At 53.7% G+C, this 120,728-nt stretch overlaps 8 protein-coding genes and 1 non-coding gene across 17 annotated transcripts in view; 3 read left to right on the forward strand and 6 right to left on the reverse strand.

The window, feature by feature from the left end:
- Positions 1-3,958, forward strand: part of ODAD4 (outer dynein arm docking complex subunit 4) — a 25,332-nt gene extending 21,374 nt beyond the window's left edge. For both annotated transcript variants that reach the window (XM_045986676.1, XM_045986677.1), the window contains 2 exons: positions 1,762-1,846; positions 3,258-3,958. In XM_045986676.1, the coding sequence (XP_045842632.1) occupies positions 1,762-1,846; positions 3,258-3,820 (648 nt within the window). In that variant the 3' untranslated portion in view covers positions 3,821-3,958. The remainder of the gene's footprint in view (positions 1-1,761; positions 1,847-3,257) is intronic.
- A 1,173-nt stretch (positions 3,959-5,131) lies between these two features.
- On the forward strand, positions 5,132-12,216 carry LOC123929398 (2',3'-cyclic nucleotide 3' phosphodiesterase). 3 transcript variants are annotated; one of them, XM_045984982.1, is made up of 4 exons: positions 5,132-5,289; positions 6,501-7,170; positions 9,297-9,436; positions 10,752-12,216. In XM_045984982.1, exons 1-4 carry the CDS (start codon positions 5,287-5,289, stop codon positions 11,199-11,201), a joined length of 1,263 nt encoding a protein of 420 aa, XP_045840938.1. In that variant the 5' UTR covers positions 5,132-5,286; the 3' UTR covers positions 11,202-12,216. The 3 variants fall into 3 exon arrangements, with proteins under 3 accessions (XP_045840938.1, XP_045840940.1, XP_045840939.1); XM_045984984.1 differs by lacking the exon at positions 5,132-5,289 and adding an exon at positions 5,404-5,452; XM_045984983.1 differs by lacking the exon at positions 5,132-5,289 and adding an exon at positions 5,556-5,684.
- On the reverse strand, positions 11,676-43,598 carry DNAJC7 (DnaJ heat shock protein family (Hsp40) member C7). Of its 2 annotated transcripts, XM_045984981.1 has the most exons (15): positions 43,431-43,508; positions 39,173-39,329; positions 31,427-31,515; positions 30,352-30,476; positions 29,856-29,969; positions 29,132-29,206; positions 23,683-23,801; positions 22,818-22,971; positions 22,118-22,282; positions 21,182-21,273; positions 17,821-17,894; positions 16,849-16,995; positions 16,255-16,407; positions 14,236-14,298; positions 11,676-13,788 (listed from the first exon to the last, which is right to left on the reverse strand). In XM_045984981.1, the coding sequence occupies exons 2-15, from the start codon at positions 39,199-39,201 to the stop codon at positions 13,751-13,753; spliced, it is 1,437 nt and encodes a 478-aa protein (XP_045840937.1). In that variant the 5' UTR covers positions 39,202-39,329; positions 43,431-43,508; the 3' UTR covers positions 11,676-13,750. The 2 variants fall into 2 exon arrangements, with proteins under 2 accessions (XP_045840937.1, XP_045840936.1); XM_045984980.1 differs by lacking the exon at positions 39,173-39,329 and having other exon boundaries at positions 43,431-43,598.
- Positions 43,599-46,020: 2,422 nt separating this feature from the next.
- Positions 46,021-50,100, forward strand: NKIRAS2 (NFKB inhibitor interacting Ras like 2). The gene is made up of 4 exons (XM_045985932.1): positions 46,021-46,138; positions 47,105-47,212; positions 47,642-47,883; positions 48,522-50,100. Exons 2-4 carry the CDS (start codon positions 47,119-47,121, stop codon positions 48,759-48,761), a joined length of 576 nt encoding a protein of 191 aa, XP_045841888.1. The 5' UTR covers positions 46,021-46,138; positions 47,105-47,118; the 3' UTR covers positions 48,762-50,100.
- Positions 50,101-50,250: 150 nt separating this feature from the next.
- ZNF385C (zinc finger protein 385C) lies at positions 50,251-101,601 on the reverse strand. 2 transcript variants are annotated; one of them, XM_045985930.1, is made up of 9 exons: positions 101,545-101,601; positions 79,075-79,326; positions 59,279-59,427; positions 57,324-57,434; positions 55,354-55,519; positions 53,122-53,415; positions 52,392-52,585; positions 51,999-52,094; positions 50,251-51,505 (listed from the first exon to the last, which is right to left on the reverse strand). In XM_045985930.1, exons 2-9 carry the CDS (start codon positions 79,322-79,324, stop codon positions 51,269-51,271), a joined length of 1,497 nt encoding a protein of 498 aa, XP_045841886.1. In that variant the 5' UTR covers positions 79,325-79,326; positions 101,545-101,601; the 3' UTR covers positions 50,251-51,268. The 2 variants fall into 2 exon arrangements, with proteins under 2 accessions (XP_045841886.1, XP_045841885.1); XM_045985929.1 differs by having other exon boundaries at positions 51,984-52,094.
- On the reverse strand, positions 59,894-68,968 carry C18H17orf113 (chromosome 18 C17orf113 homolog). Its single transcript, XM_045985928.1, has 4 exons — positions 68,949-68,968; positions 65,303-65,444; positions 63,632-64,352; positions 59,894-62,366 (listed from the first exon to the last, which is right to left on the reverse strand). The coding sequence occupies exons 3-4, from the start codon at positions 64,172-64,174 to the stop codon at positions 60,882-60,884; spliced, it is 2,028 nt and encodes a 675-aa protein (XP_045841884.1). The 5' UTR covers positions 64,175-64,352; positions 65,303-65,444; positions 68,949-68,968; the 3' UTR covers positions 59,894-60,881.
- LOC123930318 lies at positions 86,066-86,172 on the reverse strand. Its single transcript, XR_006816039.1, has one exon. It is a non-coding gene; the product is annotated as a U6 spliceosomal RNA (small nuclear RNA).
- Positions 101,602-103,369: 1,768 nt separating the features above from the next.
- Positions 103,370-111,631, reverse strand: DHX58 (DExH-box helicase 58). 3 transcript variants are annotated; one of them, XM_045985927.1, is made up of 13 exons: positions 111,603-111,631; positions 111,115-111,283; positions 110,725-110,926; positions 110,155-110,345; positions 109,346-109,462; positions 108,642-108,768; positions 108,331-108,522; positions 107,486-107,742; positions 106,828-106,977; positions 106,579-106,740; positions 105,701-105,891; positions 104,309-104,405; positions 103,370-104,016 (listed from the first exon to the last, which is right to left on the reverse strand). In XM_045985927.1, exons 2-13 carry the CDS (start codon positions 111,280-111,282, stop codon positions 103,831-103,833), a joined length of 2,040 nt encoding a protein of 679 aa, XP_045841883.1. In that variant the 5' UTR covers position 111,283; positions 111,603-111,631; the 3' UTR covers positions 103,370-103,830. The 3 variants fall into 3 exon arrangements, with proteins under 3 accessions (XP_045841883.1, XP_045841882.1, XP_045841881.1); XM_045985926.1 differs by having other exon boundaries at positions 111,483-111,629; XM_045985925.1 differs by having other exon boundaries at positions 111,433-111,629.
- A 664-nt stretch (positions 111,632-112,295) lies between these two features.
- KAT2A (lysine acetyltransferase 2A) lies at positions 112,296-119,912 on the reverse strand. 2 transcript variants are annotated; one of them, XM_045985924.1, is made up of 18 exons: positions 119,517-119,912; positions 119,253-119,376; positions 118,767-118,912; positions 118,571-118,660; positions 118,101-118,282; positions 117,808-117,999; positions 116,882-116,988; positions 116,584-116,694; positions 116,356-116,492; positions 116,062-116,270; positions 115,764-115,890; positions 114,577-114,687; positions 114,012-114,155; positions 113,597-113,711; positions 113,469-113,505; positions 113,326-113,389; positions 113,125-113,209; positions 112,296-113,006 (listed from the first exon to the last, which is right to left on the reverse strand). In XM_045985924.1, the coding sequence occupies exons 1-18, from the start codon at positions 119,853-119,855 to the stop codon at positions 112,813-112,815; spliced, it is 2,514 nt and encodes an 837-aa protein (XP_045841880.1). In that variant the 5' UTR covers positions 119,856-119,912; the 3' UTR covers positions 112,296-112,812. The 2 variants fall into 2 exon arrangements, with proteins under 2 accessions (XP_045841880.1, XP_045841879.1); XM_045985923.1 differs by having other exon boundaries at positions 116,356-116,495.
- Between the last annotated feature and the right edge of the window lie 816 nt (positions 119,913-120,728).

Genomic DNA, 120,728 nt, shown 5'->3' on the forward strand with positions numbered 1-120,728 from the left:
TCGGGTCATGGTCTCAGGGTCCTGGGATCGAGCCCCGCATCGGGCTCTCTGCTTAGCAGGGGACCTGCTTCCTCCTCTCTCTCTGCCTGCCTCTCTGCCTACTTGTGATCTCTCTTTCTGTGTCTAATAAATAAATAAAAATCTTTAAAAGAGAGGCCAGGCATAATAATGAGGGGGCACCATGAGGGGCATGGTCTTGGGGACCAGACTGAAGGTTCAGCGGGAACTCAGGAAAAGGAGCAGGGACCCTGGGAAGTGACAGGAGAATTCTCCAGTTGGGCCTCCTGCTGTGCTTTGAAGGACCAGGACAGCTGGGTTTGGCCAGGCTGAGAAGGGGCAAGATCACTGAAGGCACCAGAGGCCACAGGCACTGAGGGGTCTGTGGGAGGCAGAAAAGAGCCCCTGGGCCTGGATGCGAGGGCCGGCTCACGATGGCAGAAGGGGTAGGCCCAAAGGACCCCAGATAGTCAGCGGCCCTGCCGGGACGTGGAGGGCTGGGAATGGCAGAGGCATGGCCTGACCTACTCAGAGCTTTAGGATGTGAGCTCATGGTTTGTGGAGGACCCTGGTGAAGGTCCCTCTCCTGTCGTGGTGGGGAAATCAGTCCTGAGACATTCCACCTCGTGGCAGTCTGTGCCCCCCTTTCACCCTTCCCAGGGCAGCTTAGGCCTTCCACGCTGCTGTCTTCTTCCTTCTATGTGTGTGTGTGGGGGGGGGCGGTGTCAGCTCCCCAGTGTGCCTCTCGCCCTCTGGAGGAAGAGTGCTCCTTCCCTGAACCATGGGGCTGCCCCTCAATTCCCACGTACCATCTCTCCCCGCTAATGCCCTTCTGCAGGATCGCCCTGCAAGCAGAGAGCAACAGCTCCACAGTCCAACCCAGTAAATCTCTGCTGACCACCGGCTGGCTCTGAGCTGCCCAGCCCAAAGGTGACAGCTGTGGTCCTGGGCCACAGGAAGCTTGCTCTCAGCGGGAAGGTTAAAACAAAAACCCCTTGTTCCTGACCAGGGCGACAGGAACGAGGGGATCCAGGGTGTGAGCGCCTGAGTAGGCGAGACAGGGCTGGGCTGTCCCATCAAGGCAGGGCATCTGGGGTTGCCCTGAAGGCTGGGCAGGGTTTTGAAAATGAGAGGCAGAGAGAAAAGACCCCATGGCCTTGGTGACCCCTTGTGAGACCAGGTCCCTGTCACCTGACCCTCCTGTACTGGCAGCTCCGGGCAGGAAGATGCACTCGTGGCCAGATCACCAGTCCCCCTGGTCTCTCCATGGATGGTTCCCAACTGCTTCTCACAGCTCTGCCTGGAACAACAGGTGCAGCCTGAGCCCCAGGACACCAGGGAAACTGCGGATGCCCCAGGATGACCCCAGTCCCACCCGGCAGTGTGTTTCCAAGTCCCCTCCGTGGCTTGCTGCCTTGCCTAGAGGCTTCACTGTTTCCACACTGGCTGGAGCCGAAAGAAGCTTCTGGTAAAGAGGTCGAAATGAGCAGATGAGAGGCAACTCTGAAATATATACCGAAGCCCAAGGGAGTTGAAGTTCAAGTTACCTGCGGTTGTGTTTATCTCCTGCCACCAAGTGTGGCTAATTCCAGCTCCATAAATCTAAACCCCGGGCCCGGAGTTTTCGTGGGAGCCCAGAGAAAATGGAGGGTAGTGAGGCTGGTGCAGAGCCCTGGCTTCTGGGGTTGGGGCTCAGGTGAAGAAAGGGAAGGTGTGGTTGCCAACAGGGGTTAAGAGGGGTCACCAGCTCCTCTCCATCCACAGGCCTTGGACGATGCCAACAAGGGCATCATCGAAGAGCTGAAGAAAACAGACTACAGGGAGACACTGAGAGAAAGGAGAGAGAGAGGTGAGCGCCCGGAGGGAGCGCCAGGGTCCCCTTCCGCGCTCCCCAGCAGCTCTTCTAGTCCTGGGATTGGGTTCCTTGGTGCGGGAGAAGGAGGTCCGGCCCTTGCCCACTGCTCTGAGTTCCCACTCCTGTATTTCTCCAATTAACTCATCAGATATTAGTTAAGCACTCATCATGCACTGGGAAGGTGTGGGATTTGGGGGAGACAGAGGTTCGGCTTCTGTCCTGGAGGAGCCCATAGCCCTGGGCAAAGCCAGGAGATTTGAGTTGTCAGCAAAGGGGCTCCTGCATGTGAGCGGGGAGCAGCAGGAGTGAAGACACGGGGTTGGGGGGCGGAGGGAGAAAGACGGTTGTACACAGCTTCTGCCTGCCCCGCTGTGGTGTATCAGTCCCTCAGTGTGGCAGTGACCCCTCCGGGCACCAAGGCTGAATTCGTCTCTGACCCAGGCCCAGGGGGAGTTGGGGTGTGAGGTTTCTGGGCACCCCAGCAGCCGGATGACAGCCTTTTATTATCCAGAGCCCACCATGTGGTGGCTGGATCGCCTCAGGGAAGGCATCTGCCTCTGCTTCACTGGCCCTCAGAGCTGCTTCCGGGAGCCACAGGGGCCATAGGTGTGAAGAGATACAGCAAGGAAAGGGCAGAAGCTCCAGTGGCCTCCCTCCCTTCCCTTGGTCGCCTGGGCAGCCTGTGTGCCAGGGAGGGCCCTGCGGCCCTTGGCAGTTGCCAGGCACTTCCCTCCCGGAACGGTAGGCGGCAGCATTGTCTAGGTCTTCACGTGGTGGTCTCTTTCCTGCCGAACCTAGGGCCCCTGCAGGCATCTTAGAGACCAGGAGCTTCCAGGAAGAGAGTATGGGGGAGACTCAGGAGGGCATTGTGACTTTTCTCTGTAGCTCATAAAAACAGGGAGCTAGGATCCTTTTGATCATAAAAATAATTCTCCAGCTGAACTTCCTGCTAACAGTCTGCTCATACTTTGATAGGGAGCCTCCCAATAAATGACGAATGTGCTTCCCAGGGACAAAGAGTAATGCAGAATGAGGAGGCTGGAGAAAAGAACCCCTCTGTCATTTCCCAGCACCTGTGTTACTTGTCGTAGGGAAAGAGAATGTGCTCTGAGAGCAGACTGTCCTGGGTTTGAATTCTGACAGTGTGACCACTGGCTGTGATTTCTCTGTCAGCAGTCTCAGGTCCTTTGATGACAAATTCAGATCACTGACACGATGCTGTTAATTCCATGACAACCGCAGGACATTGCCTCTGCAGCCCGCTCGATGCCTGGATCAGGGCTGGTGCTCAGGAAACAGGGACGGGCTGTCTCTCAGAAGCACAGGCCCCAGGGAGTTGAGATGGCCCCAGGCCCAGAGATGGACAAACTTTTACTTTTCTTCCTTCCTTTCTCTTGTTTTTCAGAAGAGGCAGCTGAACTGGAATCTTTGAGAGAGGCAGCTTTGGGGAAAGAGAAAGAGAGCATGAGAAGAGGGAGAGACGAGTTCGAGAAGGTGATGAAGCAGTGGGAGCGAGAGCCAGCTGACAGTGAGAAAGAGACAGAAGATGAGTTGTCTCAGGAAATTCTGAGGGTCGCAGCAAGTGGACAAGAAGAAAACAGGCAGAGAGAAGTAGAGGAAGCCAGTTCCTTCAGGAGAATAGGGCTGGGAGCCGCAGGGCGAGACTCGGGAGATGTTGCCAAGAGCACGTCCAGAGACCTGGGTGCAGGAAGCGAGGGAGAGGAGGACAGGAAACCGATAGAAGTGGGCAGAATGGAATCAAGAGAAATTTACAGGAGGCCTCCAGAGCTGGACCAGAAACCCTCAGGAGAATTAAACAGAAGGGAATCAGAAGGACTGGAGAGTCAAGTTTCAGAAGACAGCAGAAGAGAGTCGGAAGAAATAGGGCAAACAGAACTGGGAGAAACAGTAGAAGTGACAAAGGCAGAAAATGGTGAAGACATGGAAGAACATGAAAAAGACGAATGAAGCAGCAGGCATCAGGACCAGGGACCTTGGGGATCTTATTCAACTGGACTTGGATTTTCAAGCTGAGATTTGTCTCTCTCATAGAGGAGAACATGTGAACTGGGCTCCGCAGGTCACCTCTGCCTCTCTCTGCTACTGTTTTCCCTTTCAATAGATATCTTTCACTCTTAAAAACCCTGAGTCTGTCTTTTTGCCTCCCTGCTCCCCCACAAGAGCCTTAGAGAATGAGGACCCCCGCTCGGGGTACCACTCTCCAAGCAAAAGCGTTTCAGGATGGTGAAGAAACAGGTGAGCTCCAAGGGACCAAGCTAGCTTAAAGAGGGGAAGAAAAAGAAAGTCCTGGGAGGAGAGGTACATTTGTGCAGACACTGGCCATGGGTTCATCTTGCTGAGTGACTGCTGTGGTCAGGGCACTGTGGGAGGCTTGATGGAAGAAGTGATGGTGGGACACGCTGAAGCCTGGCAGGCACAAAGAAGTGAATGCTGGCATTGAAATGGGCATTATGCTGGAGGAGCCCAGAGGAAGAGAGCTCCTGCCTGAGAGCAGGGAGCAGTCCCTAGGAAGAGTGGCAGCTGGACTCCACCTGCGCCACCTCCAGATGGTACAGTGAAGTAAATCAGACTCCACAATCTCATTTCCTCCTCTGTAGAACGGTATCTGCCCCCAGGGTTGGCATGAGGCTTCTCTGAGTGCTCAGCACAGCACTTGGTACACGGGAAGCTTCCCAAAATCCGACCCAGCTTTTTCGGTGGCTTCGCAGAGGAGGTGGCAGCTGAACAGCTGCCTCAGAAGATGAGCCAGGATTTTACTACATTACTCATCTGTCCCAGCTATTGCCATCCTGGTTCCACCTCTCCAGTCCTTGGAAGGTTTAGGGCTTAAGTTAGGCTAACTAGAACCAGACCCCCACTAATGTGAGGTGAGTGGGGCATTTCGGATGCAGTGGTTCACGGGGCTCCAGGAAACTCACTAAGCAACAGGTAGTATTCTAATGTAATGTAAAAACGCATTCACAAAGCTAAACCCCACGATGAATAAAATATCACAATTTTAAACAAGGACAGGATCTGACCTTGCACTTTCATGACCTTGCCTCCCTGGGCTCATCCCAACCCGGAGCGTGACCCAGGAAAGGTGACTGCCCCCTCTTCCTAGAGTTCCTCGGGAACTCTGAACGGTACACAAGCGCCGCGGCGGCGGGGGGCTGGACCCGAGGCGACTTCCTCCCCGCGCCGCGTTAGTTTCGGGTTTCGAACCGCCGCGCCTGCGCGATGAGGCCCCGCCCCGCCCCCGGCCCGCCCCACGCGCTCCGCCCCCCGGGCTATGTAAGGCGGCCCGGGGAGGGGGTCGAGCTACCGCTGGGATCCGTGTCCCTCCGCGCAGGCGGGCGGCTCGGAGAGCTAGTGCCTGCCAAGGCGGCGGCGGCGGCGGCGGCGGCGGCGGCGGCGGCGGCGCCCCCCTCATCATGGTGAGCGGGCGCGGGGAGGCTAGACGGGAGGGGGCGGGTCGGGGAAGCACCCTTAAGGAAAACGAGAGTTCAGGGGGATTTTCGGGAGGAAGTGGCATGCAAATGAGGACCCGAGGTTCGCGAGTTGAGCTTTGGCTTTCGGGGCCGTGGGGTGCAGCCTGAGGTAGGGGAGACCGGGGCCGAGTTGGGGAGCGGGCACGGCCGCCGGAGAAGGGCGGGATCGGGCGCCGCGGGAGTTCGGCCCGCAGAGTGTGGGCCGGGGGTAGTGCGGGGCAGGCGTCCCTCGCCTTCTCCTGGCACCCGAGGGCCTTATCTGAGAAAAGCCAGTGCCAGCGCCGCGCTCGGGGAGCCACCGGGAGGTGGAGCCGCTTTAGAACGACCGCTTGCAGCAACAGGTGTTGTCACTTGTGGCTTTTAGCAGGCGGGAAAACAACAGGCTCAGAGACGTGCTGCCGACACACAGCAAAGTGGGGGGGGGGGGGGTGGCCAGAGCTGGACCCTGGAGGCAGGTGCCGTGGGCCGCCCGGTCCTGGGGCAGGCACGAAGACCACGACTTTGTGGGGGGCCGATGGCAGAGGAGGAGGTGGCAGGCGTGGTGAATGAGGCCCTTTGTCCGGCGTTCTCCTGCCCTGCCCCCACCAGCCCTTCTGTGGGACCATTGTACCCCCCCATCCCAGACAAGAGAGTATTATCTGTTGCTGCCCTTGTGGGGGTTGGGGAGGCAGTCTTTGGGTAACCCTTCTCCACCCCCAGCCTCCTTTGCACACCCAGAGCCAGGGCAGCTGTGGCTTTGCCCAGACATAGCAGCCCCACCTCCAAAGAGGTCATCCTCAATAGGTGCCAAGAATATAAAGTTAGGGTCTGCTCCTAGAACCACGGGGCATGCGCGTCCAGCACACTTTCCCTTGAGAGGCCGCAGCTGTGGGGGATCCTTGACGCCGCAGGCGGGACCAGAGGGAGTTCAGAGTTTAGGAAACACTCAGACAAGCTCTCCTCTCCCTCCTCCACCACCAGCAGCTGGCGGCCACCCAGGACGGAGGAGGAGAAGAAGGTCCAGTCCTGGGCCTGGGAAGGTGCCCACCGCACCGGGGGTGCTTTCAACTCAGGGCTGAGAGCCCCGAGTAGGAGGAGGCCAGAGTCCAGGGGGCAAGGCCGGTGGGGTGGCCTGGAGCGAGCTGGCTGACCTCCGCTCTTCCCCTCCTCACACACAGAACAGAAGCTTCTCCCGAAAGAGCCACACGTTCCTGCCCAAGATCTTCTTCCGCAAAATGTCGTCGTCGGGGGCCAAGGACAAGCCGGAGCTGCAGTTTCCCTTCCTGCAGGATGAGGAGACCGTGGCCACGCTGCTGGAGTGCAAGACCCTCTTCATCCTGCGGGGCCTGCCCGGGAGCGGCAAGTCCACCCTGGCGCGGGCCATCGTGGACAGGTACCGGGACGGCACCAAGATGGTGTCCGCCGACGCCTACAAGATCACCCCTGGGGGCCGCGGCGATTTCTCGGAGGAGTACAAGCGGCTGGACGAGGACCTGGCTGCCTACTGCCGCCGCGACATGCGCGTCCTGGTGCTGGACGACACCAACCACGAGCGCGAGCGGCTGGAGCAGCTCTTTGACGTGGCCGACCAGTACCAGTACCAGGTGGTGCTGGTGGAGCCCAAGACGGCGTGGCGGCTGGACTGCGCGCAGCTCAAGGAGAAGAACCAGTGGCAGCTGTCGGCCGACGAGCTGAAGAAGCTGAAGCCGGGGCTGGAGAAGGACTTCCTGCCGCTCTACTTCGGCTGGTTCCTGACCAAGAAGAGCTCCGAGAGCCTCCGCAAGGCCGGCCAGGCCTTCCTGGAGGAACTGGGCAACCACAAGGCCTTCAAGAAGGAGCTGCGACACTGTAGGTGGCTGGGGATGGGGGGCGGGTGGGGGGCTGGCAGGTGGGAGCGGGGACCGCCGCTGTCCTCTGACAGGGGGGGGAGGCTGGGGGTGGCGAGGCACAGGGGTGGAGGCACAGGGTCCCCTCTCAGCTCACTGCACCCCTCCTCGCGTCCCCGCCCCCCCCCCCCATGGAGACCACTGGCCCTGTCTTCTGGGCAGGTGGTGGGGGTGGGAGGACACGTTCCTGGTGCCATGGGGAGCATGTCCACGTTTCCTGCAGCCTGAGAGGGAGAACATGAGGCCACGTTTCCACCTGGCCTTTAGCAGCAGAGCCATTTTTCTGAAGTAAAATATTCCCCAGAGGGGTGCCTGGATGGCTCAGTGAGTAGAGCCTGTGACTCCTGATCTTGGGCTCGTGAATCCCAGCCCTATGCTGGGAGGAGAGATCACTAAAAAAATAAGGGGCGCCTGGGTGGTTCAGTTGTTTAAGCGTCCTACTCTTGATTTTGGCTCAGGTCATGATCTCAGGGTCAGTGAGATCGAGCCCGGTGTTGGGAGTCTTTGCTTAAGATTCTTTCTCTCCTCTCCCTCTGTCCCTCCCCGTCTCCCTCTCTAAATAAATAATAAAAGAACCTAGACAAAAAATATTCCACGAAATCCTAAGCTGCAAAAAAATCACAATTAAGACCATTGTGACTTCGGTGGGTATGATTCCCAGGTCTGAGGCTGCCCAGTGCACCTTCTGGGGCTTCCTACAGCTTCAGAGAACAGCCTCACACCTAGTCCAGACCCCTCATTTTGCAGAGGGGAAAACCCCCCGGGGGGGGGGGTGGGTGTGTGGGATTTGCCCAGAGCTGCAGTGAGAGCCTGCTGGACTCTGTCAGCTCTAGCAGGGGCCTCCCCGTACCGGGCGGGAGCTCTCCTGGCAAGGGCTGTCTGCTCCGGGGGTAGGGCAGCTTGGGGTAAGGGAGGACTTCATTTTCCTAGTGACCTCTTAGGGATAGGTCGCCCACTAATCCCTCTGTTCTTTTAGCCCATTTCTGTTGTCCCCAAATTTTAGATTATCATCCCACCCATATGTGTGTGTGTGTTGTTTGGAGGCAAAATCTGTGCCCGGATACTGCTCAGAGTTCTCTTCTTGGCTCCTAAAGCTGGAACACCGGGAAGCCAGGGAACCGTGAGGCCTGCAGTGATGTTGTCCAGGTGTGAGCCCAGCACCTGGAACTGCTTGGCAGCAAAGCGCCCTACAGGGCGAGCTCCTGGCTAGAGCTGCTTTGCCTCTTGTAGCTGCCTTTACCATTAAAAATTGCCACCCTTTCCTGCCTAGGACACAGGAGAAATGTAATGGGCCTGTGCTCAGAGCAGAGCTCTCCCTCCACTGTGGAGGGTGAGAAACCTCCTTCTAGGGACTCTGGGAGTGAATACGACAGATTTAATGACTGAAACAAGCCCCAAGGCCTGACGTCTGGAAATTGAAATCAGGTCTTGATTTCCCAGGTCTTGCCATATGGTATCTCCTATCCCAAGACCCTTCCTCCTCTAGGCCCTTTATAGGCTCTCATCCACCAAAGAGGCCTGCACAGTCCCTGTTACAGTGACCAGGTAACTTCTGGTCCAGGTAGGCCCGAGTGAAAGGGGGCACTGCTTAGAGTTCCCTGGGTGGTCCTGGGAAAATGGGTGTGTATAGTCGCCCTAATGGTACTTGGTTAGAACAGGGTCAATCGTGTGCCCCAGGCCAAAGGACTTAGCTCTGACTCCTTCCATCGTACCACAATAGTTCCAACACCCTTTTGCCTTTCTACCCCATTTTTCATGACCTGCTTCCCTCTTCCAGATGTGTAGCTGGTAAAGCTGAGATTCCCTTGGCCTATGCTGCCTGTCCCTGGGTTGTTACAAGTGTGTTAGTTTCCAAATCTGGAAGAGATGTAAAAATATACATAATGTGAAACCAGGGAATTTAGACCCCTTTTTGTAGCTCTGATGTGGCTATTGACCAGCTACTGAAGGAGTGAATTATACCGGATTGCTGAAGAACTCCTGCTTGCCATCATTTTTTTTCCGCACTCCAAGCCTCCGTGGTCTTGGAGGTGGGTATGAGGATGGCCCCTGCTCTCCTGCCCTGACTGCCCTACTCTCTCCCTGCAGTTGTCTCTGGGGATGAGCCCAGGGAGAAGATCGAACTGCTCACCTACTTTGGGAAGAGACCCCCCGGCGTGCTGCACTGCACAACCAAGTTCTGTGACTACGGAAAGGCTGCAGGGGCAGACGAGTACGCCCAGCAGGATGTGAGTGCTCCCCCGGGACCCGTGGCTGAGGTGTGGAGAGGGCAGGGTCTTCTGGAAATGGGGGCCAGCTCAATGCAAGGACCAGAAACCAGACAGCCTCAGGAAAAATGGCACCTCCTGCTCCAGTTCGCCCCCACCCCCCACAGGCTTAGTCACACAGCTGTCAGCCACTCTTTCTGCGCCTCCCCTTCCCCCAGCCGTCCCCGCAGTGCCACAGGCTGTGCGCTTGGCCCCCGGGGCCTTCTGCTGCAGACTGATGCTTGGCAGCAGGCTCCTGCCTATGTGGAGTTCCAAAGTTTAGGTGTCCCCCACCCCCAGAAAGCCCTGTGCTCAGAGGTCCTTGTCTCCAGGTCCCAGGCCTGGCCTTGCCCTGGAGTGGGGCACACACATCAAGGGATAGTGGGGCTCCTGGCTTCGGGGTGCCACACCTTTCCCTCCTCCCACTCAGCCACTCTCTTCTGCCCACAGCCTCTGATGTGCAGTCCTTAAGCCGCAGGCACGTGGCCCGGCTGCGCACTGGTCTCCAGCCTCTGGTGGCCTCCTCCGTGAGGACTTCTGCCAACCCTCCACCTGTCTCCCCCACTTGCATTGGTTAATGCAGCATCCATTTTACTGATCGTCTGTTGGTCTCCCCCGCTTGCATTTCTCAGTTCGGTCTACTGTCGTATCCATGGCCCCTAGCACAGCTGCATCGACGCACAGGTGCCGCTGTCCACACCGTCTCAGCCACCCAGGCACTTAGCACTGTTAAGCCCCTGTTAGGCACCAGGCACGAGGGATTGGGAGCAAAGATAAGAGACACTGTTATGGTCAGTCGGGAGAGATGGTCTCTCTGAGTCAGATATGACCACATGTAAACCCGGGTGTACGAGGTCGATTTTAATCTGAGGCATTTATTTCTGACCTCTCCGATATTGCCTGGGCACTCAAGAGGCTTTTACCGGGGTGAGCTGAGTAGCAGTGACAATAGCACTTGTCACGGGCTTGTCACTGTTCTCAATGTGCCCAGACACTTGTTTCATCTGGCCACTGAGGTAGGTTCTAGCATCATCCCTGTAGAACAGGTGAATGAGCCAACACGGCAAGGTTAAAGGGCTGCCGGGAAGTGGGGCGCCAGGCTCGGAGCTGGGGGAGTCTGGCCTTCAGCTCTGCCAGTGTCCTCCGGCTCTTCCGCTCATGTCAGGACAAGGGCCATGAGTAGCTTTTACCCGAGGCTTCCGCTCGTGGTGCTCTCCTCTGCTAGGCCCATCCTTGCTCAACAGTCTGCTCCCAGGTCCACCACGTCCAACTTAGCGCTGCCATTCCTTCCCCGCAGGTGGTAAGGAAGTCGTACTGCAAGGCCTTCACGCTGACCATCACTGCCCTCTTCGTGACACCCAAGACTACTGGAGCCCGGGTGGAGCTGAGCGAGCAGGAGCTGCCACTGTGGCCAAATGACGTGGACAAGCTGTCCCCCTCTGACAGCCTGCCCCGGGGGAGCCGGGCTCACATCACCCTCGGCTGCGCGGGTGACGTGGAGCCCGTGCAGACGGGCATTGACCTCCTGGAGATTGTGCGGCAGGAGAAGGGGGGCAGCCGAGGCGAGGAGGTGGGTGAGCTAAACCGGGGCAAACTCTACTCCTTGGGCAATGGGCGCTGGCTGCTGAGCCTGGCCAAGAAGCTGGAGGTCAGGGCCATCTTCACGGGATACTATGGGAAGGGCAAACCCGTGCCCACGCACGGCAGCCGCAAGGGGGGCGCCTTGCAGTCCTGCACCATCATCTGAGTGTTCTTGCCGCCATCAGTCCCCCGCTCCTCAGAAGGGAAGGGGTGGCGGGGAAGGGAAAGCATGCCTTCTGCTTGACCTTTGTTTCAAGATTTTTTTTTTTTTTACACTCAAAGTTAACCTTTCTGTAACTTTTAAAAAACTTGTAAAGTAACTTTTCCTGCCCTCCCTTGTCCCCTCTAACACCCAAGCTTTCAACATGAGAGGGGTGTGGGGAGTGCCATTCAGGAACCCGGAGCAAAGCTGACAAGGCTGAGCCAAGCTGGGCCTGGAGCCGCAGCCACAACCCCACGCCCTGACGCCTGTCCCGGGTTCCCTGCCCTGAGCCGGCCAGTGGGGGAGATGCCCCAGAGCTGTGTGTCCCCACCGGGTGGTCACAGCTGCCGCGGGAAAACTGGCCGTGGATTTGAGAGGGTGGGGAAATCCCCGGGCTTTGACCCCAAATCTAATCATTGCAGCCCCATGATGTATGCTGGGGCTTTTTTACCAGGGTAGAAAAGGGGCTTTGCGTCCCACCTTTGGTCCTAAGTGCCTGTCCCCTCCTCCTTTACACTGTGACTAGGGAACATTTGACAGCCACATCCCAGCTGGCTGCAAGTCTCGCCTCAGGAAGGGGTGGGCTGGCCATCCTTTCCGGCGGTGTGGCTCGGCTGTGGGGTTGGGGAAATCGAAGCCAGAGAAAGTACTGTCTGCCCAGTCCAGCTTGCCTCCCTGGTGCCTCTGGAGGCCTTGGCAGCTCCTCTACAGGGGGTCAGTCGGCAGGGGACCGAGAGCCAACAGAGCGGACCCCTGGCTGGTAAGGGCCAAGCCCCCCTGGTGCTCTGAGAAGGGGTTTTTAACATTGGTACACACGCTGTGGTTCCTGGGGTGCCCTCCACTGCCCCCCTGCTCAGTAACAGGGCCTTGCTAATCGGGTTGTCACTGGACGAAAGTGCTTGAGATTTAAGTTACTATCCTGGCTTTGCCCGACCTCAGTGACTTGTAAGACTGACCGTGAAATAAACTGTTAATCCTGGCTGTGTGCAGTCTCTCTCACCCTTCTGTGCCCAGCTCAGTCTTCCCTGGGGCCAGGGCTGCTGTATCAGGACTGGCTTTGTCCCGCAGCTTGGGGCCATCGGTCCTGTCTCCCCTCTGCTGGCTGGGCACAGCTGTGGTGAGGTTGGGCAGCTGAACAGTGTTGGCTTTCATGAGGCAGCAGAAAGGAGAGCGGCTGATCTTAGATGCACACAAAGTGGGGGGGTGGCTGGGTCTGAGGGAAGTGGAGCAGAGCCTGTCCCCCATAACTGCGGCAACAGGGCCACAGGTGTGCCAGCCCCCAGCAATCAGAGGGCCTTCTCAGCCAGACCCACAGTTCCTGGTTTGGGTTTCTGCCAGTCTTCTAGGGAAGGCCACCCTAGGTCAGGGTGCTGCAAACACAGGAAGACCTGACATTCAGGAGTTCATACAGGCCTAACTCAGTCACACTATCGCCATGGCCCTGGCAGCAGTGGGGGAAGACTGGAAAGAAAGGCGCTGGGGCTCAGAAGGAAGAGAAGCAGTAAGTTACCTATTTGGTCCAAGGTCCTTTCCCAGCCAGCTCTACGACCGAAGTGCCAAAAATCTAAGCATCAAAGTCTCAAATCCCTCTGCCTAAACTCAAAAAAGATTACCTGTCGTGAACACTATGCTTGACTTGAAGAGCAGGACACTGGTCACCGCCACCTCCTCCAATTTGTCTCCCACAGAGAGGGGATGGCAGTGGAGAAGGTGAGGGGTATTTACTAAGAATGCAGTTTCCAACCACATGAGCCTAAGGTCTGTGCTTGGACCCTGGGGCCCAGGAGCTGTGTGTCTCACCTGGAAAGGAGGCAGGATTTTGCCCCTGTCTCCATGTCCTTTAGCCTGCAGTGGCCAGAGGGCTGTGAGGGCCTGTGTAAACCTCCTTTCTGGGTCAGCCCAGCCTCAGGCTTAGCAGCCAGCCATGCTCCACGTGAGCTCCGGACACATGCAGCTTCTAGTGAGCTGTAGTGACCCTTACCGTCAGATCAACTGTGACTGGCATCAGGCAGGGCCCAACACCAACTCAGTCCTGTTCAGCACTCCCAGGCTGAATAGGTCTGGGACAGGTGGCTGGCATCCCCCCACCTTCAGGCCCCAGATGGGCAGGTGCTGAGCCTACAATCTATGTCTGTACCAGCTCCGCGCTGGGGGCTCAGCTCTGGCCTACCAACTCTGGAGTGACACAAAGCAGCTGCCAGAGCAAAGTGCCAGAAAGGGTCAAAACATTTTATTCTCTTAATTTTTTTTCTTTTTTAATAAAGTTAAACAGTAAAACAAAAATTCACAAGCTGCCTCCCTGTCCACCCCCCGCCTCCCTCCCCTCCCCGCAGTCTTCGGCGCTGGCTCCCTTTCCTTCCCTCCAACTCACACAGACACAGGGTATCCAACTAAGAAAACGAAACTGCTCTAAGGATGGGGAGACGAGATGAAGGGAGGAGGTGAACTGTGCCCACGTTCAAGGTTACACTGAGCAAGTCTGCACTTTCTGGGTTGTGGATGGTTTCCTTTCATTAGCCAAATTGAAAAAAGAAATTCCCTGGACCAGATGCTGTAAGGCAAAAGAAGGGCTTGTTAGCTTTCTCTGGGTGGGAAGATTACTCTGCTCTGATTATGGGAAACTCTTCGAGGGCTGCTTCGAACTCAAACAGAAAAACCACGAAGAGCATCAACAGCCTAGGCTCTAGGGTCTTAGGGGAACACGTGAGCAGCTGTGTGGGTGCAGCTTCGAAGCGTCACTCTCGCAGAGAAGACCCGCACTCAACAGCTTAGAGACGCCTCCCAGATGCTGCAGAGGTGTGGACTAATGGTCCCAAGGCACGGTGCACCCGGGAGCCTCCCCGCCTCCATCCTCAGCAGCCTGAGTGGACCTGTACCCTGCTAGTTGGGCCTTCTGCCGCCTCTACTCCTGGGTCCCTCTGACTCTCAAAGAGCTACCCAAGTGGGGAGTCATATTATGGGCCTGGGATCTGGGAACTCCTGAGAGCGGGAGGCTTACCTTCAAAGCTGAAGCCCCCAGGACCGCCAAAGAATGCCTTGAAGATATTGTTGGCATCAAAATCTGTGAAGCAGAGCAAGAAAACAGGGCAGGGACAAAAAGTTGAAAAAGTCAGACATGTCTGAAGAGGAACTTATGACAACACAAAGAATGGGTCCCCAAAGCTTTCCCAGATTCATCCCTTACCTCCTTCCCAAAACCTCACTGACAGGGTGGGCCTATCTGTCCCGCCCCCCCATGCCTACACTCCCTCCTCCTTCCCAGCTGGGCCTGAAGGAAAGCTTTCTTTGCTTCAACCTACTTTGCCAGACCTTCTTCTCAGCAACTGGGATGCCATTTGCACTTATAAGATTCGCCCCACGCTGTCTCCCTATAATGCTGGGGCTGCTACTGAGGGGGCGAAAATCTATCACTGCAACGCTAACAACACTAAATATAGGAATAAGATCTAAAGTTTATTGTATTCATTTGATTCCATGCTCTGTCTAGACCATGCCAGGATGGGGGGGGGGGGTGGGCAGGGGGGGGTGGGCATGGGGGGGGGGGCGGGAAGCCATGGTTTATTAAGCATCTACTAGGTGCCAATCATGGTGCTGGGTACTCTGCATACCTTACATCATCCCCAATTTATACTCAACAAAACCTAAGTAGAGAGCTCACGTAACTTGCTCAAGATCACACAGCCAGTGACGGCAGCAGAACCGAACATTCCAGCTCCTGCCTGACTCTAGTGCTGTGGCCTGATCACCAGACCACAGCAGGCCTGCTGCCCCCACCCCGAACTAAGTCCCTAAGCTCCACAGAGCATTCGTCTCTACCAGTTGATCCAACAGGTAGATTGTGTCCAAAAGCAGATTCTTCCTTGCCTGTGCACCTGCTCATCTGGGGTCCCCTAGCTCAGTGACTGGCTCCAGCGAATCAGCCATCCAAAGCCACTCAGCTTCAGCCTTTCTTTCTTCCAACACATCAGCAACCACCTCCTGCTACATCTCCCACTGTGCCCTCAGACCCTTTCCTACCCATGTCTTCTGCCATCTCTCACCCGCTTCCCGGCACCAAACCACCTCATCACCGCCATCACAAATACACTTCTGGAGCCAAAGTCTGATTCGGGGCGCCCCTCCTTACAACCCTTCAGTAGCTTCTGACTGCTCGTTGATCCTCTCAACTGCTGGGCAGAACAATGTTTACTATTGGTAAATCTAAGTTACACACACACCCTGAACCAGTGACAAGAATTATCCAGGTAACATCATCAGTCCTACTTTAAATTTCAAGATTTTCTTAATGCAGGAGAGAGGGCTGGCGTCAGAGACCGCGGTCTGAGACGTGTGCAGAGCTCCCGGCCTGTCTCGTCTCCAGCAGAGCTCAGAGCGAGCGCGACACTGACAGCTATGCTGTAAGTCTTTCAGGGAAACTGAACTCTGAAGCCTGCTGGGAACGAGTGACACACGTAAATATCAGCCAGCACACACTCTGCAGTGCGGGGGAGCTTCCAGCTGACATGAAAAAAGCCCACATTCCCTACTCTGGCTGCCAAGGCCTTCCGAGCGGGGAGCCAGCTACGTTGCGGCCTCATGTCTCACCTTCCCCTGCCTTGAGCACCCTCTATCCTCCCACACTCAGCCCCTCGCAGCTCCCCGAAGGTATTATTTCTCCATCTCCAAGCCTTCCTTTGCTAGTGCTCACCTCCTAAGTACCCACTCTGCATCTTGAGCTTCTGCTACCCTTGACTGTCCTTGTTGGGACTCTACATCCACGGCTCAGGGGTCAGATGTGGCCTGCAGTCACTGTGCAAAGCCCAAGACTGGGTTCTTGGAGCTCAGGGAACCTGTTTCATTCACCTGGTATTTCCAGCGCCCAACATAGTGCCTCACACATTGCAGGTATCCATCCAGGGGGCCTTCACATCACTGTGCTTCCCTGGCTGTTACACAGACTCCCCTTTGGAGAGTCTTCAGAAAAATTCTAACACCCCACTGCTGTCAGGTTCATCCCAGGCTGCCCCAATCAACTCACCGCCCATGTTCATGCCCTCCTCATCCAGGTCCTGTCCACTGTCATAGCGAGTCTTTTTCTTGGGATCAGAGAGGATGGTAAAAGCTTCTCCAACTTCCTTGAACTTCTTCTCCTCCTCCTTTTGAACTTCAGCACTGGCTCCACTGTGCCGATCTAAAGGGAAGAGTACGGGAAGAACTCAGAGTCACAAGAAAACAGTTTAAGACAGAGACTACTTTATGTCTGACTTTAGAATCTGGTACACTTCCTGGGGCGCCTGGGTGGCTCAGTGGGTTAAAGCCTCTGCCTTCGGCTCAGGTCAGGATCCCGGGGTCCTGGGATCGAGCCCCACGTCGGGCTCTCTGCTCAGCAGGGAGCCTGCTTCCTCCTCTCTCTGCCTGCCTCTCTGCCTACTTGTGATCTTTGTCTTGTCAAATAAATAAATAAAATCTTAAAAAAAAAAAAAGAATCTGGTACACTTCCAAAGCTTGGAGGATAGGGAACTTAGCAACAGCTCATTCCCAGCTGAAAAGGCAGAAACTTTCATTCTCGTTTGACTTTGGCAAGGCCGGCCTGGTTCGCACTTCCCAAGTCCATTCCCCGCACCCGCTCTACCTGGATGGTGCATCAAGGCCCGTTTCCGGTAAGCTTTCTTGATCTCGTCCTCAGAGGCATTCTTGTCCACTCCCAGAATTTTGTAGTAATCTTTCCTCTTACTCTTCTTCAGTTCCAGCTGTGCATTTTTTAGGAGCTGTTTGTGTTCTAGAAGGAGACAGCTAGAGTCAATGGACAAATCTGACTCTGGTTTCTCTTACCAGGTCCTAACACAGATAGATGCCTTACAGTCAGAAGCCTTGTTAATCATATCAGGTGCACAGGGGCGCCTGATGGCTCAGTGGGTTAAAGCCTCTGCCTTTGGCTCAGGTCATGATCCCAGAGATCTAGGATCGAGCCCTGCATCGGGCTCTCTGCTTAGCAGGGAGCCTGCTTCCTCCCCTCTCTCTGCCTGCCTCTCTGCCTATTTGTGATCTCTTGTCTGTGAAATAAATAAATAAAATCTTAAAAAAAAAAAAAAGATTTTATTTATTTGACAGACAGAGATCACAAGTAGAGAGGCAGACAGAGAGAGGGGGTAAGCAGGCTCCCCACCAAGCAAAGAGCCCAATGCGGGGCTCAATCCCAGGACCCTGGGATCATGACCTGAGCTGAAGGCAGAGGCTTTAACCCACTGAGCCACCCAGGCAGCCCAAATAAAATCTTAAAAAAAAAAAAAAAAAAAAAAATCATACCAGGCGCAGTTATGGTGTTTTCTTCTGAAAATTATAAAGAAAAATCTACTCATACTTTGATTCCTCCCATCATCCTAATTATACAGAAAAGGAAGTGAAAGTGACAGAGAGGATTCAGGGCCAGAAAAGAAGTGCCTTATCCTGCACTTGGCATCTCGCCTCACTTCTTCCTGGCTGGCCACCGATAAGCTCCTGGTATATCCCTGTTCCCTTAATCAAACGACCCTGTGTCCAGTTTTAAGGGCCTAAGAGTAAGACCTCACAGTTCCCTGAGAAACATGCTCTCAGATCCCTTTACCTTTTGTTTTCTCCGTCTGATACACTTTTTCATAGTCCCGCACAGCTTCTTCATACTGTTCTGTGTCCATGTAACTGAGGAAATACAGGGGGGTACAGCAACATAAATAGCAATGGCCTTCGGTATCACTCTGGCAGAAGAGGCACAGCTCAAGCAAGAGACACACACTTTTGGTTGAGATGAGTCATGAAACAGGAGTCCTTAAGCCAGCCGTGAGAAAAAATTAACTACCAATTTCTCAAGTAAAAAGAGATATCTCATGCTACTTGCACCCAATCAGCAAAGTGATCCTCTGCTCTGAGCAGAATGCAACCAACGGGAGAAGGTTCCTTCTGATTTCAGAGCCCCCAAGAGGCATATGGACTGCCTTAGGAAAGGCAATGTAAATGCATCTACTTGAACGATTACTTGGGACTGAAATGCCAAAGAAAAATTATCCAGTGAGAGCAACGGATATGGAAAAGCTTTGAAACCTGTAGTGCCATAAACATGCAGGGCCAGCTCCAATCCAGAGCAGAAGTGGGATTAGTGAGCCACTTGAAGGATCAAGTTCAAGGTGCTGTGACTGCTGGCAAATGCTTCCACTAAGACTAATCAATCTGAGAGATGTAGGTAGGCGAGAGAAAGGAGACTCTAAACACAGGCTTGCTTCTATTTCAATAGTGCAGAAGAAAAGCAGGGGAGGGGGAGTCGGCCCAAGATGGGAGGAATCTAGCTTGACAGGCTGGTGGCCAGAACTTTTAAGACTTTCTCTTCCACAGAAGCAAAGTGGCGTTTTCCATGTCCTGATAAGATCACTGGCGCCAAGACTGGCCTACCACTTACACAAACTGTGGTAGACGTTCCAGAGACAGACCACATCAGCTGGATGCAGCACAGCCAGCCACTGCAGAACAAAGACCAAACTGACTACACTGCCCCTATAGCAACCCATCTTCGCAAACATCAGAGCTCCGCCTGGCTAAGAGGCCACAGCAGGGCGGTGGTACTGATGTGGCTGGCAAGATGGGACACCCAACTTTTTTTTTTAAGATTTTATTTGTTTATTTGACAAGAGAATGAGATCACAAGTAGGCAGAGAGGCTGGCAGAGAGAGGGAGAAGCAGGCTCCCCGCTGAGCAGAGAGCCCGATGTGGGGCTCGATCCCAGGATTCTGAGATCATGACCTGAGCCGAAGGTGCAGAGGCTTAACCCACTGAGCCACCCAGGCGCCCCAGGACGCCCAACTTCTTAAGCATCTCTGATTTTCCAGCAGCATCTTAATTTATAACCTTAATTTTAAAAAATGGTGACAAAAGCCAGTGCCCTGCAGACACATAGCACAAATGCTACCAGGAGCACAAAGAACCCATTTACAGGGTCAAGAATAATATAAGCTGATAGCCCCAGATGTAGAATGGTCTGATAGATAAGCAACCTTAACAAACTTTACATGCCCTTTGGGAACATATTAAACAAGCTTATTACAGTGATTTGCATTTTTATTTAACATGTTTTTAAAATTCAGAGACATCTTTATATTTAGATTTTTTTCTACGTTGCACACCTGAAATGATAGGACACTGTATGTCAACTATATAGCTATTAAAAAAGTATCTTCTTTTTAAGTTGAAGAAAAAAGAGAAGTAGAGCCTCAGGGAAAAGGGAAACTCCAGCCCTTTAAAGGAACTGTAGCAAAGATCTGGCGTGTCCCCAACTTCAAGGGTAAGTTGACGAAGACTTGGGCAGCAGTCAGGCCCCTGTCCCTAGTTAGGCTTTGGCCTGCACTAATTTCCGCTACTTCGTGTCAATCCCAGCTACTTGAGGGGACCACTGGCCAAATTTTGGCCAGTTGTGCTCAAAAGTGCATGCTGCCCCTGTGGTGGAATCTCAAAGGGAGAGCCACTCCGAGAACACTGTTTCTACCACAAAGATAAGGAGTTGTCTATTTAAAGCCATTTGATTTTTCCTTATTGAACACATATCAAGATGTAATTATCCACTCCATTACCTTCCTAACAAGCCAAGAATTTTCTCTTCTCTCCCCATTCCTTGTTCAGACACTGCAGAGTGTTCACTGAGCTGATGTGGTGTCATGCCCCTGGCCACCCCTGCCCGAGATACTCGGGGGATTCTCTTTGCTAGCATTACAGCTAACACCACAGTGAACTTGCCTACAGCATTTTGAATCTGTTAAACTGAGTCATTAGCTGGGTGAGAAGGTATGTGTTGTCTTCCAAAGCTTCCATGTTTGCCAGCAGTTTGCAAAGAGATGACTGACAGCCGGTCACCGTCTGTAATACAATTCCACGGATGTTTCTGTTTGACAGACTTACTGGTCTACTTAGAAATCCACTTAAAAACAAACAAAAGGACCACACACAGTAGCAATTTTCCTATTTTTATAAAAAATGCGGATAGTTTTGGGAAAACGAAATGGGAGGCAGGCCATGCCCTGCACCACTGATGAGACCAAGGAGCTTGAAGAATGATAGGCTCCTCCGGCACCTGTCACAGCACCAGTTCTTTGGTTCCGACATTTCATGACAAGGAATGGAATGAGTGCTGGAGGATTAGTATACAACATATAGGTCTTCCTTTTGGAACTTTAAAGGTAGGATATTCTTTCCTGTCTGGCACAGAATCTGAAATATGAAGAGATGGATTTGGGGGAGGTCTCTCTCTGCCTTTGCTGAGGTTCCTGTCTGCAGAGAAGAGTCTGGATGGACAAGTAAGCTGGCAAGCACCCTGACTCTGAAGGCAAATCTGGGCACTAGATCTAGGTAGGCATATCCTGGCTCATAAATCACCGAGTCCCACGGAGCTAATCCAAAAGGGGCTTCCTTCATACTGGGAGGCTGAGCCAGATTAAATCCCTTCAATCGAAAGACTGTCTTCCCTAACCCAGAACAAATGGGAGAAGCACAACTGTGAACTGTCTCCAAGAGATAACTTTATTTCTTCCTCTTTCAAGCACCATACATTCATTCCACAAAACGTTCACTGAGTGAGCACTCACACTGTGAGCACCAACTGTGTGCCAAGCACTGTGCCAAGTTAGAGCAAAAGTGACAACACAAAATACAATCTCCAAAGGAAATGGATTTAAACTTTAACAAAAGGAATTTGGGTCAGGCATCAGAGGAAACTTACTGACCGTGAGGGGCGTAAGACACAGGCATGGGAGACTGAGGGAGCTTGTGCAATCTCCTCCGCTGGAGGTCTATAAAGATAGTCTAGGGCTGGAACAATCCCACCTAGAGGCAGGGGGAAGGACCAAATGACCTCACAATATCCCTGGGTCTGCTTCAGCATCCACAGTGCAATTCCCCTGGCAGGCCAGCAGCAACTCCCTCTTCCCTCACCCGCTGGAGGCACTCACCACTGAGCTCTTCTCAAGTAGGCTTTTATGTAAGTGGCATCGAGCTTCACTGCACTCGAGCAGTCTTCTATTGCATCATCTAGTTTCCTAAGCTTCAGGAGAGAGAAAGCAGTCATACTTCACATCTCTGCAGACCGAGGGAGCCCAGAGGCTGTGAGCACGGCTTCAAAATTCTAAGAGGATCAGTCATGCTGGCCCCCCAACTGTCACACTTACTCTCGGTCACTGAGAAAGCCAGTGTCTCAGAGGGCTAAGGACACCAGGTTCCAAACTGGTTTCTCTTCTACGGGATGGAAGCCAGGCACACTTACATGCAGGGATAAAGCACCTTTGCCATTCTGGGATAGTGCCCAGACGAGACACAGAAATAGGGTGGTTCTTGCCCTCCATTCTCCCAAAGGCCAACGAGAGGGGTAAGAACTGCTCTGATTTCTAAACACTGGAACACTGTAAGAGCAAGGAGCCTGCTGTCGTTTCTTACAGTACAAAGGACTAGAGTGGGCCCGCAGACCGTTTCCAGCCGAGTGCAGTGAATACCACTTAGGATGGACAAAAAACCTAAGCCTGTCTCATACTCTAATTTCCTCCAAATCACTCCTAAGAAAGAAATAATGACTTGCTTAGGCCAAAAGCAGCAATAACATTTGCATAAAAAATTATCCCAAAGCCTCTGGGCATTCTCTTGGTGGAGGAAAGGGAGCTTGAGGAAGAACCAGTAGGAATAGCCTTTCAAACTGTCCCTCAAGTGCCCTTCAATTCCGCGGAAAAAGTAAAAGCTTGCCTCTCAGAAGGAAGTTCCTAATAAGCTGAGCCTTCCACCAAAACCACCTTTTCTCCTTTCACCTGGCCTCACCTCATTAGGCAGAGTCCCCAAGCCCTCTTTGATGTCCCTTAAACATATCTCCACAGGCCCCGAGACCCAGACGGAGTGCTTACCTTGGAATTAACCGTGCCCCGATTACAGTAGAGTTTTGCATTTGTTTTTATATTGTTAGGGTCTATCCCCAGGGCTTCTGTGTACAGTTCATAGGCTAGCTTGTAATTTCCTTCTTTAAATGCTTTATTCCCATCTTCTTTCTTTGCTTTAAGTGCTTTGGCATTCTATAGGAAAAGCAAGGGGAGATTAGTTCACAACCAGGAAACCTCAGTCCACTATAACAGAGAGGTCCAAGTCTATTTTCAATTTCTCAGATCCCAGCTGTTTAGCATCACCCTGACCCTGACCACCACCACCCCCCCAACCCCCTGCCCGGCCCCAACCCCCTGGGCTATTTGTTGCTCACTGGTGCTTCCTACAGCATGGACAGGTGAAACCAAGATTTACAAAAGAACAATAGACTCGTTTACCCAGGTTTCACCTCCACTCCCTAGGATAAACATTACTATTTTTTCTTCACTGAGGGAAGAAAAAAACACACTTAGGTATTAGAAGGATCTGACCCTGTATGATCACATTCACCTTTGGGCCAATAGCAGTAGTTCTGAAAAAATTTCTAATGAAAGGATGAAGCATCCTGGCAAGGTGGGCAAAGGAGTTATCATATTTCATATGGGCTTGAACCTTCCACTCTTGACTCTCTTAAAGGCTCAAAAAGGAAGCTTTTTTTCCTACTCAGAAGTGGGGCCTAGAACTTACTCTGCAAGCAATGCAGGCCTTCTCATGGTCAGGAGCCATCCTGAGAGCCTGTACAAAAAACTGAACCGCCTTCTCAATACAATCTTCATAATAAAGGCAAAGACCTCGTACATACAGAGCATCTGCATTGGTAGAATCCATTCGTAAAATGTCACTGCAATAGCCGGAAAGGGGCACATTCAGCATGGTTTGGATCTCCCCACCGTTACTATCATCTGTGATTACTCTCGCCAGTTTTTCTCTTGACCATGTGTCTAGTACTAAAGTATCCAAATGTAGACAGATCCCAATGAGCTCTTCCCATATCTTCGCCAAATAAACCACCTGCATTTACCTTTAATACACTTCCTGTATCTCAGTCTTTGTTAGAACAGAGACTGGCAAACTACAGCTCACAGGGCCCGATCCTGCCTGCCACTGTTCATATAAATTAAATTGTACTGAAATCAGGCCACATCATCCGCTTATCTATTATCAGCGGCTGCTTCTGCACTACAGTGGCAGAGGTGAATGATTCCAACAGAGACTGTATGACCTACAAAGCCTAAAATATTTACTACCTGGCCCTTCACAGAGCTCGCAAACCTGTGATGAAGAAAATGACATTAAAACAAATAACAAAAAAGCCACACCTCACACATGTGTTCTCCCACATGGAGCTGAAGTTCCTACTGTACTTCTATGAGTCTGGTAGGTTTTCAGATCTTGTCTAACTCTGGCTTTAAGTCCCAGGAAGGTCTGCTCAGCTCTACCTGGTCTACCGACACGACATATGGTGGCTCCTGCGCTCCTGCTACAGATAGCTGCCAGACGGCACCTGTCCAGTGGTGGGACAGTTCAATACAGAACTGGCCTGACTTCATACCTGGCCACAGACTGGGCTTCCGGGTAACGACCTAGCATTGCTAAACATTCTGCTTTGAGGATTTTGAAGCGATGGCAGGCAGGGGCAAATTCTAGGGCACGATCCATGCAGAAAACCACCTATAGGGAGAAGAAAGAAAAGAAGGCTCTTCATTCTGGACTCTAGAAGTATCTTCATTTATTAAATATTTACTTATTCATTAAATATCTGGCCATGAGCAACAGTCAGATTCTAAGAAAAGCAATATCAGAGCCTAGGAACATACCAAATTCGTTTGATTAAACCACTGAAACAAGGGGAGAAACTGATCCAGATTCGAACGACATGATAACAGCAAACATTTAAGTACTTTATATACTGACCGAGTCAATGCTCACAACAATTTTATAATGTAATTTTATGAAGTACCTTATTTTATCAATGAGAAACTAAACTAAAACACAGAGATTAAGGAATGTGTTCAAGGTCACCAAAGTTAGTGACAGAAGCAGGATTCGGTCTCAGACACTATAACTCCAGAGCCTGTTAATCATCATGCGAAGCTGCCTCCGCAGTGACTGTGACCAAAAATTCACATTCTTCTAGTGTAGAAATATGGCTATTTGCTACTCTGCATAACTTACCATGCTTGGCCTATTACATAAGACAAGGATACCTAAAATTACCTGATACAGAAACATTGCTCCCATATTACTAAAAATGCTTACTGTTCCCTCCTCCCTGTGCCATGAGCCTCACATCTCATTAAGCACCCTGGTGGCCACCCTTCCACTTCTATTTTATTTTTATTTTTTACTTTTTAAAAGGTTTTATTTATTTATATGACAGACAGAGATCACAAGTAGGCAGAGAGGCAAGCAGAGAGAGAAGGGGAAGCAGGCTCCCTGCTGAGCAGAGAGCCCGATGTGGGGCTCGATCCCAGGACCCTGAGATCATGACCTGAGCTGAAGGCAGAGGCTCAACCCACTGAGCCATCCAGGCGCCCCTTTTTTTATTTTTTAAAAGGTTTATTTATTTGTGGGGGGTATAAATGGATGGGGAGGAGCAGAGGGAGAGAGAATCCTCAGACTCCCCACTGAGTATGGAGCCCAACACAGAGCTCAATCCCAGGACTGACTGAGCCACCCAGGCACCCCTCCACTTCTATTTTAGTAGAAATATACCAATAAAATGGTTGGCTTTAAATGGTCCTAAATAGACTGTATCAGACGACTATACTCCCATGCTAAGATACAAACCAAAAGGCGTTTCTCTCACACACATGCACACGCTGGGATTACTTATTTTTCAGCTTGATAAAGCCTCTCCACATATTCCTTTTTTCTCTTTTCATAAGTTTGTTCTCTGAGCCTTCACTTTTTTTTTAAGATTTTTTACTTTATTTATTTATTTATTTTTTTCCCATTTCATTTTATTTATTTTTTTCAGTTTACTTTATTTATTTGACAGAGAGAGATACAGCAAGAGAGGGAACACAGCAGGGGGAGTGGGAAAGGGAGAAGCAGGCTTCCCGCTGAGCAGGGAGCCCAATTCGGGGCTTGATCCCAGGACCTTGGGATCATGACCTGAACCAACGCAGATGCTTAACGACGACTGAGCCACCCAGGCGCCCAAAGGCTTCACTTTTGATTTAGCTGCTATTTCTGGGAGGTCCCTGCTGAATCATATTCTCGTCAAGGATAAATGACCCGAAGGAGGAATGTGGAATTAAGAGACACCATTTTGTCTAAGAATCTGGCCATGGGGATCAGGAAGAAATGAAGTTTGAAAGCTCAGAAGTAATAATGGGCCAAATTCCAGCAACAGGCAACTGGTTAGACATTCATATAACGGAATACTGATTGGCTCTAAAACAGAATGAAGCAACTTTCCATGTATTACTACAGAAAGACTTCCAAGGTCTACTAAATGAAAAAAAGTAAGGTCCACAACAGTGAAAAGCATATAACCTTTCATATAAAAAAGGGAAAATCAGGACTCTGTATTTCTATTTGCTTATATCTGTACAACCAAACTGTAGGGAAACAGAAGAAATAAGACCAGAGATTACTTGAGGGGGTGAGAACTAGGCAGATAGAAGTGTGAGGGAATACCTATCACTGATTATCTGTTTATACTTCTGCCTCTCCCACTCCACCAATACTTCTCTAATTTTTAAACGATGAATAGCACCTATTCAAAAATCTAAATTTGAAAATATACAGAAGTAAGAAAACACCAAGAGCTGCTCCACTGGGAAGACTGCAGTGTTCACAGAGCAATGTGGGGGAGAACTCCCTCTTGGGGCACAGGTCACTATCCTAGAAGTTCTAAGGATACTATGAAAATTCAGATATCATGTAGGATAGAGTCATGGTGCTAATTTTTTCTCCCTTAAATAGAAAAAGAACTGGGGAGGGAGGGGAAGCAATCAGATGTAAGCAGCCACACCCCGTTGCATTCGCTGTGTGGAGATGGTTCTACCCGTCCGGTCAGTGGCGTGTCAGCTGAAGGCTCAGTGCTTCACTTCCCACCCCCCAACCCCCATGACTAGGGACAGCTGCAGGCAAAGAAGATCTTTGTTTCTTCCAAGTTCATCTGTTTCCCCTGCCAGGATCATAATTCTTCATTTGTGACATCACCATGAGCTATAGTGGGGGGGGGGGGGTGGGATGTCACAAACAGAGGATTCTGTCACAAACTGGGGATTCTGGCTCCAGAGTGGGCAAGAGAGAAAAGAAACTCTAAAAACTGCCTTTTGAGACAAAGATTTTGCCTATGTAAACCTCTGAAAACGTGACAGAAGGGAGAATCGCATTCTAAACACACACGCCCCTCAAAAAACTTATGAATCACAGTACAAAGACACTGTGGTTATTAAAAGCAATGGACAGAAGAGGGATGCTAATAAGTTGATGCTGGGACTCTTCATAAGCTAATCAGAAATATTTATTACCAAATACCTGCACAGTTTGTTACTTAAGAATAATTAAGAATAGGGGCACCTGGGTGGCTCAGTGGGTTAAAGCCTCTGCCCTTGGCTCAGATCATGATCTCAGGGTCCTGGGATCGAGCCCCGCATTGGGCTCTCCGCTCAGCAGGGAGCCTGCTTCCCTTCCTCTCTCTCTGCCTGCCTCTCTGCCTACTTGTGATCTCTGTCTGTCAAATAAATAAATAAAATCTTTAAAAAAAAAAAGAATAATTAAGAATAATTCTAAAAAATAATAATAATTCTTAACTGTACCCTTTTATCAAACGTTTATTGAGTACATTCTACAGAAAGCACTGAGCAAATTCCCACATATGAAGTAACAATCTGTTCCTTGGATGATACAAACCTCTTGTAAGTGATCCTGAAAATTGATCCTAATCAGTGGTTTTTACCTTTTTAGGGGGCCATTAACCTTCCCTTTTGAAACTCTAATGAAAGCTATCACCTAAACAGGGAATTGAGAATTCTTTTTTAAGATTTTATTTATTTATTTGACAGACAGAAATCACAAGTAGGCAGAGAGGCAGGCAGAGAGAAAGGGGGAAGCAGGCTCCCTGCTGAGCAGAGAGCCTGACTTGGGGCTCAATCCCAGGACCCTGGGATCATGACCTGAGCTGAAGGCAGAGGCTTTAACCCACTCAGCCACCCAGGCGCCCCAGGAATTGAGAATTATACAGATGAGGCATAACCACTATTAACAAGAGCTACAAAGATATCTAGAACTTTTATACCTTTCCCATGCTTTCAGACAGGTGAACCCTTTTGGCATGTAAATTTTCATGAACTATCACACAGCTCCATAAAGGAGAGTAGTGTGCTTTCACAGAAAGGCCTAACATCAAAACGGTAGTGATGATAGGTTACATACATTGGTCAAAAATCTGAAAGGAGCCTCTTTTTTTATTTGTTTATTTGACAGGCAGAGATCACAAGTAGGCAGAGAGGCAGGCAGAGAGAGAGGAGGAAGCAGTCTCCCTGCTGAGCAGAGAGTCCAATGCGGGGCTCGATCCCAGGACTCTGGGATCATGACCTGAGCCGAAAGCAGGGGCTTTAACCCACTGAGCCACCCAGGCGCCCCCAGGAGCCTCTATTTTTTATTTAGACCTGCATCTAATTCACACAAGGCAGGAGTTAAAGCTAGCTCTCATTCAAATTAAAATGGATTACCCAAACCTAATATTTAATTCTAGCTAGTATTCCCTCTACTAGCCAGCACACTCTTAGGCTACTATCTTTTTTTCTTTTTTTTTTTAAAGATTTTATTTATTTATTTGACAGACAAACAGAGATCACAAGTAGGCAGAGAGACAGGCAGAGAGAGAGGGGGAAGCAGGCTCCCCGCCGAGCAGAGAGCCCGATGCGGGGCTCGATCTTAGGACCCTGAGATCATGACCTGAGCCGAAGGCAGTCGCTTAAGGACTGAGCCACCCAGGCGCCCCTTAGGCTACTATCTTATATCAAAAGCAGGAACAAACTCAAGTAAACTCACACTGCTTTTTATCATAAAGCCAAATATAATTAGAAAATAAATACCTTGGCAAAAAAATTTTTAGATGCCATTTTGGTAGTTTCTTATAAAACTTAACATGCTTTTACCACATGATCCCCAGCAACTGCCCTTCTTGGTATCTACTCAAAAGAGGTGAAAACTTACATCCACACAAAAACCTGCACACAGATGTTTAGAGAAGCTCTATTCAAAACTGTCAAAACCATGACTATAACACATGTGCCCCTCAGAGCGCCTGGGTGGCTCAGTCAGTTAAGCATCTGCCTTCAGCTCAGGTCATGATCCCAGGGTCCTAGGTTCCCACATCGGGCTTCTGCTCAGTGGGGAGTCTGCTTCTCCCTCTCCCTCTGCCTTTCCCTCATGCTCCTGCTCTCCCTGGTGCACTCTCTCTCAAATAAATCTTTAAAAAAAAAAAAGTGCCTTTGGTGGGGAATGTTGATAATGGGGGAGGCTGTGCATATGTGGGGGCAGGGGGATATGCAAACTCTCTGTACCTTCCTCTCAATTCTGCTGTGAACCTGTTCTTAAAAAAAAAAAAATACTCTTGGGGCGCCTGGGTGGCTCAGTGGGTTAAAGCTTCTGCCTTCGGCTCAGGTCATGATCTCAGGGTCCTGGGATCAAGCCCCGCATCCGGCTCTCTGCTCAGCAGGGAGCCTGCTTCCTCCTCTCTCTCTCTGCCTGCCTCTCTGCCTGCTTGTGATCTGTCTGTCAAATAAATAAATAAAATCTTTAAAAAAAAAAATACTCTTAAAAAAAAAAAACAAAAAGGCAAAGTCAAACTGAAGTGGTAATTCCTTATTCTGGATCTTCTGTACCATACTACCTACACCCACACTCACACCCACCCACCAACACACACACACACACACACACACACCTTCTGTACCATACTACACACATACACGTGCACATGCACGGGGAGCCTTGTTACAAAGGGTAGATAAGATTTCCCCACAGTTGTACCTTACCTTCCGAAAATCCCGCTTCTCAAAATCTGTTTCTGCTATTTTCTCATATTCTATGACTGCATTAGCATTCTTGAACTATATGAGAAAATCAGATAAAGGAAAGTTTTAATGATGTTGTAAATTCAACAACCACAAAAATTAAGGTTTTGATGAAATATGAGTTCAAGAAAATCAGAACCACAGACTTTTCACAAATCAAGTTGGTGAAGATACAGCTGTGATCTCAGTTTGAACTTCAAGTCAGGAAAACCAGAGTCATGCCCTGACAGACATAAATTAAAGGCACTGCATCGTCAGAGGTTGAGCAGAAGTTTCCAGATTCTCACTAAAACGCATCCAGGAGTAAATTGGGAATAAATGGAAATGAAACTAAAACACATTTTAGCTGCTACTGATTTAATCAGGATTTGAATTTACTCAAATTCTTTAACCTCACTCAAATCTATTCCTTGCAGCATCTCTCTGCTCCACAGCCATCTCAGAAACCCTCCATTCTACAGATTTCTAAACTATAAATAATATTTAAAACTTTGTCTACATATAAGAAACTGAGGCTCAGACTACGGGACTTGCCTGTAGTGACCCAGGTGTGGCAATGCCAGAAGTGAGACTAGCTCTCAATTCTTTTTTTTTTTTTTTTTTTTTTTTTTTTAGCTCTCAGTTCTGACTTTCAGGTCACTATACCACAGTGTCTCTTTCCATATGGACAAGACCAGAACCATACCTCCTGTTGTGCCTGAGCGTTTTTGTGATCCAGTTCTAGGGCTCTCTGGAAACTACGACATGCCGCCATGGCATTCCCTAGTGATAGGTGGCACTTGCCCTCTCGTAGATGTCCCTAGAAGAAATGCAAAGAGCGAAGAAAAGGAGCATGATTGGCCAAGCAGAGAGCAACCAACAGCAGCAACAAACACCCAAACAAAACCAGCATGGGATGAAAGTGCCAGAGTAGCGGTTCTCACCCAGGGGAGTTTCCGCCCGCCATGGGACGGTTAGCAACATTGGAGACATGTTTGGTTGTCACAGCCGGGGAGAAGGGGTGCTACTTATACCTAGTGGTTAAAGAGATGCTGCTAAACATCACACAACACACAGGATAGCCTCCCACAACAAAGAATTATCTGGTCCCAAATGTCTACAGTGTCAAGACAGAGAAGACCTGGGCTAGAGGAACGCAACTGCAGCAACCAGTCCTCCCCACGGATGGTCACATTACGTACCCGGACGAAACTGTCATCCAACCTCACTGACTGCTGTGCATCCCCAAGAGCTTCCCGGAACTTTCCGAGCATCATCAAAGTGGCGGCTCGATTCCCATAATAGCTAGCATTTTTAGGACACATATCTACAGGAAAGGCAGAAGAAAATAAAATCTTAGCATGGGTCACTGCTTCAAAAATGCAGGGGCCATCTCCCCTCAGAAGTACATCAAGGCAATCAAACTATAATAGGAATGCTGACATACTCTAAAAGGCCATGGCCAAAATTCTGACTACCTGTGCAAATAGCAGCAACAGTACAACCAATTAAAAAAACAGTTACTTAAAAATAATTTATGATAACTTTAAAGTGCACTGATTATCCTTTAAAGGGGAAGGGCCAGCACATTTATCTTCTTAATGAATTGTATTACAGATAATAAGAGATGAAAATGAATTTGCATTTGTTGAATTAGGGTTGGAGAGCCTGTAAGCAAGTTAGGTGAGAAACACACTGACGTGGGATTAAAATATGCTGGCAGATGAGGCATGAAAGTTGTTAAGATCTGATAATTAATATCCATAAGGGCCATTTTCTAACATGGTTAAATGAATGGAAATGGCTGAGATGCATGTAGATGGATTATCTTTTTGCTATATCTAGAATTTCTGGACTTGCCTTTAATTTGTCAAATGAAGAACTACCCATTTATAAGTCATCCCTTATAAGCCAATTAAGTTTGAAAGATTTCACAGAGTAAGTTATGAACCCACTAAGCCAAAGGCTACTTTTTCACGAGGCGCTACTTATGATAGCATTTATATATATATATATATATATATTTTTTTTTTTTAAAGATTTTATTTATTTACTTGACAGAGGTCACAAGTAGGCAGAGAGGCAGGCAGAGACAGAGAGAGGAGGAAACAGGCTTCCCGCTGAGCAGAGAGCCCGATGTGGGGCTCGATCCCAGGACCCTGGGATCATGACCTGAGCCAAAGGCAGAGGCCTTAACCCACTGAGCCACCCAGGCGCCCCGATAGAATTTATATTTAGCAAATTTATCTTCCAACATAAGCAGTAGGTCCTTCTCACCTATGGCTTTTGTATAATAGTTATAAGCTTCATTGTAATCTTTCTTGGCATAGTATGCATTTCCTTGTTCCTTGAAAGACTCTGCTTCCCTGAAAAGGAAAGAGAAAGAGGAGCACGTTACACACAGGGACTAACCTCTGTAATCCTGTGGGCGCAATCTTTGGTCTAGAGCCCAGGCATACTGAGCTGAAAGTTAGTGTGATACTTGAAGGAATTTATAATTTGTTTGATGCTATTTTTTTTGTCACTTAGCTACATTCAAACTAAACAAAGAAAACTTCTCTCATGTTACCTGCCTTTCCTTGCTATTCCTGCCTATAGTCATATCCCCTACAACAAGCAAATTTAGACATCCTCTCACAGAGACTGAAATTTTTAGTTTGTTTATTAAACAATCTCTACACCCAATATGGGGCTCAAACGCATTACCCTAAGATCAAGAGTTGCATGTTCCCCTGAGCCAGCCAGGTACCCCTGAATTTTAACATTTATTTCCTTTCCACTGTGTCACTACTGCTGCCTCTTTAGCAAACATAAAAATTCAGTTACAGATCACTCCATTCAGGGTCAATGATTTCTGAATGTGAAATGGGTCACATCCTTAGAGTTCTAATGATTTATTTTCTTGAAAACTGGCTCATCCATTTGTCACTGAAAAGACAAGCAGAGCAAAAGCAGGTGGCAAAGGAGTTAAAAGCATAGCATATTGGTGTTTAAGATGGAGGACGGAGCTGAGTGACAGCAGAGACCAAGAGCTTGGATAACAGGGACATATGAGGTATAGCCTGCCAGTGCCATGCTCTCATCAGGACCCATCTACGGATGTTCTCTCTGCCTATCAAATCTATGTGGGTACTTATGCCCTGCTACCGTTCCTACAGTACCTTGTATAACCAAGTGGATAATACCAGAATTTCTGCCCTATTCCAAGATCCATTTTTGAAGCTGTGCCATTAGACAAATTGTACTTTCTGAAAGGAATAATGTTATGTAAGGAGAATTATATTCCAGATCAAGGAATGAGAATCGGGTAAGATATGACTAACAATGTTTTAAAAGTACTAGTAACCTCTACCAAAGATACACCAAATCATTCTAATGACCAAACTGAGTGACAAAGATTAATTCTTTACCCAAGTGATTCCTGCAACATAACTAAGTATCTGAGCATTTTTGTTATAAGGAAGAATCTGTTTCTTTTTCTGTCCTCTACACACCCAAAAAAGAATCCAGTGCAAGAGACATAGGGACAGAAGTACATAATTCTTAACATAATGATGGTATGGGAGTTTACAGCTTGATTCTATGGACATCGGCACTGAGAAGATTTATTTACTTACATATTTTAAACTATAAAGTGGCAAAGCCACCCTCCTTTTACTGAGGCGATCTCCCTTTGCATTCTTCTCCAGTACTGTCCTGGCAAGCCCTACTAACATAAAAAGGCTGCTAGAAGAAAGGATTAGGAAAATGGGAATGATCCATAAATGTTGACAGATTTGAACTGTGATGGACATAAATCTGTTTGAATAATTTATACCAACTGGTACAATGCTATAAAGCGGCCATTTGCTGTTAAAAGTCCTCAAGATGGATCCCCCAACTGCAAGATTTACAGGACCAACTGCAACCTTTCTACATGGTGTACACCATCCTGCAGCTCTAAATTAAGCAAGGCACTATAAAACTATGAGGAGCCTATCTTTTAAGAGGAGACATGTCAAGAGATCTGAAGAAAGGGTTTCCCCAACACTGGATGTCAGAAGCTGAGTCAGATGACTGTGAAGAAATGGAGTGGTAATTCAAAGGAAACACTGGGCCTACAGTGCACCTGAGAAGACCTAGTCTTCTCTTTAGCTGGCTGTTGGCTAAGAATACACAAATCAAGGAAAATCAAGGGTATCTAGGCCCTTGAAAAGACACCGTATTAGCAGTAGAAAGCTTGTTAGTCAAAGGGGAAGCAATCTGTAGAGCTATAGAAAGGTGCTCTTTCCTAAAACACCAACTTCCATGGAGGCGAGGGACTTCAGCACTGGCTTCTATAAAAACACAAAAGATTTCTGTGGAAAGCCAAAAATAATTTCTGAAGCCTGGCACTTTCCATGCGTTATCTTCCTACCAGGTGCTACATTATTCCCATTTCTCAGAAGAGTTAAATAAGGGGTAGAGATTAAAAACTGGCCCAGGGTCAGGATGTCAAGCCACATGTGACAGATTCCAAAGCTTTTGCACTGTCTACCATGCTAAGCTTTCTCTCCAATGCTCATCTCTAGCTATTGCTTAAGACTTTAAAAATTAATCTGTCCTGCTAGGAACAAAACATGGGCAATGAATGTGAATTTCTTCAAACTAAGACATAAAATAGCCCCAGCATATAAAATCCAACTCCAATACCACAATCTGGATTTAAACAAGCTAAATGACATTCCTAACAATTAGTCACAGAGAGAGCAGGACTCCTTTCTCTTTAAGACGCAAGACCTAGTGAACTGGACTTTGCCTCCCCCAAGAAATGCATTTCATTTTAGTAAATGGTGAGTAGATTCCATTCTAGAGCAAACAAAGCGAGTAATGTAGAGTCAGCCCACAGCAGAAAGAACAAGAAGAATTGTGTTGTGACAAGTTACCATGTTTTTAATCTCACACTGCACAGCATCAGGACAGAATTAGCTATTCCCACACAACTGCCTCATGAAAAGGACTTATTTTCATAGAAACATGGTTGATTTACAGCTGCCTGAACAATGGGCACTTAGTGCTTTTAGGCTGAATGCTTATTTTTTGCCTCCAGGTCCAACTCCCAAAGTGGAGTCCCTCCATCGTTTTGAACCTCCCCACCAAATACACGACATGCTTTAACCAATGGGCCTGACCCTGTGAGACCAGCCGAGGAAAAAGTGGATCTTTGGAATCCAGCATGGCAGCAGCAAGAACTGAACAAGGCTGCATCAGGAACAATTCCAGGGTCAAATCCATTCAAGTCCTGCCCTGGGAGTCTGAGAAAGGGTTGAAGCTTGCTCAAGTTGCCCTTACAGCAAAGGGACTGAAGGATGAGATGTCAAAGACGTGGGACTGGAAAAGAAGGAGAAGAGCTGGTTAACAAGGGAATTGAGGGCAGTCTGGTGCTGGTATCTGTCACTCCACTCACCGCCAGCATCAGTGGATTTGATAACCAAGTGAAGTTACAACATGTAGCTACCAAAACATATCAGCACTGAGAAAGGAAGGACTGGAATTAATTAGGTCTGCCTGGACCAACCAAAAAGAAGAAAGAGGTCCAAAATGGACTAAATGACACTACAGGTTATTTTCTATGGCCACAAAATAAAATTCAGACTAAACCCTGAAATATAATACCACATCAAGATAGAGACTTGGCCATAACTGACCTACTGGACCTATTAATAGCTACACTACATCTCCAGTACTTTTTCAGATTTCGAAGGCATTCCAAGGGCCTCCTGAAGTGGTTACGGCAATATTCTCTCAGGTCCTTCAACGGAGGAAGAGCCAGTGAGGTATCCAAGGCAGCTGCACAGGTGGCCTAACTCTAACAGTCCCAGATTTTTTCCCACTAGATCCTGTTAGCCAATGTGAAGGTTTTTGGATTAAAACAAATTTATCTAGTTTCCCACCAAATCTCTAAACAGAGTAAGCTTCATCTCTGATTTGCCAGGAGATGCTGGGAAAGACTCTACCCTCCACCAAACCAGTCCTTTCACTTTAACAGCCAGCAACAAATTCCTGCGAAAAGAGCTACTGAAAGATTTTTAAAAACTTCTATCCTCTTTGGAGGTACCAGGGGGCGAGTGTTCCACCACAACAGAAACAGTGCTGGAGGGCCTAGGTGGCCTTCTCTCTGACAGAAACAGGTAAGGAGACTATATTCCACTCTTGGTCTGCTTTGCTGTTTTAAAATGTATTTCTTCATTTTTTGGAAATAACTTCATCAATCAGAAAACTGCAGCCTGACACCTGCTCTTCTACACTACACGTGTTAAAAATCCGTATATCCTCTGATCATGCAATTATATTCTCTCTCCCCCAATGCAGCACTCATTCATCACAGACGCTAATTACTCCAAGAACAGTGCCAAGGGAACCATTTGGTATCACACAGGTCTTAGCAAGGCTCAGCATCATGTGACCAATTCAGACAATTTGGGCTTATGATGACCAATCAACTCCGCACATATATAGCTCAGATAAATTAAACATACATTCAAACACCGCACTTCACATTGCAATGGGACCCAAATTAGATGCCCTATAAAAATCTCCATTTTCTTTCTCAATACTTCCAAGTTGAATGGTAAAGCAAGATCTTCACCTTCGACCAACTAGTCTATCTTTTAGCAATGAGAGAGTTAGAGAATTTTACTCATCAGCTTTCATGAATGCAGAGTTCACTCATACTGAGGGCAGTTTTGGAAGACGCCCTCAATAAGACTGAGTTCTCTTTGGAAATGCTTCACATTTCATGTATTTGTGAATTATTAAAATGGGGATGAGATGCTTTAGTATCTGTACAGTGTCACTTTAAGGTTTATTACCTCTGTGCATAAAAAAAAAAAAAAAGCGGTGCCCAGGTGGCTCAGTCTGTTAACCGTCTGCCTTTGGCTGAGGTCATGATCCCAGGGCCCTGGGATGGAGCTCTGGCATTGGGTTCCCTGCTCAGCGGGGAGCCTGCTTCTCCTTGCTGCTTCTGCTATCAAATAAATAAATAAAATCCTTAAAAAAAAGGACTAGAACAGTTCACTATTCTATAATATCTACAACTTAGGAAATGTGGATTCGATTTTCATGAGAAAAACACACCTGACTGCTTTTACTTATTTCAAGTATTTGGCTAGAATAATGTATTTTTGATAAAGTTCAGGTCTTCTTTTTGTTTTTTGTTTTTTTTTTAAGATTTTATTTATTTATTTGACAGATCACAAGTAGGCAGAGAGGCAGGCAGAGAGGGAAGAGGGGAAAGCAGGCTCCCTGCTGAGCAGAGAGCCTGATGCTGCAGGGCTTGATCCCAGGACCCTGAGATCAGGATCTGAGCTGAAGGCAGAGGCTTAACATACTGAGACACCCAGGCGCCCCAAGTTCAGCTCTTCTAATAGCCATTAATAATACTTTAAATCAAGGTGCACCTGGGTAGTTCAGTCGTTAAGTGTCTGCCTTCAGGTCAGGTAAAAATCCCAGGGTCCTGGGATCGAGCCCCACATCGGGCAGGAAGCCTGCTTCTCCCTCTCCCACTCCCTTTGCTTGTATTTTCTCTCTCGCTGTCTCTCTCTGTCAAATAAATATATAAAATCTTAAAAAAACAAAACAAAACTTTAAACCAAAAGAGATGCAGAAGCTTGAGTGAGATCTTTTTTTTCCTCTTTTTTGCATTTTTTTTTTAAGATTTTATTTATTTATTTGACAGACAAAGATCACAAGCAGGCAGGGAGGCAGGCAGAGAGAGAGGAGGAAGCAGGCTCAGAGAGCCCCATGCGGAGCTTGATCCCAGGACCCTGGGATCATGACCTGAGCCGAAGGCAGAGGCTTTAACCCACTAAGCCACCCAGGCGCCCCTCTTTTTTGCATTTTCTTGATGTATTCGGCTACTTTTGATGTGGAAGAAAAATCTGCTAAAAATACAACTCAGAACAAGATGATTTCTTTTGTTAGAGCACAGAGGAGTGTTTCAGGGCCTTGGCTTTTGGAGACCATTCTACTGGCAGGAAGAATCTTAGAAAAAGCTACCTATTAACAATAACACTTTATACTGTCCCTAAGTCAAATATCCTTTAGGCATTCTTACCGTATTTACTACTTCCAAAATGTCACCTTCACTCTGTGACTGTTGCAGCACCCATTTCTCTTATTCAGTCAAGTATACTAGTTGTTCTTCGATCTAGAAGCATCCTCCACCCTTTAGAATTTACGGGATCTCCGCCAGTCTCAGAGCAGAAATTCCTTCCTCCTTCCCACAGCTCGAGACCTCTTGTCCCCAAAGGCATGTCAGAGGGCCTGTTTCATGTTGTACTCTCCCTGACCTCCATGAGAGAATAAGTAAAAGGAGCCCGGGAGCCTTTTATTCCATCTTACCAAACACATACTATTCTTTCTTCGTTTTCTAACTGGTCTACGGATGAAATGACAAGTTTTATCTATATAGGTAGGTGGAGCAATTCCACGGACTCAGTGCTTGCTGAATGCAAGGTGCTATATACTGGGTATGAATGAAGGCTTCAAAATGGTCCAGAGAAAACAGAGGGTGGGGTCTCCACTAGGTGGTAAAAGTGAGCTACCCACCTTCCTTTACCTTTGCTTTAGAATAAACAGCTTCTGTTTTCACTTTAAAGCACAATTAAAATACCCATCCTTCTCCCAAAAAGAGGGGAGGAGACGAAGATGAAGAAAACTCATTAACATACCAGTTCAAGTTGTTCTCTTTCTGGACATTCCGGGGGGATGCCTCAACAGGGGCAGAGCCAGAAAGGACCAAGGGAAGTCACAGATACAGTCTACACAAGGCAGTAGCACTCTCTACTGCTCGAGTAGGGAAGGACACCAGGCAACACACTGGAGTTGGCAATATCTTATTCAGTGTGGGGGTAAAAAACAATCAACTAATCAATCGACCCAGACAGAAATCCTATTGTTGCCCAAAGAAAGATATTCCCATGAAACAGTTGACTCAACCACAATATATTTATGCTAGTTCCTTAAATGGGAGGTGTCACAAGCTGGCATCTACCTAACCTTTACTCCAGGGGAGAGGAGACCCAACCATAATGCTGCCTCTGAGAAACTTCTCAGAAGCCAATCTGAGGACATAAGTCCTGGCCTCTCAGCAACAGTCAGTCTTGTTTTCATAACATACCCCCAAACCCACCATTTTCTATCCCTTGGTTCCCTACTCTGTGAGATCTCCTACTACCCTCATTGGGACATTAGCACCCAACAAAAATCTAGAACTACGGAACTATAATTAAGAAAAAGGCTGCTTTCTGAGTTTTGGGGGGAGGGAGGGGTGGAAGTGGGAACCAGAGTGGGGAGTCTAGATTGTCAACTGGTATGTGGCTCCTAAAGTTCTCACAAAAAATACTAGAATAAAGTTATCTTGGTTCCTTACTTTAACAGGTGATTGACTATCTTGGAGCAAACTGCCGGAGGAAGAACTTGCAGGACAGAAACTCCCAAGAATAAGAGAAAAATGTTGCTTGCCTCACATACCCTCCCCAAAAGCCTAATAACAGAATCAAAAGAGATGGTTAACACTTTGCTTATCTGACAATCTGGTCTCCCCACAAAAATGACACAGAATATTAGGGGTCAGATTTAGACTCTGAAAGTCAAATACTCCTCTTCATATTTTTTTTTTTTAAAGATTTTATTTATTTATTTGACAGACAGAGATCACGAGGTGGCAGAGAGGCAGGCATAGAGAGCGGGGGAAACAGGCTCCCCGCTGAGCAGAGAGCCATGTGGGGCTCGATCCCAGGACCCTGGGATCATGACCCGACACGAAGGCAGAGGCTTTAACCCACTGAGCCACCCAGGCGCCCCTCCTCTTCATATTTTCATTCTCAAAAGTCTCAAACACTCACACCTCTGCCAATGGTAGGATAAAACACAGGAACTGCTATTTTGATTGAGATGGGGAAGGAAAAAAATTTTCAATCCAATAAAATGAATAGACATTGAGATAACTTGTGCAATGAATCCTGTTCTTACTGCTGAAATTCAGAGAGTTTAAAAGAATACCTGGAACGACCTCTAAGTAACTTCCACATCACTCAGCACTGAAGAAAAGGGACCAAACATTAGTGGAGTAAGGGAGAAATGGGCGCTCAGAGGGACTGTGCATCAGACCAAGGCACCTAGGTAGCCGCTGACCATTGTTCTCCAATCTTCTAAAGTCCTAGAGAAAAAAAACCAAAGGCAAGTGCCCAGTACTCAGCTTTTAAAAACTTTTAAAATACCAGCTTCAATGACTACACTCATCCCTGATTGGCTAGAATGTTCAATAAGCCTGGGTTTTAAGCCAATCAGATTTGTGGTCGTTGGGAATGGACTAGACACTAGAGCAACTGCCATTTAACTTGGCTCAATTTGGTTTCTGGTTCTGGTCAGTATGTGGACCTGAATTAAAGCAGCAAGGACAGAGAGACTCTTCCTCTGTACTCTACCTTAACTCCAGTTATGATTTAACAACTTTTTAAAAGATGTTTAAGTAATCTCTACACCCAACGTGGGGCTGAAACTCACAACCACAAGTACAAGAGTCGTAATCTCTATCTACTGAGCCAGCCAGGCTCCCCTGATTTAACAATTTCGTCATTTGTTAACATCAGGTTCAATTAATCAATTAATCAAGTTCAATCCTGGTATTCAGGATTCTGTATTCCTAGCTTCATCCTTTCCTTAACCATGACTTATTTGTCCCGCTTCCCATTTCTCCAGCTCTGATCCCACATTTAAAATATACCAAAATGAAAATGAAGGGTGAAAGCAGTGTTTTCACTGATTTGAATTTAAGGTCAAAGATAATATCCCCTTCAGCCTGTGGGTTTACTGAAATGTCTAGCTGCCTACCCTGGAACTTCAAGAGAAAATTTAGAGAGACAAATCCCTAAGAATTTAAAACAGAGGAAGAAGAGCTGGGGAAGGCATCCCCACAAGCTCTTCAGTTATGGCCATGAACTCCAAAATGTCCCAGGAAGCTGCAGTAAATAAACCGCAACTGCAGAAGACCCGGAGATATGGGTTCAGGGTTCAGTGCTTCCCACCCCCAACATGAATAGAGAAATAAAAGACAAACTCTACAGAGTTTAGATACCTGGATACCAAGAAAGGACCTAACATTCTTGCTTGAGTCCACCATGAAAACAGACACAGAGATAATCAGATCAAGGAATCTGATAAGTATGTTCTATTTCCTAAATCTACAGCTTCCATTGGTTCCTTTAGACCCTATTATCCAGTCACGCTGGATACACGCTGAGGCACAGAAGTATTTCCTCTATTGATGAGCAACTTAAAATCCTTCGATTTTGCCATAATAAAGACTACCTACAGACACCTCCCTAGCCCAGGAAATGTGACCAGAGAGCCTTCACCGGAAACAGGAATTCCTATCAGTCAGCAACTTCCCAGGAAAGTGTAAGGCTTGAAATTAAATTAAATTAGCTGAATTGTGAAACCTCTGAAATTTAGCTCTCTGGCTCCCCAGGTAGCTTTCTCTATTCTGGTGGGCAAAGAGAAATAAATAATCTTCATGTTCAGAACCCTGATCTATTTTGGACTGCCAACTAATACATCTTTTATTTTAGCCTCTCAGCTGCTATGGGGGGAAAAGAACTTTGTCAGAGTGACAGCCCAAAAAAAAAAAGAAAGAAAAGTCAATTTCTTTTCTCTCTAGAGACACTAAAGCTAATGAAATAAAACATTTAGCCATTTAAAATGCTGCAACCGTGAGTCCCCATGTCTTGAAAGCTCTTCTCACTTTGCCCCCTGTGGGACTGTAACAATTTAGCAGCAGCAGCATGCCCTTGAGCCAAGATGCAAGGAAGGAAGGACTCCTTGTTGGACTGCACAAAAACAACCCAAGAGACCCATCAACTCCTGTGTCCCCAAGTGAACTAGTAGCAGGACTGTAACAAGAGACACAAACTTGGCCAAATGACTAAAGGGCATCTGTAAGGGATGTTCCTATCCCATGTCCTGCTATGGCTACACAGGATTACAGGATACATGAAAAGTGTAAAACCACCTTCCTCCCGAACTTCTATATCATCACACAATTTTCAGCACTGGAAAAGCATACATAAACAAGGCTCTTTCTTATTAACAAGAGCCTAGTGTTTACTCTCCTAAGGATGCCTTATATGGCAGGAAGTAAAAATGTGATTTTTATTTCACTATATTTTCCTTTTGATTTGCGCACCTAAATTGTATATGATATCTATGTCTTATTAGAATTAAAAGAGATCTATATAAATATATATTACGTATAAGTCTATTTAGCAGAGATATATTTTTTCATATTTAAATTTACAGTACTTTTCCTCAGTGGTAGATAAAAGAACTGTGCATTTTACACCCAAGGACATCTTAAATTCTGTGAAATAAGGCAGTTAACCTAAGTCAACACCCCTCCTTATTCTGCTGTACTGCTACCAAATACTGTATTATCGTGTGATGTGGTCCTGTTACAGCATCACCTATTTTCCATTTCTTTTTTTTTTTTTTAATTTATTTGACAGAGAGAGAGATCACAAGTAGGCAGAGAGGCAGGCAGAGAGAGAGGAGGAAGCAGGCTCCCTGCGGAGCAGAGAGCCCCATGCGGGGCTTGATCCCAGGACCCTGAGATCATGACCTGAGCCGAAGGCAGCGGCTTAATCCACTGACCCACCCAGGTGCCCCCTATTTTCCATTTCTTAATACAACTTCAGGTTCATTTACTATAACTTCTGTTGTTTGTTTGTTTAAAAAAGGACCTGCTTTAGATAGAGGGCTTTGAAGTAAAACTCCAATAGGCACAAAGATCTATACTAAGTAGGAGAAGGTTTTTTTCAAATTACTACATACAGCCCAAGTCCCTATTTATAGCACACAAAATACCCCCACTGAACTTACCAAGTAAATTTATTAATTTACCAAGTAAATTCTTGCAATTAATGTAAGCTCTGTCTGTGGGGGGTTGGGATGGGGGTTGTTTCTCATTTGGTAGTTCCTTACTGATGCTTAATTCTAAACACTTGAGAAGAACTAGGTTATGATGTGAAAACTCAAAACTAAGAACAGACTAGACTCTGTATCCTGCCTTCTCTGATTATCCCTGGGGCTTACTACACACTTCGTCAAGCCTCTCAGTTCTCAAGAGATCTCGGGACACAGGGTGCAGTAAACTACCCTGAAGCTTGGTTACTATTCATTCCGCCATAGTGAGTACCTCCTGTATCTCTAACTTGGATAGTAAAAAATTCTCAAGAATCCTGGTTTCCAATCTCATGAAGACAGACTGAAGCCATACAGGGTTTAGTACAAAGACACGAAAGATGAGGGAAGGAGACTGAGGGACTTGTAGTCAATTAATCTGCAGTTGATAGGAAAGGGCTCCCGGCTTTCCGAACCTTTTCCTTAATTCTCCTTCAGGATTAGGACAAGTCTAACTACCCACAATCGTGTTCCAACCCACTTCCAACAGCCTGCCTTAGCTGTAGCCAGAATCCAGAGTGTTCTAGAAAACCACTCACTCAGCAGCTCCCTTGGCTAGTCCAGACTGGCAATCTCGAGCCACTGCGGCTGCCCAGCAGTGCCAACAGCGCCCAAACAGTTGCCTTCCTCTCTGCTGTTTAACTTAAGAAAGCACAGCCCTGGGAAGAATGAGGATCTTCCTCCGGAAGGACGGAGGGGCAGGAGTTTGACGTGCAGAGCACGAGAGAAGGCCCTCACTCTTCTTCCTTCTTTCTCTCTCATCTCCGACTTCTGGGGTACGGGGAAAGGACACTAGGTCAATAATGGAGACACACTCGGATCCAGCCTAGTGGTCGCTGGGGTACATTACTGAGCAGTGGGGGTAAGAACAGGGGGTGAAGCGAACAAGGGCTTTGGAGATGCAAAGTGCTGGCAGACAACAATGCACAGAAGTTAACAAGAGAAGGGGGGCCGAGGGGGGGCGATGTAAGGAAGTCGTCATCATCGCCGCGCAGCCTCCCCCACCCCACAACAGACCTCTGAGATTCCCCTAAGAGACCCGGCCTCTACAATAAGGGCGACGTTCCTCCTGGCTGAAGAACAAGGCTGTGCCTCGGCTCCCCAACCAGGCGGAAGCAGGAGGGGAGGGCCGACCTCCGGGAGCGCCCCTTCAGGGGGTCCACCCGGACTTATCTCAAATGCGGGGGGGGGGGTCGCGGAGGGCGGGGCATCGCCTCAACAGGGGTCGCATCATGGCAGGGACGGGTTTCCCGGGGTCATGGAGCTGAAGCTCGCCCCTTCCACTCCCCCGCTACCCGGTTACCTCTTCGCTTCCTCGTCGTCGTGCAGCTCTGGCTCGGTCGCCGCCATTACCACATCGCACTCCGCGGCAGCCGCCATCTTACCGCCGGGACCAGAGAGGCGGGTGTGAGGCAGGCGGTGAAGAGCACTTCCGGCTGGAGCATCGAGCAGCTCAGCGGTGCTGCGCCCAGAGAGACTCCCTCGGGCCCGTCTACCAACGAGAGGCTCTGCTTGGGGCCAGAGCGGCCTCCCGCACCCGGAGGTCCACGGTGGTCTCCGCGCCGGGGCGGGGGCCCAGGGAGCGTGCCTGTGCGTAGGGGGCGCCACTTTATCCGTGGGTCGGAAGTTGGGGGGGATAAGGAGGGCGACGCCTCTCTAGGCCTGAGTTGTCCTCAGTATGCCGAAAGCTTCGTTGCCATAGCAACTTGCAATCCTAGAGCGTCTCCAGTAAAGTGCAGAAGAGTCCCAAGTTGGGTTGAGGACTCGATGACCCAGGACTCCGGAGGGAAAGATCTCCCACTACTACCTTCCCGACCTCGGAGTGTGTCCACAGCTTCCTCCCAGGAAAGGCAAGAAGACACACTTTGAGCCCAAGTCCCTCAGCTTTCACCGGCCCTTGGAAGCCCTGCCCAACCAAGCCAGGGGAACGCAGGGCGTCTTCACCCCGCGCCTTTCATCCCCTCTGGATCTCCAAGCAACAACTGGTTCATCACCCTAATGACGCTGACCCTTTTATGAGGCTGCTTTCATGTCAACTACCTGGAGTGCCATCTCAGCATTAAGTCTAGGGAGGGTGGCACGGCGCCCCAGACCCTGCCCTGGAGTTTATAAGGCAGCTTGCAGGGTGAGGTCCCTGCTCCATAGTGTCCCCAGTACTCTCACCCTTTATAGAAACACCCTGCTCAGCACCCTTGTCTTGCCGAATGCAGTCTGGACTGGGAACTCAGACAGGGCAAGGACACAGCTTAACACCTTTGTAGTACCTCCCTCACCCAAACCAATAGTTTTTGGGTATGTGGGTATGAATTAAACTGGAGTTTCCTGAGGTTAAATTAGGGGAGTTTGAGGTTAAAATTTTAGAGTTAAGAGGAACTAAAATAAGAAGGGGGCAAGTGAATTTAAAAAGGATGGACTCCTTTCCTCCAGTCCTCCCTAGTATGTGCCATTCTCAGTAGGCTGCTACCACCGTCCTGCTTATCACAGTGCTAAGGGGGCAGAAACCACACCCACCACTGGGTAGGGAAAGGCGGGAAAGCACAGTGGGTGGGAAGAGAGAAGTCATTCAGCCGCCACAGTCTACCATCTACTGCGGGAAGCCAACCTGTTTTTAGACTATTTTCCCCCCGTGTTCTTTGTATCTAAGCCAACTCATTTACTCTTGTAACTTTAATTTTAGCTGTAGATGACACTGAACTCTGTTGATATCTCTAACCTAGACTTCTCATTTGTGAATTCTAGATCTCAATATCCAATTATCTACTGGGTCTCTTGGGTGTTTCACAAACCCTGGAGACATAATATATTTAAGTTGAACGAGTCATTCCCTCCCCACTTTTCAACAAAAGAAGAAACAAATGCAGTACTTGATTCTCTTTTTATAAAGAATTCCTTATCTTGCCAAATGGATTCACCATGCACCAAATTAGAAAGATAGGAGACATGACAAACTCCCTCTTTCTTACTCCTGACTCCCAATTTATCACCAAGCCTTGTAATTCTCCTACCCAATGTCTTCTCAATCTATCTCTCTCTGTTCCATCCCAATTCAGGCTCTCATCACTTTTATTTTTAAAACTTGTAATACTACCATAGTCTCCTAACAGGCCCCCAGTCTCATCTCTCTCCATTTTTCTTCTCCTACCAATGACTTTCTACACTTGATCTTAGCCAAAAGGCCAAGAGGCGATCGCCAATGACTTTCTTAGAAGCAAAAAGTGATCATGCCACTTCATTGGCATAAAATCTATCAATGGCTTTCCACCGCTGTTAGGAAACAGCTTCAACTCTTTGACCTACCACACAAGGTCTTTGATTATTTGCCTCCTTTCGACCATCAGTATTGACCTCAAATACTCGTAGTTCCAGCAAATGCCATGACTTTTGCCAGTTTCCTCCACCCTTTCCTTCCACACCCTTCAAATCTCAAAACAGACATAACCTCCTCCAGGAAGTTTTCCGTGATGTCCGCTGTCCTTGAAGTTAAATGCCCTTTGCTGTGTTCCCACAGCACCTCCGTAATAGTTCTCACTGTGCTGTACCGTAACTGTTGGTTTAGATGTCTAGTTCCTCCCGACCATGACCTTCTAATTCGTTCATTTTTCTCTCAGCATGTGGTTTTGTACCTGGCGCAGAGTAGGTCTTCAGAAGACATCTGACGAATAAACGATTGAATAAAAGAAGTGTTACTGCACTATGGTAGTCTTTAGAGAAAGAACATCTGGGCATCAGAGATACTGGCACCTGGCTCCAGGGAGCCTAGAACCGTGCGCTCAGGTGCACAGCCCACCAGGTCCCGTCATTCTCCCCGCCGGCCTCTGGGGGCGCTGTGTGTCCGGCTCCCGCTGGCCGCCGCCGGAATTGGTCACGCCGGACGGAAGCTGGGAGGGCGGGGCCGGACGGAACCTGGAAGGACCCCGGAGGAAAAGCGGAGTCGTTGTGGCTGTGCTGCCCCTCCCCTGGTCCCGGCGCACCTGGAGGGGCCAGGCCGGGGTGCTGCGAGGGCTCCGGGAGGTACGGAGCTGGGAGGCCACCGCGTCCGCGTCCCCTTAGGTGGCTGGCCTCTGTCTTCGATTCCCTCGGGGGGAAATCGGTGGCGGAAGCCCTCTGGGCAGTCGCTCTTAGGGGTATCCCTTAGTTGCGGGGCCCGCAGGCGGGAGGAAGGGTCTGTATCAGGATTTTACTCGACAGGTCTCTGGGACATTTTTCGGGGACACATCAGTATCTGTTCTCTGGGGCAGTCTTGGTCGGGGGTTCCTTCTTGGAAGCCTGTGTTTGGGATGCCTTCGACGAGATCTCTCTCTGGGACCTCTTCGGAGAAGGGCTTTCTGTGTCTGAGCCTCCTCATTCTGCTTTGTCAGTCCAAGGGCAGCACGTATTTTCCCCTTTCCAAAGCCTTTTCCCCTTAGATTCTTTCACTCCTTTCTTTCCTGTCTGATGTTCTTCATCTTAGCCATTGACTTGACTGGGAATTAGAGAGAATTAGTTGCTGTCCAGGTAAATCATACAAGAAGGCAAAATACTCTCCTTATTTGCTCACTCTCCCTACGAAGAGTGGCTTGAGACAGATCCACACAGAACAGCATTCCTGCTTATTTCTCCATGGAGTCATGGTTCAAGACCGGAAGCTGAGCCAGCGCTCCCTTCAGCAACTGGTCTTCCACATCCTGTGCACAGAAGGGAGCCTGGGCAGTGGCTCCCTTAAACCAGAGACTCTTCTCCCGTTATGGCAACATTTACCGAGAATCTGCCCTGAGCCAGTTACTGGCCCTGTACTGCTTATAACAAAGATGAATAAATTAGAGCTCACTGTCCATTAGTGGACATAGCCATATCATTCCAGTACACCCTGACCCTAGGAGGGGACAGACATTGCTCAATTCCTGAGGCTGTGTATTCTGTGCAGATCCTGGGCTCTCAGTTACGGGAGATCTGCCCTGTTTTCATCCCACCTCACTAAGTGTGCTTCTGCTTTTCAAGGTTGAAGGCTAAGCATGGGGAAGAGCTGCAAGGTAGTCGTGTGTGGCCAGGCATCTGTGGGCAAAACTTCAATCCTGGAGCAGCTTCTGTATGGGAACCATGTAGTAGGTGAGTGTTGTTGGGGGTGGGGGAATGGTGGAAGAAGTTGAAGAATAAGTAGCATTTGATCATGACACGAAAAGGTTAAAAGCTGCTGGTGGTGGTTATTACACCCCACAGAGTAAAATCTACATAATGACCCTAACCCTAGCATATTGAAATCCAAAGAGAGGAAACCCAGTACTCGAGACAGGGAGGAAAAGTTCTCAAGTCACACTTTTGCTTAGCATGGGATTAGCATGAGGTTAATGTCTGTTTCCTGCTTCCCACCCTTCCAAGTCATCCAGTCCTGCTGGACTGTCCGTCCCTGGCCCTCTCTCCTGGACCCCACATCCCCTTCTCTCTCTGGCTGGTAAGCCCATTAGGATATACTCAGTCCCTCATATTTTCCATCTGCCTTCTCTCTACAAACAAGTTTTTCTCTTCATCTTATCCCAGGTTCTGAGATGATTGAGACCCAGGAAGACATCTACGTGGGCTCCATTGAGACTGACCGGGGTGTGAGGGAGCAGGTGCGTTTCTACGACACCCGGGGGCTCCGAGATGGGGCTGAGCTGCCTCGGCACTGCTTCTCCTGCACTGACGGCTATGTCCTGGTCTACAGCACGGACAGCCGAGAGTCCTTTCAGCGTGTGGAGCTGCTCAAGAAGGAGATCGACAAATCCAAGGACAAGAAGGAGGTGTGTATGGGGGTGGGGGACACTGGTGATGAGCAGGAGTGGACCCTGGGCTGGCTTTGGGGAGTCTGGCATGGCTCTGATTTTCATTCATATCCCAGGAGGTGGGCTGGGAGCTAGAGCGGGGAATGAATGGAGGCCATGGGAGGCGGTCTTGCCTCTGGAGGCAGCCATGTGCTGAGGCAGCTTGACCAGAGAGGCTTTCCTTTAGTTTCAGGGATTCCTGACCTGACCCTAGAAGTCCCCACTAATCTTTCTTTAAGATGCTTCCTTGCTCTTAGCTGTGAAAGCCCTTCTGTTACCAAGTCCCCCTATAAGCTATAGGAATTTGGTGGATTCTCCCTTACCAGGTGTTTAGACAGACAGACTGATTGCTTGTAATGGGCAGGCATAGGAGATAGAGGGCTTGTAATGGAACTCCTGGAGGGAGGGCAAATGAGGCCAGAATTTAAGTGGAGGAAGGAGAGGACAAAGCAACCATCTCCTTCTCTCTAGTCATTGTTTCTGATCTAGGAAGAGGTGTAACATTAGCCAATGAGACTTTCGCTCATCTGAGGACTCCTAGGTAGATGTCTGCCGTCACACCCAGGCCTGAGGTCCACTGTACAACCTCAGGTCTCTATTCTGTCCATCTTCCCAAGGTCACCATCGTGGTCCTGGGCAACAAGTGTGACCTGCAGGAGCAGCGGCGTGTCGACCCAGATGTGGCTCAGCACTGGGCCAAGTCCGAGAAGGTGAAGCTGTGGGAGGTGTCTGTGGCTGACCGCCGCTCCCTGCTGGAGCCCTTCGTCTACCTGGCCAGCAAGATGACCCAGCCCCAGAGCAAGTCTGCTTTCCCCCTCAGCCGCAAGAACAAGGGCAGCGGCTCCTTGGATGGCTGAAGAGCCGCCATCCCTTCTCCACCTTCCCAGCCTTATTCCAGCTGCTGGGACTCTGGAAGATGTGTCCAGGGGTGGGGTTAGGCAAGCTGTCCTTCCCAGGTCAGGCAGCTGGGCTGTCCCAGGCTCAGGTCACTTTCGTTCCCTCTCAGCTCGGGGAAGTGCAGATAATCTAGGCTAGTGCCCCCCCCCCAAGCTTCCACCTGTTCAGCATTCATCATCCCTGTGCTGCTGTGACCTGGGGCAGTTGTGGGTCAGTGACCCCTACCACGTGCCCTGGGTGGGAAGCAGAGCTGCCATGCAGAAGTACCCAGTCCAGGCTCTGGTTCCAGTCACGGGGTCCCCTCTCCTGTGGTTTCCTGCCAGGGACAGGCACACACATATGCACACACACTCACACTTATGGCACCAGCCTGGACTCTGGAGAAAGGTGTGTGTGTAGATGTGTGCACGCGTGCATGCGTGTGCCTGCTGGTGTCCAACTCTGACTGTCCTCTCCTTGGCTGGAAGAAGCCAGCCTCCTGGGAAGTGTAATTTTCTGCTTTCACTCTTCCCCGCCCAGTTGTTTTGCTTCCTCTTCCTGCTCAGGGAGCACGTGGCCCTCGTTGGCTGAGATGGGATGGAGTGATGGCTGGGTTTCACCAGCTGGCTTTGGGAGCCTGCAAGGACTTTCCCGTCTCTGGGTTTCAGTTTTCTCATCTGTAAGGTGATGGGAGTTGCTTAGATGATCTTCTGGATCCTCTCCAGCCCTCAGATTTTATCATGCCTGTGGCTTGGGGCTGGCTGTTACTGTGCCCTTGGCTTCTCCCTCTTCAAGGTGCTATGCCTCCTGGCCCTGGAGGCTGAGACACTGCTCCCCCCGACCACCAGGGGGCAGGAGTGCAGCAGCCATCCAGCGTCCAGTCTGCGGACCTCACACGGGTGGGGCCTGGTCTTCACCCCTTCCTGTGGTTGTTTTCAGCTCAGAGCTGGACTTCTATTTATAAATTAATTGTGTTTCTCTGCCTGCTGCCATGGTGAAGATTGGACAAGGTGCTCCTCCAGCCCCTCCTTACCTCAGATGCCTGAACAGAACAAGGCAAACCAGTAGCAGCTTCTCAGGAGCTGACAGATCTGTTGGGACTTGGAAGGGTGGTTACACTTGTCACCCACGACTTCCCGTGTCCACGTCATGCTCCTCGTGTGCACACCCAGCATAGCTGAGACACGGGAGCCAGTGACCTCTAGTACACGCCCCTTCTCCTCGAGATGGGAGAGGTGAGTAGGGCAGCCCGCCCCAGGCTGGGCGAGTTGAGGTAGGGCATATACAGGCTCGGGCTTGAATTCGTTTATTGATGCATTGGACACAATAAAATCACAACTGTTATCAAAAAGTTTCCCTCCTCCTCCCCCCTTCTTGCCCTCCCATTGGAAACATCTAAAAAAAAAAAAAAACAGATAACGGGTGGAGACTGGCAAAGTCCCATATTGTGGGGTGAAGGAGCAGAGCTGGGGGTGGGATGGAGGTTGTGGCGTTGACTTTGACAGCATGAAAATGGTTCTTGAGAGTATGTCAGCCTGGATCCCAATGCTCAACTTCACAGTGAGGGGGCTGGGTGCTGGCTAGAAGGAGGTGAAACTGGATTTGGTGTTAGGGACCAGTTTGGGGTGAGGAGCTAGAAGGGAAAGCTCTTTGGGAGCCTTGAGGTGGAAGGGGTTGTGTTTGCTGGGTCCAGAGTCTGAGACCCAGTGCTCCCCCGACCCAGCTGGGATTCACAAGGAACCGATGAAAGGCTGAGGAGAGAGCTTGTGTGGGGTTGATCACCTCTGTTAAAACTGGGCCCTGCCAGAAAATGACCCTCACCTACCCCTCTCCTCGCCCCATCTTGTCAGAGCAGAGGAACCCCAAAAGCTTTCAGCCCCAGCCTCATCTTGGCTTTGTCCCCACTCAGCACTGCTCCCTTTTTCCTCCACAGTCTTCTTCCACTCCCCCACGGTCACCTTGTCCAGATGGCCTTGAACCCTTTCCAGCTTGAGACCCTATCTGCCACTTCCAGTGATTCCCTGGAGAATCCAGTGAATGGAGATGGCATCCCCCGCCGGCTTATACCCAGGCTCAAAGTTAAGATTCCTAGGGCCTCTGGCCATGGGGGTATAGGTCTCGAGTGGGGGAAGACGAGAGCACCACGGGACTGGGGCTAGGATTTTGCACAGATCTTTGGGATTTCTCAGTTTGCTCCCCATTAATTAGGCTGGGCAATGCAGGGGAACCCAGCACTAGTCTGAGAAGGCTGGGAAAAGGAGGGTGGGGATGGAAGGTCCTTAGGCCAGGAGGGTAGTAGTGGACTCCCTAATCCAAACTGGGTAAAGGGCAGGTACCCTTGAAACTAGCCCAGCTCTTCCTAGATTGGACAGGAAGCCCTCTGCTGTAAAAGGCAATCCCCTGGGGGATGGAGGAAACTGAGGCATCTTGGGAAGAGGAGGCAGGGACAGCGACTGCTGGAAAATGGGCCCTGGCTCCCCCAGGAAGCCTAGTAGGGGGCAAAGACGATGGGCCCCGTGGCAGGGCGGACAGCTCCTGCTGGGGTACGAAACAGAGCTGGGCCCAGGATGGGAGCTGGGAAGAGGGTGGTAGCTGCTGTGGGGGCAGGCCGGAGCGCCAGGGGCCCTGGCAGGGCACAGATGGCGGCAGCCGCGGCGGGGATCGGACTGGGCAGGAAGCGAGCCGCCAGCGTCTTGGTGAGTTGCTTCTGCAAGGCCAGTTTTGACTGCAGAGAGGAGAGAGAAGAATGGACACAGTCTGACCCAGGAAAATCCCACCCCTCCCGGGGTGCCATCCTTGGGCTTTCTGCTGCAGGAAAGACGTGCCTTTTAGGGTTCCAAACCTAAATCCTCCCTTCCCACCCGCAAACACTCATTCCAAAGGGCTTTCTCCACCACCTGTCTTCCTGCCCAGAGGAAGGAGGCTGTGGGGGGTGGGGGCAGAGATGGTCTCTAGGAGATGCAGCCCAACCCTCGCTCTTGACCCTGAGATTACTACCTCGGCCCACCTCACCGGAAATTCCTCAGGCAGGTCCCAAGATGGCCAGCAACCCTAGCCCAGCTCTCCCTCACCCCAGGCAACCTTGTAGGGGGTGTGAGGGGGTGACTTCCTTCCTGCCCCCCACCCCCATCCCCAGCTTGCCCTTCTGGCCCACCCTCTCCCCGCAGGCCCCGGGCCCAGCCCTGTTGCCTGAAGACAGATACCTTGAGGATACTCACAGCCAGCGCTGCATGTTTCTGCAGCTTGCTGTGCTGGCTGGACGGCTTGGGGGGCTTCCCAGCCAGGCGATCTTTGTGCCTCCTGCTGCTCAGGTGCTAACGGACAAACAGACAGACTGGCAACAGGTTGAGGAAGCCCAAAGACACCCCTACACTACCCAATCATCCTCAACAAGCTAACCCTCCACCCATGAGCCACACATCGGATATACATTTATGGAGGGTCACCCTGGGGAGGGGAGGTGAGACTTGGCCTCTGCCCTCCAGGATCCCACTGTCCCTCCAGTCTTGAGCTCCTCTTCCGCCGCTGGCTCCCTCCCCGCAGGCAGCACCAGTCCCACCCCCTCAGCCCTGCTCCAGCCCGGCCTGCAGTCTCGGCCTCACTTCTCCCACCTGCTTGAGTTGGGTCTCTGAATTGACCTGGAGCTGACACAGAGCACAGTGAAAAGGGGGGCTGGGCCCCTGTCGGCCCCCCTGACCCCCTGCCACTCTCTTGGCCTTGTGTCCAGCTCCCCGGGGCACTGGGCGGCCCCGGCCCCTTCGGGGAGCACCTCGTTGACCTTCCACCATCCACCGGTGCTTGGCTCCTGGGGAAGGAGGGAAGACAGCCCATCAGCTCCAAAGGGGCTGCAAGGGCCATGAGAAACCCTTTGAACTAGGTCGGTGTGGCTGCCCTGCCAAGCCTGCAGGCTGCTCCGCAAGTGCTCCCCTGCACCTCAGCCCCCCGAGAGTTCTCGTCCCCACCTCCGCAAGGTCCTCTTAGCTTCTGGATTTTCCACCCCCCACCCCCCACCCCTAGGCCCCCTTGCAGTGGAACTGCCCGTCTTCCCGTTGCTCTCATCTCCCGCCTTCCGTCTGGGTCTGACCTAAGGACAGATGGAGGAGGTGTTTCCGGCCTTCTCCCAGGGATCCTTCAGTTCGTGCTGCCCCAGATTTGTCTTCCCAGTTCTCCCCCCCCCACAAACACATCAGCTGGAGGACCCCGAATGTCCACCCAATCACAGCTGAACACAACACCTGTGTCGCCAAGCCCCTGAGCAAAATGCCCAGAAACTCCAGCCTGCCTGCTGCTGGGGAGGGCTGTCCGCCTGCCCCCTCTTCCCCTAGACTCCAGCGCACTGACCTGTGTTATGAGCCTGAAGCTGGGAGGCAGAGTTCACAGTCACCTTGCACGTGGGGCAATAGAGGCGCCCCTTCTCGCTCCTGCTCTCCCCACTCACACCGCTTCCCACAGCATCTGCTGCTGGCTCAGGCCCTGGTGCCTCTCTCCCAGGCTCTGGGGAGCAGGGTAGGCAAGAGGAAGAAGAGGAAGAGGAGGCAGCATCCAAGAGGTCTGAGTGGGCCGGCTCCCTGGGTGTGGGGTCCGGAGTCAGTGGTGGCTGGAGTTGGGGGCCAGGAGGAGGGGCCGCAGGAACTCCTAGGGAGATGGAAGCCATCGGGTAAGAATCATCTTGAGACCACGATTTTAAGTAGTGATATATTAAGGGTGGCATGGCAGAGGGGAAGGGTCCCTGATGTAGGAATGAGCAGCAGTGAAATCCAGACTCCACTCTCCTATTAACTCACTGGGCCAACTTGGGCCTCTTTGGGGCTCAGCTTCCCATTTGAAAATATAAAGTTGGACAGAGGAGTCTCAGAAAGCCCTCACAGCCCTGATACTCTAGCCTAGAGTTCTTAGCTAACTGTCAAATAAGTGGAAGTCACAAAAAAGGTGCACTGCGATATTCATAGAGCCCTATTCATACTAGTGTAAAACTGGAGACTATCCGGGATGCCTGAGTGGCTCAGCTGGTTAAGCATCTGCCTTCAGCTCAGGTCATGATCTCAGGGTCCTGGGATCAAGCCCTGCTCCTGCTCCACACTTAGTGGGTAGTCTGCTTCTCCCTGTCCCTCTGCCCCTACCCCTTGCTCATGCTCTTTCTCTTTCTCTCAAATAAATAGAATCTTTAAAAAAAAAAAAAAAGACAAAACTGGCAACTATCCAAATGTCCACAACAGGAGAGTGGATTAAAAAAAAAAGAGAGTCATATGGTCACGAGAGGGTACTACACAGCTACACGCAACACTGAAGAGGCCAGGCACCAAACCTCTGTACTACAGGATTCACCAAAACCAAGGGCAACTGATCAATGGCATGAAAAGTCAAGATCACTTAGGGGAGGGATGGAGGTGGTTGACTAGTGTTGCCCCCAGATTCACATCTGCCTGAAACCTCAGAATGTGATCTTATTTGGAACCAGTGTCTTCGCAGATGTAAGTAGTTAAGATGAGATCATAGTGGACCAGGGTGGGCCCTGATCCAATGAATGATGTCCTTATAAGAAGACCCTGTGGAAATAAAATGGGATAAAAACAGAGAGGGAGACAAACCGCAAGAGACTCTTACCTCTAAGAAACAAACAGGGTTGCTGGAGGAGAGGGTGGGGGGATGGGGTAACTAGGTGATGGCATTAAGCAGACGACTTGATATAATGAGCACTGGGTGTTCTATGCAAACGATGAATCACTAAATTCTACCCAGAAATCAGTAATACGCAGTATGTTAACTAACTTGAATTTAAACAAAACAAGACCATGTGAGACACAGAGACACAGGGAGAACGTGATGTGAAGACAAGAGGCAGAGATTGGAGGGATGACTCTATAAGCCAAGGAATGCCAAGGATGGCCAGCAACCACCAGAAGCTAGATGAGAAGCGTTGGGATGGATTCTCCATCTGAGCCCCCACAAAGGAACCAATCCCGTCGACACCCTGATTTCAAACTTCTCATCTCCAGAACGGTGAGAAAATAAATGTCTGTTCTTTTCAGCCACCCACTGTGTGGTCATTCATTGTGGTAGCCCTGGGAAGCTAACACAACAAGGCAGTGACTGGGGGGTGGGGGGGGGGACGGGAACGGGAACGACTAGGAGGGCTTCAGGGTGCTGGTGCCATGTTTCTTGATCTCAGTATATTCAGACTGGGAAGGCTCACAACACTTGGGAAGTGTGCCTTTTTCTGTATGTATGGGCTACCCCAACATTGGCAAAAATAATAACCAGAAATCTTCCAACCCCACACCAGAAACCAGATTTGGATTGGGGAGTGGGGAGGGGAGGGAGGAAAGTTCAGGATTGGGGGTGCCTGGGTGACTCAGTCATTAAGCATCAGTCTTCGGCACAGGTCATGATTCCAGGACGCAGGTCATGATTCCAGGGTCCTGGGATCAAGCCCTGCATCAGGCTCCCTGCTCAGCGGGAAGCCTGCTTCTCCCTCTCCCACTCCCCCTGCTTGTGTTTCCTCTCTCGCTGTGTTGCTCTCTGTCAAACAAATAAGATATTAAAAAAAAAAAAAAAAAAGTGTTCAGAACTGACCTTTGCTCTGCGGCTCTCCAGGGGATCCACTGGCTGGAGTCGGGGTTGGGGACACCAGCACCCCATCCCGGGCCAGGGTTTGTGGCCTCTGCTTGCTCTTGGCAGCTTCAACAGCCTTGAGTTTTCTGGCGTGTTTGTGGCCTTTGTAATGTGCTTCAGCTTGGTTCTGGGGAGTGGAGGGCTTGGGGTCACCATTTATTTGCTGAGTCTGCATGCCCCCTCCATGAGCTGGCACTGGGCAGAGGGTGGGTCAGAGGGGGCAGGGCCCCAGCCAGACAAGAGGGCAGTCCTTGTCATCATAGCGAGCGTGTGCTCCTGAGGTTTACAGAGTTCCTTCTCATACCTGAGCCACCAGGAAAACAGCCTCTGGCTTCAAATTCTGCCTCAGCCACTCATTAGCTGTGTGTCTCTGGGCAAGTCACCTCACCTCTCTGAGCCTCAGTTTGCTGACTCGTAAACTTTGTGACAATACTGACCTCACAGGGTTGTGGGAATTAAAAAGAACATGAAAGGCACCTGGGTGGCTCAGCCGGTTAGGCGGCTGACTCCTGATTTTGGCTCAGGTCATGAACTCAGGGTTGTGAGATGCAACACCCCGTGGGTCTCCATGCTCAGCCAGCAGTCTGCTTGAGGTTCTTCCTCCCTCTGCCCCTCCCCCTGCTCTCTCTCTCAAATAAACAAATAAAATCTTTTTTAAAAATGAAAAAAATAAAAATAAACAGCACACAAATGACAAGGGCCTAGTACATACAGCGGGTGCTCAACAAATGTTAGTTACCAAGTTCATAAATGCACAAATGGAGAAAATAGAGCAGTTCTCACACTTGGGGTATGTACACCCGGAACATTCATCCCTATGTTCATTTTTTTTTTCAGCAAATCATGTTTGAGCATTTGCTCTTTGCCAGGGGCCTAGCATGGAGAAGACATGGTCCCTCCCTCAGAGTGAAGTCTTTCTGTCCATCTCTTGCAAGACTCACATAACCCAAAAACCTGGAGGGAGCCCCTGAATCTGGTCTGTTGGTGTCCTTCCTCCTTCAACCAGGGGTCCCTGCTTATTGCTCCCAAGTGTAGGAAAGGTGGGCCCCTGTGGCCCCTCCCTAGACCCTTTGGACCAGAGCAGACCTCCCAGACAGAAGGTAAATATTCCCTGGGAGGCGAGGATGAGGCTTCCCCACCACCTGGGGGTAGGCTGTGGTAAAAAGTATGTGGGGGGCGCCTGGGTGGCTCAGTGGGTTAAAGCCTCTGCCTTCGGCTCGGGTCATGATCCCGGGGTCCTGGGATCGAGCCCCGCATCAGGCTCTCTGCTCCGCAGGGAGCCTGCTTCCTCCTCTCTCTCTGCCTAGTTGTGATTTCTCTCTGTCAAATAAATAAAATATTTAAAAAAAAAAAAAAAGTATGTGGGCCTTGGGGTCAGCCAGGCCTGGGTTCAAATCCCAGCTCTGCTACTCACTAGCTGTGTGGCCTCTGGCAAGTCACTTAACCTCTCTGAGGTTGTTTCCTCATGTGAAAAGTGGGGATTATAATAAAACTTCTCTCCATCTCACAAAGTATCAGGAGAACTAATTAAGATGATGGGCATGGATATATTCAACACATCAACTCTCCCGTGCTTTTAAGAGCTCAGCTCCAGACCAGGAACTGATAGGGGCTCTTGGGACCCAGAGCAGGAAAAGGCAGCCTTTTCTCTTGCAGAAGGATCCAGAACACAGGAGAGAAGCAGAGTGGAGGGAAATGGAGATTCCAGGGCCATTAGAGATAAGGCAGAGGAATTTGGAGAAAGGAGAGGACAGGATGGGTAAAGAGGACTGGGAGCATGTCTTCTGGGACTTGTTCCGTCCCAGGGACAGAAAACATGGATCCCTGTCCCTTTGCCAGACCTATTCCTCCAGGAAAGTCTCCGGCACCCAGTGTCCAGCCCTCTCCCTGCCCAGTCCCTTCCCCAGCCTGTTTCCACTACTCCCTCTCACCGATGAGTTGAACCTCAGGTGACAGATGTTACAGGAAATGAAGAGCTTCTTCTTCAGAGGGGAGGGGACCCCAAACGTGTGGCTGATGACAGCTTTCTGGATCGGGTCCATCTGTGAAGAAGGTGGGAGGGCACAACAATGCCGGGGTCGGCTGTGAAGGGGTGGCAATACAAAATGCCAAAAACTAATGCCTATCGAGGAGGGCAGGCATCCGGACATACGAAGAACTTCCCCATCCTTGTGGATAGGAGACACAAAAGAAACAGTCTCCTCCCTGGCTGACTTAATCTGTGAAGGGAGAGGGGGATGGCCAGGGTGACCTCCGTGATCGCGAGAAACACTGCCACGTCCCAGTGATCACCTTGGCATCTCTTGCTGCCCCTCTGGTCTCTGGTTTGGGTTTTTTTTTTTCCTTATTCACAGGAATCACAACTATTGGGACAGAGTTGGGGGCAGGGAGAAGCAGGAACAGGACAAAGAGTCTCTCTGTTGGAAATCCTCTCCCATAACCCAGCCTTGTGCCGGGCCTGTGGGCTGAGGGAGAGAAGGCTTAGCTTTTCAGCTATGCCACTGTCACAGGGCCTGAGTGGGGGAATGAGGGCATGGCCAGGGCAGGTGGGGGGCCGGGAAGGGGCAGGTGGCAGCATGTGGAGACCAGACGGTTCCCTGAGTTGTAGGATTTTTTTTTTTTTGTATATTAATTTGTGTAGGGTTTTTTTTTCCCCCCTCTTCCTTATTTTAACTTTTTTTTTTCCTTCTATAAATCCAAGCCTTTGTATTCTCTTTTCTCAGGGGCTGCTTTTTGGACCAAAAGCTGTTGTCTGGGCTTATCAAGAGGAACTTTCCAGACCTTCCTGAGAGAAGAGAACAGAGGCTTTGAGAGAAAAGCATGGTTTCAGAAACTCCCCAGGGAACAGAATGAGGTTCCAACCCTCACCTAACAGCACCTGGGCTGGGGGCAGATAGGGGACAGGAGCACGGCCTGCAGGGTCCCAGCGGTGCAGGCAAGAGAAGATATACCCGCTCCCAAGGGACTGTGCGCATGGTGCCTCAGCAAGTGACAGAGGGACCCAAAGAACAGGGACCCTCCCCAAATGGCTCAGGCTCCTGTGGACCTCTGTGTGACCCTGGAGGTTAGAGAGAAAGGGACTCCTAAGGATGACTGAGGCTGAATTTCCCACCATCTTGTCAGGATGGGCTGGGGCTCCTTGATGATGACCTTTGATGTTTCAGAATTAAAGAAAGGGGGGTACTTCTTAGAGTGAAGTGAAATTCGTGCTCCCTGCACTTGTCATTCACACACACACGCACACTTGGAAATACACACACACAGAGCACAGAGGCCTACAGGCAGGTGCGAATCCCAGAGCCATGCAAAAAGACTCAGACCCACAGGAGCAACAATGGCACACTTCACAGACACACAATCACATACCACCACCACCCCCGACACACACTCAGAGGTCAGACACACACCAAACACCTACAGAGTCGACACAAAGACACAAAACATCTCTCAGAGACACAGGCACATACATTAATTACATACAGTCATTAAGCCCACAAAGAATTGTTTACAAATACACATATATCCAAAACATCCACAACCACAAGTAACACACAAAGACCCACAGAGACATAAACTAAAACAGAAGGGCACACCCCCAATGCACACAGACATACACAGACCTCACAGACGTCCCTCTACAAAAACTCAAGTGTGACCTCCGGACCACAGGCCCAGCCGTCATTACCAGGGGAGGGGGTAACCCCATGCTCGTTCCTTGTCCCCAGAGAAAGTTGGACCCAGGGGTCCCTGTTTGGGGAGTGCCTGGTCACTCTTGGGGATGTTGCTCCCACTTATACCCAGATTCCAAGAGCCAACCCTCTGTGTCCACCTTCCCTGCCCACCCCAGACTTGGCTGCATGCCCCCACCCACCAGCCCAGCCCGTACCGTGCTGAAGTTGGGGGTGAGACTGAGCGGGGCAGCGCCATTGAAGTGGAAGGCGAGCAAGTGCTTGAAGTCCAGCGGGGGCTGCAGAGGCCTGGCAGGCAGGGGCAGGGAGGCCAGCAGGGGGCTGGGGGCACTGGAGGCTGGGCCTGCTGCAGGAGGAAGAAGGGCAGGGTCTGAAATGGGGAGCCACAGGGCTCACAGCGACCTCCACGGCCAGAACAAGAGGTTGATGGGTTTCTTGGGTGTGGGGTCGGGGCAGAAACCGTCTCCCTCTTCACAGAGCAACACTGGGTAAGCCCCGGGCACTCCCAGTCCATTTCTGTGCCTCTCCTCTACACAACGGGGGTGGGGGGAAGGAGCAGGGAGACCACAGTTCTCAGCTCCCAGTCCCCTAGGATGCACTTCCCATCCCCTCCAGAGGCAGCCCCAAAGACCCCCCCAATGGACGCTCAGTGGACCCCAGCAGAGAATCAGGCCAAGAGAGGGGACAGAGGAGTCCACACACACACACACACACACCACCACCACCACCACCACCACCATGGAGACCATGTGCTGTACTGGGTTTCCTTTTATTGCAAGTTAAACCCATACCCGAGAGGCCTGGGGAAAGGCCAGCCCTCTCCCCTCTCACTAACTGCCCCTCTCCTGATCCCTACATTCACAGCAGGGACTGACAGAGAGGACAGGAAGACTGTTGCAATCTGAAGGGATGTGTTCCCCTAGCTCTGGTGAGGCCCCAACTCCTCCCAGGGGGCAAAAAGTGCACCAACCCCTGGGTCAGGCCAGAGTTGGCCGGTCCAGCCCTGTGGTTTTACAGTCTTTGGTCTTAAAGGTCTGAGGCAAGGGCAGGGGAAGGCTAGGAACTCTGGGGAGCAACCAGACTCTGAGAAAGAAAAGAATTAGAAATAAATCCAGTCCATGGGGACTTTTCTGGACCCTGTCACTGCAAAACCGTAAGAAGTCCTTTTAGATTTTCGTTGTTAACAATATGCAAGGTAGGTTTATTTTACATTTATAGAGGTTTATGTCTATATACACAGCCATATACAGAAGAGCCTCAGGCAGCCTATCCATGGGCACCACTACCTCCCTTGAACTGGTAGCTTGTGCACAGAGACGGTGCTGTGCTGTGTGTCAAAAACAAGGAAGTCATCTGCTCTCCAGTTGGATCTGAAGAGAAGAGATGCTGCCAGGAGGGGAGCTAACAGCTGCGACCCCTATCTCTTTCCCTCAGTCCCTCAATTCCTGAGACCCAGTCCTCCTCTCCCTCCAACAAAGACTCCTCAGTTTTTCTAGGGCCCAAATCTGTGCTGGGTCCAGAGGGAACAAGGTGAGCCACTCCTCACCAAACTCTGACAAGGACAGGAGCAATATTGAGGGAGCCCCCAAACTTAGCATCTCTGCTCTCCCAGCTCCCGGCTCGATGCAGCCCTTCCTCCACAGCCCACTGGGCAGGGTTAGTACTCAGCAGAGGAAGCCCTCGGGGGCAGGTGGGTGGGAGGCCACAGGCAGTCAGCTGGGTTTCCGCGGGGTCAAATCCGCCTCGGGGGCCCTAGAGCGCGGACCCCAGGCTGGCGGAGTGGAGAGAAGGCAGCGGCCCTCACGCGAGCTGCGACCCCAGGAACCCCTCCGCCCACCCACTCTCCAAGAACTCCACGGCCAGCGCAAAGTCAAACTCGTGCAGCGGTGGCCCATCCACGGCGATCTTCACCGCGGGGCCGCCCCGGCCCTCCCCGGCCCCACTCTGCCCCCACCACCGCAGCTCCCGGCTGCGGCCCACCTTGTCCAGGAGGCCGGCGCCCACGGGCAGCGCCAAGGCCAGGGCGGCCAGGGCTGCGAAGTCTGGGAAGAGCTCGTGCAGCTCAGAGCGCGCGCACGCCAGCTTAGCGCACAGGGCCCGCGGGCCCAGCCGCCCCAGGCTGCACACCACGCGCTTAAACAGCGCGAAGTCGCCCAGCGCCCGCTGGCGCACCACGGCGGGGGCGAAGGTGCGCAACAGTACCCGCAGCGCTCCCTCGCCGTGCGCGCCCAGCTCTTCGGGGGCCTGCGGGTAGCCGCGCGGGTCGAAGATCGCCGCGAAGGCGGACACGGCGTCCAGCGAGGGCCCGGGATAGGAGTCCCCCAGCCCCCTCCGCATGGAGTCCAGGAAGGCCCCCCGCAGCCGTTCCAAGCCCCGCACGGCAGCCTCGGAGTAGCCGACCAGCTCCACGCCGCGGTAGGTGCAGTGCCCGCCGCCCAAGTCGGGGCCCGAGGAAGCCAGCTCCTGCAGGAAGCTCTGGAGGCGCGCCCCACCCGAGCTGCGCTGTGCTTGGAGGGAGGCCGCAGCCGCCATCACCAGGGGCTGCAGCAAGGCCAAGTCCGGCTCTTCTGGCTGCAGGACAAGGGCGAGCTTCTGCACGGTGGGCAGAGTGTCCAGTAGCAGGTGGGTGAAGGCCACGAAGGTGAACTGGCGCAGGGCGAGGGCCAGTGCCCTAGCTGTAGGGGAGGCGGGGGCAGAGGCCTCCAGGGTGGGCACCAGGCAAGGCCAAGCCTCAGCCACTGCTTCCACGATGGGCAGCAAGGACGCCCAGGGCACTGGCCGTGGTCCTGCCAAGTCAACAGCTGCCAGGTCCAGGGCCGCCCGGAGCTCGGGGACTGTGCGGGAACTGGGGCCACCATGGAGGCGGAAGAGGGCATCCAGCACGCTTTCATATTCACTTAGGTAGGCAGGGGGCTCGGGATCTGTCCGGCCGGGGAGGCAGTGTAGCTCCGTGAGCAGTGGGCAGGCGGCGCGGAGTTGTGGGCCCACATGCCCAAGGCGGTCCCCGGGGAGGCTCGAGCTGAGCCAGGCCAGCTTGGGTGCAGACACGCCGAAGGCCTGCAGGATGTCCAGGAGTTGGCCAGCACTGGCCTCACCCTCCTGTAGTTCCACACTGCCCAGGAAGGTGGTAGCCGGCTGGCCATCACAGGGGGACACCGAAGTGGCAAATAAGGCCAGACTGTGGGACTCAGGCCAGTCCCTGGTCTCATCCAACACCAGCCCCACATACGGGGATGCCTTCAGGCGCTGGCAGGCCTCCGTGTGCAAGACACTGGCAATGGCCACCTGGGACAGCCAGGGAGAGAAAGGGGGGCACAGAGTTAGGCTTGTCCTGAGCAGGGGAGGTAGCAGTACAGAAGACAGAAAGGGGATAGGCCTCGGGGGCAGACCAACAAACCTATCCTGGCTTGGCTGAGTACTGGGCAAGTACTCAGTACTTGCCTTGTGACCAAGTGTGTGACCTTGGGCAAGTCATTTCACCTCTCCGAGCCTCAGTTTCCTCAGCTCTGAAATCAGGCTACTACCTGCCTCTCAGCTCCTTAAAAGGTTGTTGTCAGGAGCACCTGGGTGGCTCAGTGGGTTAAAGCCTCTGCCTTTTGGCTCAGGTCATGATCTCATGGTCCTGGGATCGAGCCCCACATCGGGCTCTCTGCTCAGCAGGGAGCCTGCTTCCCCCTCTCTCTGCCTGCCTCTCTGGCTACTTGTGATCTCTGTCAAATAAATAAATAAAATCTTAAAAAAAAAAAGGTTGTTGACAATTAAAAATGTAAATTTTTGTGACTATGCTTATAAGTGTAAAAATGTTTGAGGAACCATAAAGATTCTGTAGCGTTCTGTGTGCGTTTCTACAGCCTTGCCCCACGCCTTATTCCTGGGGGTCTCCCTCCACTCTGCTGCTCGGGGATTAACTGATAGACACTGTTCCCTCCCAGGGACACAGAGCCCCAACTGTGTGCTCTGTCATCTCTCTGCAGGATGAGACCTAACTCCCGCACCCTCACACCAGTCTCGAGGACTCACACACCTGATGCCAGGACAGAGCAGCAACTTGCATGCCCGAGAGGCCTTGTGGGTGGTACTGGGCTTGACCTGGGTCAGGGATACACCAAAGGGAATGGAGAAGCCATGGGTCTGGTCTTCATGCCCTGAGAGCACAGGGACCTAGCTTTTCACATTTTTATATGTAATCTCTCTGGTTTTTTGTTTGTTAACCTGGAAACTAATTGAGGTTTTCCAAAAACACTGTGAAAATCAACAAAATATGTCTGTGGGCCAATCAAGCCCCCAGGCTACCCAGCTTGCAACCTCTGGCCTCAGCCCTCAGGGAAAGCCCCGTGCCCTTCCCGGGGGACAGGACCAGCTCTGGCCTCTTTGTGGCCAAGCCCCCAGCAGCTGGCCCAGAGCACGCCTCAGTGAAAGATTCTGCTGGGTGAAGGCATGAATGAAGCTCTCGGGCTGCTGCCCGGGGGCCTGGCATGCTGGCGCTCTGCCCAGACAGCTCGATGTCCTCCCTCCTCACGCCCTCCCCCACACCTCTGGCTGCCACCCACCTGCATGTCCCTCACCCTCCTGGGGCTGTAGCAGTCGCTGTGCTCTGTGCCCAGCAGGGCCTGGCACAGGTTGAACCTCTGTAGCTCGAGCAGGGCAGAGCAGCGGTCATCGGGCACGTCCTCCTTGGCCATGCAGTACACCGTGGTCAGCATGGCCACTTTGGCCGGGTCCACCTCTGCCTTGATGCCCCTGGAGGTGGGGGGGGTCTCCAGGTCCAGGTAGGCCCCTCCTCCCTCTGCTTGGCCCTCCAAAGTGGGCTGACCCCGGTTGAAGGCCAGAGCCTGGCGGTGGGCCCCCGAGGTCACGTGGCGCAGCAGGGCGTGGCGCTGGAAGTTGTCTGTGCCCACGGTGAAGGCGTTCTCGGCTTTGCCGTGCTTGTTCCGCACTAGGGCTTGGCGGCACTCAAGGCAAAACATCAGCTTCCGCTCGTAGTCGAAGTCCAGCCAGGGAAACTCCTCTTTCCAGTGCTCGTTGAAGTAACGTTTGCACTTCTTGTTGGAGTTGGAGGCCTCTCCGGCGGGTTTCTTCCCTGGGGGAACCATTCCTGCTCCAGGGGCAGGGCACCCCCAACTCCCACCCAAGTGCTCTGGCCCCCAGCCTCCCCCTACACACAGCGGCACCTCCTTATCAATGGAAGTTGGTGGGGAAGGCACGCCAGGCTAATGGGGACCATCCATCTAACTTAGCTGGGAAAGTTTATTCCCGCTCTGCCGGTGGAGACTGGAGATGAAAGAGACAAGGGAGAGGTGTTAGGAGGTCCACCGTGGGTTCATGCTGCCCACAGAGCACTCCCCGGCTGATGGGTGGATGACACCTAACGGAGAAGGGCTGCTGGGAATGGGTGGGGTCATGCAAAGGGTCATAGAATGTCATCCAAAGTTGGGGAGACCAGGGGACCCACACTGAGGGTCTCCCTCCATCCAGGACAAGGCACTGATGAGCTTTGATGGTTGAAACATGTCAGAACTCAGCTCTGGAAAGACTGGCACCATCCGTGCAACCATATTTTACAGGTGGGGGCAGGGAGCCCAGGCAACAGCGGTGCTCAGGGCTCATGAATAATCTGTGACTGAGCCAGGATACGACCTTGACTCCTCATTCAAGGGATGGCCAGTCTCTCTAGTCCACATCCTTTATTTCATCGGAATGAAATTAGCACAAAGCTGAACTCCCAGAGCCACAGGGCCAAAGGATGGCATTTGTTTTCGCCAGACCTCCCTTCCCTAAACCTGCACATGGGTGCGCGTGTGCGCACACACACACACACACATGCACACACACACCCTGACAGTGTACTTCTGGGAAGGGAAACCCAGAAGGGGGGGGGCCAGACCGAAGGAGCTAGCTGGCTGCCTGTACCTTGCTCACTCTTCCACCACCCCAAGAAGGAGCCCCAGGTGAGCCGTTCAGGACCAGAGGCTATGTCCAGCCAATGACCAAAACCAGCCAGCTCTACCTCCTTATCATCCCTCAACCCCATCCCCTAGATGCCTACTTGGAACCACAGCAGTATCTACCCTTTGCCAAGTGTGAACTGCACCAGCTTGTGCTAAGGACTTTGCAGTAACTCCAGGAGAAGACCAAGATCACTGTTGCAAGTCCTCTGTGGGTGATACCCTCCTCATTTTGGAGAGGAGGAAACCAAGGCTGGGGGACCTTAAGTGACTTACCCAAGGTTCCATAAGCAGAAAGAGGCCAAGGCAGAGTTAGATCTACGTCCAGGGGTGCCTGGGTGGCTCCGTTGGTTAAGCATCTGCCTTTGGCTCACGTCATGATCCCAGGGTCCTGGCATCGAGCCTCATATCGGGCTCCCTGCTCAATGAGGAGTCACCTTCTTCCTCTCCCTCTGCTCCCCGGCCCCCACTCATGCTCAGTCTCTCTCTCTCTCTGAGATAAAAAAATAAAATCTTGGGGCACCTGGGTGGCTCAGTGGGTTAAACCCTTTGCATTTGGCTCAGGTCATGATCTCAGGGTCCTGGGATCAAGCCCTGCATCAGGCTCCCTGCTCAGCGGGGAGCCTGCTTCCCCCTCTCTCTCCGCCTGCCTCTCTGGCTACTTGTAATCTGTCAAATAAATAAATAAAAATCTTAAAAAAAAATAAAATCTTTAAAAAAAAAAAAAGATCCTGTTAAGAAAATGAAGTCTTAAAAAAAAAAAGAAGAAAGAAAGAAAGAAAAAGACTCTACATCCACTTGACCCCAAAGGCCACACTGAGACTCTGGCCTGCATTGTCTCACTTGGATTAGGCACCTGCCTCCACCTCGGCAGTCACGCCCCCGAATTCATCCCTCGCTCAGCATCCAGGGAGCGAGCTCACATGCAGGTCACTCCTTTGCTTCCCCCTCTTCACTGCCATTCTAAGTGGTTGCCGGAAACTACACACCTCCCCACGAGCCAGGTCTTCCCCAACCTCCTGCTGCTCCTGGCTGCTCAGTTAGCTCCAAAGGCTCACCATTCCCCCCACCCACCCAGCTGTTACTCTGCTCTTGCTTTCATCCTCTGTGCCTGGAATTTCCTATCCCACCTCCCTGGCTAATTCCCATGCATTCCTGGAGAGCAGCTCTGCATCCTCTCAGTCCTCGGAGGATCCCCCCAGCAGAGGCTAGTGCCTGTCCTCTAACCTCCCATAATTCCCTGGGTGTGGGTCTTGGTAATGCAATATGGTGAACTCAGGGGTTCTCTATCTCTGCACTTGGTTCCTAGAAGGCCAAGATTATATCTGTTCATTTTGGGATCCCTAAACCCCTGTAGAGGGCTCAGCATGCAGATGCCCTTGAGCAAAATTTGTTAAGAGAATGGAAGGATTGAGAAAGAACTTCTTGTTTCTAAGGCTATTGGTTAGATGACTGGGCTCTGAGAAAGCAGTGACTGTCTTGTCCTCCTGATGTGCCCAGTACCCCTCATGGAACCTAGCACTTGCTGGATAAGTAAAACAAGGGCAGGTGAAGAGAATTCCAGGGGCAGCCTGTTCAGTGCAAGAGAAGGTGCTCCCTATTGCTCAGTGCAGTGAACCTCATCAGTCCTCTTTCCTTAGACACTCAGTGGCACTTGGGACTGCTTGTCCCACACTCCTCGAAGCAAGCATTTCTCTTGGCTTCCAAGACCCTATGTACCCCGGTTTTCCTTCCCCCCATCAGCACCCCTCCACCTCTGAAATCATCTCCTCCTCCTCTTCCTAACCTAAAACTCTCCCCAAAATTCAGAAACATGTCTGCTGGTCACCCTGAAATAGACCACAGCAGCCCGAGCCACTCCTCTGAGTGACACACCTCTCCATCCAGCTACTTTCCCGCCTTGCCTAGATGGAACTGGCCATCTGTCGGTGCAGATATGCTCCTCTCATAGTTGTCCCCAGCTCAGGAAACACCCACTCTCCTACCCAGGTGCTCTGGCCAGAACGCTGCCCCTCCAGCCCCTGCTCTCTTCCACACCCTGGACCTGGTCTACCCACAGGTGCTGTCAGTTCCCCCTCCAAAATCTGTCTCTTCTCTCCATGCTGCTGCCACCGGCCTCATCCAGGGCACCTGGACTTGCCTGGACTACAGTAGTCACTTCCTGATGGCACTCTGGGTTTCCACTCTTACGCTTCTCTGAGCCATCTGGACTGGTAGCAGCTGGAGTGGGCTTTTGAAAACATACTGCTTAAAAACCCTCTTGTGACTGCTTGTTCTCTGACGCTCGTGCCAGGATCCCTTTCAAGGTCTGCCAAATGCCCATGCATTGCTGACCTCTCTGGTGTCACCTGTGCCTCTCTCGCCTGCCAGCTACATCAGCCTTCCCTCAGTTCCTCTAGAATGTGAGTTTCCTGTCCCCAGGGCCTTTGCACATGCTGTACCTCCTTCCATAATGTCTCCACCTCCTCTCAATACTTTGCCTATTTTACTTCCCCCTTCCTCCAAGAGACTTCTCTATCCCTTCCCAGGAGGTCCCTTTCTTTTCTGTCACTACTTCCTGTCAGCTTCCTCGACTGTACTCCTCACAGTTTACAAATTTGCTTATTTTCTCTGCATTGCCGATGCATGGTGTTTGCATCCTCTCTCCTTCTTCTTCTCCCTCTCTCTCAAGAATGCAAGTTTCCTGAGGGCAGGAAAATTTACTACTCGTTCACATCTGAACCCCATGGAAGGGAACATTGCCCCATACCCAGCTCCACAAGATTAGGGGAGTGAGTGAATAAGGAACCACCAGCTTTCAGGCAGAGAAAACAAAGGAGTGGGGCCTTGGGCACCTGTTGGATGGCTAAAACAGCTGCCTTTGACCTCCTTTCCTCCCAAGATCCCATGATTCTGCGACCCTTTGTAGCCCACCACCCAAAGGATCTTCAAATGGGAAGGAGGTGCAAGTCCAAGGTAGTACCCTTTGAAAGCTTGTCAACTCCTTTCTATATACCTAGAAACTGGCTATCTTGCCCCGTTCTGCAGATGAATAAAATGACTATGGGCCCTAGGATGTTTCTGATAAAAGAATAAAAGAGTAGGTAGGGAGCAGGCATGGGAAGATGGACTCTGAAACTGCACTGTCAGATATGGGAGCAAGTAACCACATGTGGCTGTTTGTAATTAATCAGGATTAGAAAAACATTTTCGAATTCCTCAGTCTCACTGGCCATATTTCCAGTTCTTGATAGCCACATGCGGCTACCAGCTATTGTATGAAATGGCCCAGAGAGAGACCATTTACTTCATCCCAGAAAGTTCTATTGGACTGCCCTGCTCTAAAACCACCCAGCCAAAATCACTGACGTTCCTACACCTCCACCTGAGGGAACAGCCTGGATGGCGTGGGGTGTAAATAAAACATGATTCTGTGACCGAGGCTGGCCAGGGCGGTCCACCTGTCAGACCCGGGTCCTTCACACCTCTCTGCACCCTGGCCACCTGGACGTGAACCATCACACACTGGGGCCTCTAGGGTGACTGTGTATTGGTCTGTGGTCCCCACTCCACCCTGGCTGGTCAGCCTCAAACACAGCACTTATGTGGCCCCAGGATAATGGTCCTCAGCCTCCTCCCCTGGCCCCTTTGGGCCCTTTTCCTTCGGGAGCCCCTAGGGGAATCCACGCTCTGGGGTGGAGGATGGGTGAGGTGGGGGATCCCTGTTCCACCGGGACCAGGACACGGAGGACTGGGGAACTTCCTCTGGGGGGCGCGTGGTGGGAGCGCCCTCCAAGGTCTGGGAGGCTCCCGCCTCCCCCCCCCCACCCCGCGGTGCTGCCCCGCCCGCAGAGCCCCCACCCAACACCCGCCCCCCTGGCCGGAAGCTCCGGGAGGGGGCGCCCCACCCGGCCCGGGCAACGCGCCTGCCGCACACACTCACGGAGACTCGGGAGCCACCATCTTGCGCGGTGGACGCTCTGGCCACGGTCTCCTTGGCCTCCCCTGAGCGACAGCAGCCACTAGCGGTAACCGGGGCGAAGAGGCGCCAGCAGCCCGTGAGGGACAGGGCGGCAGGCAGGGCAGCAGCGCCCCGGTGTGCACCTGCCCTGGCCATCCACCCCCCCCCCCCCACGCCCTCCGCAGGCACGTGCGGGGGCAGGGGGCGGGGGTGGGGGGTGGCGACGGAGGTGAGACCGCCTTAAGCGTGTCCCGCCGGGCGCGAGAGACAGGGTCATTCATTCATCAGGGGCACCCGCCAGTTCCTAGAGGAGCTCCCAGGTGAGAGCCAAACAGGTATAGGGAGGCGCCAGCAAAATGCTGTGGGATCGCAGAGGAGCAGGGGGAGCGCCGACAGTCTGCAGGGAGAGCCTATTAGGTTTCACTGCAGGATAAGTGAAGTTTTACCAGGCATCCCAGGCCTGGCCCAGCAACCATCGGAAGTTGAAAGTACAGTGCAGGTTCACAAAGGTCAAGGCAGAGTGGAGGGATGGAGGGATGGAGGGACGGGGGCGCTGCCTGCTGCTGGAAGGCTCTATCTACAGTGAATACTGTGGAGTTTGACCTTCTGGCTTGCTGAGCGGCCTCAGGAGAGGGGTTCCCTGTGTGGGTTCCCAGGAGTGGGGAGGAGAAGGTGGAGGAATAGGAGTTGTGGCAGACCATCCCTCCCAGACCTGGAGTCCAGAGGCCTGCAGTGGGGCTCCAGTGACATTGTATCTGAGGCCTTGGGCTGGACACTTACCTGTAAACCTCAGTTTCCTCCATCTGTGAAGTGGGAATTACAGCTGGGGGAGGAGGAAAGAGCAGGGCAGGGATGGGTCTGAGGAACAAGCGAGCCAGGTGTGGAGGCCATTTGAAGAGGGGATGTTGGGAGCACTTGGTGGTTTGGTCTCCCCTTCCCATCAAGTCACCCAGAAATGACTTCCAGCTGTGCCTCCCCCACCCCCCGCCGCCACTGGATATACTTTTCTCCCATACGAGGCCTAGGGCCCACGTTGATTTGAGGTCAGGACCTCCCCAGTGGCTTCTGGGAACTCTCCCAGCGCCCTTCACACAGCACTGCTCTGTGCCACCCACTGTCTGCCACTGACATTCACCGTGAACCCTGGCCCCCCCAGCTGCTGGGATGATGCGTGAGTCATGGCACACGCATACACATGTGACCGCTGGCTTGTGGGTACAAATGAAGGGAGACACCGCAGACCCACGACCTGCCCCGGGAGGGTACCGCACAGCCTGGCACCCACGAAAGGGTCAGCCAAGGGGGGGAGGGGCATCTACTGTGATGGCATTTTGTAGCAGAACACCCTGGCTAAGTCCCTCCCTTCTCAACCCTGGCCAGGGGTCCACAGCTGAAACCCACGGCTCATTGCACGGCTGCCTCAAGAAGGTGGGCTGTTGCTCTGGTCAAGCACAAACTAGACAGAATGGCAGAAAAGAGGCCACGCTCCAGGCTCCAACTGAGGCTGGGTAGGGGCACAGAGCAGGTGTCTCATGAATTAACATCGCTCTGGCAGCTGCCCAAGGGAGAGGAGCTGGGCAAACCACATCCTGCTGTTTTGTTATCACTTGGAAAGATATACTGAGGAGCATAGGGGCACGCACCCTGTGGTTCACAGCTGCCCATACGTCGGCAACAGGCACAAACGCCTAGGCACCCACGTACACACCTTTCCTCCTGATGAGACAGACCATCTAGGCACACTGAGGTGTGCTATACAGAGGTGGCATCCATGCAGAGAGGGACAGATGCCCAGGCCGGCTGGAAGCAAAGGCCGGCCCGGAGGCCACGCAAAAGCATGCACGTACACAATGTACGTACGCACAGACAAGCTAGAGCAACAAAGACGCGCTCAGATCATATATATACCCAGAGGGACAGACACACAAGGACACCCAGACCCCTAGTTAAGCATATACAGACCATATGAAACCGCAGACAGGCAGCGGCGTCGGTACACAAAGAGATGTGTAGACACAAACGTCTATATGCAGACATGGTCACCCAGAGATGGGTGCGTGCAACACCCTCCCTTACAAAATTAAATGCATCAGACATACACGCAAGCTCGTGTAGCCAGACCCAGAGTCTCTCTCTCCCTTGCCCCACCACAAGTCACAGGGGCAGATGGGAGGGCCCTCCCGGAGGCCCACGCACGCACACACACATCTCAAAGAGTAAAGCTCCCCTTCCTATCACAGAGGAAACTAAAACTCTGAAGAAAATGGGAATCCAGGAGGGAAAGAGGGCCAAAGGCAGGGAATGGGAGGTTAATCCAAGATCTCCTGCTTGCCCACCCCCCAGCTGGCTTCAGATTCCCACCAGAGGGTGGGCCAGAGGGTGCTCCCACATTCTGCAGATCCCCCCATCCCAGCTGGAAGAAGACCCCCCACCCCCAGACCAGTCACAAGAACTCTGCCCTAGCCCTCCAGCCCTTGCCCTTGTGGAAGGGGTTCCCAAAAATACCTCCTAAAAGGTAATGGCGGTCTCCCTCAGAGAGCGCCAGGTAGCCCCTGTGTGGAGGGGTGAGCCAGGAGACCTTGATATAGGTGGGGGGCACCGGTGTGGACTCCAGGGCGGTGGCTGGGCCTCAGATAGGACCACCCAGATTTCTGCCTGTCTCCCTCTGTCCACTTCTCTCTCTCTGCTGAAATAATGACTCCCTCTTCAATAGTCTCCCGCCCCACCCCCTACAACCCTCCTTGGCAGTCGAAGGTATGATTTGATACAAGGAACCTCTGGCACAGGCTCCTCAAATGGGCATCTGCCCCAAGCGTAGACCCCCTCCCTCCTTCAGGGTGCCCCTCCAGTCTTCTGACCAGTCCTGCCCTCCGTCCCCACCCCCACCTTTGTTCCCAGCCACAGTGGGGGCTCCCCTGCTCAGCTCTGGACCTTGGAAAAGGTACCAAGTGTCAAATGGCTACCAGAATCTCTCCACAGACAACTTTTGGGGGCCAAAAACAGCAGGAAAAGGATGGGGTGGGGAGAGGAGAGAGTCACCCTTGTCCGAGCCCCCACCCCCAGCACTCACCCAAGAGCATTCTCTGCCTTTGGAGGCACCGCTGAGCGCAGTCTGAGGAGCAAATGAAACCAGCCAGAGAGTGACAGAGGGAAGGGGTGGGGATGCGAGGGACAGGAGGGGAGGGCGGAGGGAGGGACTCCTGCTCCTGCTGGAAAGCAGCGGTTGCAGGGTCCTTTCTCCCCCCCCGCCTGGAAGCAGCTGCCTGTTCCCTAGTTTCTCCCATCCCAGCCAGGGTGGAAAACACAGAGCACTTCCAGCCCCAAGGGTGGAGAATGGGGCAACTGTGGGGACTGGGGACAGGGGGGCGGCATCCATCCCCCTCCTCCAGAGAATCCCTCTCTAGTGCCTCTTGTACTTAAGTGCAGAGTTGACCCTGCCTATAGAGACTTCCAGAAAGGAGGTGCTGCCAGCCCCTTCCCAGCCCGCCAGAAAGTTCTTGCTGAACTTTGCAACTCTGCCTTGGGGCTTACTGTTGCAGGAGCCCCCATTCTCCTGTCCAGCCTTACTCATCCTCTGGCCCACCATCCCCTTACATTTTACCTCCTTTGCTGAAGGGGAAACTGAGGCCCAGGGAGGTGTGACCACTACACCCCAGAGCACTGGCCATGGTGGTGTGGGAAGGGAGCCCCAGGCAACTTGCCCTTCTTAGTCCGGTGCCTGGACCGTTGGATCTACTACCTGGGCAATGCCAGATGGGGTGGGGTCAGCTAGAACTCCTGATCCCGCTCCCCTGCTCCAGACCCTTCCCTACCCCCAGGCTCAGCTCTCCCCCCTTTTGCTCCTTCCTCCCCCTCCTCTTCCTGACTCCGGCCAGCTCTCTACTCACCTGAGCACCTGGTGGCTGGGGGAGGGGGGGGTGGAATGGGGGAGAGGACAGGCCAACCCACAGCTGGATCCAGTCTGGCATTCCAAGCCCAGGCCCAGGGCTAACCCCCACCCCCTCAGCATCCTGTCTCCACCAGACAATAACCTGTAATCTCTGGAGAAGCCAGTACAGCCGGCAAAGGGTCTGGGGAGGGGTTGGCAGCAGCAGCTCCTGAAAACAGGTTTGTTAGGAAGAGGCTCTGGGGGAAGGAGCTGTTCGTTTGGGGAGAGGAAGGAAACTCAAGCCCAGGGCTAATTAACCCACCCAGACACAGACAGACGGAATCTTTGTCTTCTTGAGGGCAGGGATCTAAGCTAAGCCCCCTAATTCTCCACCCAGACAACCTTGCATTTCCTGGTGGTCTCAGGTAGGGGGGAGTGTCTGATGGTCAGGTTCACACCTGGGGGAGGGGGAGGTGATGGCTGTCTAGGGAGCGTGAGGGGCACTTCTATCACCTGCCACTTAAGGAGAACAGCAGCAGAAGGCTCTGGTTAGACTACAACAAGAACTTACCGGTGGCCTTGGGCTGAGCCCTATGTTTCCAAAACATGCACCCAAAGGCCTCAGGATGGATTGGGGGACACTGAAGAGGAATCAGCAGCCCAGGGAGATACAGAAGCGATGGGGGGACAGGCTGGAGGGTTTCCAGGGCTTCCTGATGGGACTGAAATTAATCCATCTGCGGGGAATGGGGGGGGCGGTGAGGAGCTCATCAAGCCGGTGACTCAGGCGTGACCTGAGCTCAAGGTCTTTGATCTCTGGGGCTCAGAATGCAGCAAGAGCCCTGTGTCTCAAAGACTCAGAGAGGAGATGGAGAGTCTGATTAGAACAGGAGCTAGGGGAGGTCTGAGGTACAGGGCAGGCAACAGCCTCCACCCACCACTCTGACCCCTGGTCACCCCCAAAGCTACGGAGTCTTTGCCCCAAAATCCATTATCATCTGAGTTCATCTCTGTTCTCCTGTCCCCCTTAGTGTCTACTCTGCACTCCCCACCCAAGGCCCCCCTGGCCTGTTCAGAACTTAAGTCATTTCCAAAACCCCCTTCTCTCTTCTCTCTGCTCTGGTGTCCTGTTGCGCTGGTGATGGTAGACGTGGGAGGCGGCGGGGGGGGGGGGGGGGGGCGGTGAATTGTATGGCTGGGTCAGTCCTGCCGAGAGAAGGGAGGGATTGACTTTGGGAGACTTCCCTCCCCTCCCCAGCCAGGTGAGGCCCAGTGGGGGAATGGCTGGCATCTCCCCATTTTTCAGTGGAGGTACCAAGGCATAAGGCAGGGAAGACGCCATGGGTTCTGAGCACTGTGACATCATCTGGGAGCCAGCCTGCCTTCTCTGGCCATCCCTTCTCCCCATTCCTAAAACATCCAGGTCCAGAATCTCATCGTATGCGCTGCTCTCCTCAGCAGCAGCAGGACTAGGGTGGGCGAGTAGGACACACTGGGACCTGAACACGCTTTGTGGCTTTGGATGTGTTGCTTACACTCTCTGAGCTCCAACATCCCAGTGTAAAGTGAGAACTGAGCGCCACCATCTCCTGGCGTGGCTGGGTGAGGGGGGAATGCCTTGCCTCCCAAACAGTTTGGGTCCTAAGCAGATGCCTCCAGATCCCCGTGCCCTGGGCAGGCCCAGCATTCGCAGTAGAGGCTGAGGCTAAGAGGGAGGAGCCAGCAAACCTTTTTGCAGATGTTCAAGAACAACCTAAAATCATTTGGGGTGTGCGTTTGTGCGTGCGTGCATGGTAGTCAGCGGGGTCACGGAGTTCAACCTTATTGGGACGGAGGAGCCCGGTGCTCACATAGCCCACCCTGTGGGAGGAAGGGCAAGGGGTGCAGGGGAAGATGGCTCAAGACACATTCCTGCAGGAGGAAAGGGCCTGCTGAGTAGGAGACAGATGGGATGGAGAGACGGACAGATGGGGGAAGTTGGGGCAGCATGTGGGGGGAGGGGTTAGGAGAAGTCTGGGGTACCTGCCATTTCCCCATCCCGTAGCCCCTCCCAAGTGTTCCAGGCTCACTTAGGTGTGGTTGAGCAAGGCGGCCTCTGACCTAAGCACTGGCGAGGAGGCTCAGAGAGGGAAGAGTCTCCGTCACCCCCTCCCACGTGTGGCCTAAGGGACATGAGCAGGAGAGGGTCCCCGCCTCACTGCCTGTGACGGCCTGTCACCGTGCAAGCTGCCAGCCTCACAGACCCCTAATCAGAGTGACAGCTCCAGGAGGCCTCCCAGTGTGACCTTCCCATCCCCACACCTTCAGTACCCTTCCAGTGAATGAGTGGTCCCCCTAGTTGCCACCCGCCTGAGACCTCACGTGTCTAGCTGCAGAGCCGTGTTAAAGGCTCCTTACACTTTGCCTCAAGCCTCTTGAAGGTTTCTGTGTGACTCTTCCGTTCAGAGGCCGAGGCTGCCCCCAGTCAGCTGCATCCTCAGGGCCCTCTGCTCTGGCCCAGTCCCCACCAAGGGCTGGGAGAGGCCTTTGGCATGGCTGAGGGCCCCTCGCCCGCAGTCCTTACCCCAGGGCAGCTGCTGGGGCTGCCTCTCCCACCCCTAGCTCTCAGAGAGCCAAGGAGACAGGAGAAATCCATGGGAGTGTGTGGAGTGGCCTGGAGTAGGCTCAGAAATAATGAGGCCAACGGACAACAGGTTCTTAGCTGGGGCCCCCAAATTCCTGGGTTCCCACAAATCTGAGGACCCTTGATCCCTGCCCTAGGCCTAGCTGTCACCCTCCCATGCTCCCAAAGCCCAACCCCTTTCCTCAGCAGGGCGGTGAGAAAGGTCTGGCCCCCATGGCTGCCGCCCCCTCTGAGCTGTGCTTGTGCCCAAGGGCAGGCTCCGAACACCCCCCTGGGCAGAATCCTGGCACAGGCCAGCACAGACGGATGACTGCAGGGACAGCGACTCACTTCCCATTTTGTAATCTGGAGAGGAGGAGCGGGCATCCCGTCTCCTGGTGTCCCCACAATCCTAGCCAGAACTCTGGGGACTGTGGGAAGAGGGAAGCCCAGAGAAGGGGTTCCTATCCCTGTGGCCCGTCTGTCTCTGGCCACATCTCGTGCTTTAGCCTTTTCTCCTCGCATGCTGCCTGCTCTCTCCAGGGGGGCATGGCGGGCAGGAAGGGAGAGAGGGAGGATTGCACCCCAGGGTCTGCCATCCAGAAGCAGGGCTAAAGAGGCCACGCCGGAGCTGGACGGCAGACCCTGGGGCAGGCCCAGGCCAGACTCGCCTTCCCCACCCCCTACTGCCCTCCAGGCCTGCTTCCCTATCGGTGCCCCCCTTCTGAGGATGGCACTGCCCAGCACGGCATCACCTCACCTGGAGTCATCCTGGACACCTCCCTCTCCACATCCCTCTGTCACCGAGTCCTGTTGCTTCTGCTACAGAAAAGACCCCAGAATCTATGTCCTGCTTCTTCTCACGTACCCCAAGTCTTAACCTTCCCTCTTGCCAGAGACATCTAAAAACTCTAATGACTCCTGCTCAGAGCCCTTCAGGGACACCCATCTCCTTCAGGACAGAGACTAAGCCCCCAGTCTGGCTGTGAGGCCCTTCCCGCTGGTTCCCGCTCACCTTTGGCTGCGCCCGCCGCTCCCAGGCCATGACGGGCCTCAGATTGCAGAGCATTGGCTCTAGTTGTTTCTCTGCCTGGGATTCCCTTTCCGTCTCCAAGGTCCAACATCAACGTCACTTCTCTGAAGTTTCCCCTGACTTCTGTCAATTCCCTTCTGCCTCTGACTTCCCCAAGCACCATCTACCCGCCTCTTTGGAACCTGTTGTTATCTTGGACAAACTTGTCTGCCTGTGTCTTTAGACCTTTCTTGACAGGCAGGTGTGCCACCTTTGAAAAATACGAATTCCTCGGCAAATCCCATATGTTTTCAGTTACATGCAGAATCTAAGAAAGTCAGTCTCGGGGCACCTGGTGGCTCAGTCCGTAAAGTGGCTGCCTTCACCTCAGGTCATGATCATGGGCTCCTGGAATTGAGCCCCTGGATTGGGCTCTCTGCTCAGTGGGGAGCCTGCTTCTCCCTCTCCTCCCTGCTGGTGCTCTCTCTTGCTATCTCTGGCTCTCTCTCAAATCAATAAATAAAATCTTTTTTTTTTTTTTAAAGATTTATTTATTTGACAGATAGAGATTACAAGTAGGCAAGTAGGCAGAGAGGCAGGCAGAGAGAGAGAGGAGGAAGCAGGCTCCCAGCCAAGCAGAGAGCCCGATGCGGGGCTCGATCCCAGGACCCTGGGATCATGACCTGAGCCGAAGGCAGAGGCTTTAACCCGCTGAGCCACCCAGGCGCCCCTAAATAAAATCTTTTTTAAAAAAAATCCAAAAAGTCTGGGAGTGCCTGGGTGGCTCAGTGGGTTAAAGCCTCTGCACCTTCGGCTCAGGTCATGATCCCAGGGTCCTGGGATCAAGCCCCACATCAGGCTCTCTGCTCAGCAGGGAGCCTGCTTCCCTTCCTCTCTCTCTGCCTGCCTCTCTGCCTACTTGTGATCTCTGTCTGTCAAATAAATAAATAAAATCTTTAAAAAAAAGAAAAAAATCATGATTAAAAAAAAAAATCCAAAAAGTCCGTCTCGGAGAAATAGGAATTAGAGTCATGGTGGTCCAGGGGCTCGGGGTGGGTGGGGGCAATGGGGAGACGCTGATCAAAGGGTACAAATTCCCAGCTATCAGGTAAATAAGATCTGGGGATCAAATGCACAGCGTGGTGACTGTAATTAACAATGCCGCTTTACACACTTACATTGGGAGCTGTTAAATGCTATTGACACTCACATACAATCACAATTATGTGTGGGGATGGAGATGTTGAATAAACTTATTGTGGCAATCATTTTGCATTACACAGGTGTATCAAGTCACCGCACTATACACCTTAAATTGACATATATGTCAATAATATCTCAATAAAGCTGGAAAAAAGTAAAAATACGAATCCTTCAAACAGCAGGTTGCCTAGTTGATTTCTATAAATAGCTAAAGAATGAATGAGTGACTTTTGAACACAGACACACACACACGCTCCAGAAATATCCATAGAGTCAGATACACTCTTACTCAGAGTCACACCCTTGGTGTCCAGCCCCAAGCATTCAGGTAGAGGAGCTAGTACCAGCCCTCAGGCCATCCCCTGCCTTTGCTTATGCAGTGACCTCTGCCGGCAGTGTCCTTTCTTCCCATGCCCCTGTTCCAAAGCTCAGTGTGTCCCCCTTCCTCCAGGAGGCCTTTCCTGGTGTCCCCAGGTATAATCACCCCTTCTCCCTTTGTACCCACACGTGGCACCCACAACACTATTTGCTCTTTTTGCGGCTGTCTCAGACCAAAAGACAAGACTCCATCTTGGAGTAGGACGGTGAGGAGTCCAATGGGCATTTGTCTCCAGGCCCCAGCACAGTGAGAGAAATGCAGTGGGTGACCCATGAATATTTGCTGAAACAACAGTATGGCCCTCTGGCAAAGCTCCTGACCGGGGCTGCAAAGTAGGTTTCCAGTGGCTGCTCCCAAGAACCAGGTAGAAGTTCTGGCCTTCCCCACCTCCCACACTGGGCCTGGTTCTGAACTTGTTTCCCCTGCCAGCCAAGCAGCCAGCTTCTCCTCGTTTTCCCCATGGCCCCCACGTGCCTGTCAGCTCAAATCACCCTCATGAATGCATTCACCCATTTCCCCCAGAAATCTGTCTTGTAGCCAGCATCCCCTTCAGCTCACAGCCAAACCTCTGTAAAGTCACCCCAGCCGGGGACAGGCAGAAATCCTGGCCAGGAATCCAGCCGCCAAAGGAGGAGTGGCTTCCCCTGTCTGTCCCTCAGCTGGAGGGCCGTGCACCTTGCTGACCCCAAACTTCAGAGACTAGAGCAGAGGCCCAGGCTACCCCTTGTCAGAAAGGCTATCCCTACTGGAGGGGCTCCAGACTGGAGAAATGCTGCTTAGGGGTCCTGACCCCCCAGAGACCTCACAAGGAGAGCTCCCACACCCCAAAAAGACCTCAAGAGAAGTCCTCAGTCCTAAAGACCCTCAGATCCTAAGAGACCCCATGGAGGGCTGTCCTGATGTATTGGGGGGACTTCCAACCGTGAGGACCCATTGAAAGCACCCCAGACCCACATTCCCCCCACCCCTGAGAGAGCCCACAGCCCCAGAGCCTTTCACAGGGCCCAGACGGAGCCTGTGGGAGCATCGCCCCTCTGCACTGACCTGGCCCGGTGGGGGTCTTCCCCAAGCTGAGCTGTCTTAGCCGCCGCTGGTGGGCGCGCCCCCCGCAGTGCACCTGGGCCTGGGCTGCTGAGTTCAGCTGGATGTTGCAGACGTCACAGAGCGTGTAGGATGGCCGTTTTCTTTCCCGCTTGGGCTTAGGCAGTTCTGGGGGCCGAGGGGGGCACTCCGTAGCTCCAGATACAGGGGGCTCTTTCTCACCTGGGGGAGAGGGGCTCAGTGGCCGCTTCATACCTGAGCAGAGAGAGAGGGAGACAAGTCAAGAGGCTGAGTACTGTGAGCACACAGGAGCGAGAGGGGCTCAAGACCCCGAGACACCTGTGCCCTGTGTCCCAGATGAAGCTCCTCAGCTTTTGGACCTTCCCAACCCAAGGGTGGCAAAGGGAGCGTGACAGGGTCCGCTTCAAACAAAGCAGCATTAAAACACTGGAAGAATGTCTGGAATGGTCTGGAAGAGGGTCACGAATGTCCATACACCGAGAGGCCGACACCTGGGGACTCGGCCACAGAGCAAAGCTCAGAGAGGAAGACTTGGATGTTGGGGAGCAGCCAGGGAGAGGAAGCAGTGAGGTTAGGGGAGTCGTCACGGCATGGGAAGCCAGGGCCCTATTCTCGGCCTCGCAGCAGGCGCTGACAGTCCTGGGACAGGCAGGCATGTGGCACTTACTGTAGCCGCTAGCCAGAGGGCTGACTGCAGAAACCCTACCTCCCTACGCCCAGTGCCCGGCCGGTGACATTCACAAACGTTGACAGCGTGTGAAACCATCCCCACCCCTGGCCCACGTGGCTCCAGATGTCCCTCGCTGTGGGGGCCACCCAGGCGTGGCAACAGTTGTTATTTTCAGTAGTGACCTGGGCCCTGCTGCCTGCGTCTACGGAACACAGCCTTTCCATACACTCACACACACATGTACACACACGTGCACACACACACCTCCCTATCAGGTCCCTCAGCTGCCACACACCATCTTTCTGCTCCAACTCATTTCTCTGGAACCTTCCTGCCTGACTCCTTGGCTCTCACCTGCTCTCTTCTGGGGTTGCCAACTCTCTCCCTCACACTGAACAGTCTTCGTTTTCACTTCCTGGATCTGTGTGCGTGCTCTCTGCCGGGGCTGCACACGGGGCGGGGGGGGGGGGGGGGGGGTGCTCCCTGTGAGCCTGGCTTGAGCCTCCCTCACCTCCTCTGCCGGGACAGAGAATTCCCGAGCTCAGGGACATGTGACTTCCTCACAGCCCTCAGAAGAAATCCACCCTGAGGACCCCTTGACTTCGGACCTGTGGCTCCCAGGACTGTGAGGCAATATGTTTTTGTTGTGGAGGCCACCTGGTTCGTGGTACTTTGTTGCCGTGGCCCTAGGGAAAGGGTGCATGGGAGGTCTGACCCCTGCGCTTTGGGAGGTGCCCGGTGGCTTGAGGGGCAGAGGTCCCGGAAGCCAGGTAGAGCGGCGAGGGTGCAGTACCAGCGATAGGCTCCAGGTGGCGCAGCGATCGTCTAGCGGGAAGCGAAGGTGGGGGGAAGGCCATACCCCTCCTGGCGGGAGGACCCCACTTCTCCGTACTCCTGCCGCCCCTAGCCCGAGCCATGCCAACCTCCCAGGCGCTGTGTCGGGGGTACAGGGCACAGTCCTGCCCACAGAGGGCATCCTGGGAGGTTACTGCCCTCATCTTGTGAGCGATCCCCTCCTGGGCGGCCCAGAGTCCCCACCTACTTTCTGCACTGTCTCACCTCCAGGGGGAGGTCATCAGAGCTCTGTTCCTGCCTGCACAAGTCTTCCCCTACCCTCCCAGCAGAAGTAAGAAGCCAGAAAAAGTACCGCTTGCAAGTGGTTTTTCTTGGGGGGGGAGGGGGTCCCCAGCTTGCCAGTGGGGGAAGAGGCTTCAGGGGAATGAACTTTTCCTGGCCAGGCCTGCCCCGCCAGTGAGGGGATGGGGAGACTTTGAAATCTTGGTGCCATTTATGACAGGCGGGCTAAGGACACTGCCCAAGAGAGCAGACAAGTATCTGCCAGGGGGCTGATTAAACCTCTGTGATATACAGCCTCTGGGCTCATGGGGCCTGCCTGGATTCGGTGCTAATTGTACTCCCTGGCTGGGCTGCCGGCCTGCCGTAACCTGCCCGACCTGACCCAGCCTTCCCAGCTGTCCCCTGAGGAGCCACGCTCCAGCTATGACTCCCAGCCAGAAACTGGGGAGGGGTGGACACTTTTGAGGGCACACACGCATCTGTCTGACGCCTGCCGTGAGCCTCGGCTGGCCAGCACCCCCTGCCCTCGCCCCCCTAAAGCAGCAGCATGACTCACCCTCACTGGACCTACACCAGGACAGGACCTGTCTCCCATGTTCTCTTTAACAGAAGAGGAAACTGAGTCCCAGAAGAGGGGAGTGGACTTGCTTCAAAGTACGTGGAAAGAGGGGCGCCTGGGTGGCTCAATGGGTTAAGCCTCTGCCTTTGGCTCAGGTCATGATCTCAGGATCTCAGGATCCTGGGATCAAGCCCTGAATAGCACTGGGCTCTCTGCTCAGCAGGAAGCCTGCTTCCCCTCTCTCTCTGCTTGCCTCTTTGCCTACTTGTGATCTCTGTCAAATAAATAAATAAAATCTTTTTAAAAAATAAAAAAGGACGTGGAAAACAGTGAAGAGGGAAGAAACTTCCTTGCCTCCCTCTTTACCCAGCTGACCAGCCCACCTCTTTAGAACTATGACCGCATTTATTGAGAGCTTACTACGTGCCAGGTGCTTTGCACATAGGATCTCTTTTAAGCTTCATAACAAGCCCGTGAGGTGGGCACTATTATTAACCTATTATCCCACTTCCTAGATTAGAGAACAGGCATCGAGAAGTTTCATAGATAGATGGGGAACCTACACTTGTCTGATCCTGGAGCCCAAGTCCTTAACCACTGCCCCATTCCCCCTCTCCTTAAAGCCTGCTAAGTCCTCTTTTGAACTTCTGGGTGGGGAGAGGGTTTTACAGATTCTGGGAAAGACTCCTGGGGAGACTTGGGGGTGCTCAGCCCCTAAAAGGTGCAGAGTGCTTGGCAGGGAGGGGCCACACCCTGGCAAGAAGGGGCTGGAGCCAGAGAGGCTGGGAGAGAGGGACTTGAAGGGGAGAGAACTGAACCTGAACTGAGTTCTGGATAAGACCAAGTGAAAGCACAGAAAAAGAGCATGGATGTACCCAGGTGTCTGACTGAGATTTGCACAAAGCTCTCTTGCTCCCACCTTCCCTAAGAGAAGGCCAAGGCTGCAGCAGGGAGCTGGGGTTGATGGGGGAGGGAGCCACCATGTAAAGGCAGGCTCCCACCAGAGCTGGTGGAGGCCAGGGTTGCTGCCTGTCTGCCTATTTGTCGGCTCACAGGGACCTGGAGCCGGTAGGGGATGGAGGGAGCACCCAGGCAGGGCCCCAGGGCTCCACCTCCACCACTTCTGTTGAGTGATGAGTGGACTTCGGGGCTTGGGTTTCCGCGGGGCCCTCGGGCAGGGCAGCAGGGTGGAGCTCTCCGCCTGCCTGTCCCAAGAGGGCTGGCTGGAAAGGGACCCTGGAAGCCATACAGCACAGAGCGGGGTGTTGTTTCAGCTGTAGCCTGGGGAAGGGGTCCTCAAGAAAGAGCCACTTTTGCCAGAGGGTTAACGGGAGAGGAAGGTTCTAGGCCTGTCCCCAGCCTTTGGCAAGGCATGAAGGGCTCCCTCACTAAATCCTTAATGAGCCCAATTACACTCTGGTATTTTCCCCCAAGCCTGCCAACCTCTACCCTCCCACCTTCCCCAGCCAGGTCCTAGGAGCTGCCTCTGAGAAGGGAGCCCGGCTGACTGGCCAACCTGGGGCTGGTCCCTGTCCCTCTGGGCTGCAGTTTTCCCTCTTTACAGAGAGGGGGTTGGGCTGGGCTAATCTCTTAGGTCCTTTGCAGGCAGTGTTGTCCCTGTACCTCCAAGCAGTTGCCTCTGAGGTGGGGCTGCAGGGAAGACCGGGCTGTATTGTTCTGTCTCAGCCACCAGAGAAAGGCAGGGTAGGTCTGGAGAAAGAACTGCCCCTGGTGGGTGCCCCTTACCCTCTGGGCACTGTGCAAACAGCCTCCATTAACCCTCCCAACAGCCCTGTGAGGCATTACAAGTGAGGAAACTGAGGCTCAGAGTCGAAAGGAGAGGCAGGTGAGTGGGACCAGTCTTCTCTCATCCTGTGACACAGAGCGGGGGTGCACAGCCTGGGAGCCCCCGTCCCACTCACTCAAAGCATCCCCAGCTCCTGGGGATCCTGTCCCTCCCCACCAACCCAGCTGCAGAGAGAAGTGTCTGGAAGAAGAGAGGCCTTGTTTGTTCCTGTTCTAGCAGAGCGTGGGCCCTCCGGGGTCCAGCTGCCCACTCAGTGCCCCTGAGGGGCCACCACTGAGTCTACTGGTCTTTCCTGTCACCTCCCCTCTCTCAAGGCTGACAGCTCTCTAGGGTGAGGAAGGGGGAAATTAGCCACTTCAGTGGTTGGCCACCACAGGGTGGCATCTCCCCCCGCCATTCTGTGGGCTCATAGAGCTGGAATCACAGCCAGGTCACACCTAAGTCTCCCCGCTAGAGGAGTAGGATGGCCATGCCAACCCCCAGCCCACACCTCCCCACTGTGCCAAGGCACCAGCAGCTCCAGGTGCCAGGGCCCGGGGGGTGGGGGGGTTTCCACTGGGCAAACCAAAGCAGGCACGTGTGTCTTCCCATCCAAAGCGGTGACAGAGGCAGCCCATCACCTTCCCCTGGAGATGCGGGGTGCCGGGGATTTTAGGAGTAAACTGGCTGAGAAGTGCTGAAAGCCAAGGCTTGCTCCAAGAAAGGGAGAGAGAGGGCCTGGGAGGTGAGGGAGAGCCACGGCCCAGAGATGAGGTCACCACCCCCCACCACCTCCCCTCCCCCAGTCTGCTCTGTCCTCATCCCTATAGGCTGGGTGGCCCAGAGGACCTCCTGCCATCCTGACACCCCCACAGGTGGGAGCTGCCTCTCCGAGGCAGTGGTGCTCCCTCAAAAGCGCCTCACGCCACCCTCAGGAAGGAAGTCCTTCTTGCTATCTAACCTGCAACTCTCCTTACAGGGACCACAGTGACCACACAGAGAAGCTGCCTCAAAGATGGTGAGGGGGACGGGCAGTTAGGAAGGCAGTATTAGCCTTGGTACCCCGTTTTCTAGGCTCTGCTGCCAGGCCAGGCCTGGGAAACCTGATTGCTGTGCAGGACAGCCCCTTACCTCCAGCGCTCTTAGCATCAGGGCCCAGGATCTTGTGCCCGGGCCCCCTCATCCACAGCTTGCTTGCCCGGCCCAGCTCTCCACAGGCTAAGCAGAAGCTCCTCCCAAGCCCCATTCCCTGCCCAAGAGGGCTCCACGACCAACACTTCCAAGCTAGGGCCAGGGTGTCCATCCAGGGAGCCAGAGGGAGGAAGGCTGAGATTCCCAAACTGTTCGAAAGTTGTGGGTAGAAGGCAGGTCAGAAGGGCCCCCCTGTGCCCTCTGCTAAAATGAGGCTACAGGCTTGAAGGGGAAAGGGTAGATAGGAAATGGAGGGGGCTGGCGAGTGTGCTCTTTGCACCCCCCAAAAGACAACAGGAGATCTCCCTACCCCTACTCCTTCTGTTCTATTTAATCCCAGGGGCTGATCTGGATGGATGGATTCTGGGCTTCCCTAAACTCCTTAGGAAAAGAAAGTGAGTTATTCCTCGAGCCCCCCGTCTCCAGACAATGGTCCCCTCCTGAGGGTGGGAGTCCCGCCTTCTCTGCCCTGTGGTTTCCAGCCTCCCTTCCCTTAGGGGGACCTGGGAAGTCCTTCTTGCCATCATTCTTGTTGTCTCTCCCAACCTTGGCGTTTGGCTAAATCACGGTTCTTGCGCGCCCACCTCCCCCCACCGCACAAGGTGGGGCGGGGTCCTTGCGGCTGCCCGCAGCCCTTCAGAGCCACCCCCAGCTGGCGCGCGGGCCCCCTCGCGGCGCTCAGCCCCAGCGGAGCTCTGTCCGGGGTGGGGAGCCGGGAGTGCGGTCCCGCGGCCCGCGCCTACCTGAAGGGCGCTCCCGACCCGATCTGGACTGCAACCCGCTCCCCACAGCACCCCCCCCCCCCCCAGGCGATCCGGATTCCTGGCTCCTGGATGTGCGTGGCGGTTGAGTTCCGGCCTGCGAGTCCCGGGGCAGCCGCGGGGCTCCCGAGCCCGCCCCCGGCCGGCCGGCTCCCAGCAGGTGCCAGCAGCAGCCTTGCCGTGCCGCTGGGAAAGGAGCACAGGGGAGACCCCGGAAGGGAGCTGCACGGCGGGGATCCCTGGGAAGACAGGCGAGGGGAGACCCAGGAGTGCTCCCTGCAGAAGGGCTGGGCTCAGCGGTGAGTATTCTTACCTCTGGCTGGCAAGGCACAAATGCCCCTTGGCATCTGGGGGGCCATAGAGCTCAGGGAAGGGAGCCCCAAAGTGGTCACCTCCCAGGGCTCTTTTGTGATCTCCCCACCTCCAGCAAATTGCCCCTGTTTGGGGGGGTGGGGGAGCTGGGAGAAAAGGAAGAAGCTGACATTCAGGGAGCACCTACTGGGTGCCAGGAGGGATGACATTCAATCCCCATGAGGACTCTGCCTGAACTGGTTTGATCCCCATTTTACAGACCAGGAAACTGAAAGATTGTAACTGGCCCAAGTCACACAGGAAGCGAGCACCAAGCAGGAGACTCCAGACTGCTCCTAGGATCCCTTTCCAGCCAGGGGAAACTTCACCCATGTGTGTGGCTGGGGATCTTTCCTGATTTCTCCCAGGGCATCCGTACATGGTGTCCGGCCCAGAGTGGCGGAACAATGCAGGGGCATTAAGCCAAGCAGCGGCGGGCAGTAGGCAGGGGCTGGAGGCGCAACCCTCTGAGAGCGCTCTGCCATCTTTCTGTTAATGGAGAGGCAATAACAGGGTAAGAAAGTGAATCTCAAAGAAAGGCGGGGGTAGTAATGGCTCTCTCTTCTTTTTTTTTTTTTTTAAATATGGAACGCTGCACGAATTTGCGTGTCATCCTTGCGCAGGGGCCATGCTAATCTTCTCTGTATCATTCCAATTTTAGTATATGTGCTGCCAAAGCGAGCACAGTAATGGCTCTTGTATGCGACTCACTCCCCGTTGTGCTCAGGGCAGGCCTCCTGTTTACCAGGCCCTGTAAAGGGAAAGTCCCACCACCGGGAGCCCTGGCCAAGCCTCACCCAGGGGCAGGGCCCCTGGCTGCCACTCAGGTTCACAGAACTTCCAGGTCCTCACACCCACCAGCTCACTCCTGTCTTGAGGCCTTTGCCCCTTCTATTCCCTCGACCTGAAACCCTGAAACTGCTCCCCTGACCTTCACAGGCTTGTTCCCTTGTAGCTCAGGCCTTGGCTCCAATGTCCCCTCCCCAGGCCCCACTGTCCCAGCCCTATTATTCTTTGTTCCAGCCCTGGACTACTTTCCTCCTTTTAACCCCCAAGATGTCCATCTTCTGCCTGATACTTACCTGTCTCCGCTGTGAGGGCGTGCCCTTTATCTCCCAGGTGTCCCGCACCAGCACAAAGCTTGATGGTAGCTAACAGATGCTCAGTAAACAGTTGTTGAAGGAATGCACGAGTTCCTCCCCTCTCTAAAGGCAAATCCATATTACACTGCACACTTCAGTGGGGCGAATTGTATGCTCTGTGAATTACATCTTAATAGAGTAGTTACTATAAAAAAGCCCAGGGCTGGGCACACACAGTCTTGTGCACCTCGCTGTCCGGCCTCAAACTTGATCCTGTCACACCTCTGCCCGGCACAGTCCACATCCTGTGTCTGTCCATGGAGAGTCACGGTTGCTCTTGGAAGGGGTCTTAGAGGTCATCCTGTCCCTTTGGTAACCTGTCCCTGACAAGCTACCCCCTGGCCTCTGCTTGCTTGCACATGCCCATGACAGGGAGCTCCCTGCCTTCCAAGACAGAATATTCCATTGTTGGGTGGTTCTCAGTGACAGAAATCTCATCAGGATGCAGGCCTGAAAGCTACTTTCCTATGCTGTTCCTCCATGGGTCCTAGATCCACTCCTTGGTCACGCAGAAGAAACACACATCACCTTCCCCAGCCCACTGAGCATGGCCGGCAGCTTCTTCCTAAGGGGTCTCTTCTCCCAGCTAAAGAGACCGATTTCCCTCAACTATTCTACCCCTGACATGGCCACCTTCTCCAGGAAGCCCCTCCTGTGTGCTTCCGGGACACTTTGTATTGGTCCCTAACACTGTACTTTCCACATTGTATTGAAATGTCTTCACCCAATCCTGCCCCAGCCACCTCTCTGCACTGAGGGGGGTAGTTCTAGGTCTTTATTTACTCCCTTCTGCCCAGGAACTTACGTGGAGACCAATTGAGCTGAACTAAGCAATTAATAAAAATGTGTTTCTGGGGGTTTTATTATCCTAGTCCCGTCCCTCTAAACTGATTCAGGCTTCCAATGTCCTCCTTAGAACAGAACAGGGGAGAGAATCACTGCCCCCCTTCCTCAACCCTGTTTTCTTCTTTTTTTTTTTTAATATTTTATTTATTTGACAGAGAGAAATCACAACTAGGCAGAAAGGCAGGCAGAGAGAAAGGAGGAAGCAGGCTCCCTGCGGAGCAGAGAGCCCGATGCGGGGCTTGATCCCAGGACCCCCGGACCATGACCTGAGCCGAAGGCAGAGCCTTTAACCTACTGAGCCACCCAGGCGCCCCTTCTTTTTCTTTTTTTTTTTTAAGATTTTATTTATTTATTTGACAGACAGAGATTACAAGTAGGTAGAGATGCATCAGAGAGAGAAGGGGAAGCAGGCTCCCTGCTGAGCAGAGTGCCCCATGTGGGGCTCGATCGCAGGACCCTGGGATCATGACCTGAGCCGAAGGCAGAGACTTTAACCCACTGAGCCACCCAGGCGCCCCCTCAACCCTGTTTTCTATGAGTGCTGTCCACCCCTTAACTTTTCTGCACTCTCGAGTTAGCTCTGTACAGAACTGCGGGGGGGTTCATGGAACTATTGTCCCATGATATGCCGGCGAGTTCAGCCTCCCCCCCTCATCGCCAAGAGAGTGGTTTCTTGAACTGTGAGCACCAGACCTAGGCTTGGGCTTGCTGGCACTCCCGTTCTGCCCAGGACCTGTTGAAACCATTCAGCAGGACCACAGGTGCAAGCTTAGTGCCACGGCAGAGACGTGGTTTCACCTAGACACCTAGGAAAAACACACCCCAGAACCCAACCCCACACACAGACAAAACACCGTCCTTAACTGTGGGCCTTCTGTACCCTGCACTCTTCCCACACCTTTATCCTCCCATAGCCGGGAAAGGTTGGTAGGTATTCTGCTCCATACTTGGAAAATAAGGAAAGGGAGGCTCTGTTAAGGGAGGTCAGTTCAACTGCCTGAAGTCACACAGCTAGAAGGGGAGTTGAAACCCACGTGGTTGACTCTAAGCCCTAGGCTCTCTTTGCTCCGGGTCCTGATGCCTCTCAAGGCTTTATCTGAAAATGTCCCCAAATTAGTTTCCTCTAACAGCAGGGTGAGGAGGAAGGAAACACGGAAAGCTTCTTCATTATAATGAGACCTGGAGGCGCCCGGTGGTGGTGCTGGTGCTCCCTTGCCCACCTACCACTCCTCGGAGGAGGGTCTCAGGCCCCGGGTTATTGTCTTCCCCCCACCCCTCCCAAAAATGACCCTTAATCCAGATAAAGCCACCAAGTCTCTAGTCGGGGCTCAGTCCTCACTGTAGCCCAGTCTCATCCCGTTATCTCCTCTTCCTCTGCCTTGTCTATGAGGAATCCCCAGCCCTAGAACAGTGCCTGTTCCACAGGCAACCAATCCATGTTGCTGGATATGAGGAGCGGACTGACTCTCGTTTGGAGAACCAGAAATGGGTTGGGTTTCTTATTCTGGCTGTGTGGGCTGAGACAAGTGACTTTCCCTCTCTGAGCTTCAGTCTCCTTATCTATAAACGGGGCAATACATAACAATACATAACATAACAATACATAAGAATACATAACATAACAATACATAAGAATACATAACAATAAAGCCCAGGGTAATGTGAGACCATCCCAGCAGAGTACGTGAGGTCTTATGCATCCAGTTAGTAATAGGAACATCATTAATGAGGTGTTAGGGTCCCCGCTTGAGAGACAGGGCATTGGGGCTCAGAACCGGGATGGGACTAACGTAGCCCATGGTACCCGCTTGGAATTGGCCTACACAGGACAGGAGCTTGGTTGTGCCTGCCTTTAAGCTGACCTTCTTCCCAGTCCCCTGGGGCCTTCCCTGAGCATTCAGTAAATTTAATTTCTACCCCAAAATTATGAGATGGTCATACTAATCATTCATAGTAATAATACCAAGAGCTCCAGCTGAAGCAAAGCCTGTGGCAAAGGGGCTCAGGCAAGGAGCCCTAGACCCCTGTCCAGCCAGCAGCTTCGAGTCTGCTCATGGCCCCAACTGGGGCTGGGGTATGCAGAGCAGTTCTGGGTCCCTGGGTTCCAGGAGGGTAAGAGAAGTCCCAACCTCAGATGGGCCTGTCCCATCCATCACAGCTCCCTTCTGTTCTGTCGCCAAAAGGGCAAACTCACTAAACACTTGAACCAGTTCGCCATGATCCCTCCCCCAACGGGGCCAGCCTTTTGCCTCCTAAAATAGCCCAGAGCCACCATGTGCCCAGGGCGGCTCCCCACTGGTTGCAAATCCCCCTGAAATTAAATCCCCATCCTGCCCCAAGCAGGACGGCACCACCTCCTGTCCTGCTGAGCTCCAGGGCTGGCCAGGCTCCCCCCAGTGGAAACCGGGACAGTTGTCCTTCACAGTGACCGAGACATAAATCCCCAAATAATGAGACAGGCGCTGGGAACACAGAACCAGACACGGTGTTAATTGGTTCACTTCTGGGCAGGCATGATGTGGAGGCCACAGCAGCAGGCCTTGGTTTCCCAGCCAGCAAAATGGGGTGGGGGGGCTGTGCGCCCCTGGCTGGGTGGATTTCCTGTGCCCTCTGACCGGCCTCCCCCCCAGACCCACCAGCAGCTCTTTCTGACCTGGCCAGTATGCTAACTTCTCGGATGTAAAGGAAGGATCAGGGTCCACTTGTCCAGGTCTCAAGGTAGGGAGACCCAATTCATCCCTCCTATGATCTAGAACCATCTTCTTCCCACTAAAACCAAACCAAAAGGCTCAGTCCACCTCAGTCTGCAAGAGGACAGGGCAGGGAGGCAGGAGGGCCCAGCGGAGCCTCCCTGCTCCTCGTGTGAGGCCAGTGATGGATTCTTGGACGAGCATGAGGTCCTCAGTTTGTAGTGATCAGGATGAGATTATCACATTAAACTTTAAAAGTCTTTGTTCAAAAAGCAGCAGCAGCAGCTGACACCCTCGACTCCCCTGACTGCCACCATCACCTCTCTTGGACCGTGGCCAGATGAGCTCCAGATCCTGGCCACTATACCGGGCTAGAGGCAGGGGGATGGACAGAATGACCTTCCAGGCCTGGGCTGCTTCTGAGTTGTGGTGAGCCAACAGGGGGAGGAGCCGAGGGGAGAGGGGTGAGTGTTGTCTGGGGGAATGGAGTTTGGAGGGCCTCCGGGGCACCCAAGTAAGTTGGGATCAGGCAAACCTGCACTGATCAGATTATAACTCTGCACTTACTACCCCGAGCCTGGGAACATGCCCCTTTGCTCCACACCTCAGTCTCCTCGTCTGTGAAATGGGGATAACAATGACAATAACGGATAATAACGCCCCTGACCCAAGGCTGACAGCTGAGGAGATTAACAACACATAGACCAAACTTTGCAAGCTACAGAGAGCCATGACAGTGAAGGATGACATGTTAGTTACAGAGGGAAGGACGGTGATCAGACTACAGGAAGAACTTCCTCCCAGCTGTGCACTGCAAACCAATGCGGCAAGAAGAGAGGCCAGGCACACGGGCCTGGGTGGGACGCCGAAAACATCACCCACAATCCCCCCTCCCCGTCCAGGGAGCCCATCCCCATGTCCAGACCAAACCCTTCCCTTCCTGCCCATCATCTTGCCTCCAGGGCTGCCGGTCTGTCCCCACTCTTTCCCAGTCCGAAGCTCTATCCAACTTGTGTTTGTTGCCAACGCAAAGGAAATTATTTCAGTCCCCTTGCCTGGCTTGGCAAAGCTGCCCGGGTTGTATAGGAGAGGCCAAAGCTGGAGAAGAAGCTGGGAACTGGGGGTGCCCCCAGCAGGGTGGCCCCCTCCCCCGAATATTGCTTCAATACCAGCAATCAAGAAGGCAGTCGGCCTACTGGGGGGACTTCCCCATACTGCCCCTGGGAGGGAAGGGAAAGGCTGAGGGCCTGGGGGTCCTCACCAGGACCTTGGCTACCTTCCCTCTTACTTAAAGACTTGCATTCAGAGCAGGGCCGGGAAAGGCCCTGACTACCAGCCAGGATCAACGTTGCAGAAATTAAGATCTTTGAATTTCCTTGACTCACCCTTCATTTCCTTATGCTCTTACTTAGTCTGTGCAACAGAATCCTCCCACTCTGACTCACCCCACTGGACCCTGGGGGCTGTCCCCTTCCTCAGTATGAGAGGCTGGATCCAGAAGGATGGAGGCAGGGAGAGGCTAAAAATGACCCTGAGATCCCAAGGTCACCCTGAGCAGGAAGGAGGGAGATGGTGTGTGGTGGCCCTGGTCTACCTTGCTGGCCAGGGAGAAGGGCCAACCACATCAAGGAGTCCTCCCCTCAAATTGGCTGGTGGGCGGAAGCACACGGCCCTCACAGGCCATGAAGGAAGCCTTTCAAAAGCAGCCGAGATGTTCCGAGAACACCCCTAGGAAGGGCTGCATCAACATGTCCCAGGCCCCGCAGGCCCTATGTCCGGCCCCTGGGGCTGCTCAATGGTCTGAGCTGGGAGGCAGTGTGGGGCCCAGGGCAGGAGTCTTCAGACTTTGGGTGAGTGGCTTCACCTGTCTGATCTGTAAAATGGGCCCACAGTATCCACATCATGCAGTTGTTGGGAAAAGTCAGGGACAATGTAGGGAGATGCTCCCTTTGTGCCTGGCAGAGTAGGGGCTCAGGAACTCACAGAATAAACATCGGTTGGACACCAGCCACAAGCCAGGCCCTCCATTCTTCACCCAGGGTCTCCAGCACCAAACAAAAGTCCCGAGGGGCTGTTATGGAACTTTAGATCCAGGGGTATCATGGGTCATGGTCTCTAAGGAGATAACCACATGAGGTCAGGGAGGTTGAGTGACCAGGAAAAGCCTCTCTCAGGAGGGGGGCAGTTCAACCCAGATCTGGCTGATGTGAAGGACAGGCCTGCCTCAGGGTCCTCAACCATGGTGGCCCACTGGAATCACAGGGGCAGCTCTGAAAGCTTCTGATTGCTGGGTCCCTTCCCAGGGGGTCCTGACGGGACGGGGCTGGGGTGCCACCTGGACCACGGGATCTTAAATTCTGCCCAGGTGATCCTGTGAAGCCAAAGGTGAGAACCCCTTGCCCTGCAGTTTTCCCAGGGGCCTGTCCATGTGAGTGGGACCTGGGAGCTTGTCCAGCATCCTGGGCCAGGCTGCAAACCTCGGGGGTCAGATTTACAGGCTGGGGTGAGATCCAGCATCTGCCTAACAAGCACCCAGGTGATTCGGAAGAACAGATCTAGGGGACAAAGTCTGAGCTCCGAGCTTGGCAATGAAAACCCCCCACTACGAACTCCAGCCATGTCCCCATGGGACGACCCGCTGCTCTGGGACACACTGACCCCTCTCTGCCCTCAGCCCGGGAAGCGCCTCTTTTCCCCCAGTCAAGTCCTGAGCGTACTCCTAGGCTGATCATGGAACCCAAAGGGCCCCACTGTTGTGGGCTTGGGATCTGTTTCCTCGCTGCCCTCGGCCCCTTGGCCAGAACCCCTGTGCCATTCTGCCCATGCTTCCTGCCCGGCCAGACCCTAGGCTCTCCCACATGGCACCCAGCCTGGCACCCTGCAGGGTATGCCTCATCCTAGCTGAAGGAATACCAAATCTACCCACAGCACAGCTGTCCCCACAGCTCAGCAGGGTTGTGACCTGCTCCGAGGGCTCCTTGCTCCATCCCTCCTCCCAGCTCTCCTCCTCCCATCTCCTCTTGTGGAATCTGACTTCTTTCTCTCCTCTCGTACCCTTAGCCCTGCCCTGCGGGCCAAGCCCTGGGATGGGAGACATTGCACACTTGTGTTCTGCAAGGCTTAGGGGTGTCAGAAGACACCCCTATCCCTGCTGAAGAATCAGGGTCCCCCCACTTCCGGTGACTGGTATGATGGCCACCTCTTTCTTTTGGGAAGCAACCTGGTATAGCCATAATGCCTGGGTTCAGTCCTACCTTTGCCACTATCTAACTGTGTGACCTTGGCCACCTCTGTGCCTCAGTTTCCCCATCTGTAAAATAAGAATAAATAGTACCTGTCTTAGAGGGTCACTGTGGGGATTAAATGAGCCAATAGTCATTAAGTGTTCAGCAAACAGGCACACGGTAACCACTCCGTGTCTGTTAAGTAATGTTTAAAAACACACGATTCCGTGAAGGTGATGCTTCGTCCGTCAGTGATGTGGGTCCTGACAACGCAGCAGGTCTGGGAGGCAGGGATTAAGATTCCATTTTACAGGTGAGGAAACTGAGGCTCAAGGAGAGGAAGGGACTCCCAGAGCCGACACCCAAACCTCATGTGTACAGCCCTTGGAGCCTTCTCTCTCCTGGTACCCCCGCACTCCTCACTCCTCACTCCTCAGGCGTCCGGCCTGGCCCAGGTGGGCTTTGTGCCCGGCACTGACAGAGGACCCTTTGTACCCCTGCCCAGGGTCACACCCTGAGCTCAGAGCCACGGCCAGACAAGCACCCTGTGTCTGGGGCTGTTTCACCGCCAGGCCTGCGGTCGTCCTGGCCTCTCCAGCCACGTGCTCTGGCGGGGCGGATGCGAAGGCTGCCCCCACCCCTGCCAGCCCCCACCCCCACCCCCACCTCCACCCCCACCTCAGCAGGGTATCCCTGACCCTCCCTCAGCTGCATTCAGCGAGGAGACAGACTGGGAGGCAGCCCCAAGGAAAACACCCCACTCTGGGTCTCCACCTTGTGCAAATTCCGGGTGGTCAGACTCTAAGGTGTCTGGGGCCCCAGAGGAAGGGACAGGCAGGGGCTGAAGGGGTGGGGAATGACGTGGAGGATATTCTGGTTACCCTTTCTGTCTCCCGAATCTTTCTTCAATCTGTTGGCTTCTCTTTACCACCTGGACTGGCATAATAGCCTTCTCACCAGCCTCCCTGCCCCCCTTCTCCATCTTTTACCTTCTCAGTTTATTCTCCACACATCAGAAGGAGCCTTTAAAAAGGGAAATCTGGGGGTGCTTGGGTGGCTCAGTGGGTGAAAGCCTCTGCCTTCGGCTCAGGTCATGATCCCAGGGTTCTGGGATCGAGCCCCACATCAGGCTCTCTGCTCAGCAGGGAGCCTGCTTCCTCCTCTCTCTCTCTGCCTGCCTCTCTGCCTACTTGTGATCTCTGTCTGTCAAATAAATAAATAAAATCTTAAAAAAAAAAAAAGGGAAATCCAATCACGTCCTTCTCCTGCCCTAAACCTCCAAGGGCTTCTCCCTCACCTTCCCCTCAGGAGAATCTTTATCCCCAACCTGGAAGATCTGGCCTCTGTCCATCTCCTCCAAACCCTCCTCCTCTTCCAACTCGCCCTTCCACCGGATTCCTCCCACAGATTTTCTGAGCTACAAACACACCTCTCCAGCTACGGATGTTACCGGTAGAGCTAACGCTGACAACAGCTAGAACCAGATACAGAAAAACTCCTCGTTGACTGAAATGGACTGAAGAACCCAGTGTTGGCCACACATGTTTCTTAAAATATAGATTCTTCCAAAATCAGATGCATTTACTCAGTTAGTCGCACAATGGCTGAGACTAAGGTCAGGAGCCTTCGGGGGTTGCCAAATTGATTGATGCAACAAATCTCGACAGCAAAATTTATACAGCACTGACGCCGGTGAAAATAATTTCAGTAAAATAAAATGGACTTTTGAAAACACGGGAATGTGTTCCGCTGTACCGTATAGAAAAAAATGGGAAAAATTGGATCAAGGAATTAAGTTGGGTGAAAGGAGTTCAAACTGGGAACCACTTTCTAAAGAAGTCTTCAGTGCTCGTGTGTTTTGGTTTAAAATATTTGCATTCAAAACATCCTGGGGGTCCAAATGTCCAGGTCAAAAGATCCTGTGCCGCTCTGATGTTTTTGTACCCCTCTCTCCCCTGCTCAGGATACTCTGGCCACATTGGGCTCTTTCTCTCCCTGGAGCACCTCGAGGTGCCCCTGACCTTGGAGCATTCTCAAACACTCTTCTTTCTGTCTGGAACAGAACTCATTTCCTCCCGGCCCCTACCTTGCCTTCTCATGGCTGATACCGAAATACCACCTCCATGAGCTGTCTTCCCTCACTGCCCTCCTTAAGGTGGATTTCTTTCCTGCCTCCTTGCCCTCCTTCTTCCTCATTCTATCTCATACCCCCCTTGAATTCCCAGGGCAAGACTAGCAAGTGTAATACAAAGTAGGTGCTCAATAAATATTTGTGGGATGAATGACTAAATCAGTGTCATGACAGTGGGGGACAGGGGAATGGGCTGGAGCTCACAAGGGGCCTTGGGAGAAAAAAGGAACAGGACAGAGACATACCCTTTCCCTTCTATCACCACCCCTGCCCCCCTTACTCATGATACCAAGTTCCAGAGGAACCCATAAGCAAGAGAGAAAAGAGAAGACAATGCCAGACCTGCTTCATCCCTGCCCCTTGCCCAGCTTCCCAAGGCCTGGGTCCCTGTGCCAAATGGCCAGCTGCCCCCCAGCTGGGCTGCCCCCTCCACCGCCTGGCTCCCACTTTTGGCTGCGGGCTGGGCTATTTGGGGAAACTTCCTGATCTCCCCTCTGGCCTCGCCACCTCCACACCTCATCCTGAAGGCCCGGAATAATTGTCCCAGCCTCAACCTAGGGACAGCCGCATTCCCAGTTAGCACCCAGATGGTTGAAACCATGTCTAAAAGCTTCTCATGTCCCTCTCCCCTCAGGAGGCTGCTAACTAGGACAGCAGATCTCAGAACGAGGTCACGAGAATGCTACCTGCCCCTACACTCCCTTTCCAACCGGAGGCACATGGGCGGGAACCAGAAGCCTCCACGGCAGGCCAGGGAGGACGTCCGGAGGGAAGGTGGGGGAGGGTGAGATGTGGAGAGAAGTGGGTTCTGTTTGCTCAGGGGGTAGCTCTGGCCCAAGCCGGGGAGGAGACCTGGTTTCAAGTCTGGACTCCACCTCGATGGGGATTTCATTACTCTGCAGGTGATCAGAGGGCAGGACGAGATGGTGCTGTACACGGTGCAGTACCACGGTCTGGGAACAGACCTCAGGGTCCCAAGGAGATGGTTCTGGGACAGGTCCCTGGAGGCCGCAAGCCTGTCAGAGGTCTAGTTCTCTGTCCAAGCATCGCGCTAGCCCTGACTCAAGCCTCAGCCCTGACAGTGGTTAGGCAGGCGTGGACACGGTCTCAATACCGTCTCCAGGGAGCTCCCCTCCCCTTGGTGAGGGATGGGGGTGTGAGCAGTATGGCTCATACCTCCCCGCCCTGCCCGTCCTGAGACCAGGAGGGGAGAAAAGTCTGAGGTCCAAGGATGGAGGGGAGGCAGGTGGGAGCCTGGGGGAGGGCAGTGACGGTGCTGGGACACGGCAGGCCCCAGGCTGGCCTCTTGCTGGGGCATCTGAACTGAATTCGGTCCTCTCCCCACCCAAGGGAACCTTACTCAAAAAAACAAACAGCCAACACAGCGGCTCCTGTGCGAGAGGCCAAGGCAGTGAGGAGAGGCCAGGCTGAGCTGGGGGCCTGGGGAGAGGGCAGGAGGCGGAGCAGGCCCCTACCTCTGGGCCGGTTGGCGGAAGTGTTTGGAACAAGGCGGGGAGGACGCTGGTGGTTTGGAGCAGGAAGCTGGGGCCTGGGGCGGGTGCGTGGAGCTTGGCTGCTTCGAGGAAAAGTGTCAAGTCAGCCCCACTCTGGTCAGTACCTTTTCTGAGGGAGACTCCAAGTCCCCAACACCCTTCCTTCAGCTCGGATCAACCAGACAGACAAGGGGCTTTCTTCTTTGTGACTCGGAACCCCCAGCCCTTCTCCCCAGCTATGACCCTGGACCTCGTGGCTGAAGAAGAAGTCTGGAGCCAAAGCCCCCACGTTCTGAAGTTCCTGACCGAGCAGCTGGGGAAGGTGGGCTGACATGTCCGTCCTCTCCAGAGCCTGGTATTCCTCCTCCCCCCACCCCTGGCAGTGGAGCGGTCCAGACGGGAGGACAGCACCCCACCACACACCCCCTGTGCTTCGGCGCCCTCTACACACCCTGGCTGTCCTGCTCCTCTGGGACACGTCCTGAGAGTAAGCCAGACAGGGATCGGACAGACACCCACCCAGACTTAGAGGCAGAGAGGGAGAGAGGTAAAGACAGAAAGACGGACTCAAGAGATGCCGTTCACTTGGAGACACAGAGCTGAGATGAGGAGAGAGCCTGGGAGGGGTGTGTGTGTGTGTGAGAGAGAGAGAGAGTGATAGAGACAGAGGGGCAGAGACACACAGAGAAAAAGAGAGAGAGAGAAAGAAAAACACACAGAAAAAGAGATGGACCCAGAGATGGGGAAAGAGAAGGGACAGAAGGAAATGACAGGCATAAACGCAGGGGAAGGACCAAGCAGGAGACCCAGGGACAGATGCACTCACAAGCTGAGAGGCAGAAAGAGACGCACAGAGCTAAGCAGGGACAGACGGACTGAAAGAGACTCGGGGGTTGGGGACACTCCAGACAGATCTGGGGGAGGGGCAGAGGCACCCAATGTCCAGTGAGGTTTGCAGGGAGCCCCAGGAGGGCACTGCTGCTGTCTTCTGTCCCCCGCACCGAAGCTCTGTAGGAGTCTGGCCCCAGCCACCCCCGAGTAAGCCAACCCTTGGCCACTGGAGCTGGCAGGTCACCCAAGGTGAATGAAAAGTCACCGATCGGGGAGGGTGACACGGTGGCTGTGGTGGAGGCAGGCGGGTGGCCCAGGTGCACGTGTCAGCATGGGCCTGCAGGGGCCCCATCCCTGACATTGCCCTCGGAGCAGAGTTTAGGGGTGTGCCAGCGCGGACAGTGCCATCTGTGAGCTCGTGCGGGGGGACACGTGTGCCTGGCTGCACAAGAGTGTCCGAGGGTCAGTGTGCCTGCGTCCAGCTCCACCAAGTCCTCCAGGGCGCCAGCGGGGGCCAAGGTGGCAGTTCTGGTCCTCAAAGAGCCCAATCAGAGTTGAGGAGCGTCAGAGATGGCCACAAAAAGGTCGTGCATGTCTCTCCTCTGAACAGACGGCGTGTCCAGGTGCCACAGGGCACTCTACTGGAGTCGAGACCAATGTGCCGTTCATTCCCACCAGGGATGACCCCCACTGCCTGGCCAGCTGGCCCCCACACGCTTCTCCAGCTAAAGCCCAAGATCCAAACTTACAGGAGGACCCACGTTACAGACCCCCGGGCCCTTCCTGGCTGTGGGCACCTCTCTCTCCGAGAAGGGTGGTGGGAGGGGTGGTGGGGTCCAGCCCTGACACCCCCCCACGCACACAGCCTCACAGCCCTCCCCCCTGCTGTGGCAGCCTGGCTGAGCTCCTGGGGCCCAGAGAGTGTCCACACCCTCCCCGTGCTCAGGAGATAACCGACTCTCTCCCTCTCATCCATTCCCACTTAAGCATCACAGGACATTTGAAAAAAAATCTGTCCCAATTTTGGGGTGGAGAATGAGGTCAGTGAGCCCAAGTGGGGACTGCTTGTTAGTGACAGCTGACAGTCTCCATTTCACCTTGAAGCTCCTTTCCGGTCCAGGGGGGTGTGTCCTAAGCCTGGTTTTGCAGGGGTACTGCTTGAGGGGGCTGGAGGGGGGAGGGAATGAGTGAGCAGGAGGGGAATTCATGGAACAGCAGCGTCAGTCATGGGTGCTGCCAATCCCACTCCTAACATTTGTAGGACCTGGCGCAGGAGAACAAGTGGGGGCCCACCTATCCAGGACTAAATATTTAAAAGTTAGAAATCGAGCCAACACACTCTCAATGACAACGTGTCCTAACCTCCCATCTTGACAAGGACGCTCTCATAACAACCTAGAAGACCAGGTTCCAATAAAGATTTCTCCGACTCCAGGGAGTTTTGCGGGAGAACGACACTGTGCGGGGAGAGCTCCTTTCTGCACCGCAAGGGATGCTGACGCACGCTTGTGGATGCCCAGCCTCACGTCTGGGCTCCGTCCTCATGCCTGGCAAAGAGCTGCCCCTTAGCCGTCATCGGTGGCCCTTCAAGTTCAGGGGAGCCCACGCTAATGACATAACCTGCATTGAGAACCGGCCCAGGGCAGAAGCTTGCACGGGCTGGCAGCAAGCTGGTGACCATGTGGGCAGGGACCTCCCGAGTCACAGGTCTGGGGAATGTGATCTTGACGGGGACATACAGCCTCATCTCCTTGGCCTTGCTGACCCCTCAGCCCACAGGGAGAGGGCTGGCCAGAGGGGGATGCAAGCAGAGCCCTTGAAATCACCCAGTGGGGACACAGGCTCTCCCTCCCCTGCTCAGGTTTAAGGGTGATTACTAGAGCCAGCCTTCCCCAGCAGCCTCCAGAGCTCGGGCCAGGGACTGAAGCTGTCTTTCCATTGGAGGGCAGCTTGGACAATCCCCAAACAGGACTTTTAGTCACTTGTATTATTTATCTTCCTGGAAAAATTTAGTGCAGCTTGATCCCAACTTGTGGATTTCTGGTGGCAGGGAGGGCAGGGAAGTGATGGCAACAGGCTTTTTTTTTTTTTTTTTTTCAGTTGGGTCTCTGCTGCCAGTGGCCCCTGCCCTGCTGGGCACCCCCCTCCTTCTCCAAAAGAGGAGAGGGGCCCTGGGCAGCCCAGATGGGTCTAGCTGAGATCCAGGGACCAGCAGGGGACGGGGCTGGAGGGGGTGGGGGTGGTGGTGAAGGGCATTGCTCTCTCCAGCCAAGTTTAAAAAAAACTCCTCCTCCCACCCCACCCCTGCAGATCGGCTTTGCTGTCCTACACGTGAGGGGACACTCATACTTGTTGAGCTCTCACCAGGCGCCAAGCACTATGCTGAGCGCTCTCCCTGCATATTCTCATTTAATCCTTTCGGCCACCCTATGAGGTGGGTTCTATTATTATCCCCATTTTACAGGTGGGGAAACAAATTCAAAGAGGTTAATTAAGCAACTTGCCCAAGATCACACAGTAGGTACAGGTGATAGAACTCAAGTCTAACTGACCACAACAACCCTGCTTTTTCCACTATAGCACACTGCCTCCCAGAAGCAAGAAGCGGGCACAGAAGCAGAAGGGATGAAGGTCAGACACAAGAAAGAACTTCCTGACAATGATAGTCTGTGTGGTGGAAGGAGACAACGGGGAAACTAGACATACAGAGGAAGCCCTCCCGCCTCCGTTGGATTTCCATCTGTCCCTGGGCTTGTGATGATCTCTAGAAGGTCTGTGGGGTCCTGGCTGGATCCAGAGGACACCATCCTGACCTCCCTTTTTTCTACAGTCTGGGGTCCTCTGCTCTACCCCAGCCCAGCACCAAGGCCCAAAGTCTGACTCTCCTTTGTGGCTCTGAGCATGACATCTGAGCTGTCAGCCCCAGACCTCCTCTTCCAGGAAACCCTCCTTGAGTACTAGGAGGCAGGACCCCTTTCCTACAACCCAAACCCCAGCATGGAGCCTACAAATGCGCTCTGCGTCCGCAGGAAGACTTCCTTCGGTGATCACCTTTTCCACCTGGCTCTGGGACATGAACACTGAAAAGATACAGGCAGTCTCCAGGCTCTCTGGGCTCCCCAGATCGTCTGGATGGTCCCTGGCTCCCTCACCCCCACTCACCCACGCACAACATAAATTTGTTACCCAGGTGTAACAAATGATGAGGTTGCCCCGGGGCTTACCAGAAAACTCGGGTCCGGCTCAGCTGCGCACTCTTACCTCATTTACCCACAGAACAGACGATGTTTGGGTCACCCCCATCACTCCCTAAGGGTTGGGAGAGGATACCGCACTTGGATGAGGCCCAGGGAACCCAAGTCAGTGAGTGGGTCCTCACCGGGAGCCTTGCAGTCAGTACCCCCAACCTGCTGCTCTCCAGAAAGCCACGCGCCTAATGCCCGGCTCTGTCCCTTCTCACCCCTCAGAGCCCACCGGGGCATCAAGGATAACCAGCCGGGAGCCTCCAAACTTCTCCAGAGTTTAGTCCCACCCGCTAGCTGCCCAGCGTCCCTACGCAGAGCCAAAGGGTTGTCCTCGCTGTCCCTTGGGGTCTCCCAGTCTTGAGACCAGGGCACAGGACAGATGGTGGGGGCTGCCTTGTTCTCCCCGCGCTGCCCTCGAGGTCCTCAGCGTGGACCAGTCCGCGTCGCTGTCTTACCTGCAGGGCAGAGACGGAGTCCGCCGCGGCCACCTGCTCTCGCTGCGCTCGGGAGCGCGGCGGCTTGGGGCTGGCCGGGGGAGGGGGCGGGGCCCGGCTCGGGGGCGGGGTCCGGGAAGGGGAGCCGCGGCGGAGCCCCTCCCTGAGTCGTGGTTGGGCCGGGTGGGCGGGTTCATTCAGGTGGGCTGAAAGCGAGGAGAGCTTCAGGGCCACTAGGGAAGGTCTGGAGCTCTGACTTACTGAATGCTGAAAAGGTAGGATGCCTGCGTCTGAGGACTCCACGAACCCCCCTGCTTCGGGCAGCATAGCCCACATGGCCGGGAGGCCGTGGCTCCACATGAAGACCCTTCACCAGAAAAAGAAAGCCCTGGAACCTCTCGTGGCCCGAGTTCTCCCTTCCATCCTAGCTCAAGAAAGCTCTCCCAGCCTGGCAAGGTGGGTGCGAGACAGATCACCCGGTCTAAAGTCAGGGCCCCCTATCCAAAGGTCAGCGGCATAGGTGCCCAGGTCATCTTTAACCTCCATCCATCTCTCCCTGCAACACTAGCCCCTGCCCCCAACGCCAGCTCAAGCCCCTCAGCTGTCACCGTTTAGCCCTGGAATGACAGGCGTCCAGACTCCGTGCGTCCAGCCGCATTCAAGGCCACTGAGCTTAGCACCCCTGGGCCCCTGCCCCCCTCCCTCGGCCCCAGTCGCTAATTTTATTGACCTGCAAAAGGCATGTTGTTGGCAGGGGAGATAACTGAAGGTGAAGTGGCAGCGGATGGGCAGAAGACAGGCCCCAGGAGGCGGAGATGTGACAACAGGAGAAGGGCGAGTCCTGGAACCAAGGCTGAGGGGCACTGGAGATTAAGAGGAAGACCCCTAGGGAAAGGGGTACCCTCTGGGGCGATGGAGACCAGAGAGACTGGAACTGGAATTTTGGCCTCCATCAGACAAGAGACAGACCGGAGAAAGAAGGTGCTGGGGGAAAGGGAGGGCTTCATTTCCCCGTCTACCCCTTAGGCAGGACCAAGGATGTAGCAGGAGGGAAGGGGGTTAGATGGCGGGAAGGACCGCCATCCTGCTCTCAAATCTCTGCCCTAGCCCCCTCCCTTCCTCTTGAAGGTGACTCCTGCCTGCTGGGCCTCTTACTACAGAAATAGCCCTTTCCCTGAAGAATCAACCTAGATCTTGCCTTTCTCTTCTTTCTTGTTAAAATGAGAACAGAAAATTTAGGCCTTTACCACTTCCCCCACTCCCATGCCTACCTGAGCACCATGCCTGCAGTCCTGGACCTCAGCCTCTCCCCAGCCCAGGGAGGTGACCTGGGGGTTAGGGGAAGACGGAGGGGACGCTGCTGGGGTTAGAGCCTCTAAGGAGGTGGAGGGGGCAGAGGGGAGCCTCACCTTCTGGATGGCTCTCAAATTTAAACTTGTGATGCTCTCTCCAAATAATGTTACATGGGAACCATAAAGAGGAGTGGTTAAAAACAAAACAACTTTAACATTAAAAATAGACCATGAAGCAGATCAGGGCTGGGGAGGGGTTACTTGGGAATGAGGAAACTTTTAAGGGTGATGGCTATGTTCATTATTTTGATTGTGGAGGATAGGTTAAAATTTATCAAGCTGTACACTATGAATATGTAGTGTATTTTATGTCAATTATACCTTGACAGATCTATTTTTTAAATACATCTTTTTTTTTTTTAAAGATTTTATGTATTTGAGAGAGTCCAAGATAGCAAGAGAGAACATGAGTGGGGAAGAGAGGGGAGAAGCAGGCTCCCTGCTGAGCAGAGAGCCCTAGGTGGGGCTTGATCCCAGGACCATGAGATCATGACCTGAGTTGAAGGTAGATGCTTAACCCACTGAGCCACCCAGACACCCCACCACATCTTTTCTATAGCAATTTTCTACTAGTTTATTTTCAATTTATGAGGAGCCTCAAAAAATAGAGGCGAAGGAATGTCAAGGAGTCAAGGGAAACCGTGTTCGTTACGTAGAGTGTGGCCAGCTTCCTGCCTGTTTCCCCCCAACCCCTGCCTCCATCCAGTGCATTTGAGTATCTGTGGGTGCAAGGGGGGCTTGGGGCCGAGCTGTGGTCCCCGAGTTGCTTCTTCAGTGTGGGAGTCTGAGCCAGCTTGGGCGCCCCGGGTTCCTCTGTGGCTGTCAGCATGGCACCCCCAAGTTGACGACTCAGGCTGGAGGAGCTTGGCCCCAAGCTTTCTACGGGGAAGACAGTGGCTGCTGCGGACTCTCCTGCCCCCTGCAGGCTGAGGTGGGCACTGCAGTGACAAGGGGCTCAGTTCAAGGAGAGGTCGGCCAGGTTCTGGGCGCAGTGCTGCAGGTAGTCGAAGTCAGGCACTGGGAAGGGCACGCGGGACCACTTCTTGGCCTGGACTCTCCCCCGGGGCGTCTGTAGAAGCATGCTGCGGACCCGGAGCGCCGGCAGCTTCACTGACTTGTAGATCATCTGCAGACCCCAGGCCTGAGGACGGAACAGGGAAGGCTGGACTGGGGGGGGGGGGGGTCACTGTCCTCAGACTGGGCTTCTCTCCTCAAGGTGGGGGATCCGTGAATGCAGGGCCTGTGTCTCCCACCTCAGAGCTGTCTCCGCAATCACATCATGGGCTCCCTAAGCAAGCAGTTCAACCCTTCTCCTCCAACTGGGGGCTCCTGGGGCGGAGCAGGAGGGTGTCCTGATGGCAGAAGGCTGGGCCTCCTTTCTCAGACTAGGGATTCTGAAGACTGGAATTAAGGGCCAAGGCCCGAACTCTTACCTCCCCACAGTTCCTGCAGTGAATGGTACCCCCAGGCTTCCAGTCCTTGAAGGTTCTGTCAATGACCACAGCCCCCCGGGAGACACTGTAGTAGATCCTGGAGAGGAATGGGAGTCAGTCCTCGTGCCCTGCTGCTTGCTGGGCCTCCACCTGGGCCTCGAGCTCTTCTGCCTGCCAAGAGGCACAGAGACTCCGCAGAGCCTGGAGCTCTGCCCTCCGGTAAGTTCTGCCTGTGCAGCCTCATTGCATGCCCTCTGCTCGGGTTCAGGCCTCAGCACTATACACCCAGATGATTCTAACCGCCGCCCCTCCCCACCCCCGGGTCATCTCCCAGCTGCTTCACCTTTCCATCCCAATTCATCACTCCCAACCCACACCATCCTTCCGCCAACTGCCAGGGTGATCTTCTAAAAATGTAAATCTGACCTTGACACTCCCTTGCTCAAAATCCACCCAAGACTCCTCTCTGCCTATGGGACAAAGGCCAGACTTTCAGGCCTGAACTTCACAGCTCTCCCCCGGCCAGCCTCTCTTCTTCGGAGTCTCATCCTTCACAGTCCTTCCCACACGAGCCAGCCAGAGGCAGTGTTGGCACATCATCCCCGCCTGGGCTCATCCCCGCTTCCAGCCTGATCCGTCCTACAAGACCTCATTAAAATGCTGCCTCCTTAAATGAGAGGACCTGGTGTGCAGATCCTTGACCCAGGGGCCTGGCACTCAGGGGCTCCCTAGTAAATACTTAATGAACGGATGGATGGACGGATGGAGGATGGGGGAAGGTCACCCTCAAGGGGACAGAGGATGAGAGGGTGATGGTTCAGGGACAAGCAGTCCCTCTGTCTTCAGAGTAGGTGGGACTGGATGGGGGGTGGGGGCGGGGGGGAGCCCAGTTCGTGGCCTCTCAGCATTTGGTGTCCTGAACTCCAGTGCCTGCCCGACCACCCAGTGGCCATGGGAGCCCGGACAAGTCACTCTGCCTCTCTGAGCCTCTGTTTGCCTACATGCGAAATGGGGCCGTGATAAAACCTGTCTAGCTAGCCGCTTGAAAATACAGACTCGGTACTTGTCAAAAATGCCCTTTCAGGGGCACCTGGGTGGCTCAGTGGGTTAAAGCCTCTGCCTTCAGCTCAGGTCATGATCCCAGGGTTCTGGGATCGAGCCCCACGTGGGCTCTCTGCTCAGCAGGAAGCCTGCTTCCTTCTCTCTCTCTGCCTGCCTCTCTGCCTACTTGTGATCTCTGCCTGTCAAATAAACAAATAAAATCTTTAAAAAAAAAAAAATGCCCTTTCAGCTCCCAAACTCTCAGGGCACGGTCTGGATGGGAGGCGTTCTCGGTCCCCCATCACGCCCCTCCCTCCCTCTCATCCCGCCAGCCCCTTCCCCTGGCCTCACGAGAAGTTGGGGTTCACGTTGACGTGGTGGGCGTCCTCCACCTTCCGCAGGTCACTCCCATGGCCCACGGCCACCATGCAGTTGACACAGAGGAGCTGTACCTCCTCGGCCGAGAACTGCTGCCGCTGACTCTCCCGCTGGGCTGCCCGGGCCGCCCGCTTGACCAGAGCGCCCCGTTGCAGGTCCCGGATCTGGGGTCAGAGGGGACACCGGGCAGAGCTGGGGCCTCACAGGCCTGACCCCTGGAACCCTCTCAGGGTCTAAGGGCTCCCGAAGACCTCAGATCATTAGTACCCAGAAGGGACTTCCCTCCACCCTCCCTAGAGCTTCAAGAAGCAGCTCTGTGGAGAAAAAGAATATGGACCAGGGGCAATGCTGGGAGCAGAGTGAGCTCTGGTTGCCGAGTCTCTGCCCCCTCTATGGAGGATTTTGTGCAAAGCTGCTTCTTTGACGTAACATGGGGCACCACTAATAATTATGCTGGGATGACAGGGGTCCACAGGGACCGTCCTGAGTGAGGTTGGACGATGGTGACCCTGCCTCAGAGGAAAATGATGTAAGTCCTGGTTCTGGGCTTATTTTGTGCACATGTCTTTGTTTGTTCCCCCCCAAGCCTGGTGCCGGAAGCACTGTAAGGCAGCCCTCACAGATACATGAAGTATTTGGTGACACGGCATCTTGGAGAAGAGCCATTGCCTTCCCAGGAAGCCGCAGCCTTGGCCTCTACCCTCCCTGCCATTCAAACGTTCCCAGGTGGGCCACATTAGTCCCCAGGAAAGGGGGAGCAGGGGCGTGTGTGCACATGCAGCCAGAGGCCTTCCAGGCGGAGTGCCCTCAGCCCCCACCCCCAGCCCGCACACTGTACCGACCACCCAGACCTTGGCCTGGTACTCGGCCTCGTCCATCTCCTGCACAGCAGCCACAGCCCGCTCCATCAGCTTCTCCAGCACCTCATTGGTCAGCTCCCGCCGCAGCTCCCGACTGCCTTGGGTTGCCACAAACGAGTATATGCTCTGACCAGCCCGGGCGCGGCCCCTGGCCTGAGGGAGGAGATTGGGCGCGGCTTGAGTGGGCCTGTGGTCCCACGAGGACCTTTGAGGGCTGTTGGCAACACAGGGTTTGCGCACCTGAACCATGGAGATCTCATTGGTCAGGAGCCCGTAGCGCACCACCACGTTGCACTGGGGGATGTCTAGTCCCTCTTCCGCCACACTCGTGGCCACCAGAAGGTTCAGGGTGCCAGTCCGGAACTTCCGGATCACTTCTTGCTGGTCTCTCTGGGGTGGGGGAGGAGCAAGAGGATGGGCGCCAAGTGGTTTGCCTGCCCTCCTGCGGCCCAGCATCACCTGGTTCAAGAGTTTGCCCCTTTTCCGAGGGAGCCTGAGTCTCCACTGCTAACCCCTAGCATCTTGCCCGTCTTGCCAGGTGACCGACCACCTAACCCCTGCCTCCCCTACAGACTCTTAAGGGCCCCCACCTGTCTATGGTAGGAGGTCTCAGGACCTATTCTTCTCCAGCAAGGGACTCCAGACCTCTGATCCTCTGTCCTGAAAACACCACTCACCTCCTTCCCTGCAGATTCCCCAAGCGTCAGCCTCTCTGTGCCCAGGGACCCCCAAACTAGGAAAACCCTCAGTACCGGGGATCTCAGGATGCACCCCTCTCCCCCTGTTCTCTGCCTTCTACCTGGGGAAACCAGGCCCCCACAGCTCCTTGAAGACTCTATCCCCACCCCCCTCCCCTAAGAACCCCCCCAGTGCTGGCTCCTCTCCTCAAAGCCCACACCTGGGTCATATGGGTGTTCTGGCTGCTGTTCCCTGCCCCGATCAGCAGGTCAGCCCTGATGTCCATGGTCTGCAGGCCCGGCTGCTGCTGGAGCCAGAGCAGGAGGGAGTGGACGCTCTGGCGGGTCTGCGTGAAGATGATGCCCCGGGGGCTGTCGTCGCTGCCCCCAAACTGCTCCCGCAGGATCTGCTCTAGCATCTCCAGTTTGGGGTTCTCCGGGCTATGTGTTGCCAGGTGGGCCAGCTCATTCTTGTAATCTGCCAGAAAGGCCCAAAACAGAGGCACAGGCATCAGGCCTGGAGGTGGGCAGGGCAGGGCAGGGTGGGAGAGGGTGTGGCTCACAGGGACAGGACTGTGGGTGCAGAGGGAGCCTGAGGCTATCTGCTCCTGATTCCCCCTGAAGGGCCCAAGACAACACTCAAGGACGCGCTCTGCCCACCCACCCAACCTGACACCAGGGGCCTACAGTACAGAATTCTTTGCAGACACATCTCTGATCTCTGCTACCCAGGGTTAACTCAACCTCAGGTGTCTGTGTTCAGAAAGGTCCTTGCCCCGCCCCTCAGGCTTGCTGAGGCCTCTTGCCTTAAATGCCACTCGCTGACCACCTCCCTTTCCCAGCTTCAAGGTATCACAACACCCCAGACTTTCAAGAGACAGTCCCCCAACTAAACGAATTCGTTTTCATGTCTATACAAACCTTTACAAATGAGGGCATACATCTTTTGTCCTATCCAGGTCCTTGACTCTCAGTTAGAAAAACAGGGCCCCAGTACCCTCGCTGGCCCCTTGCCACCCTGCGTTGGCGCCGGGGTCCCGTCTAGTCCAGTTCCCGCGGGCCTCACCATCGAACAGCGCCAGCAGCCAGCGCTCGGCCTGCAGGATCTGGGTCTTCGTGGCGCGCTCCTTGTCGTAGAAATCCCGCAGCCAGTCCAGGGCGTCCACAGCACGGACCGTGTCGTGGATGAGCAGCGCATCGTTGTAGCGCCGCAGGTGAAGAGCGTAGACCCGGCGCTCCTGGAGCCCGGCCTCGGCCGCTGCGGGCGGGATTGGGGGCCGGGGGAAGGCCTCAGGGTCTGAGCGGCCACGCCCCTCCAGGCCTGCTCTCGCCTAGACTCCGCCCCCTGGCCCTCCGCGCCGACCGCCCCCCTCTCACCAGCCTGGCTCAGCTCCACCACCTGCTGCTCGTAATTCTGCGTCCCGAAGTCCCGGCTCAACTCGAGCATCTCCAGGCGGTTGTGGATTTGGTCCATGAGTTTCTTCAGTGTGTCCCCAAATGGGTCCTGGATGGGAAGAGGGCGTGAAGGGATTCCCATACATCAGGGGGAGAGGGGGCAGGGGGGAGCCGTGAGCACCCAGTGGGGGCGCTGATCTGCGCTTGAAGCCGCATGGCTCCTGCCGCCAGGTCGTTGTTTGAGAAGGGCGCTCCAGAGAGAAGCCTGCTGGGATATGAAGGAGGGAGTCCCCGCTGGAGGCTGGGGTCCTGCTCTGCCTCCACCTCTTGCGTGCCCTTGACCTCTGGCCCGGGGACAGTCCTTATGCAGCCCTGTCCTAGCAGACGCCAGCCAGACAGCGTCTACACCGCAGGAGAGAGCCTCAGCCCGAGGTGTAGGGTTTGCAAAGCATTCCACAGGGTTTCTACAGATGCCCACGGAGGCATCAGGGAGTCAAACAGCAGGCTGTGGGCACCGGCTGGAGCTTCCCCATTTCACACAACGGACAAATAGAGGCTCAGAGAAATAAGCAAGTACCTGGAAGTCCCAGAGCTTCAGCGGGTGGAGTCAGGGCTCAAGGCCAGGTGCCCTAACTTCACACCAGACGCCCCCCACATCGCCCCTCTCCCCCCCTCCCCCCACTCACCTGGGTGCGCCTGTGGCAGAGGTTGTACTGTTTGCAGGGCTGAGGCCTGAGCTCTTGCAGCTGGGGACGGTAGGTCTGCGGTGACATGATGCGCCATGTGTCCAGGTTGGCACAGAGCTGGGTAAAGACAAAAGGGTTCACTCGAATGGGAAGAGTTCCGTGAGGACAGTGGACAGAACTCTGAGACTGGTGAGGTCCCAGCGGCCCTGGAGCAGGGCCACCGGAAGTGGGGATTCACTTCCTCAACAAATATGTATTTCTCGCCTGTTCCATGCCCAGGGCTGTTGTAGGTAGTGGGGATCCAAGAGTCTTATTTTGGAGTTGAGGAGACAGATGATAAGCCAGTGAAGCATAGCAGAATGGGAGGGTTTCGGGCAGTATTGTCTGAAGACAATAAAATTGGATGGCATGATAGGGTGCAGTGAGGGTGATCAGGGAAGGCTCTGAGGCAGTGACATTAAGCTGTTCCCTGAGTGACAAGAAGGAGCCAGACAGGTCAAGTGCAGGGGGAAGGGCATTCTGGGCAAAAGGAACAGCGAGCACAAAGGTCCTGAGAAGGACCTGATATGCTCAAGATCCAGAGAGAAGGCTGGTAGAGTAGGCGTGAGGGGAGGGTACCAGAAACAAGGTTGGAGAGGCCGGCTGGGTCCATGGAACTTTTGTAAGCCAGGATAGAGACGGCAGAGTCTAATCTAAACACAGTGAGAAGCCACTGGAGGCTGGAGCTTGTGTGCTGGGGAGGGCACGGGGCAGGTGGCGGGGGTGGGGGGGCTCTGGTAGGGGCAGGGCCACGGGGGGGCCAAGCTGACCTGCAGGATGTGGTCGATGGCCCTCTTGAGCGTGGAGGCCCCGCCGGTGCCTGGGGAGGCTGTGAGCCCCAGCACCTGGGGCAGGGGCCGTGTCCTCTGGAGTTTATGCTCTAAGTACCGGCTCAGGATGGCATTGTAGACCGTGTCTTTGTGCGTGTGGTGACACTCATCCACCACGAGCAGGGAGAAGGCTGGGGACACAAGGGGCAAGGCTGTGACCTACACCTGCAAAGCCCTTCCTCCCCCATAAGCTGTTCTGAATGCAGCCCCCACAGGTCGTTTCTCTCCCTCCTCCTTTCTCAACTTGCACCGGGGCTCCGGAGAGCAGCCTAGGCAGGGGTGACTTACCTTCATTTTACACGTTAGTCAACTGAGGCTCAGTGGGGGTGACTGGGGGGACTTGCCGCAGATCCCACACTATAGCCAGGCTGACTTCCACGAGGGTGTATGGTGAATGGGGAACCCCTCACTCCCACCAAATGTCCCGCAGCTTTACTGGAAGGGGTGTCCTGGGGGCAGCAGGTAGGCTGCCTCTGGTGCGTACCCTTGGCCCTCGCTCACAGCCCTCACCATTGAGTTCCACGTGCTCCTCCTCCTCGGGGCTGGTCAGCGCCATCTGGAGCAGCTCCGCTGTGCAGATGATCAGGTCATGGCTCCGGGCCAGGTGGCCAAAGCCAGCTCGTGGCCCCATGTCCCCGCTCAGGGTTACAATGGCCCAGCGTCTGTCCAGCATGCGGCTGAACTCCTCACAATGCTGGCTCACCAGGTGCACCTGCGGACGGAGAATGAGGTGAGGGCAGGAAGCTGGACGGGTGACCCCCCCAGGACTGGGCTGGGGACAGGAATGGGAGAAAAGGCAGGTGAGCTTAGAGGTGGCCATGGCAGCCCCAGATGTTCCGGACGGGCTCTGGGGACACCTGAGGAGCTGAGACCCCACCGAGGGGAGTGTGGGCTACTCACCCTGTTGACCAGTACCACGACCTTGGCTCTGTCCACAGTCTCCAGATGCCTCTTGGCCACGTACGCAGCCGCCCGGGTCTTCCCAGCCCCCGTGGGCAGCCACATGATGATATTCTTGCCCTCCAGGGCAGGCATGATCACCTCCCACTGGTAGGGTCGCAGCTCCATCCTGAGAATGGAAGGAGACTCTGACCCCCGGCCCACCCAGCCCCCTCTCAACCCCCACCTCCTCCCTCGGCTCCTGGAGAGCCCAGTCTACGGCCCAGACCACCCCATCCCCGCTTGAGGGAGGTGGGGCAGGGCAGGGAAGGGATCTACCTGGAAACTGATCTGGCCGAGACAGGAGGCAGAAGTAACACAAACTCTACCTGACTTCCGCCCTGTCGGGTCTTATCTACAACACCTGCCGAAGCCGAGGGCCGGCTTAGCTTAGCCGGATGTCGATGCCGGCATACACCTGCAGAAGCCGAAGCCGAGGGCCGGCTTACCTTAGCCGGATGTCGGTGCCGGTGCCCCTGGGCTGAGCAGAAATCGAAAACAGAAACTGAAACTGAGGGAGGAGTCAGCTCCGGCACAGTTCAGCCTTAGCAATCTCCCTTCCCCCTTTCCCCTTTCCCCCTCCAGCAAAGCTGCAGGAAAGTACCCTTTCACTCCTCCTGGGTCCTGCTGGTCCCTTCCCCAACAGCGGAGTCTCAGCCACCCCACCCCCACCCCACGCCTTTCGAGCCAGCTGTAACCATGTAGACCCAGGCCAAGGCGGCCAGGTGGAGACTGGGACCCCTGCAGCCCCCACACCTGGACCAGGAGCAGCCAGGAGCAGGGAGAAGTGGGGGCTGCAGCCGACAGGTGTCATCACTGCAGGGACACGTGACTAGGCAGGAGGCTGGCCCCTGCACCAGCGGAATTTTTAAAGAGTGTACTTAGAGAGGACATGCCAGAAAGCAGGAGCAGGGGGACTGGCAGAGGAACAGGGAGAAGCAGGCTCCCCGCTGAGAACGGGGGTCGATCCCAGAACCCCCAGATCATGACTAGAGGGGAAGGCAGACACTTAACCGACTGAGCCCCCCCAGGTGCTCCATCCATCTGAGCCTTAATAGATGCACTTCTGCAGGAGGTCCAGGCAGAAACGGGGTCAACCTGCCAAGGTTGGGGACCCTACCAAAGAAACAATCACACAGAGGAAAAAAAAAAAAAAGAGCTTTATTGTTCCCTCTGAGGGATTAATGCCAGGAAATGAAAGGTCCCCGGGCCTCCCACCCCTGGGGGACAGACAGAACAGTGCAGGGTGAGGGGTGAGGCAGGGCCCATCCAGTCCCAGTTGAACTTCAAACACTGAAGCCCCTCCCCCACACTAAGACGTGCAGTCCCCACCCTCCAGGAAACAATGGGCTGAGTCAGGCCCAGGACTCCAAGACTCCACGGCTCTGTGGGGACAGGGCTGTGGGGCCACTCGCGATGGTCAGGGCTTATCCTCTGGCCAGCAGCCACTTGGGAGGGGCTGAGCCCCGGACCCAGGAGACCCCTCCCCAAGGTCAGATACAACGAAAGCTGTGTGTGCAGGTGGAGGGGAACCCGCAGTTCCAGGGGCTGGAGCGTCCAGAGCTGAGAGGCACCAGGCTGCCAGGGCCGCCCCTGGCCATCGGATCAGAACCCGAGGTGGAGACATTCCAGGTCAAGGCTGCGGTCCAAAGCCGGAGACTACTTGTCAATGAGCCCCCCCTCCTTGAGTTTGAAGTAGAAGAACTTCTCCAGGGCGCTGGCGCAGCGGCAGTACTCGCTGTCTGGGGGGTTGTACTCGCGGCAGTTGGCGATGACCCGCTGCAGGTCGGCCACGAAGAGCTTGCGGGTGACGTAATAGCGGCTGCGCAGTCGCTCGGTCATGGTCTTGAGGTCTGGGGCGGCGGGACGTAAGGGCACACACCTTTAAGAGGCTGGCGAGAGCAGGGCCGTGGGGTCCAGGGAAGGCAGGAGCAGGGGCAGGTTTGGGGGGCGAGAATGAAGCGTCCTCACCGATAGGGAAGCGGATGACCTCGTAGTAGTCAGGGGCTTCCGCCTTCTTCACAGGCTCCATGAAGGGCCAGGCACTGGGGTGTGACTGGAGAGGAAAGCCGAGCTGGAGCCAGGCCCACTGTGCCCTCCGCGCAGCTTGTGAGTACCACCCACCCCAGCCACTGGTGCAGGTGCCCCCAGAAGGGAACCTGGTCTCCCCACCTTGATCTGGGCCAGCAAGTTTTTGAGGGTTGTGTAGAGCTGGTCTGGATCCTTCAGCTCCTTCCTGGGGCAAGAGATGCCATGTCTGAGACCCTGGGTCCTTCTGCCTCCCCTGACACCCGCCTCCTCCACACAATACTCACCCCTTCTCCTTCCCCAGTGGCTTCCAGCCCGTCTCTCCTGCAAAGTGGGGAGTGGGGAGAGCATCCCTAAGAATTTGAGAACACACGTGCAGCAGGGTGCCCCCTCCCCCGCCAAGACCCCTGCTCACGAATGCCGGGGACACTCTCCACGGGGATCTGCCTCACTCCCTCCTTGAAGCAGCTGAGCCCGGGGTACACCTTTCGGATCTGGGCCTGTTTGCGCTCAATCAGCTTCTTGATGATCTGAGGGAAGGCAGGGCCTGAGAGGCCAAATCCAGCCCCAGCAGCAACCCTCCAGAGGCAGCAGCAACCCTCCAGAGGCAGAGGCCCTGCCCCTGAGCCCAGGCACCTCACCTGCTAACTTCCCTGAGAGGCAAAGCAAGAACCAAGATCCTGGCCCACGCCCACCTCACAAGTGCACATACGTGTGGTACATATCCACACGCGTGTGCTCACCCCCCATGCACATGAAAAGTCCCAGGGTTGAGTGCATGCGTGCGCGCACGCACACACACACACACACACACACACACACACACACACCTCTTTCTGCTTTTTGATGATGTGGGACAGCTCCGTGTAGGGGATCCGGGGATTCAGCTCACACTCCATCAGTGTGGCACCCTCATAGTCTTTAATGTAGCCCAGGTAGCGGCTCTTGGGCACTTTGATGTCCTTGGAGAAGCCCTAGGGAGTGGACAGTCAGGACCTGACCCACCAGCAAGGTCCATCCAACTTGAATCACCCTTCCCCCAGAAGCCCCCTGAGGGGCCGTGTGGGCCGTGTCCCCTTCTCCCTGGTTCCCGGATCACCTTCTGTGGTAGCTGGCGTGCAGGCGGGGGGCTCTGTATCGTGTGGGCTCAATTAATCTGTCCCTGGGCAGGCTCTAGGTCAGCTGCCCCTCCCAACCCACCCTCAAGAGTCTCCCAGTTCTTCCAGCCTGCCTGACTGCCCTACAGGTCCCTACTCTTCACTGGGGCGGCAGCGGGAGGCAAGCAGCTGGGCACGGAAGGCTTCCCTCCCATCCCATCCCATCCCCACCAGCAGGCTGGACAGGATGACCTCCAGCCCCAGGCAGCAGGCAAGCGTGGGCTGCGGCAAGGGTCACCTGCTTTTTGAAGTAGCCGATGGCATACTCATCAGCATAGGTGAGGAAGTAGAGGATGTTGTGTTTGATGTGATACTCCTTCAGGTGGTTCATCAGGTGAGTCCCGTAGCCCTGCGGGGGAGGGGAGCAGGGCTCAGCAGGGGGGACGGAGAGAGCAGACTGCATAGGAGGTAGGGGACAGCCAGGGGACCCCGGACAGGGAGGAGGAAAGGCAACTGGCAGAGGAACGGGAGTTTGTGGGGCGAAAGCGAAGGACACTGGGTTTCTAAGCGCTTACTTGGGGCCACGTGTGGTGCCTGGGACTTTACAGACCACCTCTCAAGTCAGTCCACGAGGTGAGTATTTTTATCTCCATTTCCCAGAGAAAAAAACCCCAAGAAACCAAAACCTGCAACCCAACTATGTTAACTATGTTAGGAAATGTGTCCAAAGTCAGCCAGCCAGCCATGGTAAGGCCAGGACTGAAATCCCAACCAGGAAGTTGCGGTCCCCATGTCACTGGTTCCCAGTTCCTGGGCCTCAGAGTGAGGGGGGAAGGGGAAGAGGCATCAGAAGGGCCCTACTCATTTCAAATCTGAACCCTAAAGAGAGAATATCTCCCATACAGGTCAAGACCAAGCAGCACCATGCAAATCTGGCTTACAGAAACCAGGAGAACTGGGAACTCTACCAGCGGGTCTGTTATGCCAACTGAGGACAGAACCCAGGACTATCGCCCAGCACCAGGCTAGTGTAAAAACTATTAACTCCTCGGTACATGTGAATGTTCTGGTGTTGAAAGAAATTCAGGTTCATTTAAAAGTGTTAGTGATAGAGGTGTCTGGGTGGCTCAGTCGGTTAAGTGGCCAACTCCTGATTTCAGCCCAGATCACGATCTCAGGGTTGTGAGATCGAGCCCCACATCGGGCTCTATGCTCAGCAGGGAGTCTGCTTGAGATTCTCTCCCTCTGCCCCCTCCCTGCTTGTGTGCTTATGTGTTCACTCACTCTCTCTATATAAAATAAATAAACCTTTAAAAAAAATAAGAGCATTACTGGTTTGGGGACTCTAAAGTGTTTTCTTAACACAGTTACCAAAGGACAACCGCCCCCTTGTGGGGCTGGGAGGAACTGAATGGCCACAGAAAGAGGGACTGGAGACTGTGGCTTCCCCACTGTGCAAACTGGGGCTGGGGCCAAGGCACTCACCTTGACCTGCTCATTCGAGGTGACGGCGCAGAAGACAATCTCTGTGAAGCCCTGAGTGGGAAACATGCGGAAGCAGATCCCACCGATGACCCGCCCATCCTTGATCAAGGCCAGAGTCTTGTGCTTCCTAAGGGGAGAGGGGAAAGGTCACGGCCCCTACCTGATCCCCAAATGCCTCCCAGGTCCCTAGAGCCTTGGAGGCCGGGTCTGTATTTAGAACTGGAAGCAGAGGAGTAACTATTCCCACAGGCTGGGGACAGGCATGGTGCCTGGGGCTGGGGCCCTTGTGAGGACGCACGGGTCAAAGACGAGGCGGGCGATGTACTCCTTGGGCATGCGCGGCAGCTGGTGGGAGAAGACATTCTGCAGCCCCACAAGCCAGAGCAACACCCGTCGGTTGGCCTTGGGTGTCAGCGAGTTGCCGATGACGTGGAACTCGATGATGCCGCGGCGCTCCTCCAGGCGGGCTGTCTCGTCCCGGGCTGCGTTGGCTGACAGCAGGCTCGTCTGGGCGCCAGAGGAAAGGGAGTGAGCTGCGGCCTCTGGCCGGTGAGCTCCCTCCCCACACTATGTAGCGAGCCAGGCTGCCCACCTCAGGCCCCAGCATGGCGGCAGGGTCGGTGATGGTGAGCATGACCTCGTTGACCAGCTCCATGGGGATGTCGCCCATGACGCGGAGCCGCTTGGCATCCTCCAGGGTCAGGTTCTCTGGGAGCTTCCTCTTCTCACCTGCTGGGGAAGGTTGGCAGGGTCTCCGGTGGACAGCAAGAGAGGTTAGGGGGGCCAAATGAGAGTCAGGGGTCAGGGGTCAAGTACGCACCTGGCATGGGCTCAGCCCCTCCGGAATCCAGGCTCAAGGAGCTGTTGCTGCCCCCACCCATGGTGGGGCTGAAGAGGGGGGCACTGGGGACAACTGCTGCGCTGACCGTAGCTGAGAGGGAGCGAAATCAGGGATAGGGGGAGGTCAGAGGTGGTGGTGGGTCCCAAAAAAGGATTCCCCAGACACACCCTCCTGCATGTCCCCACTGCTGCCGTCCGCAGTGCTTTTTCCCGGCGGAGGGCTGAGCTCTGCCACGGAGGCGAAGCCAAGAGCCTGCAGAGCCTGCTGGGGCACGTACCCGGCCTGGGCACCAGCTGTGTCCCCTCTGAGGGCGGCATGGTGAAGCCAGACTCCCAGATCGGAGAGTTTGCCCCATAGATCTCCTCCTCCAGCATGGACAGGAATCTGTGGGGTGGGGGGGTACAGGCTGTGTCACAACTCTGTCCTCCAACCAAGGCAGCAGCCTGGACCGGACACCAGAAGGACTGGAGGCAGGTTGAGAGACCTGACTGTCATGGAACCGAAAAACGGAGACAGCCTTCAGACTAGGGGAAGATACAGTCCTCGGCCTCTTAGAAGCCCCTAGTCAGAGGCAGAACAGGACAATCTAGACAGAGAACAGAGGCCCCGTCTACCATGGTGTGCGGCACAGGGGGACAGGGTCTGAGCTGGTGTCTTCCTGAGCTATGTGGGAAGTGCACAAGTCACCCGGGGCCTCAGGATCCCCTCCTGCCACCTCATAGTCCCAGCTGGCGGCAGAAGGGGCGCTGAAAGGCCTGCATTAGTCAGTGGAGGCTTCCTATACCGGGTGGCTACAAGCCAGGTTTAAAACGAAAGGAAGGTGTAGCAGAACAGAGGAAAATCTCACAGAAAGGACCATGATGGGAGTGGAAATCGGTTTCCTCTCAAGAGTAAGATCTGGTTTCTCGGCGAGCTGTGCTTCTGAGCCTGTGTCCAGGCCCCATGGGAAACAATGAATCCCATCTACCAGGGGCGTGGGCACTCGGGCCATGTCCCTGCCATTCTCAGACTAGTACACGCAAAGGCAAATGCCAGCAAGTCACAACTGGGCCCCAGACAAGTCTGCCAGGTAGACACCCAGATCCCAGAAGCCTCCTGCAGGGGAAGGAGAGACCACTCCAGGAAGCCTTCCTGGAAAAAAAGGGGACAACAGGGAGGATGTGAACTTGGGGCAGAATCCTGATAGGCCAGAACGAGCCTTACTTTGGGAAGTGGGTGAGGATGAGGGTCCTCTTCTCAGGCACCAGCTTGTCCTTCTCCACCCGGAATTTCTCCAGCAACTGCCGCCGGGTCACCGTGAAGATGGAACGGAGGAGGCTTCGCCCGAAGATGTGAGTGGTCTCGTAGCGGGGGAGGCTGTCGCAGCTCTGGGGCACATGGCAGTAGCAGAGCCACCTGTGGGCAGCAGGGAGGTGGGAAGGGAGAATGGGGGTGCTGGACCCAGGCTGGGCCTCCAGGCTTCCCCCACCCCCCACGCTGGCTCTGGCTGGGCCTACCTGGTATAATTGACCTTGTAGGTAGCCACGTCCTCTGCCTGAGACCGCTGCCGAAATTGGGCAGGCGTCTCAAGCTTCCAGTAGTTAAGGCAGAGCAGGAACATCTTTGAGAGCTCAAACATCGTCTGCCGCTCCCGAGGAGCCAGGTGACTGAACTTGTACTGCACAAAGTTCAGCACACCCTGAGAAGTGGGCAGGGCACAAGACCAGGAAGGAGATGTGAGCAGCCAGCAGGGGTCTCTTACCCAAAACCTGGTCCTTCCTGAGGGGAGCTAAAGCTCACCTTTCACTCTGGGGCTCTCAGTGAAGAAAAACGCCGCCCCCCTTTCCACCCCCATGTCCATCTTGAGCCCCAAACTCCCTCCCTTCTCTGAACCTGTCCCTTGTTCTCAGCTTGAAGAGGATGGGGAACACAGGCTCCTCACTCCTCCAAGATGCCCCCAATTCTCTTACCAACTCCCTCACCCCACCTGCTCAATATTAGGCTTCTCAAAGGGGGGACTGCCCAGGGAGCCCTCCACCACCGGCCGGGTCATCTGCAGGATGCATTTCCGCAGGAGCTGGAGGAAGAGGAAGGGGGAGGAATAGAGGTCAGTGGAGCTCAGAGCTTCAGACTCCCCAGCCCCGCCTCCTTTGCTCACTCATGCTCACTTGGACGAAACTCACCTTGAAGAGGTAGAAATAGACCTGCTTAGTGTCTGTGTCCTCCTCTTTGTGAACAGACATAAACAGATTCTCCACATCCACCACCATACCCAGCAACCGGTTGATCTCATCCTCTGACACATTCTCCAGGTGGGACACGTGGTCAGCTGTAAGACGGATAGGTGGTAGGGCTGGGAAGAACGGACACATTGCCAGAGCTCCCCGCCCCTCTTCATCACCAGCCAATTTACAACCCAAGTCCCTCCAACCAGTGTGACCGGCAATGAGACGGGCTGCTCCTACGTCAGCCCTTGGGTGGACCCTGTCTCTTCTGGGCTGGCAGATTTCCTGTCTCTTCCCTTGGGAGAATACATCTCCCAACCCAATCCCTCCTTAAGGGGGCATTTTTAGTTTCACAGATAAAGCTTCCTGACACTTAAATCATCCCGTCCAAGCAGGACCCAGCACCTGCCCCCGCCCCAGCTCCAAGGGCACTACCTGCCTTACCCAAGGGGTGCTCACAACTGCGGCACAGCTCGCTCAGGTTGGCAGCTGGCTGCTGCAGGTCCATGCGGGGTGCAGTGGGGGGCTTGGGGTTTTTCCAGCCATTACACTTGCAGGTTTCATTGGCCTGGAGGCAGAAGACTCAGTCAACAGCCCTGTAACTGGGGACGGGGAGCCGATCCCCAGCCACAGATTTGCCCCCATTCCCACCCGAGCCTGGGGATGCCCCAAGCCCCGCCCCCTTCTCACCCCAGGCCCCGCCCCCACCTTGCAAGCCGAGAAGACCCCTAGCTTCTCGAGCTTCTTGGCGCGCGGCAGCCCCCGGACTTGCGCCTTCCTCTGGCTGGCGCGCTGCTGCTGGCTCAGACCAGGTCGAGCCGGATCCCCTCCGCTCCCCGTCCCCCCACTTCCTACCCCAGGACCCCCAGTCCCTGTGCTGCCGGCTGGCGCTGCAGCTGGGGCGGGGGCTGGTGCCGGAGTGGGAGCCGGAGTCGGGGCTGAAGCCGGGCTAGGGGCAGGAGTCGGAGTTGGGGCAGGGGGTGGAGACTGAAGGGGACGGGGCTGAGTGGCCGGGGCCGGGGTCGAGGCCTGGGAAGGTTCCGCCATGTCCTCCCCCGCAGCGGAGCGCGGCGCGGCGCTCCCAGCCCTAGGGCCGCATGGGCAACCGGCGCTCAATGCGCAGGCGTCGCTGCGCCGGAGCATGGTGGGAGTTGTAGTCTTCCACGGCCGCTCCCTTGGCCTCCAGCTTCCAGACTTTTCTGTCTTGTCTGTGGGTCCCAGACAGATAAGTGAAGCCTGAGTCGTTACCCCAGATTGGCCTCTCCTCACTTATAATCTCTCTTTGAAGGATTCCGGGATTGGTGTTTTTGTGGGGACTTGGAGAAGCATCTGCGAAAACAGGCTTCTGTTGAGGGGAATCGTGGAGTCTGCCCACCTCCCAAGCATCGGGGTAGCAGAGCCGGCCTGGGGTCTGGAGTTGTCTTGGCTTCCCCGCACACCCCTGTCCCACCAGTCTGCAGACACAGAATTGCAGCTACAGTGGAGATTAAGAAGCAACACTTCCACTTCCTGCCCGGTGAAGTGGTTACACGGCTGTGCTCTCTGTGGGATAATTCAGCTGTACTCTTCGGTGCACTTTTTTGTATTACGTTACATTTCAGCAGTAAAGGATTATTGTGAAAGCACTGAGCACCAGAGAATGGCCATGGCCACAGAGCCCGATACCGAGATGAGGATGAGGCAGAAGTAAAGGCGGGCACATCCTAGTGTGCGGGAATGGCTCTCCCCATAACAGCGTGGGCACCTCGAGGGCAGGGCCGGCGTCTTCATTTTGCCCCAGTAGCTGAGCCTGCCCCAGTAGACCCAGGGTCTGAAGCACGAAGGGAACCAGGAAGCCCCTTCACCTCCCAAGCCCATGTGTCACAGGGCTGTGCGCCTCAGAGAAAGGACGTTCGGAGAATGGAAGACCCCACGTTCACA

This window comes from Meles meles, chromosome 18 (assembly GCF_922984935.1).
Source record: "Meles meles chromosome 18, mMelMel3.1 paternal haplotype, whole genome shotgun sequence".
Lineage (NCBI taxonomy): Eukaryota > Metazoa > Chordata > Mammalia > Carnivora > Mustelidae > Meles > Meles meles.

Coding starts and splice junctions, on each gene's coding strand:
- LOC123929398 (XM_045984982.1), top strand. Junction 7,171..9,296: donor CAAGAAGGAGCTGCGACACT/GTAGGTGGCTGG, acceptor CTCTCCCTGCAG/TTGTCTCTGGGGATGAGCCC. Junction 9,437..10,751: donor ACGAGTACGCCCAGCAGGAT/GTGAGTGCTCCC, acceptor CCTTCCCCGCAG/GTGGTAAGGAAGTCGTACTG.
- DNAJC7 (XM_045984980.1), bottom strand. CDS start 43,507: ATGGCGGCTGCCGCGGAGTGCGATGTGGTAATGGCGGCGACCGAGCCA. Junction 31,516..43,430: donor GACGACGAGGAAGCGAAGAG/GTAACCGGGTAG, acceptor TTTCCTTTTCAG/GGAAGCAGAGTCTTTCAAGG. Junction 16,408..16,848: donor GGCCTTGATGCACCATCCAG/GTAGAGCGGGTG, acceptor TCTTCCCTTTAG/ATCGGCACAGTGGAGCCAGT.
- NKIRAS2 (XM_045985932.1), top strand. CDS start 47,119: ATGGGGAAGAGCTGCAAGGTAGTCGTGTGTGGCCAGGCATCTGTGGGC. Junction 47,213..47,641: donor GTATGGGAACCATGTAGTAG/GTGAGTGTTGTT, acceptor ATCTTATCCCAG/GTTCTGAGATGATTGAGACC. Junction 47,884..48,521: donor AATCCAAGGACAAGAAGGAG/GTGTGTATGGGG, acceptor CATCTTCCCAAG/GTCACCATCGTGGTCCTGGG.
- C18H17orf113 (XM_045985928.1), bottom strand. CDS start 64,174: ATGGTTCCCCCAGGGAAGAAACCCGCCGGAGAGGCCTCCAACTCCAAC. Junction 62,367..63,631: donor GGAGGGTGAGGGACATGCAG/GTGGGTGGCAGC, acceptor TGGCTGTCCCAG/GTGGCCATTGCCAGTGTCTT.
- ZNF385C (XM_045985929.1), bottom strand. CDS start 79,324: ATGAAGCGGCCACTGAGCCCCTCTCCCCCAGGTGAGAAAGAGCCCCCT. Junction 55,520..57,323: donor ACCTGAGGTTCAACTCATCG/GTGAGAGGGAGT, acceptor TCCACTCCCCAG/AACCAAGCTGAAGCACATTA. Junction 52,586..53,121: donor GCTTCAGGCTCATAACACAG/GTCAGTGCGCTG, acceptor CTCCTTCCCCAG/GAGCCAAGCACCGGTGGATG.
- DHX58 (XM_045985927.1), bottom strand. CDS start 111,282: ATGGAGCTGCGACCCTACCAGTGGGAGGTGATCATGCCTGCCCTGGAG. Junction 110,346..110,724: donor GGAGCACGTGGAACTCAATG/GTGAGGGCTGTG, acceptor TTGTGTCCCCAG/CCTTCTCCCTGCTCGTGGTG. Junction 106,978..107,485: donor AGAACACCCATATGACCCAG/GTGTGGGCTTTG, acceptor CCCCCACCCCAG/AGAGACCAGCAAGAAGTGAT.
- KAT2A (XM_045985923.1), bottom strand. CDS start 119,855: ATGGCGGAACCTTCCCAGGCCTCGACCCCGGCCCCGGCCACTCAGCCC. Junction 118,283..118,570: donor AGAAGCCTAATATTGAGCAG/GTGGGGTGAGGG, acceptor CCCACTTCTCAG/GGTGTGCTGAACTTTGTGCA. Junction 113,210..113,325: donor ACTTGCTGGCCCAGATCAAG/GTGGGGAGACCA, acceptor TTTCCTCTCCAG/TCACACCCCAGTGCCTGGCC.